Source organism: Parasteatoda tepidariorum, chromosome 1 (assembly GCF_982258835.1).
Source record: "Parasteatoda tepidariorum strain Cologne lab strain chromosome 1, Ptep-v5.0, whole genome shotgun sequence".
In the NCBI taxonomy this organism is placed as follows: Eukaryota; Metazoa; Arthropoda; class Arachnida; order Araneae; family Theridiidae; genus Parasteatoda; species Parasteatoda tepidariorum.
In genome coordinates, this window is record NC_141755.1 from 71,991,644 (window position 1) to 72,135,822 (window position 144,179).

Consider the following 144,179-nt stretch of genomic DNA (forward strand, 5'->3'; position numbering starts at 1 on the left):
ATATATATATATATATATATATATATATATATATATATATATATATATATATATATATATATATATATATATATATATATATATATATATATATATATATATATATATATATATATATATATATATATATATATATATATATATATATATATATATATATATATATATATATATATATATATATATATATATATATATATATATATATCATAATGGTTCTATATATTTATATCAAAAGTAAAGGTGGTGATTACGGAACATTCAGTGAAAGTATACGTTTAAAATATTTCTAAGAAAAAAAAACATGCAAAAAGCAGTTGATAAAAGTTTATAATTATTTTAACCAAGAATGACCAGTCCATCCAAATTATCTTGGTCGAATTTTTATTCGTATGTCCTTAGTGGATCGTAATATGATTTCAACTGAGATTATCATTTTGTCCCTAGGATCCAGTGACTCCAACTTGTAATTTCTTAATAAATTTGCTAAAATTACTTTTTCTTCCATTATTGCAAATCGTTGACCTAAAACAAAAAATTAAAAGCTTTAATGCAGCGTACTAAACATAGATCATAAAAATTACCAATTTTGTTAAGTGGAAGAATTGTATACATATGTGGTTGGCACAGCTCGCTCACTAATCAGAGCACCCTTTTTTTAAAATGCATGTCCAGTCAAACGAATTTAATACTTTTTTAAAAAAAAGTATGTATGAATGGTAGTCAAAATTTATTAGCCATAAGTAATTAAATGCATGCAATTGTCTGGCGTAACACTGAAACAAGAGTATTTCTCTATCTCAATTAAAAACACTTAAACCATACGTAAAACACAAGCTTCAAAAAGATATACTGTCGTATTGGAATAATATTTCAACTTCCTTATACATTAAATTTCATCTCTAATTTACGATTCTTTAATTCACTATTTTTGGAAGGGACTGCATACGTCAAAGTGGATAGGATTTCAATTCGTTAAGATTTCAAACTTATAATTAATAATATTAATATTATTAATAATAATTATTGAAATGTCGTCGTACATCACTGTTTAATTTCTGTCTATTTTTTAGAGCTGGTAAAAGGTGACATGGAAGCATTATTGATTATTTCTGAATTTTTTTTAGGAAAATTTTAATACTATACAAAAATACTGCACTTCGAAAATAAAAATGCAATGATATTTATCACAAACATCAATGTTTTTTATAACAATGATTGCCCCGATGAAATATTTTAATACACGTAAAACGTCTACCATATATATACTAAATTCCTCATTTTCTAATCCTTTTTGACTTACTGGTAATAAAAGTGTCACCCGAAAGTTCAGTTGGATGATTTTACACTCCAGTAGACTTTATAATTGTATTTGATTGATGAAATTCATGAATCTAGTTTGGAGATTCTTTTGCCTACTTCCCTTTTTTTTAAGAAAATACCTTATATATACCTGAAAACAATTCCTAACTGCATGAAACGTTACCTGTCGTCAACTTTAAAACCGAACACAACTTTGTATTAATAAAGCTTTATAATTCCTCAGCATCACGAATATTTCAGATTATTTAATGGTCAAAACCTTTGCTATTATTTATTGTAGCGTATCTACCACTACAAAATTACAACTACAATTCACTAGTATATAAGACATGTTATCTCGACTCCATGTAGGGATACCTCTACATAGATGAACGCTGACATGGTCGATATCTACTCTCCCCACATTGGTGACCCGGACGTGATATGAACAAGCCTACCTTCGCAGCAACGCCCACTACGATTTGAACACGCCTACTTCGATGGATGGTCCACATTAAACAGTTGACTTGCTACTTGTGACTGCAACATCCTCATGCAGTTAGTACTCAGTTTCGATCACACATAACGTACAACGCATTCACTCGACTGTTTATGGCAGCACAGGAGCGACCACGACCGTGAACTTAATACAGCTCTCACGATTAGCATTCAAAAAGTACGGTGATCTTAATAGAGCTCTCCCGGCTTCTCACAAAACAGCAATGAATCAACTAGTGGTACCCGTTCATCTAATTTTATCACAGTTAAAATTCTAGTGGGGGTACCTTTTCATAGAAGAAGGTTGATACTGTCGATAACTCCACCCCCACATGGATTGTTTCTATTAAAGAAGGATGTTTCATTGCAATATTGTTTTATTTGACATCTTCCAGTTCATCACGAAACAACACTTATTAAATTAGTTTTTTTTTAATTTTCCGGTAAACAACAAAATACTCCTTGGCTGGCAAAGAATATTCTTTAGTAGAAAACAAGCTATTCTCTAGTTGACAAAAGTATGGAATTCGATGTTAAGTCGAGAAATCTCTTATTGGAAAATGATTCGCTACATTTTATGTTTCAATTGGGTGCTTGCAACTCGAGAAGAAGAGGATCACTGATACACAGACACGTCACCAATGACCTCAGCACCAGCTGATTATTTATAAACAAAATGACGTGTTAAAGTCTAGCTAGTTTTCCACATAAGTTAGAATGTTAATTAACGAGAAGTTAATTAAATACGATGCCGTATCACACATCGAATTTGTTAAGTTATAAATATTTCTTGTCTACGTCTTTTACTAAACTTAGATTTATTATTTGTGTATGCATTTCAGTGCAACCGTGTTTATTTCTGTTTTGTGTATCTGTCAACTTCGATGCACAATTAGTTTGTTTGTGTCCTACGTGGCTTCGTACCTATCTCTGTGTTAAGTAAAAATTAAATAGGGGAACAATTCAAATCTTTGTGAAAGGTTCTTTCTGAAAGAATATAGAATGAGTCACTTAAGACAATTGATACTTGACGAACTTACTTACTCGTTATAAAACGAAGAGAAAAGTTGCTAGCATAAACAAATGCCATATTTCAACAACCAATCAGGACCGAGATACCCACACTACATCACTGGCAGGTACCCCATTGTGCCAAGTAAACACTTCAATATTTTACCCAGCTGAACCTCAAAATAAATCAATCCCAAAATTATGAACTATAAAACATTTTTCCATTAAAGGGGTGTTTTTCCGAAATTTTCAGCTTTTATCTAAAAGTCAAATTCCTAAAAAAATAACTCTAGAAATATAAATGTTTTCAAATGTTATATTCACCATTCACCAAAAGAAGAAAAAAAACTCTCACTCAATTATAAGAAAGAAATGATATTGCTGACTGAGAATTCAATAAAACTTTTTCAGTTTAATATTTTGCATATTTTGGTGTCAGTTAATTTGTGAACTTCAATCTTTTTTTTTTATTTATTAATGTAGCTTGGTTTAGCTATTAAGGCATTCCCTTTAATGAAAAAAAGGGGGGAAGCGTTAACCTGCATGTAATTATCTCGATTTTCAGAATTTAGCATAGAAAATTAAGAGTTAGAATCTTATAATCCGAAGCTGGTTAATAGTGTAAGCAATTCGGATGATCAAAATTTTGCTGTATTTAATTCTCTATCGTTTTATGTTTCTGCTTTGAGAAGAAAATTTTTGCTTTAAGATAATTCTATACTGATATTTTGATATCATTTGTATTGAGAAAGACTTACCAATGCAATTCCTTGATCCGGCAGAAAAGGGAATGTACGCGTAGGGGTGACGATTTGCTGAGTTTTCTGGAGTGAAACGGTTGGGATCAAACACTTCCGGATTCGGATATATTTCATCATTCCGGTGCAAGTTGTAAGGCATCATGACAAGTGAAGCACCTTTTGGAATCTGATAACCACCTGTTAAATAAAAACTTTCCTTAACTAAAGAGATCAGACATAAAAGGTTTTAAAGGATATTTTTGAAGAAAAAAAAACAATTGAGATTTCCCTATTGAAAATCTTATTTTTATCTCATGTAACTAGGCAAAATTCATTCATTTTGCTAAGTCAATAAAGTTTAAAGATCTTACAGGAAATATCTATAAATGATAGTACTTCATTGTTTGTTATTACTTCATAGTGCTTCATTGACAGTACTTCATAGGTGAAGGTTCTATGTGCTGCTGAAAAGAAACAGCAGATGACAATCTTAGAGAGCATTGATTCTGCCTGCTTATTAATACGTAAAGAGTATAAACGTAGGTAGAGCATTGGTTACAGAATCGGACTAAGGTCCGGTCAGGGTTCAATCCTCGACTCTACTACGATCCACCGAGTGCTTACGATAACGTGCTCGTAAAATCTGTGTAATCGAAAGCCATGTGGTTGGTCGTTAAGAAGTATCAGAGGAGGACAGATCTGGAGAAAATTTTCTTCCCCTTCATTCCTAAATTGAAGAAAGAAGTGGCTCCATGATTGTATTGGGCTGCCATCTATCCATGAGATTCTAAGACAAGATGTACTTTCATCCTTGCAGTGCTCTCTTGTCAAATGAAAGGCGCGCCTTCCTGACTTATTTTGCAAAAGGCCAATAGCTGGCGAGCTTAGCTTGTCTCAGTGTCATTGGAAACAACACACATAGATATTCATTGAATCTTTTCAATACTTCGGGCTAAAAATAAAATTAGGGATTCAAATACAAGTAAGAATAACGCGCACTTTTAAAGATAATTAACTAAAATTATAAAATAGAACCTTCTTATATTCAGCTTTTAGGATATGAACTTTAAATGATTGTTCGCTACGTTACTAAATTGTTAAATAATTTTAGATTCATTAGTTACTTAAATCAGTTTTATTAGTTATCATTTGATTTCCAGTTAGTTTTATTAGGTGTTGGTACCTTTATTAGTTGTCATAGCTTTGCTAATTGTTGTTAATTGTTGTTGGGTCTTAAAATGGTAGTTAGTTGCACGTCGTGGTTTATTTTATTGTGTTTCTTATAATTGTAAACTCTTATATCATGCTTGACATTATTTGCTCTTCTCTTTTTCAGTCTCTTTTATAAGATGTTTCGTGGTCCATCATAAACTGTTTGAGTGCAATGATGTGCTATCGCACTTCTCTTGCGTTATGCTAAACTTGCATAAAATGAGATCACATTGCTGTTTACATTTATATTACTTTACTTTTAGTTCTAAATAAAAAGTACTTTATATGATTACTTTTGTAATTACATTATAAAGTACTTTATATAATTACTTTTTTGATTATTACTTTTTTATTGTATAATTATTTATGACAGTTTATATTATTTTCCAAAATTTGCTTAGTTAACTGAGAAAATAATATCTGATTGAATTCCGTCACAAAAAATTGAATTCTCTTAATGAAAAATAAAAGCCCAGATGGTGTTAAAAGGGTTTTTAGAAATGATCACCAACTTTCTAAATTGTGCACGAATCACTAAATATTGATTTAAGCCAGCAAATTTCATCTTTTTAATATTTTATTACGGAAAAAGCAATTTATATCTTAAACTTAAGTATTTTATATAAGATTAAATTTACATCTCTGCGTTATTTTTAACACATTTTCAGAAATACATAAATACAATGACATGTTCGTTAAAAAGTGTAAGACACATAATTACATATGTTCGTTTCTGTATTTGCTTTTCTCGCAATCACAGGAACTGATGGACAGAGTCTCAGAGATTCCTAAAAATATATACTAAAATTTATAATGACCATTTAATTACAGTCAAGAATCAACAGTATTCCAATATAATACATACAGTGGGGAACAATACTCTAACAAAAAAATATCGAACAATCATAACATTACTACTCATTTTAAACTTTGTCTCACAAAATTTAATTCTAGTTTTCGTATTCAAATTTAAGTATCAGGGAAAGAGATGCACCCAAAGTACCTTGTGCCGTAAAAAAAAAAATTCCGAATCAATTTACGGTAATCCATTTTTACCGGAAAATGATACAGAACAAAAAGTCTGCTATTCCATATGTTTTACAGTTATAGTTAATGTAAAATCACTGAAACACTTGTATTAAATATATATTACTGTAAAAATTACGATGTAATATTTTACGGTAAAAAAGATTTTACGGATGATGCACCCAAAATGCTTTGTTCCGTAATTTGATACAGAAATTTTTACAGTGTATTGATAATTTTAAAGTGCTTAAGGTAACTTAAAGGAGATAATTTTGTGTACACGAAAGTAAAAATAATGTACTATAGATACACAAGTGGGCGACTTTGTGCTAAAATACAAATTAAGGTAAACAACGTTTAAGAGCACAAAAAATATTTACAAATGCAGACAGCTGTTTCGGATGCTCAAAGGGCAACCTTCATCAGTGCAACAGTACTATAGGTTAATTTCATATTAATAACGCTCTTTTGCATTCAAAAAGGCATTTTATTATCTCTTACAAAGCTTAAGTGATACGTTCTTTGTGAATATCTTAAAAAATTTGAAATTACTACAACACAATTAATTTTTATCCAATCTCTTTGTATTCAATGAAAGCACTCAGAAAATCTTAAAACTATTCTTGGGGAGAACACTGTAAAAGTTCTGGATCAAATTACGGCAAAAAGTATCTGCACACAGGTTGTCGGTACTTTTTTTCATAAAATCCTTTTTTGTAATGGTATATGATAGGAAACAAAAATGCTGATTTGCTGTAATTGTTACTGTAATAATTCCTATAATAGTAGGCTGCTCCCCCTGCTCGCTAACGCTCGCCAACCCCCGAAAATTGCTACGCAATCTTATATGGTTTGCTCCGTAAACTAAGCTCGCTTCGCTCGCTACTAACTTAGGTACATTGCAAATGCACAAAATTCTAAGAATTCAAAACAATCATTCAAATCCATATAACAACTTTTTTTTTTAAAAAAATTACATCTTTTTAGTAAATACTAAGTCATTAAAATAAATGACATGTAATTCGTTAAACCTATTAGAAATGTGCTATAGTATAAAATCTTAAGATAAAATTTCTAAAACTGATATCTCTTTAAAAAGGTTAAAATTTTGGGTATAATTAAGTCTATTAAAAATTTAAATAAGTGAATTGCAATGGAAAAACCTGCATAAACAAATAAATTCTAGTAAAACAAATAAATTCGTGATATAAATCAAAAATCGTCAAATAAATTCGTAATATATAAATTCGTGAAAAAAGCGCTTCCGACAAAATACTAAAATAGAGATCTATCGACAAAGACTACTCACTTCTACCCAGCTTATGCTCTCTCTGGTTATTTCAGTTTCTGTTTTTAAAAGCGCTATATGTTGAGCCATTTCAGCTAGATTTGGCAGTTGACATTTTTTGCGGCAATCATTGGTCGATTTTCTAGCGTTGCCATTCAGGGAATTGTAATGAGGCTTTTTTTTGTCGCCGTGTAAAAGAAATATATATATAGATATTACTCAATCGCTCTCCTTAAATAAATGTTAATGTAAAAATTACGTTGCAATATTTTACGATAAAAATGGATTTTACGGATGATGCACCTAAAGAGCTTTGTGCCGTAGTTTGATCCGGAAATTTTGCAGTGAGGAGGTAATTTTCAATTGTTTAAGTGGTAACTTAAGCGGGATAATTTTACGAACATACACGTACAAACAATGTCCTATAAGTTCAAATCAAAATTCATACTATTAACGTCCTTTTCTCTATTTTATTTTTTTATAAACCTCAATTGATTCGCTCATTGAGAATATATTAAAACGTTTGAAATTAATGCCTCTTAAGCAACTTTTATCGTATGTCTGTGTATTCAATAAAAACAGTCAGAAAATTATAAAACCATTCACTGTAAAAATATTGGATCAAATTATGGTGAAAAGTACCGACTTTCAGGTAGCCGGTTCTTTTTACCATAAAATCCATTTTTACAGAAACATGTAAATGAACAAATAAATCTGCTATGCTGTAATGTTTACAATAGTAATTACCGTAAAATTTCTCAATTATTTTGATCAAATAAGCGCTATCGTAAAAATTACGGCATAATATTTTAATGTAAAAATTGATTTTATGGATGATGCACCGAAAGTGCTGGTACTTTATAACGGAATTTGATCCGGAATTTTCAACTGTGGAGACAATCAAAAGCTGTTTCCTTGAACCTAAAAAATATTTTACCCGTTACTCGGTTAGAAATTATGAAACTTGAACTATAAATATGGTTCAAATTTGCACCAGACTTTAATATGGACTAATTTGAATTCTACAATACTTCTGAAACACGTTATACTGTTGATGTAGCTTCATATGGAGAATGTTAAATCTGAAACAATCTACTTTATCTACAATTTTATAATAGTTATAAAATCAAAATTATTAACTATACCTTCAAGACGCAATCTAAATAATTCATGTCTCTCAAATCGTCTGTGGTTATTTCCCTGTCTCTGTCTTCACCAAATATTTCGTTAAGTTCCTCGTGAATTTTCTCTTGAACATCTTTATAGAGGCCAATGAAATATAGAGTCCAACTCATCGCCATGGAAGTAGTATCATGACCCTATATTTTCATGAAAAACATAGCTGTTGCTTTTAACTTTATCAGCAAATCAATAATTATAATAAAAAAACATGAATCAACAATATTTATTTTAGCACATTAGAGTTCAGTAAAATGAAAATTAAGAAAAACTAATAAATTACTTTCATACAATCTCATCTAAGCATGTGCACCGAAGAGCCATTACATTATGACCACCCTCCATCTATAACAATGGGCTGGCCTAGGTTTTTCGTGGTTTCTCGCCCAGGAACAATGTTTTCATGGGGCACATTAGGACCCATAATCCTCATAGAACAATCCCTGACATCTGTAAGCTACTTGAACATAGTTGCAGACCAGGTTCACCTATTCATGGCAACAGTTTTTCCTGCGGGGGATGGTGTTTACCAACAGGATAATACACCGTGTCATAAGGGTCGAATCGTCGAAGAACATTCCAGTAACTTTGAAGTCATGTCTTGGCCCCCAAATTCATCTGACCTTAATCCAATGGAGCATTTGTGGGCCTACTTGGAAATCCAAATTCGTGCTGCCGTGCTACCCCCTAGCAATGTGAGGGAATTGCAGGACCAGTTGGTGAGCGCTTGGTACCAGATACCTCAGACTACCTTGTGGAATCAATGCCACGGCAGGTACTAGCAGTTTTGAGGGCTAAAGGTGGTCTTACATGTTATTAGCAGGGTGGTCATAATGTAATGGCTCTTCAGTGTATATACTAACTGTAAATAGGTTTAATCATTACAATTTGTAATTTTCAACAAAGGATAGGGTATACTTTGTGCTATGTAGACTAAAGCAAAAGACAGTCTGAATAAAGCACTAATGAAAGTACATAAACGGACATACTATAGTTTCAGTTCTATAAACAAGAACCTTCCTCAGTGTTTAAACACCAGATGATGGTAGAGAAAGTAAAGAGACAAATACATGCAAAATATTTAGACCAATAGAGACAGAGCAACAAGTTTGAACAAAGAAATAAAGGGAGAGATAAGTTTGGTCAATGTAATCCGTTTATGTGATATGTTTTATTGCTCTGCAGAGTGAATATAATCTGACTTAATCGATAAAAACAAGTTAGAGTGAATATAAAGCTTACTAATAATGAAACATTCCACACTGTTAAAAATTTCGTATCAAATTACGGGAAAAATTACTGGCACTCCTGATGTTAATTCTTTTTACTGTGAAATTAATTTTTACTGGAACATATTACGGAACAAAAAATCTGATCAACTGTAATTTTTATAGTCATATTTATTTAATTAGAGTGTTTCGGTGATTTTACGGTAAATATTACTGTAAAAAGAACGGCATAATATTTTAAGGTAAAAATGAATTTTAAGGCAAAAGGAATTTTTACGGATGATGCAACCAAACTGCCGGTACTTTATATCGCAATTTGATCCAGAGTTTTTTTACAATATAGTATTTAATTTCAATTATTATTTAATCACTTCTTTGTTCTCTTTTGCTTTACTTCAATCTTAAGCCTTCATGAAATTTTTCAATAATGGTTTACCAGATTTGGGTAAATATTTTTGTTCGAACTTAAATATTATTGAGAGGCATACTTAGATTTTTTTTAAAGAATTCTAAAAAGATGCATTAAAAGTGGGAAAATACACATTGCACAGTTCATTTACAGAGTAAAAACAGCGTCGAATTCTTAGCCATAGATGGCGCCACTGGAAAACAAGAACAATCGCACCCCCTCTGCCTAAACATGCATACGTCAACAACAACAACAAACCCACCTCAAAAGTGAATGTGTCCACTTCCTCCCTGATGTCTTCCTCCGAAAGTTCTTTGGTCTCGATATGGTGCTGCAACAACAAGTCCATCAGAGCTTTTCTCTTCTTTGTAGAATCATTATTACTGCTACTCAGCATCTGCCTTTTCTTTTCTCTGATCACCTGACATTTGCAAAGAAGAAAAAAATTTGCTATTTTATACAATAACGATATTTGAATGCAAGAATGACATCAATAATTAGCGTTTAATTTTTAATTGCTTAATTATAACACAAACAAAATAACTTGACATTTACATGGTACGTAATGTGTAATTACAAAAAGAATTATGAACGATGAACTATATAACAGAAATTTAAAAAAAGTAAAAATAGAATAATAAGTAATTAATAAGAAGAAAATAAATAAGTATATAAAAAAATTAGTAATGTAAAATGCCTGTCATATCGCAGTTACAGTACTAAAACTTGATAACTCAATATATTTAGTTTTCGAGATACAAATACATTTTCTTAAAGCTAGGTTATCTAGTTATAACTTCAGCTTCCTATGCAAATATTAGTTTGAAATTATCCATGAACTAGTGGTAGGTCTTAAAACTAGTTAGGGGTCTAGTTAAATTCAGAAATGAGATAAAAAAATAAATGAAAATTATTTGTTATCCATAATAGATAGACTATTGATGTCCTAGTTTTAGTACATCAGCTGGAATATGAGAATTTAAGTAATGAGGTTGATGTGCAAATAGTTATACGAGAGAAATGGGAAAAAAATTACACGAGAAATGATTCAGCTTAAGAGGACGTCATACCGCAGAAGAAACCTTCCATAGAAAATTCCCTTTCTCCTTCATTCTAAATTTAAAAGAAAGAAAAAGTAAGTTCAGGCAAACCTTGAGTAAGTTATGAAGTTTCAATTGATGAAAAATAAATTTCAAAATATTAAAATGCGAACAAATTATTAGAGGAGAACTTCTCTGTTACGCAATCCTAAGTTATCGTCTCATAATTTATTTTCATTTGTACATTTTGAAAATTTCTTTCCAATATTTGAAACTTCATGGCTTACTTTAAGTTTGCCTGAACTCACTTTTTCCATGCTACAAATTTTAAATAAGTAGCGAAGGAGGAAGAGAATTTGCAAGGAAAATTTTCTTCCGCAGTATGGCTTCCTCTTAAGGCATGAATGAGCCACCATTGTTTTGTGGGTAAGGCAATGAACTGTTATTGTGAATTATAGGGGTTTGATCCCCTGCACCTTCTTGAAGCCCACCCAGCTTCAGATCGATGTGTGCCTGCTTGGCTGGAAATTAAAGACAGCCAATCAGCAATGCTAATCATATTGCCACTAGCATGACGTTGAACATGAAATTTCAGGGTCTTGACCTCTTTGACCCCCTTTGCTTTCAATAGATGCAATAAATAATTTTATGAAATTTTAAAGACCTATGAAGAATTGAAATACTATATTCAAAACAAAGACAATGAGTAAAAAAAATTTTTTAACAATTTCGAGAAAGTTAGATATTTTTTCATTAACCTAAAAAAGGATCACAATGTGAAATATTGAATTTTTTTTTAATTTCATATACTGGGTAATTGAGAGTAGCGGTAACAAACATAGAGGCGCCCTATGTGTCGTATGATGACGTTTTCGAACATAGACCCGTTATTATGCAACTCTGACTATTTACAAAGTGACCTACCTGAGCCGCGATCGCTCAGGGGATAGAGCGTTTGCTTTCCAATGAGGCGAACCGGGTTCGAATCCCAGCCGATACGAATTCCGCATCCGACTTGCACCGACAACAGTGCTGACGTGAAATATCCTCAGTGGTAGACGAATCAGGGGCTAGAGTCCCCTTGCCGTCAGGATAACCGTGGAAGGTTCTCGTGGCCTTCCTCTCCATGTAACGCAAATGCGGGTTAGCTCCATCAAAAAAAGTCTTCCACGAAGGTAAATTTCTCTCAATATTCGATCCAGGAGTTCTTTTGGATCGGGTTCAAAATTACAAGGCTACGGAGTTGAACATTCGCAGTCGTAAACTCAAAAAATTGGGTCGGCTGTTCAACGACGGTTATAAAATATAAAATGTGACCTACCTTGGCCGGGATATCCTGGTTGGTAGGGCCCCTGGGCCCATGTCCAAGAGGTCATGGGTTCGACCCTTGCCGACCAAAGACTCCCGTGCAGTAAAGGGTGGCTGATGCACATTAAATCCGCCGAGTCTCAAAGTCCTCCACCTTCCCAAAACTCTGGAGGTACTGATCCAGCCAATACCTGCCCTTGTCTTCTGGATTTGTTCAAAAATTACAAGGCTACGGAGTTGAACATTTGTGGTAGCCAACCCAAAATTGGGTTGGCTGTTCAACGACAGTTATTAAATTAAAATAAAAAATGTAACCTACCTTCTCTCCAAGTTCATAACTACTGTACTGAATCACTCTGTATATGTCTGTATCGTTAGTAAGCAGAGTTGAGAACAATATCATTATTAAGCATCAATATTAAAATTTCGAATGATGACTTGTTTTAAAATTTTTGTTGCATATCTTGGTTCGTTGTCCGATTTTATAAATCTCCTTTTGTTTAATTAATGCACGGATAGTGCCTAGATATATCAGCTATGCATGTGCCTAATAGATCATCTAGGAACGTCGATTTGTTTTACCCGAATGCCTAGAAATCAGTAGAGTGGAATAATAAAGTTCCTTAAATAAATGAGAAATATATAGCATATTTTAACCTAATGCATTAACTTAATACACAAGAAAATTGGCAAAATGTTATTTTCTCCACCATAAATTTTCATTGAATTCTCCTTAAAATTTATAAATTTATTACTTAAACTTTATACATATTTATAAAAGTAATGTTATTTTCCTTTGACAATTTGTCATTTATGCTATCTCTTTTGAGCAAAATGTTTAGCATCAATAGGGCTGAGGATGGAGAAACGTGTGAGAGAGATGGCGCTTATCTAGCGGCAGGATACGAACCAAGGACCTCCAGCATCATAGCAGGATGCTCCAACCACCATAGTCATACATTCCAGTACACCAAGAGTTAGAAAGCTTTGTATAGCTGTCCGCAATAGCACGTCACATTCCATTATCTTAAAAGCTTTTGAAATATAAGCTAAATATGCAAAAAGATGAATTAAAACTATCCATCTCCTGACTGGCTATTGGGACCAAATTGCAATCCTTTGTACCATTGAAATTAACCATTGAAATCATTACCATTGAAATTAATTGCGAGTAAAAACTGGGTATTATGTACAGGCTCGTAAGAAGTTAATACAAGAGGAAAAATCGAAAAAAAATTTTGGCTTTTAAGCGGAATGGAAATTATTATAGTTTGCTATAATCTCACAACCCGTTTGTGAGTATATTGATAATTAGATAAATCTAAAAAGAAAAATCGAAGTATAATGTTTTTACAATTGAAAATTAATGTAACGATTAAGGACTTATATTTAATATTTTATTTCGAACAACCGACCCAATTTGGGGTCTACGACTGCAATGTTCAACTCTGTAGCCTTGTACTTTTGAACCCAATCCAGAAGACAAAGGAACCTCTGGATCAAATAGTGGGAGAAATTTAATTTCATGGAGGTCTTTTTGAAGAAACTATGGGGGCAAAAACCACGTAAACCTCCCATGGTTAGCCTGACAGCAAGGGGACTCTAAGCCGTGATTCGCCTACCACTGAGGATGTCTTGCGTCAGTGCTGTGGTCGGTGCAAGGCTGGTGTGGAATTCGAATCGTCCAGCTATTTTCGGTTCATCTTCTGTGAAGGAGAGAGCTCTATCGCCTAAGCCACCACTGCTCTATATTTAACATTTGACAATTCTTTGTGAAAGTGGAAAGTTGAAAAGGTGGAAATTTGAATAATTCACTCTGTTTTGTCAGCCAAAAAAGAAGGAAAATATGCAGCGCAAAAAATGCGCTGTATATTTTCCGTAGTTCTGAATTCAAAGCTATACATTTAAGCCAGTGATAACAGATGTGTACGAAATCGAAATCAGCAAAAATAATTATCTTAACTCATCTTTATCGGATAAAGAAAAGGAAAATGTAATGTTTCTTACAGACATAGTAAAATCATGAAGCAGTTTCAAATCTTTTTTAATTCCTCTTCCTTCAATTAAGAAGAAAGTAAAATCAAACCAACTGAACATATTCGTAATTCTTTTTGTCACAACATCGGAAACTCTGAAAGAAGTATAACTTTTTAAATATTATAACAAAAACAAATATTACAACAACAACTTTTTGATTTTCAAAAGAAACTTTGGCACAAAATCTGCGAAATTAGGATACTACAATCGCATGGATGTTTCTTCATTTGTATTACTAGCTAATTACTCCTTCTTCGTAGAGGGTAAAACAAAAAGTTAACTAAATTAGCAATATAAATCTATGCTACACAATGCTCAAAATTGATGTCATACGCAAATACAATCGAAAAAGCTAAAATATTTCCTATATATATTCTTTTTTTCAATTTATTATTTTTTCTTATGTCTTTGATAATTGCATTAAGAAAAAGTTCATCAAAATGATTATCAATTAATCTTAGTATTTATCAGAAAACTGAAAAGGATGTTATTGATTACACAGGGGAGCAAGTTTTTTGTTGCATTCATACAAATACTTGATCTTGCATAATTCGGGTGTGGAGGTTTCAAATCTGAAATTAATTTTGCTCCTAAAGCTATAGATTATTTTATACTGACATATTTAGTCTATTTTTTGTCGAAATGCACACATTTAAAAATATTATATATAACAGGAGGTCGCGTAAATGTTACAACAACTTCTTATGGGTTGGGGCACATCATCAGGATTAAAATTGCATAGGAAACCATACTCAAAAATGCAATCGTACGTCGTTAGGAGCTGCTCACTGTTTGAAATTTCTCAGACAAAAATGGTTAATTAACAATTTATTTTACTGTAATTTTACCATATTCAAACTTAACAGTCAAATAACCATTAATAAGATGATATTCAAACTGTTAATTTTGAGAAAAATCGTTTATTAACTACTCTTTACGGTTAAACAACCAGAATTTTATTGCATCAATTAGGCCCACCTTATGAAGGTACTTAGTACTCTGCAGCTGCTGCACATTATAATTGAAAAGAGGCTAATTTGGCAATCTCATGTCTGACAGAACGGGGGTTCGAGTACCAGAGTTAACACCACAATATTTCCACTATTCCCTTCAACACATGAATAGTTTCCAGCGTCCTGTTTTCTTCAATTTGTGACCCTGGACTAAAAGCGGTACTCTGAAGTACATGTTTATTTTGTTTATAATTGTGTTTTCCCAACTTATTTTCATAAACTTAAATGATTTTAAGCGTAATAAGTTATGCACTAAAATTCAAAGTTAACGAAGAAGAGGTACTTATTGGATTTGGGGAATAGTTAAAAATCTATTATTAACACCAATGATTCCTAATTATAGTAATTCCACTGGTATTATTCTAGTAAATACTGTTTTTAAAAGGTACCAAATATTAAGATATTTATGTACTATTGCAGGTACTGTGATAATATGTTTTTATAGTCTAATGAAAGGAATAAGTACCGCAGAAAATTGTTTAATAGTAGTAAGCTTTGACTACGAATTAAAATTTCCACTGAATTTTAACAAAGTATTTTTTGTTTTGAAATCCCCTTTTATCATATTTTTTGTATTGTAACTTAATTATTATTTTAATTTATTTCATAATTTAATTTCCATTCTAATTAACCTCATGGCAAGGAGACTCTAACACATGATCCGTCAGCCACTGAGGATATTTTACGTCAGCACGGTGGTCAGTGTCTCATAAACGTTTAAAAAAATCAAAAGCGGATTGAATGTTTGCAATTTTCGAATAACAATAATACATTTAAATAAAGAAGGCTTTGTGAATGGACGCCTAGTTTCAAGCACTCAAACCTATCTCCTGTTATATATAACTTCCATATTTCGACAAAAAAATGCCGATTTACATTAGATTACCGGTAGCAGATTTGAAATCAGCGACCTCAAAATATCTAAAGTCAGATTTAAAAAAATCCTATGCAACAGAAAATAAAAAAAAAAGTCTCCAGTGTTATCATTCATTTGCACGTGTGTAAGCATATCAGATACACGCGTGTAAATATATCAGACACACACAATTTTCAGGTGATAAAAATATAAATAAATAAATAAAAAAATCTGCTTTATTTCGAAAGATGAGACATAGTAGGTTACTTAAATTATTTACGGCTTTTCATTTTTTTTCCATAAAGTAAATAAATAAAAATTGTCACAAAGTCGAGATACATGTTGCAGTAACATACATGAAATGCGAAGATGCTATCTCGATAAATTATTTGAGCAAATGATAACTCTTATGTTTACTCACTTCACAACAGCCTTGACATACTCAGACTCCTTGTTTTCTTGGCAATTTATGTCAACGCCTAAAGTTGTTTCTGAAAAAAAACTTACTTCATTTGAATAAAATTCGTCGCATTAGAAATAATTTGCATTTATTATAATTAGCAAAAGAGAATAATAATTAATAATGTACAAATTATTAAGTCCAATTTTGTGAATTGTTCGCATTAGATTTTTCATTTGATCATTTTTCTTTTTTTTATTACAAAATAGCAACATATTTATATCTGTCTGGAGAAATTATAAGTGCTTACCTCCATTAAAGTTTACTATCTAAATACACTCTAAACAAACAAAAATCGACGCACCAAGAAGTAGTAGTCCGATTAAAATGAAAATTGGTGGATAGGAAGACAATGTACAGAATAGTAAATGATTAAAATTTCAGAACAATTGAATAATTTATTGCAGAGTTACAGTAACAAGTTCAATAGGGCGTTGACCCGCCTCTAGCCTGGATACAAGCTGACACACAGCGTGGCATAGACCGATAAAGCTCCCGGATGGTCTCTTGCGGTATTTCCTGCCAAATTCGATCCAATTGTCGAACAAGGTCATCAACATTCCATGCCAGATGCAATCGCCTTCCAAACATATACCAGACATGCTCGATGGGAGAGAGATCTGGTGATCTGGCAGGCCAAGGAAGAGTTTGACAAGCTTGCAGACTGTTCATAGCAACACGTGCAGTATGTGGTCTGGCACTGTCCTGCTGAAAAACCAGCCCAGGGCGCTGCAAAATAAACGGTAGCAAAACAGGTCACAGGTCTTAGGATGTCGTCGACGTACCGCTGTGCAGTAAGTGTACCTCTAATGACGACCAAAGGGGTCCGGCTGTCAAAGGAAATGGCACCCCAGACCATAATGCCTTGTTGAGGGCCGGTGTGGCGTGCAATAGTGAAGGCAGGATCTCCCCTCTGCCCTGTGCGTCTCCAAACACGTCTTCGATGATCGTCAGGACGCAGTTGGAAGCGGGATTTGTCGCTAAAGACTATACGTCCCCAGTCGGCATCATTCCAGCCATATCTGTTCAAAACATTCATGCATACGAAATTTCAAAGCAATCGGATGATTGCTTCTTGGTGAGTCGATTTGTTTGTTATAGAGTGTATAAATAGTAGAATATGAAACAGCAATTAACCGTCCTTTGGAAACTAGTGTAATATTATTGTTGGTTGGTTATACATTGTTGGTAAGACCAAAAGCAATACAAAACGATTTTTTTTCATTAACTATAATTTAGAAACAATGGTTATTGAAAAGAAAAAATTTCCCAATAAAAGAATGCTCTTCGATTTTATACAATATAAATAATCATGATCTCCGACATTAAATAAAGATGGCATTTTTGGGAAAAACGATTTAAGGTTTTACAGGGCAATGTTATAGCCATGTACAAGATGTACTTGTTCACACAAATTTCTTTAAAGAATTTATTTAAAGAAGGCTTTTTAGGGAACGCAAATTAATGCCAATGTGAACAAAAAAATAAACTACTGTGGAATCACTGAAGAGGTAGGGAGATTAAAAATTTCCCAAACTTGTTTGATTGCGGTATGAAACAAAGAAATTTCTTGAAACATCACCCAGGTTTATGAGGTCAACATTGGTTTTGATGCTTTTCACCCCAAATTCTTAAGTATAGTTTGTCTACGGTAAGAACTCCCCCAGCCATAAAGTCTGAGGCCACCTGCTGCTATGGAAACAAGAATAGCGCATTTCAGGGAGGGTAGCTTCGCTTCACTTTAGGGCTAACACAGTAGATCGAAGAAAAAGATTCCCTTTCTTTCGTCGACCCGAGCCGAAACTTTTCAAAACAGTGACCCCACACCCCTACTTAAAATAATTATACACTTCGTTACCACAGTAACTGCCACTGGTCCGGACGAATGTCTAGGGGAGTTCTTACTCTAGACAAGCTATAGTGGCTCGACTGTTTTTAATTGCGTTTTTGCTTTCCCACCTTATGACCTCTAATGTGTATACCCTTCTTATTTCAGTTTTGGCGAGAATTTTAAAATATATATAATAAAGCAGTTATTACTCGGAACATAAGCTCAGATTAGGTGTATTATACAGATTATGATACAGATTTTCTTAAAAAGGAGAATGAAAAATCTTTCAAATTTCATAAAATAAAATATTTAATTGTAAGACGACTACTCTTAAAATCAAGACGACCGAGCTGTGTAGTGGTCAGAGAGCTGACCTCACATGAGAAAGGTCCCGGATTCGAGTCCCGGAAAAGGAATGGTTCTTTCATTTTCTGTAATACATGTTCTAAATGTGGGAGCAACGTTGGCCCACCTAATTACCGATACCTGAATGACGATTGTCAATCGAGTGGGCATTGAAAAAAAAATCTTAAAAGCAAAAGAAAACGAAACTCTTAAATCTTTCTTAAATAAAATTTTTTACAATATTTGGAGAGTAAATGTTACAATAATACAAGAGCAGACCTGTTAAATAATATTTACTTGATTATGAAAAAAAAAAAATTCGGATTGAATTATTTTGAAAAACGTCAGGAAGTCACACACTGGATACCTATTCAGGTCATGATGGGATTTAACCGATACTTGCGTACCAGTTCTTAAAATTTCTAAAGTACCACGTACCGATTCACAAAATTTCCCGGCACTATTGATTTGAGTAGGTTGCAGGAATCGAAAATATTCAAAATATCACAAATTTGTTCGAAAAACTTAAAATGGATTTAAACCGTTATGCAAAGTTTCTTACAAAACTAATGATAAATAAAATGCATGTAAAATATTTAATACTGTGTACGATTTGACGAAACGAACCGCTAAGAAAACCAACTCTTTTGATAAAATTTTCTTATTTTACCAAACATACTACCAAAGAGGTAGATACGAAACCATATTTTATTAATAATTTTAAAAAAAAGTCACCAACAAGTACTAAGGTGAAAATTAGCGTATTATTAGGTGCTCCTGTAATGCCAGAAAGTACGGTGAACTTTATAATACTATAGTAGTACTGATTTTACTATTTTCTTAGGGCAAAATGTCATTTAACAAGATTTTTCTGCCTGTTTCTCAATTATTTTCAACAGCAAAAAAATTATAAATACAAAAGAGAAGAAAAAATTGTCACTCATGACATATGATATCTAGGCTACAAAGTGTTATTGGAGAAACAATGCTGGTATAGTCTTTAGTGGTTTCTTCCTCCAATATTTTTACCAATAGTCTCGATCTTTCGTTTATAACTGGCAGGAAATCTTTCAGTATGTCAAAATGAAAAGCTGGTGTCAACAATCGTCTTCTAGATTTCCATTTCTGACCATGACTGTAATTGAAACATTAAAAAATACGTAAGTGCGAAAGTCTATAGTCTGTAGGAAGTCTATAGAAAGATTTTTTTTAAAAAAAAATTTTAATTTAGAAGGCATAGCAAATATTTTTCTTTCAGAAAAGTAAAACGGTGGGACCACAATTGGTTAAATTAAAACAATATTGAAAAGTTACTAAATTACTGTTTTTCCCCCTTGACATCATACGGATTGCGAATCGGTGGCATCATGGCACATAAACCAAACTGACATTTATAACATTGGCACATAAATCATTATAAAGAAGAATACAAGAATTGGATTGAAAACGGTTACTAGGTTTGTTGTTGCTGTCGTATGCCATTAAGGTAAAGGGGGTGCGCTTCTTCTTGTTTCCAAGTGGTGCAATCTAAGGTAAAGAATTCCACTTCTGGAACACACATACATCATAACCAGTTTATAGGGTGAACTCATTCATGCATCCATTCCTTTACCCATTGATCGTATTTTTGACCTGAACCAGAGAATAAACAATGTCCCATTTAGTATCCCCATAGGTATGATTTGCTTTGGAAACACAGAGAACTTTATAACCGGAAAGATTTAAAGTGTACCAGTAACCATTTACTACACGGAGAGTCTTCGGCCGTCGGGGATCGAACTCATCACCTCTTGGACATGGGCCCAACACCCTAGCTATCTTGACCTGTTACTGAATTGAAAGTGATTAGTCCCGGTTACTACACATGCGCAAGACTTCCAATCTTTCAAATGGTAACATCTAGACCCGCGATGCCTCAGGGGATAGAGTGTTCGCCTTCCAATGAGGTAAACCGGGTTCGAACCCCAGTCGATACGAATTCCGCTTCCGGCTTGCACCGACCACAGTGCTGACGTGAAATATCCTCAGTGGTACACGGATCATGAGTTAGAGTCCCCTTGCCGTCAGGCTAACCATGTGAGGCTCTCGTGGTCTTCCTCTCCATGTAATGCAAATGCGGGTTAGCTCCATCAAAAAGTCCTCCACGAAGGCAAAATTTCTCCCAATACTCGATCCAGGAGTTCCCTTGTCTTCTGGAGTGGGTTCAAAATTACAAGGCTACCGAGTTGAACAGAGTTGGTAGCAGTAAACCCATAAAGTTAGGTCGGCTGCTCAACGACGGTTATAAAATAAAAAATAAAATGGAGACATCTGCATTTCTCAACAAAGCATGATCACAACCGGATATTTTAAAATCTTTTTGAACCAAACTGGCAAAAAGTTGATTTCTTTTAGATTAGTTTAAAAGTTGATTGATTTTAGTTGATTTCTCTTTCTTTTCTAAGTTTATGTTATTTAAGTTGTTGTTTTTTTTTTCAAATTCAAACGTTATTCCGGGTGACAAAAAAAATAATGATTCTTTGCTGGGTCAAAATTTTCGTCAGTGGGAATTTCAGCCATGCTTTGATTTCGGTGGAGTCGAGATTTGAGCCAATCGCATTGGGTTTTTTGGAATTTCAGGATTTTCTACTCGATACTTTAATAACAACATGCATGATTTTAATTTACCTTTTAACAAAAAAGACTTTCTAATATTTAACTAGTATTTTAAAGCAAATTAGTACTTTATAGCAGTGTTCCTCAAACCCCGGTCCGCGGACCATAATCAGTCCGTGAATCAAATGCTACCGGGCCGCCCATTTCATTGAAATTGAATTTAAATTCCTTGGTTTATACCCCAAATTAAAAATATTTGTGTTCCAGTAAAATTTTATTTATTTAGAAAAAAGGGGCCCTGAAGGTAGTGACATTAATTTTTTAATGTTTCAAAAAGTAAAAAAAAAAAGAGAAAACCACCAGAACTGTTTTCTCTTTCAATTAGTTTTAATAGAAAAATCAATTATCATAATTGTAAATATCATAAATAAAACACGAAAGCGGGGTGAGAAATTTACTTTGGAACTAATGAAGAACTTCGTCTTCTCTCTCGATCGCGACTGATTGATTTAACGTTCTAGTAAGTTAAAATGAGATGTTAAATCACTTTATATTTATTTTTTGTTGTAATTGTATTTTATTTTGAAGACATGTTTAAATACAAATAAATTAAAATTAATAAATCAAAATAACCTAAAATATAAACAACCAACGTCCCCCCAGCGGGCCACGGTAAAATCATCAAGCGTTGACAGGTCCGCGGTGATAAAAAGGTTGAGGAACACTGCTTTATAGTATTTAAGCCAGGAAAATCACCTTGTTAAGAGTCCAGTTCCTAGCCAACAATGAAGCCAGTCGTAGAACCATGCCTTTTCGTTAATCTTTCTTCCTCCCAAAACCTCCTAAAGGATTAAATTAAAGTTTATATAAAATATTATAAAACATAAGTGCACTTACATTTCCTAAAATTAAATTCATAATTTTTTTTTCTTAAATTATAGAGAAATCTGATTTTGAAATTATTTTAAAAGAAAAGCATTATATTTTCAAACATTATAAAAAACATCGAAATCAACAGTATAGTCTAAGTTAAGCATCTGCCATATTCATATTTATAAAGACTTGAAACAGTGAACTGATCATACTAGATTCCAGTGAATCACCGAAGTCAAATAGATTGCCAAAGTCAAGTAGACCAACAAAGGCATCACTAAGCGGATGGGTGATTACTTCGATCAGCTTACAAAGGTGCCGAGGCTGAATGGTGTCAGCCCTCATTTAACTGTCTGACCGTAAAGCATTCGTTCTACAGTCAAGTAATCGAGCTACCAAAGCAGGGGAGTCATCCCCTATGCAAAAAATTAAAATTTTAATGGCATGGCTCATCCTGAAGGATATTCCCCTGACTTTTAACAACACCTCCTAGAAGAGAGAGAGAACTCCTCTCAGGTTACCATAAACGAGAAACTCGACTGATCTTTCATCATTGCGATCGTAGTATCTTTCGTAATTTCCCCACTGCGCCGTTTACTAACCCGAATGTAGTGGCATCTTTCATATCTCCCCCACTAAGCAAGTTTAGTAACCTGAATGTAGTGACATCTTTCATATCTCCCCCACTAAGCAAGTTTAGTAACCAGAATGTAGTGACATCTTTCATATCTCCCCCACTAAGCAAGTTTAGTAACCTGAAAGTAGTGACATCTTTCATATCTCCCCCACTAAGCAAGTTTAGTAACCAGAACGTAGTGACATCTTTCATATCTCCCCCACTAAGCAAGTTTAGTAACCTGAATGTAGTGACATCTTTCATATCTCCCCCACTAAGCAAGTTTAGTAACCAGAACGTAGTGACATCTTTCATATCTCTTCCACTACGCAAGTTTAGTAACCTGAATGTAGTGACATCTTTCATATCTCCCCCACTAAGGAAGTTTAGTAACCTGAATGTAGTGACATCTTTCATATCTCCCCCACTAAGGAAGTTTAGTAACCTGAATGTAGTGACATCTTTCATATCTCCCCCACTAAGCAAGTTTAGTAACCAGAATGTAGTGACATCTTTCATATCTCCCCCACTAAGCAAGTTTAGTAACCTGAAAGTAGTGACATCTTTCATATAACCCCCACTAAGCAAGTTTAGTAACCAGAACGTAGTGACATCTTTCATATCTCCCCCACTAAGCAAGTTTAGTAACCTGAATGTAGTGACATCTTTCATATCTCCTCCACTAAGCAAGTTTAGTAACCAGAACGTAGTGACATCTTTCATATCTCTTCCACTACGCAAGTTTAGTAACCTGAATGTAGTGACATCTTTCATATCTCCCCCACTAAGGAAGTTTAGTAACCTGAATGTAGTGACATCTTTCATATCTCCCCCACTAAGCAAGTTTCATATCTCCCCCACTAAGCAAGTTTAGTAACCAGAATGTAGTGACATCTTTCATATCTCCCCCACTAAGCAAGTTTAGTAACCTGAAAGTAGTGACATCTTTCATATCTCCCCCACTAAGCAAGTTTAGTAACCAGAACGTAGTGACATCTTTCATATCTCCCCCACTAAGCAAGTTTAGTAACCTGAATGTAGTGACATCTTTCATATCTCCCCCACTAAGCAAGTTTAGTAACCAGAACGTAGTGACATCTTTCATATCTCCTCCACTACGCAAGTTTAGTAACCTGAATGTAGTGACATCTTTCATATCTCCCCCACTAAGGAAGTTTAGTAACCTGAATGTAGTGACATCTTTCATATCTCCCCCACTAAGCAAGTTTAGTAGCCAGAATGTAGTGACATCTTTCATATCTCCCCCACTAAGCAAGTTCAGTAACCTGAATGTAGTGACATCTTTCATATCTCCCCCACTAAGCAAGTTTGGTAACCAGAATGTAGTAACATCTTTCATATCTCCCCCACTAAGCAAGTTCAGTAACCTGAATGTAGTGACATCTTTCATATCTTCCCCATTAAGCAAGTTTAGTATCCTGAATGTAGTGACATCTTTCATATCTCCCCCACTAAGCAACTTTAGTAACCTGAATGTAGTGACATTTTTAATATCTCCCTCACTAAGCAAGTTTAGTGACATCTTTCATATCTCCCCCACTAAGCAAGTTCAGTAACCCGAAAGCTGTTACATCTTTCTTAATTCCGCCCCGCTGCGCAGTTTATGTCTGTTACGTCTGACTACTGAATTGATCCATGCGGAAGCCTTCTCTCTTCTAAGAAATGATGCAATAGCCTGTTGAGCAGCTTTAGTCCACCGAAATAAAGTATTACCATAGGCGTAGCGTGAGGGTGGGGCACACTTTTTGTTTTCAAAAACAGTTCGACAGTTTTAAGTTTTATACATACATTTATGTATAAATATGCATTTATCTTAAAAAGTAAATATGCATCTATATGCATGTGCACTTAAAATAAACGAACAGTTTTCTAAAAATGAAAAGGGCCCCTTCCCCTCACTCTATGTCTACGAGTATTACTATTAGCAAACGTCTTTCTTCCACTCGACATTGCGCAGGAGTGAAGTAATTACTGGTCGGTTGGAGATTGCGCAGTGACTATCTATTTATCAGAACGAAAAGGTTTACTAGTAGAAAAGGCTGTGCAAAATCACATCTATGAATCTTGTGATCATAATAAAGAGAGTTAAGAATAAAAAATATTGATTTATTGACAGTAAAACTAGCTTCTATTAAAAAAGAAATTCACTTTAATTTCAATCTTCATATATCAGCAATTCTACAAAATATCATAAATTTAATAAATTATTACCTCAACAGCTTCAGGTTTATTCAGACATATGAAAGGAGTGTAACCAATCCAGATAGAAAACAAAACTTCATTTTTGTACAAATGAAACAATCCATTTAAATACTGTAATATAACTAAAAGAAAAAGATGCATAAATATTTAACATATAGAAGAAATCTTTAACAACAGAAAAGAATCAAAAAAAGCAACACTGTTATTTGATTAAAAAAGTGCCGCTTATCCAAGTCAATTTATCAATTTCATAAACAGAATAAAGTGCATTTTTAGTACAATATTTTACACGCATTTTTAGTTGCAATAAATTCAGAATAGCTAAGAAATATATATAATTTTTTCAAATGCTGATCAATAATGCGTAATTGTTCTTAGGAAACAACTTTTAGCGTCATACGCGATAATTACTTCAGTTTTAATCCGCCTAATCCAAAAATTTAGTAAACATTAACTAAGCTATGTCACCATTCCAACTGATTTTTCCTTAAAATGACTCCTAAGCGAATTAGTACCATTTCACCATTAATTTTGCTCTTTAGAGCATAGCTTATTATTTTACTTCAATTAGTAACTATTACCGAAAAAATAGAGAATTATTGGCCTTAATAATAGTAATGCGATTTTTGTCCTTTTTTGATTAAGGGAAGCTCCATGCTTGCAAACAGGATTGATGTAATCTTCAACATATTAGAAAAATAGAATCGCCATCATTTTTATGAAATGCTAGTTTTAAACTGTAGTGTGTGTACCACTGCAAAAATATAATTCCAATTCACTAGTTTATAAGACATGTTAACTCGTTTCTATGTTGGGGTACCTTAACATAGATGAAAGTTGATATGGTCGATGTGACTCTCCCCACATTGGTGACCCGGACGGGGTGTGAACATGCTTACCTTGACAGACTTTCTCACTTCGATATGGACACGCCTATCTTGACTGAAGCTCCCACTTCGATCTGTGCACGCCTACTTCGATGGACGATCCACATTGAACAGTTCACTTGCTATATGTGAGTGCGACATTATCCACCTCCTCGCGCTGTTGCTACTCACACTCGACCACACACAACGTCGGTCTGTATACACTCGACTGCTAATGGCAACACAGGAGCTACCACGACTGTGAACTTAATACAGCTCTCAAAATCAGCACTTAAAATTATGGTGATCTTAATACAGCTCTCCCGGCTTCTCACAAGACAGCAATAAATCAACTAGTGGTATCCATTCATCGAATTCTATCACAGATAAAATTCTGGTGGGGGAGTACTGTAGTGTGTCCATCACTCCAAAATTATAATTCTAATTCACTAGTATATAGGACATGTTAACTCGATTCTATGTTGGGGTACCTTAACATAGATGAAAGTTGACATGGTCGATGTGACTCTCCCCACATAAGCCAATGAAAAAGTTAAATTTTTCTCTTTGGAACGCAATAATTGAAATTTTTTTAATATTTTTAAACGGGGGCTAAAATTATTCCTTTCACCTTCTGTTCGATTTCAGGACGGTGGCATAAATGGTTCTAGACTTATAAGAGACTCATACAGACACACAGACAAACTCTTCACTTTATTATTATACAAGGGGTGATCAAATGAAAAGATACGAAACGACGTAAAAACGTAACAGTTAAATATTTGCATATTCCGCTATGGGAGAAAGTAGCGAGACAGCTCGGGATGCGATTGGAGTCTCTGACTGGGATCGGAGCATGCGCTGGTGCCCGCATGAGCAGGAGAGAGCAGAGGGTCTTATCAAAAGCGGCGTCCAAATGATGCGGCAGTCCGTATGAGGACTGGATGGCGTTCGCGTTGCAAAATTCGACGATTGAGGAGCAGCGAGGTGTTATCCGATTTCCTCGAGCACAGGATAACCATTAACTCCGATGTGTACTGTGAGACACTCTGACGCCTACGCAGGTCCATCAAGAACAAAAGACAGGGGCTGCTCACGGAGGGTGTGGTTCTGCTCCATGATAATGCGCGCCCTCACGTCTCCAGACTCACACACATGGAACTGGCCAAGTTCAAGTGGGAGACGTTGGACCAGTTGGACTAGTCGTTGGACTAACGTTGGACTAGTCGCCCTGCGATTTCCATGTGTTTGGCTCACCTGAAAGGGAAGCTCTTCAACTCGGACGACATACTCAAGGACGCAGTGAAGGCTTGTTCATCAGTGGGATCGCTGTGCACTGGCCTATGGTGTATATTTGGAATAAAGTCTACATTTGTACCCACCGTGTCGTTTCATACCTTTCCATTTGATCACCCCTTGTAGATTATAATCTAAATAATGTTTCTAATTATTAGTACATAGAAGATTTTAACCTGTACTACTTAGTCTGGATAAGATTTCGTCCCACGACTTTTAGATTTTGCCCCGCGTAATTTTCATCAATAATACGCACTTGGTGCATCGTTTTTCGTTTATATTTTTTAATGATGATATATAAGCTTTGCTACAAAGAGAAATGTCAAATAGCATATTAAAAATATACATTGATCCTGTTGTCACATTAAAAATTTCAAAATTGGTATTCTAGCATCAACATATCGCTTCCAATTATTCACGAGAGTACTTTATATTCAAACTGCATGTCTCTTTAACTTCGACACTCATTAAATAAAATAAAATAAATATTTTTTAAGCAATACTGCTCGTATAGCATTGTATTCGGATAAACAAAATTTATAATTATTTGCCAAAAAATTGTTGATTTGCTTAAGAACTTTTTGAGATAAATTTTATTTTCTAACCGTCGTTGAACAGCCTATCCAATTTTTGGGGTTTTATGACTACTAATGTTCAACTCCGTAGCCTTGTAATTTTGAACCCAATCCAGAAGACGAGGGAACTCCTGGATCAAGTATTGGGAGAAATTTGAAGATTACACCTCATTAGAAGTCGAACGCTCTATCGACCTGATCCCTCAAGGCTATCTTTGATCTACAGTAATGGAATACGCGAAAAAGAGAAATAAAGAGGATAACATTAAGTGTCTTAAATTTTTGTGACTAAACTATTGAGACGATATTTTTAAGAGTGCTCCCAATACTTCTATAGTCAGAAATCTAACTGAGAAAAGAACTTTTTCTTTCAGATTCAGTATATTTTTGTAGAATTTATTAATTTGCTTGTTTGAAATAACCTTTTTGTATCATTAAAGTAGGCGCTTTTTTCGTCAACATTTTATTATAGAATAAATACTATTCAGGGTGAAATCTTGTTTTTCGGAGTCTACACTTTAAACATAATTTTTACGCATTTAAAAAATATTTGTTCTGACGAAAATTTATCTTTAAGAGTTTTATTGAAAAAAATAAAAAAACAATGGGTGAAATTGATTAATCTGACGAACTTCAATGTTTATACAATGAAAGCAATATGTTCGTGAGAAACAGATTGTCATTAGATATCTGTTAACGTTTATTAAAAAACAAAGTTTGTCTTTTTTATTAATAGATAAAAAAGTATGCCCTCAACAAATATTTTCAGTGAATGTATAATTACGAATTTTTTCAGATATGTTTTATTGAAAAAAATAAAAAAACAATGGGTGAAATTGATTAATCTGACGAACTTCAATGTTTATACAATGAAAGCAATATGTTTGTGAGAAACAGATTGTCATTAGATATCTGTTAACGTTTATTAAAAAACAAAGTTTCTCTTTTTTATTAAGCGATAAAAATGTATGCCCTCAACAAATATTTTCAGTGAATGTATAATTACGAATTTTTTCAGATATGTTTTATTGAAAAAAATAAAAAACAATGGGTGAAATTGATTAATCTGACGAACTTCAATGCTAATACAATGAAAGCAATATGTTTGTGAGAAACAGATTGTCATTAGATATCTGTTAACGTTTATTAAAAAACAAAGTTTCTCTTTTTTATTAAGCGATAAAAATGTATGCCCTCAACAAATATTTTCAGTGAATGTATAATTACGAATTTTTTCAGATATGTTTTATTGAAAAAAATAAAAAACAATGGGTGAAATTGATAATCTGACGAACTTCAATGCTAATAGAATGAAAGCAATATGTTTGTGAGAGACAGATTGTCATTAGATATCTGTTAACGTTTATTAAAAAACAAAGTTTCTCTTTTTTATTAAGCGATAAAAATGTATGCCCTCAACAAATATTTTCAGTGAATGTATAATTACGAATTTTTTAAGATAACCTACAAAATGTTTTCACTTAGAATTTCCATTATAGGACTTTAATAATCGTAGGACCTACATCATTTAAGTCTGAAAGAAATCGGGGACAGTGTACTCAATAAACATTGGGAAGAAGGCGTTTTTTAAATGACATTTAAATGAAATATTTTAGCCTAAACTGACTAAAAAGTGACAATATAATGTTACTGTGTAGACAATTCCTCTTAAAGTCATGAGATTACGGTACAAAATATTCAGTTATGTTGATTTATTGTTTAGTACTTCACTGTTCAGACTCAGTTATGTTGATTTATTGTTCAGACTCAGTTATGTTGATTTATTGTTCAGACTCAGTTATGTTGATTTATTGTTTAGTATCAAACTGTTTGCTTCACAACATGAAAAACATGTAAACTGAATACTCCTGATAATTTAAATTATTATTCAGCGCAAGTGATACTTTAAGTACTAAGTTACTCACGAATCTTGATCTTTTTCTGAATAAATATACGTTTTAATTTTCGATGGATTATTATTACTGGCCTTTCAATTATATGGAGGACACAAGTCAGAACTTGGAAAATATTGAAGCTTTGTTACGTTATACTTGACGTAATAGCAGCAGCATAGCTCTGACGTGATATCAGAGCATGGTTATCTCTTTTTTTTCCCCAGTATTTCTTCCTTAATGCATTCCCTGGGATGGATTTTTAGGGAATTTAAGCATCTTAATTTCAGATAACAAATTAGTATTTTGATACATTGTGCCCCCCCCCCAAGAGTAGAATAACTAACGCCATTTGCAAACGAATTTTTTGCCATCAGACGCAAATAACTATATTAAAAATTAAGTTGAAAGATGATTTAAACAAAATAAATAAATAATATTTAAAAAAAAGCAAATAGAAATCAATGCAAGCGAATCTTTTACCGGAAGTTGAAAAAACTTCTGTAGATACTGCCCCCTATCATGAAACACAGTCGAAAATAAAGTCAATAGATCCGTTTTCCACAATATAAACATATAGAGAATATTATGAACGCTACATCTGTATTTGTTCTGTAAGTAACTAATGAATTTGAGCAGCTTAATCTATTCATTGAATTGTGTTCGATAAAATCTTGATACCAAGTTTTCAACTTGCATATATTTTTAAATACTTTTAAAATACTTTAAATACTTTTAAAAAATACTTTTAAAAATACGTCGAATACTTTTAAAGTTTTATTATTTGAAAATTTTTACAATCTAGAAATATGAAACGTTTCAACTAGATTGAATATGACACTTATCAATTATTGAAATGAGACAAAAATTATTCGAAAATATAATTCAATAACTAAATTAATTTGAAAATTGCGTTCATATTACCTCAGTAGTTTAACAAGAAGCAAATAGAATCGTTTTTTTTTCCTTTTGTAGAGGACTCTTAATGCTATTTTCATACATTACTTTTTAGCTATCTCTAAATGCTTGATTGAAAGAAATTTCGCAGAATCATAATTTTTTTTTCTCATTCTTCTTCATTCACAGCCCCGAAACGACAATCTGTTTTATCTAATTATTACACGTGTGCTTGTACACATTGTGTTCTGCTTTATTGCCAGAACTAAAAGATTAAGTTTCTTTAAAAATTACTTTTGATGTTATTTTTTACAGAGAATTAAATAAGTAATAACTAAATAAATAATAATTTAATTTAATAATAATAAGTTAATAAAATTTATTACATTAAAGTTCTGCTTAAGCAAACATTTGAGTAATTTGAAATTTATTTTTATCTTAATAAATTAATGTATTAATTACTTTATCAAATAATTTTTAACTCTAATTAATCAATGTATTATTTGTTTTCTTTTCTTCGTTTATTAATTAATTTATTTTTTAATAAAAAATGGAATAGATAAGACAGCAAAGGTGAATAGAATATATAAAACAGCAAGGTATATTTCAGTAAGCTCGAAAATTGTTTTAAATTTTTTTTATTACTTAAAATAATAATTCTCACCTGCTGTCAAAGACAAACCTGCAGCCTCGTAAGACGCTGTCCCAGGAAAAATACTAAAATCACCCCAAACATCAATAAACCGTTTATTTCTGGATGGTATAAGATGCGAATATCTCCTTCTTTTAATAGCATATTTCAACAATAAAAAGATACCGGAAATTAAAAATAAAACTGTAAGTCCCTGAAAGGATGATACGAATTTTGCCAGTTGAGATATTTTAGACATTTTAATTTTTTCGTCGCATTTGTCTAACAATTTCGGGGTTTTGTCATTATATATTTGGTGAAAGAGTTCGTTATCTGAAATTTTATATAGCGTTATCTGTAGTTAGATAAGGTATAATTTTTTTAGGTTTCATTTTTTTAGTGAAAATATCTATTGATGATATGATTATCTCAACTATATCAGCGTTTTTCACTTGAAACATTGAAATACTTAAATGTGAAAGAGATACTATTGTTGCTTATCCTAACTAGTAAAACTATAGTTCCTGATATCAAACTTTAGTTAGCTACCACAATAGCTTCAAAATTATCTTAAGCATAAGGGTCGCGAAAGAGAAAGATATTGGAATGCTTACCACATTTGGCGACGCTTTTTTCCCAATCTCATTTTCTTCTTCTGTTTAGAGATATTTTAGCTTTTAAATTTTTTTTGAAGTTATACTTCTTATGCGACTTCCAACAAGGTTGCGCTAAACGTCTAACGCTAAATTTTTATTGGCCGGGAAATCACGTGGTAGGATCCAGTTTTCCGATGGATTTAAGGTTATGTCAAGGTACGTCTCTTGTGAATATCAATTGATTGTTAGGTTTTCTCTTCTGAACTTACATTATGACGCATTCACATACATTATTAATACAAATACATTTTCCAGGGCGAGACGATGAGGCAACCACAAGCACTTCCACTGGTTCAAGAGGTCCACGTGGGAAAAATGCACAATATTACCGTGATTTCAGAGCACGGAAGCGAGCGGAGCAAGAAAAAGAGTCGTTGAATAGAACTAGTGATCCTTCTACGACTGCTGATTCTTCTACAATTAACGTCACAGGTTGCGAAGTTTAACTTCTTCCGCACGGAGGGACTCCACGCACTATTTTTTATTATATTGTGATTTTAATTTCTTTTTTTTAGTATTACGCGATGTTTGATCTAAAGATACATTAATAATGAAACCTTAAATGAGTAGCATAATTAAAAGACTAAATAACTAAAATCATTACAAAAAATTGGGTTGGTTGCAATTTTCCATTGTTATTTTTATTACCTTATTTTTTATTACTTAACTAAATATTTTTAATATCTTTTTTTTTCACCCAGTTATTTCAAACTATCTTTTTAAAAACAAATTATCGGAAATTTATTAATAGAAATCCGCAGAGCTATCAATCTAGATGAAAGGTACTAAACCGTCATTCAAAATCAATCTGATGAAAAGTCATAGATACCCAACTAATGCAATTAAATTCTATATAAAGTCATTTAGTTAATTGTATGCTATTATTAATAAGAAATTTACTTAAAACAGAGAGAAAGTGTCTAGACTAAAACATCGGTGACTTTTTTTAAACTTATATATAAAGTAGTAATTTTTTTTTTTATCTTCGAGAATTGATAAAGAAAAATCAACTTTAACTCACATATATGATAGCTTGGTTCCGATCATTTTTATTGTAGCCCTTCTTTCTAATTTAACTTCTTTTATTTACTTAATCCACATTTCTTATTTTTTTATCCATTAAAAATACAGTGAATTACTTATGTATTTTAAAATTGCAGAAATCTTCTTTACAGTTAGACATCTCTATTTTTGCGTGATATTTGATTTTTGCATAAAATCCGTCTCTTTTGATTGACATCCTAAGCTTTTTTTTGGTATTTTCACAAATCATCGGAAAATGTATTCATCTAATTTTAATTTTCTAATATCATAATATTTATGAAAAAAGTTTTGAAAATCTCATTTTCGCTATTTGCTTTCATAAAAGGCTCCCTACCTAACTCCTGACTGTCTTACAAAGATTGACGATTATTTTTCGTGACTCTTAAGATATAATATCAATATACATAAAGGCTATTGTTTAACATTATATACTATTGTAGGGATTTATTTTTGTGTTATTTTGAACAAATAAACAACAATTGGGTTTTCTTGTAAGTTGTTACTAAGTATGAAAACACAAAAGGCGTGCTTACACAATGGAAAATAGATTTATTTATATAATTATAAAAATTCAGATCCAATTACGTTGCTATGACATTGACAGTTAATTTTGTATAAATAATTTTTTACATTTTTTTAGTGTCTTTACTTCTAATTGAAAAAAAATCCGAAACGTTTTAAATTGAATATTTATAAAATAGAATGAGACTAGCTAAAAGTTACATGCTGGAAATTAGGATTAAATGTAAGTATATTTTATAAGTTTATAAATTTGCGTATGTTTTATGCATGAATAAAAGTTAAAAAAAATATTTTATTGAATAGAAGTAATTATGGTTATAGACATGGCGAAATGTGAAAGCACATACGGTTTAAAAATTTCCGCAAGCGATATATATCGGTTTTACATACACACATATATATACACCGAAGAGCCATTACATTATGGTCACCCTGCTAATAACATGCAGGACCACCTTTAGCCCTCAAAACTGCTAGCACCTCAGTGGCATTGATTCCACGAGGTGCTGATAGGTAGTCTGAAGTATCTGGTATCAGGCGCTCACCAACTGGTCCTGCAATTCCCTCACATTGCGAGGGGCAGCACGAATTTAGTTTTTCAAATAGGACCACAAATGCTCTATTGGATTAAGAACAGGTGAACTTGGGGGCCAAGACATGACTTGAAAGTCACTGGAATGTTCCTCGACGATTTGACCCTTATGACATGGTGCATTATCCTGTTGGTAAACACCATCCCCCATAGGAAAAACTGTTGCCATGAATGGGTGAACCTGGTCTGCAACTATGTTCATGTAGCTTACAGACGTCAGGGATTGTTCTATAAGGATTATGGGCCCTAATGTGCCCCATGAAAACATTGTTCCTGGGCGAGAAACCATGAAAACTTGGGCAAGGCCATTGTTATAGATGGAGGGGGGTCATAATGTAATGGCTCTTTGGTATATATATATATATATATATATATATATATATATGTAATAACAGGGCTCCAACCCTGTTATTAGTGTTGTATTTAGCTTGAAATAATTGCAGTCATAAGCCATCATACGTTCTAAACAGGTTTATTTAAAGGTAGACTGGTATTGATGACAGTTCTCGTCCCCACTCCTGCAAAGCAGGGGGAGTGGACAAGACTCCGGACAATCCCGGAACAGCTTATCAGGATCACATCATTATGAAAAGGACACGCAAAACTATGCGCTCTTACGTTTTATACCAACATAGATTTGAAGTAAAAAGGCACATTCGTACATTCCTTGTATCCTTACGCATTAAGGAAAATCATTTCTGCTTCCTTATATGGAATTGAAAAAGGGAACGATTCTAAAAATAACTCTTCCCTTGAAATATAAATCTATTTATATTTCAATGGTATGTTTTCAGCCTTGAATTCCCAAAATAGAATCTCTCTACGCTTATTCTTTAACAAAGACATTTTATGAAAACGAAAGAGATTTTAATTCTTTTATTAATACAAAAGTATTTACTTATTGTATTACATCCCTGTAATACAAGAAGTAAATACTTTTGTATTAATAAAAGAATTAAAACTCTTTCGGGCAGTGACCCGCGAGAAACTAAAAAAAAAGCATTACGGAATGGAACCAACTAGAAATGTATAACTCGTAGCCACTCCCGCAAAAATATCTACTTGTTTTTTTTTGTTTTTTCTTAATTAAGTTTAAAATCTGGCACTTTGACGGTTGTAGATGGCGCAACAGATCACGATGCGGAAATATCCCCTTTATTTTAATGATGGAACCCCTCGAGTTTGCTTTTGATGCCAATCTGTACTGTCACAGAACAGCTAAAAGACCTGATTTACAAAACCAAGACAATGGCTTGAAAAAGAACTCGCTTTGAACTTCAGAACACACTTTAAGTTCGACGAACCATATGAAACAGTACACTTTTAATTCGATGATCGCTTTAAACAAGGAAAGAACATCAAGGAGAAAAATTTATCTTTAAGACTTTAAACACATTTTTCAGATCTCTTTGGATCTATATCATGATTTTGGCAATCGAGTCTTTTAGCTGCTCCGTAAAGAGATACCTCAACTAAACTTAGAGGCTAAAGCAAAACAACAACGTGAATGAAGCTCAAATGAAAGTACAAGAATGGATAACTCAAGTCTGTAAGCAAGAACCTTCCTCAGGGTCTGAACTCTAAATAGTGTTAGAAAAGTAAAGATACGATCACATGCAAAGAGGTTTAACCAATGGGGACAAAAGAAAAAGATTGAATAAGATAATTTTAAAAAAACGTGTGAGTAGGAATTTGGCATGAACATCAGGATGCAACAGATTAAATTAGAACAGAATTTCATTTTTGAGGAAATGTTACGAGAAAGATAACTGACTAAATTACTAACATTTTTTAAAATAGGGAATTCCTCCCAAAAATTAAGTTCCGCAGATGAAAAGCAGTATTGAATAATTTTAGGAGAAGAAAACCCAAACTCTTGCGATTAGAATTCCAACTATGTGTTAAGTGATGGAAAATCAATTAATGTCCCTCGTCTACCGAATTTATTCATCTACCGTTAGTGATATTTCTAGTATCCTACCGTTTCTGAATATTTAGAATTCTGTTCTAATTTAATCAGTTGCACCCTGGAGTTCCCGCCAAATCCCACACATCTGGTAAGAAGCTTACACCTGTTAATTTTCCCTCTCACCCACTTTAATCTGTTGCATTTATGGTATATTGTTAATCTTTTGCAGCCCTAATTTAATATTGCCAAATTCTCGCACACCCGTTTCTTATCTCCCCTTTTTAATTATTTCAAACTTGTTTCTGGATCTCTATTGGTTAAACTTCTTTGCATTTGTTTATCTTTATTACTTCTCTACCATGATATAGTGTTTAGCCATTGAAGAAGGTTCTTGCTTATAGAAATGAAACTATAATAGGCCCATTTCTGTACTTTCATCTTTCCTTTGTGCTTTATTAAATTTGGTTTTGCATTAGTCTACATAGCACAGAGTATACCCTATCCATTTTGGATTAACTCTCAGGCTCTGTGTCCCAGAATGAGCAATTAAGGATTGGCTAACTATTCAAATGAGGTCCTTATATGTTTTATTAAAATATATTTTATGCTTTTCACTTATCTTTTTAAGGCAGAACAAGCATATTGAAATCAAATTGCAAGGGAAAATCCAACTTCGCAGATTTTACAAGATTTGTTGTATTAACATCAGGCAAGCGAGCAAATAATTGCGATTTAGCAGTAGTCTCTGATACAAGAACTGACATATTCTTCTGGAAAACGTCTCAACAATGGCAGAGATTAAGAAAACAATGGGAAGAATCAAGTAAATAACCTAAACTGTCTATAGGCTAATAGGTATTTTTCTTTTGTTGCAGTGATAACTTTTACAACCAGTACTTGCTTGTCACGGGTGCCCTTTAACGGTTCAGCATTGCTAATTTAGAAGAAAAATAGAAAAAAATATATCATTTGGAATCTTATATGGAAACGTCTGCCTATTTCGTCTTTATAGACACCTAAAACATCCGTCCGAGCTTGATGAAATTTGGCATACTGATAGTTCGAAGCAAGGTATGTTACAATCTTCGCTGAACAGCAGACCCAATTTTGAGTTTATTTCTACCAATGTTCAACAACCGATCCAGAAGACAAGAGAACTTCAGAATCAAGTATTGGGAGAAATTTTGCCTTCATGGAGGACTTTTTGATGCAACTAACACGCATTTGCGTTACGCGGAGAGCAAAACCTCGAAACCCTCCCACGATTAATCGGATGGCAAGGGGATTCTAACCCATCATTCGTCTGTTACTGAGGATGTTTTACGTCAGTACTATGGTCGTTGATAGCAGAGTGCGGAATGCGTATCGATCAACTATCGCTGAGATGCAAGCCCCTCATGAGTTCGATTTGGTTGCTCTCATTGGGAGGCGAACGCTCTATCCCTTAAGACACCACATCTTCCAGAAATGTAGTTTCATTTAATTTTTAACCGTCGTTGAAGAGCCAACTGAATTTTGTGGGTTTACAACTGCTAATGTTCAACTTCATAGCTTGGTCATTTTGAACCCAATCTAGAAGACAAGAGAACTCCTGGCTCAAGCATTGGGAAAAATCATTTCCGAATAATTATTATTTCCGAAAATGATTAATATTAAAAAAAACTGAACAATACTTTTTAAAATATAAAAATAAAACACAGCATTTAGGCGCAATATTACAAACTCTAGCTCTTAACAAGATGGTTACAATAGCTACTAAACGCGAATGTATTGAATCAACACCTCTTAAAAGAGAGAAGACCTCCACACGAGGACCTTTATTGTTCCGTACGTAGTGACATCCTTTATAATAACCGCCACAGCGCAGTTCAATAACCCTACCATTTTGACATATTTCTTTATTATTTCCTCCATTGCGTGGTTTATATTTGTTACGTCGGATAACTAAACTGATTATTGATAAGGACTTCTCTTCCAGGAAGTGTTGATATAATAAGGGCATTGATTAAGCATTAATTACAGGTCTTCATAAAAAAATAAATTAAGATTATAGAAAGTAATACAAATAAAATAAATATACACCTTAATAATTAATTTCGTTTTAGTTATTAAATCATCTAAAAGTAATCAGTGACTCAGAGACATTAATCTGATAGCCATTTTAAATTGTGCAAAGATGTTTTATTCCTTACTAAACTTTTTTCAGGATTTTGGTTGTCCTCGCTTGTATGGGAGGTTTTACTTATCAATGTATGGACTTTCTCCAACTCTACAGGACTTACCCGACATTTGTGGACATACAAGATACATCTCCGACATACTTTGATATGCCAGCTATATCATTTTGCAATTCTGTCGGGTATGATTGTATTTAACCAGCACCTCTTACAAGAGAAAAGGCCTACGCAAGGTAGTAGCTACCTATCTAGTAGTCCGATGTAACAAGCATAAAATGTGCAGCGGAGGGTAATTAATATGACACTACTACTAATTCCGACTGCTGAATTGCGTAGTGTGAGAAAAATACGAAAGATATCTCTACAATCAGACTACTAAAGGATCTAATTTATTGTTTATTGGAACCCACACTGTGGTCTTTTCTCTTCTAGGATGTGTTAATTTAATTTGTCTAAAAATAAGAACAGTAAAGTTAACATTCTTACACTGTGAATCCCTGCATACGTGAATATTTTGAACGTTTTTTTGTGGTTTTATTCTTAAGGAATTGTTGTACAGCTATTATTGAATACTTATTTTATTAGTGGATTTTAGTTGAATAATGAATACCCAAGTTGGGATCAACCGGTGAATCGCAAAAAAGGAATTAGTAAACAATGAACAATGAGGAATTAGTAAACTATGATAATATGCAGAGATTTTTTTCTTTGAATTAAATTTTTATAATGATTCCAAACATGTATATTAGGGGTGAGATTACGAAACAATCAGTATTTTCTAACATGTGTATGGCTTTTTCTTTGCTATAACAAACTGAAGGTTACTGCAACTATTTTGTTTTATATACGTCGTTGAGCAGCCGACCCAATTTTGGGTGTACGACTACTAATGTTCAACTCAGTAGCTGGTAATTTTGAACCAATCCAGAGGGCAAGGATACTCCTGGATAAGTACCCCCAGAGGTATTAATTTTTTATGGAAACATGGAGGATTTTACGACTCGACAGATTTAACGCGCATCAGTCATCATTTACTAGACGGGGAGACTTCCGCTGGCCTGGGATCGAACGTATGAACACTTGGACGTGGGCTCAGCACCCTACCAACCAGGCCATCCCGGCCTTTTACTGCAACTATTGTCAGCGAGAGCGTAGGAAAATGTTTAATTTCTTCACCATAATGTATCTTTTAAATTAATAAGAGAAAGATTCACCTCATTGTTCGTCTAAAACCTTTACTTACGCCCTCTAACTTCGATATTGAAAAAGTTGTTGCTGTTAATATTTTTTTCGCACAACGTATTCATTTAAAATTGAAGCACATTTTAATTTCAATATTACTTAACTGTAAATTGGACTCAGTTTATTCAATTTGATAGGTACAACTTCAAAGCCACGTGTGACTGGATGGAAAAGAGAACTTCTTGTGAAATAAATGAATACGTTTTTGCTTTTTTAAGTGATATATTGTGTCTGACCGGTAACTCTGTATGTTTGAACGGATCTATACCAGCTGATTTGAAGGTAAAATTAACATCACCTGCTATTAAAATAAAGCGCCGTACAATGCATAATGATATTAGCATAAATCTTCATTAAAAATTATACATTAAATTTATATAAGTTAAAATATTTTGTGTTTAACCACTATGCATTGTGTAAGACATTAAACTACATGGTTTTATGGAGTAACAACAATATTTATTACCAATGCTACAAAATTCCGCAACACTTTGAAAGATCTCAAAAATATGCTACATTTTTCATCTTTTTCACTACAATGGAGATACGCTAAGCTCTACTGCACTTACAGCTTTAAGATTTGTTGCTCATAAAAAGAATATATTTTTTTAATTTATAAAGGCGTAATGAAGATGAGCAAATTAAATAATTAAAAGGATTAAATGAAAGATGCAAGCAAATAAAATCATTAAGTATAATGGAAATTATAACAGGAGAGAGAATTTGAACTGAAGGAAATCTTGAGTTAAATATAAACATTTAACAAACGAACATCTTTATTCTAGAACAAACCTATTTTCACAGAATCCAGAACAAGCCTTTTTTTTCTAGAACAAACCTTCTTTCAAAGCACCTTTTTTCTTAGCGAATTAATTGATTTATTACAACAGGGTTCACACGCAGCTGGAAAAAATTAAAAAGTGGAACCATTAATGTTATTATTAAAAAAATTGCATTTTGTTTCACATTCGTCATTACCGGAATGGGCACTACTTATATCACCGATACACCATATCACCGAGAATCATTTAGCTGACAGATTGTTTCGTTACACAGCTCACACGCTTTGCTCACACGTCAAACAGCTTTTCGCTGACACGCTTTGCTGTTAATAGTTGATTCAATTTGAACATTTTTTATTAATATTACTCCAAAACACGTGCTGAAACCATTTATTATTTAATGTACATTAATTAGCAATAATCATAAATTAGTTATTAATAAGCTTCGCACTCAGAAGTTAGGTTATTGCTGAGATCCACTGTTCCGTGTCCTGCAAGGTTTCTTGCTTAACCCATTTCTTTTCTTATGTTTCATTTCCTGCATAAATAATAAATAAATTTTTATTATATTTATATATATATATATATATATATATATATATATATATATATATATATATATTATAGAAAAGAATTGTTCAGAAAAATAATTCAGTTTAGGGGGGAACGTGTAAAACACCTCTATGACTTCGGTTTACTTAAATTCAATTCTAGATGTAATTCAAAAATTTAAACGAAATTAGGCACATTATTGACAGAAGTTTAATAACTAATTTTGAAGATCACCGAAGGATTGAACATGGTGGACCAGTTTCCTGGCCACCCTTCTCTCCCGATTTAATCGACATGCGGCAAATGTTATGTTCCTGAGCAGTGGTAGCTCAGGGGGTATAGCGTTCGCCTCCCAATGAGGTAACTCAGGTACGAATCCCAGTGGTGGCTGGTTGATACGATTTCTTCCCCAGCTCGAACCAACCACAATGCTGGCTTAAAATATCCTCAGTAGTAAACAGATCATGAATTAGAATCTCTTTGCCGTCGGACTTACCATGAGAGGCTTTTGTGGGGTTTTTTTCGTGTATCTCAAATGCAGGTAATTCCATCAAAAAAAGTCTTCCACGAACGCTAATCTGTTCTAATGCTTCATCCAAGAGGTCTCTTGTCTTTTAGGTTAAGATCAAAATTACAATCCTATGGAATTGAACTTCAGTCGTAAACTCAGAATTGGGTCGACCGTTTAAATCCTGATTACAAAGTAAAATATTATAAAATAAAATGTTATGTCCCATTAACAAACCTACCACATTTTTTACTGTAAGCTATATTCACTACTACCAACAGTCTTAGCCGCCGTCTCCATTCTATAGTTGAATTTAGATAACCAGAAGCAGGCGTTGTACTTTCTAAGTTGCTTCACATTTCGAGAGTTGTCTCCTACCATTCAACTGTGGCCAATATATTCCGCATAGCTCGTTGGCATTCCCTGTGGCTGAATGTATATAATGTTTGAGAGAGCCACTACAATACAGCACTAAGAAATTATTCTAAAAATGAATATTTATTAAACAAATCGATACATTTTAAAGTTTTACATTTTGATTAAAATTTCTTCATATCGGTTTTTGAAACATAGCTCAGTATATAGACATTATTTTTTTCATGTTGTTAAGTTTTTATTGTTTCTAATAACAACCAAACCAATCTCTCTAGCCATTGGCCTTGCGAATTATGTCAGGAATATAAGCGTTTCCTTTGACTAGAGAACACCGCAAAGGGTGAAAGTATGTATAGGCCTAGAACTCCACAGATAGATAGCAGCACCACTCATTCGTGAGGCTACTTCCCCAGTTTCAACATAGATCTGAAGAGGAAGAAATATTTCTCCAGATCCTTGTATCCATAGTATTACTCAGCGACCGACCTCAGGACCTGAGCTTGTATATCTTACGAACTAGTATGTACTCGATTAGTTCCAGCTGAGTCAAAGATCAAACCCAGGGTCCTCCGGACAGGAGTCCGAATCTCTAACAGCTGGACTAGCACTATCCTTTTTTTTTCCTTTTCTCTACTTGCTTTCTATTATTATTATTTTTTACAAACATTTATAGAATTTTTTTATTTTGCAGTACATTCACTATAAAGATTTCTTGAACTATACTTTAACTCCCAAAGAATTAGACGATTTTCGTATGCCAGTTGACGATTATTTTCAATGCACAATAGAGTATGATGGAATTGAAAAGGATTGCAAGTGAGTTGACAATGAAAAAATAATAACAATAAGATAACTATGCTTAATAAATACATCCTTAGTAAATTCTGATGCCTTTCAAACGCAGTTTTGAAACAAGTTCCTTAGATAAATATTACAGTCATTTGTTACTAAACGCAGATATACTTCCACTTTGTATGGGTTCAAACGGAAGAAGGTTTCAATCATGTAATATATTTTATTGATTGCCAAATATTCTTTTGGATAAGTCAGAATAAAAGAAACGATTGAGGAAGACGTTTGAGATTCGATGGCAAACTCTTAATTTGAGCAATGATGATGAAGCTTGTGAAACAAAATTCTTAGAAGAAAAATAAGTTTTCTGACTTCTCTAGCAACAAAAGAAAAACGTGTAACGCAAAAATTGGGGAATCGACAAATAAATCTATTTATGAAAAGTGTAATAATTAAAACTTTCACCGTTTAAAAAAATTGGGTTATTGAAAATAAAGCTTCAGTGTCAGATTCCTCAACGAAAACTTCCTTTTCAGAACGCTAAATTTTCAATTCTGTATAGATAATTTATCTAGATAGAAGCATGCATGACGAGCGTGGTAGTCTTTTATTATAAGATTAACAGTTCAAATTTTCTAAAGAGCTTAAAATCAAGCAAAAAAAGTTTCGACTGTTATATGTTTATTACATCTATGCATTTCTCAACAAACTTTCAAAATTTCACTCTTGTGAGTGATATATATATATATATATATATATATATATATATATATATATATATATATATATATATATATATATATATATATATATATATATATTGCAATAAAACTAAATGCAACTTTAAGTTGAACACATAAAATGTACATTAATAATGAATCTTTTACGAATTTCTTATTGACTGCAGCGAAAGAAAGTTTTGTTATAAAAAAATGCAAGTGCATACTAATTTTTGAAAATCTCAAAAATTTACTTGTAAGTAAACCCCTCACTTTTTTTCAGCGCTTGTAAAAAATTATCATTAATCTGTTAATTATTTGTCATTAATTATTCGTTTGCTTCCACAGCATATCTTATGTGTTGGGTTCGTATTATTCAAGAAAAACCATGCCACAGTTTTGTTACAGTATTTATTCATTATGGGGTAAGCCTGATACAGAAAGTGTGCGAGTAAAAAAAGGATCAGGTATTTATTTATAACTTCATAAGCTGTAGTAGATTTTAAAAAAATGTTAGTTTTAGTATATTTACAATAATCGTAATCAATGATTTGATTTTAATTGTAGTTGTAGTTACAATTCACATTAAATTACGATTATAAGTAATAATAATACTGGGGGGAAAATTTTGTTTTCTTATGCATATAATTTTTAACAGCTCTTGGATACCTTCATATCACTGGTTAGCAAATCTGAAGCTAGTTGTGCTCCTAAAGCTATAGTTTTCTTTTTAAATGACATTTTAATTTGATTCTTTTTCACATTGCACACTTTTAAAAACATTATATATTGCAGGGAGTTGCATACATGCTGAGACAGACTTCAAGGGATGCTGGGACACACCATCAGAATTAAAATCGCATAGAAATTCATGCTTGGAAATATCCTCATACGCTTCTAGGGTCCCTTTCTTATGATGAACTGTTTCGTGTGTCTCTAAACAGGCCCTAATAGCAAACCGCCCTAACCAGCGGATGCCTACATTTATTTTCTGCCATGGGTTTCCAGGCAATTTTAATCCTGATGCTGCATCCCAACTACTCTAGAAAATTGTCCATTTACGCGACCTTTCGTTATGTATAACTTTAAACGTATGCATTGCAACAAAAATCGACACAAAATGTCGTTTAAAATATATATATATAGCTTTTAGAGCAAAACTAATTTCAAATTTTGAATCACCACCGAATTGAACAAGATCAAATATTAGGACAAATGTAGCAAAAAAATGTGGAAAAAACTTTTTTTCTAGTGTAATCTACATTTGCAAGTAATTAAGATCACATCTAATCCTGAATACACGTGGGATTTTGATTTCATATTACTTTATGAAAACTATTCTTTTTTTAATTTTCCTTTAAATCAAATAATTTTCTTTAATACCAAATAATTTTCTTTGATATCAAATCTTTCAGATCTGCAAATTTACCTACATTAAAGATGAATTTTAACTGTTCTAAATATCCGTGCTCCTTATATATGAAAAAGAACTACTACTGTGTTTACATTTTGTATATTAACCCTTCATTGCAAGTGAGGTACGCAAAAATATGTTTACATGCCAGGGAGGGGGATGCATGAACAATCCAGTTGCAAAACCTCTAAAGAACCATCCAAATTTTTACTTTTACTATAAGTTAAAATGCTTTGGTGGAAGAAACCAACAACTATTGGAACTGCGTACTGAAGAGTGATGTGTAATAAACCAACGAACTCAGAACCAAAGTAATTGATCTTCGATTAGTTTTCCATGAATTAACAGACTCAGTTCCTTTAAACTGACACGAAGTAAGCCGAACATATAATTCTCTAAACAAAATTCGACTTAAAAAATGAATTAGACTGAATTCAGAACCTTAAAAATTACAGAGAAGAGAGGGCATATTTTAAAAACTTTTCATTTCAAATTTTCATTTTTAAAATTTATATAAAGTAAATTAAACAGTACAGGGAAAATGCCTTTACAGTTCTAGAACCCCCAAAAAACTTTCTGTAGAATTAAAAGAAAAAGTATAATATTTTTAAGAAAGTTTTCGATCAAAGGTGTTATACGGTTTGAACGAGGCAGGGATTTCTTTGGGCAAATTTTCTGAAAAAATTTGCATTGAAAATTAAATAGTAGGAAGTGCTTATGCTTATTTATAATTTATTTGCTTAAAAATTGAAATATCTTTCTTAACTTTGTAAAAATTACTTACTGTTCACAAAATTTTTATAAATTTACTTACTTTTGACAAAAACTAAATACTTTATGCAATATACTAGCAAAATAACTCATTGTATTTTATAAAAGGCGTTGAACAGCTCAACCAATTCTGAGTTTATGACTATCAGTGTTCATCCCTGTAACCTTGTAATTTTGAATCCAATGAAGAAGACAAGGGAATTTCTTCATCAACTAGCATTGGGACAAACTAGTCGAGGAGGACCTTTTGACCAAACTAAGAAGCATTTGCTTTGCGATGTAAACCTCTCAAGGTTAGCCCAAAGCCAAGGTGGCTCTAAGGCATGATTTGTCTATCACTGAGGATAATTTACGTCAGTACTGTGGTCAGTGAGATTCGGGAGTGGAATTCGTATCTACCAGCCAACTCTGGGATTTGAACCGTTGTTACCTCATTTTGACACCAGTGCTCTAGCCACCACGGCTCTTAATAACTCATTGTCACTAACATAGGGAAACTCAATTATAAGCATTTATAATAACCTATTGCCATTTCTGATAATTTAGCTTTATCAATAAGCCTCCAGTTTGAGCTTTTTTATTGGGCGGCACAGAGTTCCAAGACACGCTGTGTATTCAATGACTGATTTTCATTCATAACTGTTAAAATGACTTCTTAATATGTGGGGTCTAATCATTCAATCAAAAGTCATTAGGGGTTTTTCCAACTAGTATTGAAGATTTAATCATTAACTCTTAATCACCAAGATAAAGACCATGGATATAATGCTTGCATAAGCTACACTTTTAGAAATTATACACCACATTAAATAACACTATTGAACAAGCTTTCGGAACGATTCCAGTAGAACCATATAATTGTCCAATCAAACCAAACTTAATTACTCGATACTGTCAGCCATTTTAAAAGGAAATATAATTCAATTTTACTGCGTATAATTTTTTTCAGAAAAATTGAATGGTACTGTGGTGCACTATTCTGATATTATGATAAAACATGGAGCTGATTTATGTGTTAAAATAGTTTGTTCATTCATTATTTGTTTTTCATTCACAACGAAACTGCATGACAATAGAAATAGTAAAATAAATAAATATGTTTAATTTTCAGTGATGCATCTTCATTTCAAAACCAATACTACTCAACGTCCAAATCCAATCGAAAAAATAAACCAATCATATATACCGACCTACAACTTGCCTGATACGCCATCCATTCAGTTGTCTGTGCATTCTCCATTCTTTCTACCCAGTCCCCACAATGGTGGATATAACTATCTTGGAGGAAGATCTTACGATCTAAGCGTATCAATGGTGGGTTTGTATCACATTTTTTAATCATATGTAAACTATAATTTCGTTATACTTACTCTTTACAATGGCGGATATAACTACAGTGTTGGAAGATCTTATAATCTAAGCGTAGCGTTGAGAGTTTGTATCACATTTCTTTATAATATGTAAACTGCAATTTCTTTATACTTGCTCTTTACAATGGAGGATACAACTACATTGGAGGAAGATCTTACGATCTAAGCGTATCGATGGTGGGTTTGTATAATTTTTAATTTAAATATACAGAATTAAATAGAAGATAAGAATTTTTAATTTAAATATACAAACTTTTAATTAAATATTTAAATCTTTTGAATAGTTCCAAGTCTACAATACGATTTTAAAAAAAAGTTTTATAATCCTAAAAAGAAGAAAAATTCGAAACGAAACTAAAATGTCTATACTTTAATTGCCTTTATTTTCTTTTTAAAAATTTCAACCACGATGCCGCAAAAATATGTTCATAATAGTTTCCATTTTCTCAAAATACTTTAACATTAATTATTAACAATATCATTAACAGTATCATTATTAACAATAACATTAATTATTAACAATATTTCTTAATCGCATGTAAACTATAATTTCTTTATACTTGCTCTTTACAATGGCGGATATAACTACATTGGAGGAAGATCTTATGATCTAAGTGCATCAATGGTGAGTTTGTATCACATTTCTTTATAATATGTGAACTGAAATTTCTTTATATTTGCTCTTTATAATGAAGGATACAACTACATTGGAGGAAGATCTTATGATCTAAGTGTATCAATGGCGGGTTTGTATACCATTTCTTAATCACATGTAAACTATAATTTCTTTATACTTGCTCTTTACAATGGCGGATACAACTACATTGAAAGAAGATCTTACGATATAAGCGTATGAATGATGATGAGGTTGTGAATGAAAATGCTAATTTCTGTATAAGTGTTTTTTACAATGGCGGGTATAAAGGCTACATTGGAGGAAAATCTTACAATTTAAGAGTATCGATAGTGAGCTTGTACGATGAATATGTTAATTTCCTTATAAATGCTCTTTGCAATGGCAGGTACGAGTACATAGGAGGAAATCTTACGATTTAAACGAATTAATAGTGTGTTTGTATCACATTTTTTATCGTATGTATAAATTGTAATTTCTTTATACCTGCTCTTTACAATGGCGAAAACAACTACATTGGAGGAAGATTTTATAATCAAAGCGTATCGATAGTGAGTTTGTATGGTAAGAGCGGTAATTCCTTTATGCCTGCTCTTTATAATGACGAAAATAACTACGTTGGAGGAAGATCCAACAATATAGGTGTATCAATGGTGAATTATTATCACTTTTGTAATCCTATGTAAATTGTAATTTATTTGTAACTGCTCTTTACAGTGGCAGATGCAACTACAATACGAGGAAATATTGCAATATCAAAAGATGACATCGGCTTCTCTTTCACTTTTCGCTCTCGTTTTAATTTCTTATTGTTTCATTTTGTAGAAGCAACTTTTTCTAATTCGAAATTTATTTCTTGAGTTCTTTTTCTTCCTTCAGTTTCTTTTATTTTATTTTCTTCTTGTAAAATATTCCGTATGAATGCGACGGAGTAATGACCATCGTTGAAAAATTCTACGGATTTATCAAAAAATCACTAAAACTAAACTATACTATCCAAAAAAATAACATGAATCATATATCTTAGGCCAGACAAACTCACTCATTGCTGTCAGAATTATACTGACTCCTTTAAGGAAAGAGGTTTATACCTAAACGAAGGCACGATTCTAGTGCCACCTTTAAATTTAAACAATTAATAAATACAATAATATTTTTTTTTATTACAGTTATACAAACTTGACAAATAACTATTCGAAATATGCAAAAAGTGAAATAAACATTATTGAACATTAAACTATTGAGTCCACATTTTTCATATTGTACCTACCACCCTCCCACTCCCTAGATTTTGATTGTTAAAATTCTCTCATTACCACTTTTATCTTCCACAGTCACACATGATACATGCTTGTTGTTACCTAATTGTCAGTTTTCTGGAATCAAACTGTGATATCATTTCAATTGAAAAAGCTTTTCAGTGAGCAAACATTTAAAAAGTTGGGAGATTTTAGAGTTTTTTGCAGTGTTCTAAGTTATAATTAAAAAGTTTCTGCTATATTTAATTTTTTTTATCTTGACGTGGACAATTTGACACTTTGAAAATCACCTGGGAAGTTACAGTTCGTTTATAGAAGGACGATAAGGACGTCCAGTGCTATGGAAACAGGAAACAGCGTATTTCAAAGAGGGGAGCTTTTCTCTCCTCTGATTCCCTTTCTCTCACTACCTTGCAAAAAGAGCCTTTAGAAGTAAATCTTTTATGACACTTAATGAATAGAAACTATTCGATCATTTTGTCCAGATTTTGTATTTTGTCATTTAAAATTACACAGTTTTGGTCTACCTTTATGAAAATACTTTTACACAACTTCATCTTGTTATTTCTGGCTTCAGTGTTATTGCTTTGAATAATTTTTCTCTCCTTCAAGGATTAACCAACCTTGAATGAACGATTCTACAAAAAATTAAAAATATTTGATACTCCTTCAAGGATTCGGCAGTGTAGCTCCTTCCCTCAATAATAACAAACCTTAAATGGACGATACTACAAAAAATTAATTAAAAAATATTTGATTGCTACAAACGTACTGGACGAATCTGAAGAAACGTCCATAAGTATTTTTCGGAATGCAAAATCTCAAGCCTTCGCTGTTTAACTATTTTTTTAATAAATTTTAATTCAATAAAGAATAAGCGTTTGCGTCCAGAACAGCTTGTTGTCGTAAATACACGGTAACTAATTAGAACTTTTCATCTTGTAGAAAGTGAAGCATCTTCTTCCCTCACCGTACCAAACAAATTGCACAGATTACATGAAAATATGGAGGGAGCGAGGTGGAAAGGCGCCAATTGAACAACTGGTACGTAAATACCCGCAAAGATTTATAAGTTCAACAAATAAAAAATGCCAAAAACAGGGAACAGAAAGCATAGTTCTATTTCTTTATTTTTTAAAAATACAAGCAACAAAGCGTATAGTCCACAGAGACACTTCCAGAAAAGGATCTAAAAATGCATTTTAAGATCACAGGAATTATTTTAGGGCATTTAATATTCATCCAAAGTGATGTTTTCATCGATGAGCTTTCTACACTAAATTCTTCCATAAGTAGCCCACTAGTGGAGAGATGAAACCTGTGAGTGCCTGAAGTACAAAAGCTCTCCGTATAATCCATCTCCAAGAATCACTTCCAGAGAAGGATCTTTATAAGATCACAGGAAATATTTTAGGGCATTTAATATTCATCCAAAGTGATGTTTTCATGGATGAGCTTTCTACACTAAATTCTTCCATAAGTAGCCCACTAGTGGAGACCTGTGAGTGCCTGAAGTACTCTACGTATAATCTATCTCCAAGAATCACTTCCAGAGAAGGATCTAAAAATGCATTTTAAGATCACAGGAATTATTTCAGGGCATTTAATATTAATTCAAAGAGGTGTTTCCTTTGATGAGATTTCTAATTTCTTCCTTAAGTAGCCTACTAGTGGAGAGATGAAACCTGTACACGCCTGAATTGCAAAAGATCTCCGTATAATCCATCTCAAAGAATCACTTCCAGAGAAGGTTCTAAAAATGCATTTTAAGATCACTGGAATTATTTTAGGGCATTTAATATTTATCCAAAAAGATGTTTCCAATGATGAGATCTATAGACTAAATTCTTCCAAAAGAAGCCCGCTAGCGGTGAGATGAACATCAGTGCAGGTCTGAAATAAATGCTACAGTGCTCGATTATGTTTAATTATTTCATGAAGATTGCTTTTTCTCCTTATTTGAAAAAAAAATTAAATCTTTTATTTAAGTGATGGCAAGTGCATTTATTTATTAACAGCATTTCTATTACATACTCTTTACTTTCTATTTCATTAAATAAATTAAGTTTTAACATCACATTCTTTTTTTTTAATTAGGCTGTGATTCAAGAATGTATGATGAATATAAGTCTCATTTCTCAAGGATGCGTCCCTAAACATATTAAATATCCTCACAATTTCAAAATATGCAAGGAACAACAAAAAGACACCTCTAGTAAGATATTTCTAAGTTTTAAACACACATTTAAATGCTGATCTTACATTTTTGTGAGCAAAATAATAAGCAATTTTTAAAGCAATCTGTCACACTTTAATCTACCATAAAAATAAAACACATAAAGACTCGATTGAAATAATTTAAATTTTGGATTTTCCTTAAAACTTCAATGTTCTAACGTTTAAATGAGTATATTGTTTTGAAAAATATATCTAAATTAAGAAATATATTTTTCTATGCAATAGTCATATATACTCACAATCATTTTCAGTGTTTTAAAAAAATTTTTTTATCACTATATGATTTATTTTATTTCATTTAATTGCATAAAAAGCAATAATAATGCCGTATAAGCTTTGTTAATACTAATCTTTTGTCTTAGTAACTTGAGGTGATCTTTGCTACTTCGGCCATTATTTTGTTTGAATTTTGAAACCTAATATGGTCTGCTGCTTATTGCTTGAAAGGTTTTCCAGCGAAGATGCATGTCTTAAGACATTTTAATTAAAATTATTTTTAAATTAAAACCCTTCTCTAAAATTAAGAACACATAAGGAAGCAGTTAAAAAACATATATATGATTTTGAAGTATTTTTTTCCTAAAAAAAATAAATATCACTTAAAGAAATTTATATATATATATTATATATATATATATATACACCGAAAGAGCCATTACATTACATCATGACTACCCTCCATCTATAACAATGGGCTCGCCCAGGTTTTCATGGTTTCTCGCCCGGGAACAATGTTTTGACACATTAGGACCCATAATCCTCATAGAACAATCCCCGGCGTCTGTAAGCTACTTGAGCATAGTTGCAGACCAGGTTCACTCATTCATGGCAACAGTTTTTCCTGCGGGGGATGGTGTTTACCAACAGGATAATGCACCATGTCATAAGGGTCGAATTGTCGAGGAACATTCTAGTGACTTTCAAGTCATGTCTTGGCCTCCAAATTTACCTGACCTTAATTCAATAGAGCATTTGTGGTCCTACTTTGAAAACCAAATTCGTGCTGCCACGCTACCCCCTCGCAATGTGAGGGAATTGCAGGACCAGTTGGTGAGCGCTTGGTACCAGATACCTCAGACTACCTATCAGCACCTTGTGGAATCAATGCCGCGGCGAGTGCTAGCAGTTTTGAGGGCGAAAGGTGGTCCTACGTGTTATTAGCAGGACATGGTATTAGCTTTGTGTATGTATATATATATATATATATATATATATATATATATATATATACACACAAAGAGAGAGCTAATATAAATCCTATTATAACGTATTACTATTATAAATATATAGTATAATGACACTAGTACTGTTACCATTATTATTATTATACATCGTCGATAAGCCAAGCATACATCGTCTTGTACTGACAGGACACGGACACGAAGTGAGGGCAGGACTTAGTTAAGGGCCACGCTTATGATACTATATACCAGGGGTGGCCAACCTGCGGCTCGCGAGCCACATGAGGCTCTTTGAAGGATTATTTGTGGCTCTCGATAAATGTACCCGAGTTCCCTTTTCATTTTTGTGCTACTATATTTCAAAAAAATTATTATCGTTCCGTATGTGTTTCAAAATGTCTTTTAAGTTACTGAAAACAAATATGAAAGACTAATGCAACGTTTTCAATGCAAGGTGAGTTTTCCATTTCTAATATAATTATGACACAAAAGGCATCTGGAGAGTTAGAATTAATACAGATACAACAAGATCAAGCCTTACAATTAAAATGTAAGTCGACGTCAAGTACTGAATTTTGGAAATTTGTACCAGAATCGAAGTATCCTGAATTAAAAAAGGCTGCTTGTCGTATTATTTCAACCATCGGAACAACGTACTTACGTGAATAATTTTATTCCACTTTAAAATTTGTGAAATTCAAACACCGATCAGTATTAACTAACCACCATCTCAGAGAATTACTGAGAAGTGTTGTTATCCATTATTCACTAAATTTTAAGGAATTATCAAAAGAAGTAAAATAAATGTGTTTAATATTTTTATTCAATACACATATTTTGTACTTTTACTTAAATGTTTTCAATAATAGAATTTATGTATAAAAAAAATTTATTCCTTTTTTGCATACCTTTTAAATACGTATTTAATTGCGGCTCGAGTAAAATTTCACATTTTTAAAAATGGCTCGACTATCAAGGAGCTTGGCCACCCCTGCTATATACTGTGATACTATATACTATGATACTATATACTATCATGCTATTATACTATATACTATTATACTATATACTATTATACTATATACTATTATACTATATACTATTATACTATATACTATTATACTATATACTATTATACTATATACTATTATACTATATACTATTATACTATATACTATTATACTATATACTATTATACTATTATAAGTAAATTTTAGTAACATTTTTTTTTCTAAACAGACAATACTTTGATACACCAGTGTTCACTATCAGCAGTAAACTACAATCAACCTTGCGAGTAAGTGCCTGGCATTAAATACTCTATTCTGCATTTTATTTAGGTCCATTTCTGAAATAAATAAGATACGTATCAATTTTTGCTTATAATTTTCTTTTATATTTTATAAGGAAAGTGTACTTATTCCAAGCATGGGGCTTAAGGCTCTCACTTCTTACATGGCACAACTAAACATATTTTGCGCATTTTAAATAAAACAGCTCCCATTGACCATAAGTACAGTTAACTTACTGCCTACGACATCAAGAACATTATGCAATTATAGAACATGAGTGAAGGGCAGATCGCATTCTTCTTTCTTGGCTATTATTTTAAAGATGCCTCAAAGAAAGACAGATCACATGATTCTCCGATTGAAGATCAAGCACACAGAGCAATGCTTCGAAGAAGGATGGATAAGTGAGAGTGTTCATTTAGGCCATGCTTAGTGCGATTTTGAAATTGCCCTGTTTTCTTTTTTTTTTGGGGGGGGGAGGCTCATTTTCTCGTCATTTATACCGTTATTTTACATTTTTTTAAATGGTTTGAATGGTGTAATAAATAGTGTATTAAAAAATAATTAATAGTGCAATGGTGCAGTGAATAGTGTACTAAAAAAATGGTTTGAATGGTGTATTAAATATGGTAAAGAGAGCCGCAATTTGATGAGTTCACGAGATAGGTACTGAACATTGATAGCTGAACTTTCTTTCAATTGGATATCTACAAATAACGTCATCGTAGGTAAATCGTGGCATTTGTCAACTCAGCCAATCAGGTTCGACATACATGGATGACGTCGCTTACAGGTATCCAATTAAATGTTATTTAAATAACAAGGTTAGGCATACTCACTTCACTTCTTCTAGCATTGCAAGTACCCAATTATTAAGAGGTCACAGTCGAAGTACGTAACGATGCTTCCTAGTTTTTCTTTCTTTTTTTTTTTTTTTTTTTGAGTGTTTAATATGTAGCAAAGGGCATGTAAAGCGACAAAAACGTGCTTAGCTCAAAAAGTTATCTTGTGTGTGGCTAGTCTTCGAAATCTGGCGTAGTCAGGTAGACTCCGTAAGGTCATTTAAATATCGAAAGTCCACTACGGTCAGGGGATCAGATGACAGATCGCCTGGTGTTAGTCCAAAGCAGTTCAATATGTGCTCGGGTTAATCAGAATGGTTAATACATTTCTTAAAAATTGGAAAACTCTTTTCACTGTTCCTCAAAGAGAGGCACTGAAGATGCCCACTTACAAGCCTAGCCAGAGTGATCAGAGTTCCTCTATGGTATTTGGTGTTTAATAGTACGAGGGCGTGCCCCACTGTACCAAGATGTGCCCCACTGTACCAGGGCATGTCCCACTGTACCAGTCATGCACAGGTAGTATGTGCCACAATGCATTACTCCTTAAATTTACATTGGTATACATTTCTTGAAAAGTGAAGTGATCAGGACACTCTCGCTGCCGTCTTTAACCAATTTCTTCGCAATTTTATTAAAAAGAGTTACCTTAATTGCTTTAAGTGTTACCTAAAAAGAAAAGTTGTGGATTTACCACAAAATTGCTTTAATACTACACAAATTAATTTCGGATTCCTTTTATATTATTTAATTTTATTATTAGTTGTGCGCTTAATACTCACCGAAAATAAAGTGGTGTCATCTCTCTCTCTCTCTTTCTCCCTCTCTCTCTGTATATATATATATATATATATATATATATATATATATATATATATATATATATATATATATATATATATATATATATATATATATATATATATATATATATATATATATATATCGTAGATCGTGCCTGAGCATATATACCCCATATTGGAATACATAGTTTAAGGAGACACTGGACGTTCAGAATGAGAGAAGTCTTTAAGAAATCTATTATTTAATTTTTTAGAATATTAAAAAATTTCACAATTTCACATTTTAATAAGCAATGTGCTGCAAACCGTGGTGAAATCGGAGTTTTCCTTAGGGAGTTATAAGATTATTAATTTATAAAGGTCCAGACATCAATATGTAGTTCTTGTTGACAAAGCACTTTTTTTTACTTCAACGACCAGTGCCCCATTAAGGATTCAAAATAACTTCAATTACTATTTATTTCTTTAATTTCAGTTCAATCTCTTATTCTGTAACAAAAATGGATGAGAAAGATATTAAGAGTCCTATAATGCAGCTTAATGTAAGTATGAATTAACTAACATCATGAAATGGTTATTTTTTTTAAAAGCATCTGAAAAATAATAGCATTTATCTTTAAAACATTTAGCACTATACAAATTCAGAAACACATATCATATTGATTTTGTGCTGTCATTTTGTACCGTTATCACTACGCTTAATATGCAATTTTTTATCATTTGGCAATAATAAATTACGTAAAAAAAATTTTTTTTCAGAAAATAAAAAAACAAAATTTTTTCAAGATAATTATAGTGAAGAATAGACAAATAATGAAGATATTCTAATCACACCATTAGACTTTACAAACTATAAGCGCCACCTATGGTCGAGCACACGCTTTACATAAATCAGATGTATCATTTGAAAAACTTAGCTGATTCTAGCTGCAAATCAGATCTGGTCCATTTTACACAATGAAACTTTTTGATGGATTCCTAATTATACTTCACAAATAGAGATTCTATTTATTGATAGAGAATTTTTATTTTCTAGTTTATGCAACAAGATTGTTCAGGCAACAAAGTATGGCAACCAGAGTAAGTACTTATTATAATAAATAAATGCATATATATATATATATATATATATATATATATATATATATATATATATATATATATATATATATATATATATATATATATATATATATATATATATATATATATATATATACAAGGTCTGGCTATTAATTTCCAGGACTCATGGAATAACTCAGAAGAAAAAAAAGTTAAACACATAGCCATTTAATATTATTCGAAGTAATCCCCATCAGCCGTAATACACGTCTGTGCTCGGCTGTACAAATTTCGGAAAGAAGTTTTAGAGTCCACTTTTGGAATGCTCTTTATTAGTGACGTTACAGTTTTCGTGAAGGCTTCGACATCCTGAAATCTTGTTCCCTTCAGTGAATTTTTCTGCTTAAGAAACAGGAAAAAGTGTGTGCTAGGTCTGGCGGGTATGGTGGATGCTGCGACTCAACGACACCATGCTGAGCACACAGCAAACGCAATGTGTGGACGCGAACTTTTTCAATTGTTTCCGGCTTGCGTGCGAACTGCGGCCGAACTGTGTGCGGATCATCCTCCACGCTTTCGCGTTCGAAAGCGTTTAAACCATTCAAAAGTTCTTGAGCGAGATAATGCTTCCTTGCCGTAAACTTGTTTTAACAATTCGTAGGTTTCTGCAGCTGTCTTGCACAATTTGAAGCAAAATTTAATGTTAATTCTTTGCTCCATTTCACTTCGACAACAGGAATTTAAGAGCTCCGTTTTAATGCGCTGTTCCACGAGAACCACTCACTTCAGAATGGCGCCGATTGCACTGAACATGCGCTAGAAAACACTCTTCAATATGCAATCATTAGCGCCATCTTCCGGCTTTTCTTTCTTCTACAGTTACGTCAGTCCTGGAAATTAATAGCCGGACCTTGTATATATATATATATATATATATATATATATATATATATATATATATATATATATATATATATATATATATATATATATATATATATAAGAGCCGATTCAAGAGCCGTTACATTATGACCACCCTCCATCTACAACAATGGGCTCGCCCAGGTTTTCATGGTTTTTCGCACAGGAACAATGTTTTCATGGGGCACATTAGGACCCATAATCCTCATAGAACAATCCCTGACGTCTGTAAGCTACTTAAACATAGTTGCAGACCAGGTTCACCCATTCATGGCAACTGTTTTTCCTGCGGGGGATGGTGTTTACCAACAGGATAATGCACCATGTCATAAGGGTCGAATCGTCATGGATTGGTTCGAGGAACATTCCAGTGACTTTCAAGTCATGTCTTGGCCCCCAAACTCACCTGACCTTAATCCAATAGAGCATTTGTGGTCCTACTTGGAAAACCAAATACGTGCTGCCACACTACCCCCTCGCAATGTGAGGGAATTACGGGACCAGTTGGTGAGCGCTTGGTACCAGATACCTCAGACTACCTATCAGCACCTTGTGAAATCAATGCCATGGCGGGTGCTAGCAGTTTTGAGGGCTAAAGGTGGTCCTACATGTTATTAGGAGGGTGGTCATAATGTAATGGCTCTTCGGTATATATATATATATATATATATATATATATATATATATATATATATATATATATATATATATATATATATATATATATATATATATATATATAGAAGCTCAAGTTTCTTTGTTAATCGCGTAATTAATATCTATGGCAATCTATAATTGAAATGCAGATTGTTTATGAGGTAAAAGTTCAAACAGAAAATATTTCTATTTGCTTTAACTGAAGTTAACCACACTAATAAAAATACACTCTACAGTGTTCAGTTTCTCCTATAAATCAAAATTGTTACACAGTTATTATATGAGGAAATTTTTTATCAACTGCTTAAATTTTTAAAATTACTTTTCGTTTAGAGGAGAGACTTAGACACATAAATTGAAAACGGAGTTGTTTCTTCTTTTTTATTATTCAATAATTTACATTTATTGAACATTCAATATTCCATGAATTAGTTTATTCCATAGTTTAAATTAATATTGTTCCCTTGCTTTGAAAAATAAACTGCTTACATCATAACAAATTCATTAATTTAATATTTAAATCCACACAAAAGAGAATAATGTCATTATCATTAGAATACGTGATCGAAAAAATCTCTGAAAACGTTTTTTTTTAAAAAAAAGCGTACTAAAATTCTAAAATCTACATATTTAGAAAGAAAAATATCTAAGAATAATAACTGTTTTATTCTATTTTACGTTTTTCAGGTGCGGGATGGTTAAAATACACATATTTTTCGACAGTTTCGAAATCACCAATCTGACGTACTATCCACGATATGAGGTAAAATAATGTTGTTTTTGAATTGCGTGAATAATCTGTCTTTGTGTTACAAAAACTCTCTGACACTATTTAAATTCACTTGATTATCATTGTGACGTAGATTGAGGAGTGACGTAGATTAAAGTTTTTGAGAATAAAATACAGTGAAAAAAGCTCTACTCCGATGTAAAATCTAATTAAATAATAATTGGTTAAGATAAGCTTAACTAGCAATTATAGTTAAGCAGTATTATTTTTAATATATCTTGTTTTAAAATAAAAATGTTTATTAGCAATTAATTATTACTTTTTCCTCAAAGCCTTTCTTCAAGAATTCTAGAACAATACTACGAAACTTCGCTGTAAAAAATTACGGTATACTATACCGGCACCTTGGGTACATCGCCCGTGAAATCCAGTTCATTAAATTATATTTTTTAAACTAGAGTTTCAGTGATTTTGCGGTAATTATTACTGTATATCAGATTTTTTTTTTATTTATTTTTTTTTTTTTTGCTCTTTTACATGTTCCGTTAAAAACGGAGGAAAATCTTTTAACATACGAAACAAGTGGGCTGTTATGAAAATTTATTTTTAAAAAAATCACTATGAACACAATTTTAAATATGGGAATTCGAAACAGAAAAGGCGGAAAAAAAGAATTTCATCCTAAACAGTATATAAGTTTTATGAGTATAAAGAGTAACTTAAAGAGTATAAAGTGTATATTCTATATGAATTCTCATCCATATGAATATTTATCTACATGTATTTTTTTTCACGTCTGTTCTGCAGTTTCATTGTAACAACTGTTTTTCTTACGTTAATTATCAAAAGCATCATTAAAAATAGAACAAGCTCTAAATTATTATAGTTATCTGTCTAAACTAATAAGCATATTTAAAACAAAAATATTACTCTGTTTTTTTATGAATAGTAAACTTTTATTTCATCACTTCAGACTAGCTTATATCTCACCTCCGATTAGTTCTTAGTTGCCAACGCGAAATAAGAAATTTCATCGGGCTTGTGACAAAACCGACATACAAAACCAATGTAGCACGTAATAAGTGTTCTATGTAACACAAGCTGAATATCCGTTCTTCATAAGGGATAAAAAAGATATTTATAATAAATTAATTAACACGCTTAACTCTTCGCAATCACGCAAAACCACTAGGCAGAATAAATCAAACTAACTAAAACAATCTTGTTTATTGCTTGACAGAAAACTTTATTCTCTTCAAAAATATAAGAATCTAAAATAACAGTTGGCATACTTCAAGCGCTCAGAAACAGGCTCCCATTTTCAAGCTTTGCTAGACGTAAATGAGAAGAAGCATAAGTGATTTGAAATATAAAACGTAAACGTGTGGTTTTTCTAGTTTTGCTTATGGCCTTATTTTTTCATTTTTTGTTACCAACTTTATGTTTTATATTGTAAATCACTTTTGCTTCTTCTCATTCATATCTGACAATTCTTAAGAATTGGCGCCTGTGTTTCAGCGCTTGAAACATATCGACTGTTATTTATAATTTCTTTATTTTTAAAACGAATGTAGTTTCTAACCCATTCAGTTTCTTGGAATTATTTTATTTCATCACGTTTATTATTTTTTATCATTTTCGTTTGTTCCTTTTAATGTGGTTTTACGCTATAAAATCAAGACATATCAAAAGAAAGGTTAACTAAAATCAGGATAATTAGCCATCAAAAATAAAGATCTTAATCGTGTCACGATTTACCGCAAACAAGCAATTTTCTCTATAAACTTGTACTTTAGTACATAAGTTACTGTTTTATTTCAAATACTATTTATTACCTTTACATTATTTGAATTTATAAAGAAAAGATTTTAAAGTGTAATTATAAACGAAATAAAAATGGGATTTGAGATAATTTTCTAACTATTAATTTACTGACTTCACCTGTTATTGATTTTGAAGTTGCTTGCCTGACAGCATAACATTTAAAGAAAAATATCTGTTAAGGAACGAGCAAAAAATTTATCGTGAAACCCGTTTATGATTAAACAGAGCTGTACGTTACCTAACATCACTGATTTCACCTTTTAAATAATTATAAAACAGAATCATCTGCAGTTCAATTTAAAGCAATGCTTAATAAAGAAAGAAAAGCTATGAGAAAATTAAATTTCCGAAATTTAAGGATCCTTGCACAAGCAATTCTAAAGTAGTAAGACAGAGGCGAAACACAGAGATCTAAAGATACACATACAAACTAATTCTTTTATTTTCATAGATACATATAATTGGATTTCTTTTACAAGTTATTTACACTTTCAAATTTTAGAAACATATTGTTGCTTTTTTTTAAATAATAAGGTTTAAATTTCAGATTGTTCAGTCATTTAGCTCAGATTACTAACATTAGTTCTTTAAACATTCAAATTTATCAAAATTTTGCCATGATTTTTTTTAAGCATAAATATTCCTATACAAAAAATTTAAGAAATTCTCAGTGTCCATTTTAATGTTACTTCGATAAACTCACTAGAAACTGCGTGTTTCGGACTAAATAAAACTACTTTAAAAATATATTTTAACTATTTTTATATATAAATGAAAATTTTCGGAGAATATAACGCCCATATGTTGATATGAAAACAGATTTAAAAGAATCCTTCTATTAAAAAATATTTAAAAAATTCACAAAATGTCCATTTAAATGTTACTTCTATATATAAACTGGAAATTGTGAAATTCGGACTAAATCAAACTATTTTAAAAATATTTTTCAAGTATTTTTAAATTCATAGGGGTATTTTCAGATAATATGGGCCCATATTTTAATATGAAACCAGTTTTAAGAAGATCCTCTATTCAAAAATTTTTTTTAAAAAAATCACAAATTGTCCATTTTAAGATGAAAGCCGATTAAACTTTTCAGTTCTTTTTTTCGAACGGCATCGTCAGAACAGTTTGGTGGGGAAACGCAATGACGTGGAGAAAAGGGAGATTAGTGGATACCATGGCAAAAAGTGGCGAAATCTTAGAACTTTTAAAAGCCTATTCTATTAACGAATGCTATAAATAGTTATTATAATTGCTGCAGACAGTCATTTATATTTTTAAAAATAGTAGTAGACTACTTTTTTTGACACCAAATCTCAGCAATTTTAAAAGTTCTTACGCTAATAAAACAAGAAAAAATAATTCCAAAAAAACTCTTTTCAGTCTCTGGAATTGGTCAGTGTAATTGGAGGATACTTGGGAGTGTGGCTTGGAGCCTCATTGGTAGCCGTTTATGATTTGATTGGTGAGTCACTTGTAAGGATCATCAACCGTAAAAAGCCTGGAAAGCATATTCCATCGAAAATCGTGAAGAAGTTTTCATCAAAGAAGGAAATAGCATTTTTGTCTAAAATACCGAAAGTCTTATAAACTTCGAAGACGTATTCAAGTTTACTTACCAAAAGGTTTCATTATACCAGTGATTTTATTAATATGAAAGATCTGATGAAGAAGACAGCAAAATGATGATTTCTTTTTACATATTTCAATCCTTTTTTCATTAATAAAATTATACTACCAATGTTATTTTTCTATTATTATTATTATTATATTTTATAAAAGAAATGTATTTGTTTTTGTATGTATTGCAACAAAAAAAGACACATTACGATATATTGGTGCTGCTAGAAGACCATCTACTCTTTGAACTCCTGTACCATATTATCCAAACATACATGATAGTATCCAAAAACAATTCAAGAGAAGATTTTGCAATATGAATGGCGGTGTTCTCCTACAGAAAAATATTTAGGGTCTCTTTGCAAATGGCAGTAAGGGAGATTTTTTATTTAGTGGGCTATAGGTAGTCTTTATATGGCTGATTGTAAGGAATGAATTGAGTGAGAGCTGTAAGGCAAATATTCACTGTATAGATGAAAAGGTAACGATATACGTACAACACAAAGCACTTATTGACATTTGATAGCAAGAAGTGCAATTTATTTTCTTTTGGACCTCCTTGTTGAAAAGGATTGCACACCGGTAAGACACATTTTCTTAGAAAAATCGTAGGCGTTACATTTTGTTTTGCTGCGTAAAAATTATAAGACTCAGAATTTTAAAATTATTGAGGTGCGTAGAAAAATTTACATGAATTACGATGAAATGAAAATTTCAACGTTCGAGAATTATTAAATACTTAACTTGTATGAGAAATGGCATACGTACCGCTCTATAGGCCGTAGAATTGCAGCAACAGAGTTGTACATTGCCCACTTTTGTTCATGAACTTAACACTAGATTTTTTTTAAGAAACTGTAATTTGTTTGAAAGTTATTGCAATATAAATAGCTTTTTATTCGAATTTTTTCCCCATTTCATTTGTTTTACATTACATTTTAATGTGCCGTGTTGTTGTTATTATATAATGCCACTATCCAATTAACCAACAAGCCTGCTTGGTGAAACCAAGCGAATTTAAGGCAGAGGGTGTTTTTCTTGTTTTCAGTGATGCCAATAATGGCCCGGAATACGTCTTCAACCACGCACATCACAGCCCGTTTTAAAGCGAGAACCTATTCATTCATCCCCAGATCGTAATTTTGACCTGAACCAGAGAGCGATAAATTTCCAATTCATTACCCCCAGAATTATTTATTTGTTATGGGAAATTGGACTTAGTGACCCGACAGAGTTAACGTACAATAGTCACCATTTAGTACACGGGGAGTCTTCGGCCGGCGGGGACGACTTCACGACCTTACCAACCAGGATATCCCGGCCTTTATTGCGCCTCGTAAAAGCAGTAAGACTGAAAAACTTGAAATTCCTAACGTGTGCAGAAAAATATACAATAAAATTAAAAATTTAACTTTTGATGATTAGTTCGAGAATTACTAAATATTTAACTTGTATGAGAAATGGCATACGTACCGCTCTACAGGCCGCAGAATTGCAATAACATAGTTGTACTACATTGGCCACTTTTGTTCACAAACTTAATATTAGAATTTTAACTTGTTTGAAAGTTATTACAATATAAATAGATTTTTACACGACTTTTTTCCCCATTTCGTTTGTTTTACAAGACATTTTAATGTGCCGTGTTGTTGTTTATCTAACGGCACTTACCAATAAATCAAAGAGCCTGCTCGATGAAACTAAGTGAATTTAAGGCAGAGGGTGCATTTCTTATTTTCAGTAGCACCATCCATGGCCCAGAATACGTCTTCAACCATTTAGCCCATTTAGCCCATTTAGCTTCAGCCCATTTTAGAGGGTGAACCCATTCATTCATGCACGGATCGTAATTTTGGCCTGAATCAGAGAGCTATAAATTTCCAATTCATTAGCCCAAGAAGTATTTTTTTGTTTTCCGAACTTGAACTTTGTGACCTGACAGAGTTAGCGTGCACCAGTCACCATCTAGTACAAGGGGAGTCGTCGGCTGGCGGAACGACTTTACCACCCTACCAGCCAGACTATCCCGGCCTTTATTGCGCCTCGTAAAAGCAGTAAGACTTAAAAACTTGAAATTTCTAACGTGTGCAGAAAAATATACAGGAAATACACATTGATTCTTATTTTGAGAATCATCAAATGCTAATTTGTAGTTTAAAAAACAACATGTTGGCTGGTTTGCTGTCACATCCACCGAGAGTCAATGCCTCTCAGTAAGTTTTTGACGCCTTCCTCTGAAATGCTAGGGTGCGCGATAATCAGGTTTGTATTAGGAGAAAACAATAAGATTTTTTTTCAGTGAAATAAAATATTTTTGCTTTAGCTAACTCACTAGGACTTTAATATTTTCAAGTAGTCAATTTTTAGTCTCTTATCAGGTATCAATGACATTTATCACGTTTTAACTCAAATGAATTTGTCGGACTGTTTGGTGTTTTTATGTAGCAATATTATTTGCATTCCACAACAGAAGAGGATTTAATAAGAAAAGTTTTTATTTCAATTACATGTCACGATTCATCATAACTATTTTTAATATCAAATGAATGAAACTTATCCAAATGCGTCATGCATAAGTTTCTAATGAAATGTCTAATGAAAAATTGGATAAATAAATAATTGGATAATAAAATCTAATGAAATATTGGATTTATTCATAAATCAGAAAATAGGAAATGATCGACTTGAATAAGGAAACGATTACGAGACTAAACAAATTATGCCACATAATGTAAAAAAATAGAATTTTTTTTTCATTGGCCTATTCATGAAATTGTTATTTTAAAATAGGTTTCAAAATATCGAAACGGAGTGTGTAGAGGCCACCAAACAAGATTCTTGGAAAAACAAGTATATGCAAATATTGCGGTAAAACACAAACCATTACACCCCTAATCATTGAGCATCGTATGTTTTCAACACTTCGTGGAACTGCTTTTAACATATAGGGGACCATGGAGTCTTTGATCAGAACTAACAAACAACGGCAAATTAATATATCTGCTTATCAAGCACACATTGGAGGATCAAATGAAGCCTGATGACTTCATGGATCCTCTGTATTATGTTCCATAATTTTAATTTGCTTTCCCTGACTAGTTAGAAATTTTATTTATTACTTTAACTGTCCAATTATTTCAACATTTTAACCTTTTTAAATTAAGATTTTCCCCCAAATTTTTTACATAGTTACTTTTGTTTTGAGACACTTTTGTGTTCTTACTCTGACAGTTTTATTACTTTTCTCAGTGCTGTAATGTGTAACAGCTTACTTATGGTGGATTTTAGCATTAATTTATATTTTCATTGATCTTGTACCTTTTATGCATTAAGTGATTTTCTTTTTTACTTGTTACCCACTATAAAGCACTGTCCCATCGGCTCACGCACTATAAGGTGGGTAGTGCTAGGGTATTGAATTTTAGAATTGATTTGTTCATTTTAATTTTATGTTCAAATTCATGCTGTTGCCACCACTGCTTTGATAATATCTGTCTTTTTAAATAAATGCCACTGGTGCGGCCTAGCTGATCTGCTCAGGCGGCTGGGAGCGTGTACCTGGTGTTCGGTTTGTGGTCCTCAATGGAGGGCTATCGCGGTGGCGAGATGTCTACCCCATGTGCTCAAACAGAGGGTTTCAATAGGTCCAGTTCTTGAAATGGGTTCTAAAGAGTTCTTTTCTACCATCCAAGAACCTTTCATTTTCGTCGGCGACTTCAATGTGCAACACCTTGCTTTTGGATTATCCTCGTTTTCCCCGATAGCGAACATTTTTGTTTCCTGGATTCTGTCAAATAACATTACCATCCAGAACACAAATACTCCTACCCATTTTGGCCAGCATCATCTACCATCTTTAGTCGATCTTACTCCTGTATCCCCTGATCTCTTCCATAAATCGTCCTTCTCAGTCTTCTCGGACTCTTTCGAAATCGAGCATCTTCCAATACTTACCAAAGTAAACTTTCATTAAGTGACTCTGGCTCCCACCATTCTACCAACATATGAAAAATGCCGTAAACTTCATTGTTCAGGTGGTTTCTGATAAAGCCTTTAAATCAATAGATATAGAAATTATATGCTATCCCGCCGCAGTGAAATCTAATCACAGTAGCAAAAAAAAGGAAGAAAAAAATTAACACCTGTCCTATTCCATGACTCCATGTCGGGACCAAAAATGTACGTATTTGTTAGGTTAATAAGGTATATCTTTGAGGGAAAGCGATAAACGAGTCTCAACCACCCTTTGGCTCAAAAAGAAACAACTCTCAGTTCAACTTTGCCAATACATTAACAGTAGAAAAATATCTCAGTGAGACAATATTCATTTCAATTTAGGAATCTCAAAGAACATTCAACTTTGCCCCATTTATTATTTCATAATCAGTAAATACAAAGACAGGCCGCTTAATTATAGACGAAGCAGTTTGGGGTCCAGAAGGGCCTAACTGCTACGCCAAAATTCTTTTAAAAATTATGGAAGATTATAGATCATGTACTAAATTGACACCAAAGCTTATATCTTCTCTTAATATTAATCAATAAATTTGAAACTTGATCACGTATTTCTTATATATCGTATTTAACCTCCACACCGAATTCCAAATCCAAAGACGAATAAGGGGCGGAGCCAGGAGGCCCAATATGGCTACAGACAACTCCTTTTGCAAAGGTGAGAAAATAAGAAATGATGGTTCCATGTTTATTAAAGAAGTGTCAAACAGCTAATCTCAAGAGCACGACTTAGAATCTCATTGGTGGGCTGTTGTATGGTATAAAAAGATGCTAATTATTACCTGTTATATTTTTCTTTCATTACAGAATTAAAATCATTTTTTTCTACTTTTTTTAACAGTATGGAAATTTTCATAATATCTATATATATATTTCTCTTACACGGCACCAAAAAAAAGCCTCATTACAACTCCCGAATGGCAACGTCAGAAAATCGACCAATAATTGCGGCTAAAAATGTCACATGGCAAATCTAGGTGAGGTGGCTCAACATATAGCGCTTTTAAAAACGGAAACAATAACCAGAGTGAGCATTATCAGGTTGATCAATTCAGCTGCGGCAATCTCATACTATTAAGCTAGGAAGAAGTGAGTAGTAGATCTCTATTTTAGTATTTTGTCGAAAGTGCTTTTCTGAAGTACTTTGTACAACTAAATAAGATTCTTTTCACAACACTTAAATATTTACTTTATTTTCTTCATTTATTGAGAAAACAGTTGGCAAAGAATTGTGTTAGGTTAAAAAACATTTCGCTAAAAAAAGAAAGAATTCTAAAATGAAAAAAAATAAACAACTTAAAAAATAAAAATGCTGTTGCCAGCCGTAGAATTTTTTGAAAGTTAACTTAGCAACATAAATCAAAATAACATAGAAGCGCAACTAGATCAAAATTTTGATACCTGAGCGCTAGACGTAACAAATCCTTCAATTCTATAAGTGTTGTATCGCCAAATGCCCAAATTAACAATTGCAATTTCAAATTAATATTGAAATGTACAGGTTTAGAATTTTCTACAGTGAAAAGTTTTCGGAACTTCAGTATTCAAAAAAGTAAGCTAGACGTTAAGAACGTATCTAATGAGCGAGCATAGCGAGCATTGGATTTCGAAGCAATCCGAAATGAACTGCGAAAGCAGTTCCGGGGGTTGGCGAGCGCCAGCGAGTAGGGGGCGAAGCTTCCTAGTATTTTATATTATCGTACTAAATATTTTTCGCTATAAAGAAAGCATCGCCACATTAAAAATTTCTGAAGATTTCCTGCGTTCTCGGCCTACGCGTAACGTTTATAATTTTACTTATAGCTTTTAGCTTCGCCCCATTTATTATTCCTGCATAAGTAAACACGAGGTCAAGCTACAAGAGTACAGACGAATTATTTCGAGAATTGAAATTCCAATAATCCCTATTATTATTTGTTCTATCCGCTTCGGTCTATGCCTCAGGCCCACAATAAACCTTTATCTCACTCCTCACATACAAGTACACTCACCCTTTAGATGAAAGAGCTCCCTTTCACCCCTACAGGGTGTCCCTAAAGGTTGTTTACAAACTTAACATGCTGGTCTTTCATATCATGATGAACAAGATTTCATATGAACTTATGTCCGAAAATTAAAACTGAGACAGCTAGAGGGCGATAAGTGCAGGTTTGGATGAGGAGAAAAAAAATGATATCGTTAGCGGTGTTAATATGATTTTTATTATAAAACATCATTACATCACAGCAAATGCTCAAAATTCCTTCTATTCGCCACAAAGCACGTTTCGCAGCGTCGGCGCATGGATTCACGAACCCGTTCAAATTGACCAGGAGTGTCACGGACACGTGCTGCCGCTTCCGCGATCCTGGCGATAAGATCCATGTCCGATGTTACAGGTGTCTCGTACACTATGGACTTCATGTGTACCCACAGGTAGAAATCCAGGGGAGTCAGGTCGGGGGATCGCGGTGGCCATGGGACTGGTCCGCCTCTACCGATCCAGCGATTAGGATAAATCCTATAGAGGTATTCTCGAACAGCGTAGCTAAAGTGGGCAGGCGCTCCATCATGCTGAAACCAGATGTTTCGGCGTGTAGCGGCTGGAACGTCACCCATCAGATCCGTCAAAACTCTTTCTAAAAAAATGCGATAGGTATTTCCGTCGAGGCGTTCAGGTCGAAGGTAAGGGCCAATCAACATGTCACCGATAATACCCAGCCCAAACGTTTACGCTGAAACGTTGTTGATGTACATGTGCACGTGTACATCTTGGGATTTCATGCGCCCATACGTGCATGTAGTGCAGGTTCACGACACCATCCCGTGTAAAGCAGGATTCATCAGAAAACAAAATCCATGATGGAAAATCTGGCTGTGCGACCCGCTGTTGCAAATACCAGCGTGAGAATGCAATGCGTTTGGGATAATCGTCAGCGCACAATGCCTGTACTTTTTGGAAGTGGTAAGGGTGTTGCATGTCATCGTGCAGTATGCGCATTATGGTGGAACGAGCTACACCCAAGACACGTTCGCCTTCTCAGAGACTTCTTTGCGGGTTGATGGCATACTCCTGTAGCACGGTTTCCTCTACGACAGGTGTGCGTGCAGCACGTTCTCGACCGATGTGGCTACGTGCTACGAAAGCACCTGATTCACATAATCTGCGGTGCAATCGTCCAAACAAAACATGACTTGGTTGACGTCTGTTTGGGAAGCGCTCAAGGTACGTCCGTGCCGCGGCTTGTCCATTTCCATCAGCGGCGCCGTATACGTAATGCATGTCGGCCATTTCTGCGTTACTAAGCTCATTCATCCTTCAACGTCCACGCCTGAAAGGATTGTTTTTCCCACTCACGTTTTGGTGCAATTATCGCCCTCTAGCGATCGCAGTTTTAATTTTCGGACACAAGTTCCTATGTAAATCTTGTTCATCATGATATTACAGACCTGCATGTTAAGTTTGTAAACGACCTTTTGGGACACCCTGTATACAACATTACCGATATCAGCCCTTTTTTGCAACCCATGTGTATTTTGTGTTAGTCACTTAGTCAAATAAACAAAAAGCAACTGAGTAATCAAAAGTTGAAGCGTTTTAACAAAATGAATTAAGCATTCCTAATTTATTTCTACATATCAATTGAAAATTAAAAAGAAATCAAAATGTACAGTTATCTGTTAACGCCTTCATTTTTGAAGCAGCTGCAGCCTTAACTTGAATACGTCTGTGTAGAAGTGGTGTGGGATATCTTCGTCCTTTTGTAGAAAAAATCCTCTCTTTTTGATGTTTTAGTTTTATTATGCTCTTTTCCTTTTATGCGATCGATTATCAGTTTAAGAGCTTTTCCGATCAAATCATAAATGGCTACCAAAGATGCACCCAGCCACAATCCCATGTTTCCTCCAATCACACTGAATATTTCCAGTGACTGAAAAAGAATGAATTGTATATACAAGATGTCTAAGAAAGTATGGAATTAGTCAAATATATCGAGAGATACAAATCAGATCAAAAATAATTATATGTGTGTGTGAAATAGTTTCAAAAAAATGGACTCAATGCATTAAATTCGCATTAAACTATGCCCTACTTTCGAGTTTGGTGTTATTAGATAGGGTTTTCGTATTATCAAACAACCATTTTAATATTTTTTTCTCATCTGACATATATTTCCCAAGTTATTTCAATTTAAAACAACATGCACGTCATATTCAGTTCGCAATTACAGCGTCATGTAAAAAATGCAAAAACCTGTAGATCAAATTAGAATACTTTTTACTGAAAAATCTAAATCTGAAATAAATAAAAAAGCATGCGGGTTCCTCATTCTTATTTAAGATACTGAAGTTGCCTTACTCACTTTATTAATATATAATAATAATAATAACGATATTATTGAATGCATCTTCGGAAAAAATTCCCTATTCATATTTTTCAAATATTGCTGCGTTTGCAATTTTATAAACCTTCATTATGACGCATTTGTCTGTTGACTCTCGGTAACAGACGTGATGTTGCAATACGTTCTTTTTTTCTAATATTTCATTTTAAGTTATAGTTTCAATAATAATTTCATTTGATTCTTTAAGAACCCCCAGAAAAGAACTTGACCCAGAAAAGAACTTGAATTCCGACATCCCAGAAGAAATGCGTCAGAACAAAGAAGAGAAAATGTTCGTTTTGCTTAATGAAACAGAGAAAGAGAAACAAAATACGGCAGGGAGGAGGAGAGGGAGAAGACAGTCGTTGCCCCTGGAAACCTATCAAGCTCTTGGGAGTGGCGAGAGGATAATGCAACAGTCCATCCCATCGAGTCTACAGCGTCGTGCGCCGAACAGCTGAAAATAGAACAACAAACATGTCCGACTCTACGCGAGCCTTGGAAGTTCTCGAAAGAACTCTTGCATCACGAAGAAAAGTTATTTGGAGAAAAAATATGCCAATTAGTTCTCCCATTAGGTAAAACGGAAGATACTCGATCTATCTCACAATTCTGTATTTGGATGCTATATGGGCATGCGGAAGACCAAAGAAAGAATAAGATATTACTTCTACTGGCCAGAAGTTTCTCAGGATGTGGAACACTTTTATGAGACATGCAGCGAATGTCAATTAAGAAGCCCTGAGAAAAGTCGGATAAAATTCTGATAACCCCAGTACCAAGACCTGGACTGCCGTTCGAAATCGTAAACATCGATAATTATTGGTCCCATTGATCCACCCTCTGCTAGGAAACACAAATATATTTTATGTCTTATAGATCAACACTCACGATGGCCGGAGGCCATTACTCTGAGAAGCTAAGTGCAAAAGCTGCGTATGATGCACTCCTCGAAATATTCATGCGAACAGGAATCCCGCATACCATTGCAAGTGATAATGGTTCAAATTTTGTGTCAAGACTGACTCAAGAATTTCAAGAAAAATTGGATGCCCATCCAAGATTTTCAACCCCTGGATACAGTGCTTCCAATGGACTGGTTGAGCGATGGAATAGGAGTTTACAACAGATGCTTCATCACGTGATAAGGAGCGATCTTTCTAACTGGGATAAGCATATCCCATATCTTTTATTTGCATATCGTGAAATCCCCAACTGCTTCACTGGAATCTCACCTTTTCAATTACTGTATGGAAGACAGCCAAGAGGACCTTTGGCAGTGTTAAAATCATCATGGTCTGGTGAAATACCCATTCCTCCAAATTTGAGTGAATCAGCTGTCGAATACTTACAACAGTTGAAAATAAGAATGGAGCAAGCTGCAGAACAAGCTGAATTGATCGCAAGTGGAAAACAAAAAAAATACACTGAATATGTCAATAGAAGATCTGTGCCGACCTAGTGGCGACATAGTTTATTTACTTATCCCTGACTCTAACAACAAGCTGTATCCAGATGGAGTGGCCCTGGAGAAATCGTGAGTCTTATTCCTTCCCACTCGTATAAGGTGAGACTGCCAGATGGAAAAATGAAACATGTTCATTCCAACAAAATAAGAAAATTTCAAGCCCGTGTCAATGCAGTAGGAGTAATATTCGAAAATTAAGAAGATTTTGGCGAAGTTATAACTCTACCATGAAAAGACTTATCAACTCCTTTGGAATATTTAAAAATTGAAGGAAATTTAGATCTGAAAAATTGGGATGAAACTCAGAAGAATAGTTTAGTTACTCTCATTAACAGACATCAAGCATTATTTACTGGAAAAATAAAAAATTTAAAGTGGAATCCCACAAGATCAGATTGGTTTCAAATGTTGAAAGAAAGAAACCTCACGTATATAGAATTCCAGAAGCGTTTAAAACAAGAGTTGATGCCGAAATAAAAGATTTTTTAAGTTCAGGACTAATAGAAGTGAGCGAAGCTGAGATAGCTCACCAGTAGTTTGTGTAAAGAAGAAAGATGGAAACATCAGACTCTGTGTCGATCACAGAGCTCTAAATGCGGTTACCAAAGCTGATGACTTTCCGATGGAAGATGCAGTGGACCTAATGTACAATATAGGAAGAGCCAATGTAATAAGCAAGCTAGATCTCCTCAAATATTTCAAAACTCACCGTGGGCAGTATTAATTTAAAGTTCTTCCATTTGGATTAAAAAATGCTGCTGCCACTTTTCAGCGAGTTATGAGCAAGTCACTGAAAGAGTTCAAGGAGCTTTCAAGATCAAATATTGACGATATTGCTATTTTCTCAAAAGACTTCGAAACCCATCTTCAAGATTTGGAAAAAGTCTTTGCAAAATTAGAATCATTAGGATTTACTATCAATGTTCTTTTGCGAAACCTCAAATAAAATATTTAGGACACGTGATTGGATCAGGGAAACATCAATCTGACCCGGAGAAAATAATGGCTTATCAAAAATTGGAATCATCTAAAACGGAGACTAACTTAAAAAGTCTTCTAGGACTCACGAATTGCTACAGAGAATACTTCCCAAACTATGCAGAAGTCGCATACCCCCTCACCTAACTCACGAGAAAAAACAACCGGAGATGCTTGAATGGAAAGAAATGCACGAGTCTGCTTTCCTACGTCTCAAGGAGAAATTGGCGAAGACAACGGAGTTGATTACACCAACACCCAACGAGCATCTCATCATCCACTCCGACGCGTCCCAGGTGGGAGTGGGTGCCTGCTTGTCTCAACAGAAAGGTGACTCGCAAATACCAGTGTGTTATGCCAATCAGAAACTTTCAAAATCCCAACAGAATTAGCCCACAATTGAGCGAGAGGTCTATGGAATAGTATGGGCATTAAGGAAGTTCGAGCTCTGGATATTTGGGTCCCCAGTCAAAATTGCGACCGATCACAATCCATTAGCATTCTTAGTTAAAAATGCTCCTCAATCGTCCAAGCTCCAAAGGTGGGCGCTTGCTATCCAAAAATATGATTTACGCATCCATCACTGTCCTGGCAGAAACCTTAAAATCGCTGATGCTCTTTCAAGACTCCCTACTTCAGGTGAGTAACGAGAAAATAACTATGGACTGCCAAGGTTAATGTAGACTTAATTAGGCAGTTAGTGTTAAAATTTATTTTATGACTTTTAATTTTTTGATTAGAGACTCTAAGTGTTTATATGCTTATATTGAGATTTACTTGTGAATGAGTAGATAAATTTTAAAATAACAGATATTTAAGGTAAGTGCTACACTACATCCATTATATTTCAATAATGGATGTAGTGTTTCAGAAATAATAAATTTCATTGTTTATATGCCTCATTTTAAGATATGATTAAAACCCATGGAAATATAATTATTAAATTATAATGTTTTATACATGATCTTTAAGATGTCATGGTTAAAAAGTATTCTTTATATTTTTGTTCGTAGTAATAATTGTTTAAATAATATGAGTATTAATTATTACTAATATTACCGTGTCAGCAGGTTATAGTTAAAGTGAATAATGGTTCTTGCATTGCTATTAAATTAGAATTGAATTATTGAAACTAACGTTACAGTGATTACATTAATGATAACTGAACTTATATATGAGTAGTTTGAATATCTCAATTGTTTAATGTTGCTATTTATTGTCACTGAAATGATTGTGCATTATCATATTTATCGTATGTATCATTGTGTATTTTTAGTATTTTTATTGTTGAACGCAAACAGTTGTTTCTTTTTTGTTTTTTTTTTGTTTTTTTTTTTCAGATTAACGATTAATTATTGTCTAATATAATCATTATCTTAGGGAGAAAGGTGTAATGTTTGGCGATCGTTGAGGCGCACTTGGCTCTTTTTTTGTCACCTCTTCGGAGGTATGTTAGAAATCAAGGTAGATGCACGTTTGTCTTGGTCGGGGGATGGTTTGGTAAGAGCTGGAGGCTTTGAGTCGAAATAATGCCTAATTTCTTTTGGTATTGAATAAAGTTAAGTTTATTGTTTGAAAATCTGGTGTGGTTATTTGTATAGAAGTAAGGCATTACAAACTTCTTGATTCTCTGTTGGAAAATATTTTAAAAATAGTTTATAAAAAGTCTCAAAGATGCAATTAAAATAAGCTCAACTAACAAAAAATTTATCAGACCTACAGAAATCAGGAAAAGCACAGCAGCAAAAGGCATAATTAAATACTGAGTGTAATTTCGACACTGGACTTGTTGCCCTATTACCAACTCACCAAACTTTATTCCACTCTAAAACGATTCCGCTCGGAAACTAGCATCGGATTGCCAATCCTTCATCGGATTGCCAATTTCGTAAAATCCACTTTTCTGTATGATGAGCATACCGGAATCCGCAATCGAAATCGCCATTCCGATTGCGATCCGGTGAAATTGAAGTTTGTAGGCAGGACTAACTTTGACCAATTAGAAAATTACTATAATTCTAAATTATTAATCTGGCAACGATATGTTTGTTTTCTCTTCTTCTGTGCGAGCTAAAATCGCATTAACTTAGAACTGAAAGCTTAAAAATTCATACATTTTCAAAAACTTTATATGTTCTAGGCCAAGCGTGTGTCTATTTGAAGTTTAGAGAGTAGTATAGAGTAAAATTACAACTTAATATTTTCAAATGGCTTCACGTGTAAAAATTAATGTTCACCAGCAAAAAATGATTGTGGAATATCTAGAAAACAATCCAGATTTCAATAAAGAAACGTGGGTCTAAGTTTTCCTATGAGATCAACACAGTTGTTTTTAGTCAATCTAAATTGACTTCTAATTTCATTGTCGGGATACTGGAAGACCTTAAATTTTTTTGGGCTGATAGATCTTTCTCTTAATGGTGTTTCGATCACTCTCTTCAGCAATAGCTAGCTCTATGACGGAAAACAGCGTCAGGAACCAAAATAAACAAACTCTTATCGGAATATAGATTTCGCTAACTCTTAAACCTGCCGGAATGGGATTCGTAGTTATTTCGCACCGGAATTTAGTTCCGAGCGAATCAAGAGTTCGTAATACGGCCTGACTGACAATCACGGGTTTATGACGTCACGAGAGCTTCATTTCGATCGGAATTAGATTCAGTGAAACTGGTACTAGGGCCCTTGGCCTTCTTTGGAAAGAATCAATATCATTATTTTAACGAAGAAGCTCAGTTGTTGCGTTTCAGTTAGCATAGTTACGATAAGCATGCTATTGATGTAAAATTTTTTCGTGATGGCAACAGGGGAGGAAAAATAGTAACTAGACCAATGAAACTCACAAACTCTATGTAGCAGAATGGTTCAGTGTAGAGGGCATCGAATTAAAGCCCATATTCAATAACAATCAAATTTAATAACATAAAAAGTAAAAACAAGCAAACATAAGATACTTGTTAGGCTTCTCAATAAGCCTCCCATGCCAATCCTTTGTCCGCAACACAAGTGAAACATAATCAGAATTATTGTGAATGATTACAGTGCCCTCTGTTGGCTAGGCAGAAATTCTTAACCTCCAAATCCATTTCCACTGGCTTGAAAATTCCCCTTGCATGATGGAACAGCGAGTAAAACTTCTATAAAAGTATTCTCGCAAAACAAAATAACTAAATTCAAGTACAGTCACAAGTCCAAAATCAGAGCGGTATTAGAAGATGCTTTTCGTGATTTTTTTAGGAGCGGAATTTTTCTTCTTTTCGATTAGTTTCGTTTGCAGTTAAAATTTAATATAGTTGTGCCTGATTGCTACAATAGTGAATTGATGACACGGGGGAGCAAATTTTTTGCTGCATTTTTGCAAATACTTGATCTTGCCATAGTTGGGGAAGGGGATTTAAAATATAAAATTAGTTTTGCTCCTCTAACTACGGATTTATTTAAATGACGTTTTTAATCTATTTTTTGTCAAAATGTACACGTTTTAAAACGCTATGTATAACATAGGGTTGGATAAATGTTGCAAAAAACTTCTGGAACAGTTACGGAGCATAATCATGATTAAAATTGCTTTGGAACCCATGCCCGAAAATTGTCATCGTGCATGGGTAAGGTACTTTCATATTATAACCCGTTCAGAAACACGCGAAGAAAAAGTTTAAAACAGAGAAACACCCCTTGTGGCGTATGACGACACTTCCAGCAAAGGCTCCCATGCAATTTTAATCCTCATTTTCCTAGAAGTTTGTAGGAACATTTACGCAGTCTCTGTTATATATAGCGTTTATAAACTTCGCTAAAAATACATAACGTAAACAAAAAATAGACCAAAAATATCAGTTCAAAAACTGTAGGTTGAAGAAAGGAACGAATTGCAGATTTTAAGTCAGCTATACGAAAGTGTTAATAATCTGCTAAAAAATATGCAATAGAAAACAAACAAAAAATTGTTCCAAAATGTAATTTTAAACCAGTTATTTAATATGCAAAGAGTCATAATTTTACCTCGAATTTCGGCTTGTGCGTGACATTGGAAATTTCAAAATCGTCAAACTGTATATTTATGCCAAAACTTCCACACCTACAAAAATAAAAAGTCGAATTATTTAATGCTATTCCATACTTAACTTTTGGATTGAATCAAGGATTCGAATCAAGGTTAAGTGACTTATAAAGAAAAAAAAAGTTTATATAAATTTTCGCTTTGAATATACCGGAATCTTTGTTTTCCTAAAGAGGATCAGATGATGCTTTTTAGCTAAGATGTTACGACACGTGTCACATTTACATTTAATGAAAAGTAACAATTAATTCTTAATTATATGTAATGCTTTAATTTTTATAAAACTTTATTCCTTTTTTTAATATAGCAATTATATTTATTTTAACTTTCTGGTTGACCTTATTCATGGTCAACGCGGTCATCGCCCTTCCAGTGGGAAGAGTCAACCCCTCGTGTATTGACAAAACATACCGTAGATTGTAAACGTGGCGATTGCAGGTGGAGTTGGCGATGGATTACGCGTAAATGTGGTGGGAGAACGAAATTACATTAACCTAAGCAGTGTAATTCGATATTTTCTTCTTCTCCTCGACTAGCCATTATGAATAAAAATAACTCATTAATTCCTTTTAGCAGAGAAAATAAAAAAGAAAATAACACCTTTTTATTGTCAGGATCACTTTACAAATACACTGTATTCATATTTTATTAAGCGCTATAATTTATATTTTATAAAACGATCTAGTTTTTTGATAAAACAGATTCAATTTTTTAATTTTTTTTACAAGAATTGTGTTTGCGAAGAAATAAAAATAATTTATTAATGAACCAATCACAAAAAATAACGTAACATTTTAATACTATGTTTTATTGAAACGCTATTTTGAAGAATTAATTCTATTTAACTTTTATTGTAAGAAAACATAACCTGTTTTATTTTAGTGATATTTTCTATGAAATCAATATTCTCTATAAAAGAATAATGTAAGCTTTTTTATAAAGATTATTTTTTTAGAAATTAACAAAGACATATTATTTACTAGAAAAAAAATAGAGTATTCAAAAATGTTATCACGCTTTAAAGTAATAGTTTCTTGTAAACGAAATAATCAATATTTTTAAAATAAAGTTTGAAAGCGTTTGTTTCATTACTAGAAGCATTCATTATAAAAAAATATATATTAAATTACTTTTTTGCACAATTTTATGAAATAACTTTTTTTTGGAATGAGATGAGATTTTAAACTTTGTGAAAAATTGATTCAATTCCTTAATATATATAAAAGTCGGTAAATTCTTCATTCATTATGGAGGTCATAGATAACTTGATACCTTTTCAATATAAGAATAATAAATGCAATTAATAGAAAATGCACAATTTTAAAAATATATTTTATTTACACGCATTGCGTACAAGTTATAATGCAACTATCATACGTAACATAAATTTATAGATTCCTAAATACTGTTATATGAGTTTGGTAATTAAAAATATAATTAAAAAATAACATAATTAAAAAAAATTTCAACCTTCAATTAAAAACTTCCTGTTGTCATATATTAATAATAATTATAATTTTTAGCAACTTTTTTGGGCACAAATTTTTAATTCTCGAACTTAATACTATCCTTTATATGAAAATATCAGAAAATTTATAAAAGAAAATTTATATTTGAAAATTGAGACATTGGCGACAACAGAGGTTAGATGTATGTGCTGAGTTTAAATAAATTACATGTTATAAAACTCATATTTAAGATTTAGATCAATTTATTATCAGGTCATAAGAGTGTTTTTTAATAAATAAATGTAGTGATTGTTTGATTTACAATTGTAAGGTCCTGGGTGTTTAATGTTAAGTTATACATTTCTTTAGAAATAATATTTGAAATATGCAAAGCAGGGCGGCATTCATTTCAACTTAAAAATCATCAACTTAACTTTCAATAACTTTAAAAACTTTATATAACTTTAAAAACTTATTTAAAACTTCAAAAACTTTTAAAACTTTATACTTGTTATGATAAAAACTTTAAAAGAAATACTTTTAGAAAAATTCTTTCTAAATAATACTTAAAAAAAACACAATCACTTCGTCTAATGCCCTTACTTCAACCTCCTTCGAGTTATGCTTACTTTATAAATTTAATCTCAACTTTATTTTTCTTTTCACTTTTAAACTGTAAAAGACTTTTTCTCCATTTGTAAATTATGAAAAAAGTTATTAATCTGATTGCGTAAACAGTTAATTTATTAAAATTGAACATTCTCAATTAATTCCTTTTAATAGTCATTTATATTATTAATAATAATTATTTGCACAAAATTATAATAGAGGAAAGTTTGATTAGAAATTTAAAAGTTCTTGCTACAATAATTAGGGAATTTCTATTGACAAATTCAAGTAATTTTTTTTCCGGAACAAAATGCATTTTTATTTAAAATGGAACAGTACTGACTTAACATTTATACGATAAAACACTCTCTAATCGCTAACACCGATGACAGGAAAAAAATTTCGTTTTTTTTTTTCTTTTCCACAAAAAGTTTAGAACTTAAAATGTTGTTCTTTCATTATAAAGCAATAGCATATATAATATTCTCGTATCATGTAAAACTTGATAACGAAGTTACTTATCTACCGTTTTACAGTTATGAAATGAAATGATTATTGAATTCTACTTGCATTTTAAAATGTCAATGTGTCCATCGCTCAATGAATTTTACGATTATTTTTATAAAACTGTGTATAATGAGCATTTCAACTAAAAAAATTAGTACAAAATAGCTGCTAATAATTCTTTTAAACATTTATAAATATTATACATTTATAAATTTCAGCTTTTCGCATTATTGCTAAATAACCTCTACGTCGAAAAATATTTAAGGAATTCCATAATAACTGAAAATTAAATAAAATTTAAAAAAAATTGTAAATGGTTATCGAGCAGAACCATTAAGTTTAATTAATGAATATAGAATTAGTAACAAAGTCACTGCTGAACAATAATTTTTTTTTAAAACAAACTTTATTGTAATAATCATTTCATTATTAAGGATTAGAGGTTATTGTGAAATTATTAATTTTAATAAGTGGATGAGTAGGTAAAGAAGTTCACTACTCGAAATACGCGTATACATTTAATGAAAGTTATGAAAATACAGAAGGGGGCTATGGAGGTAATAATATATAATTTTTTTTATCTTAGTTTTATTACGATCTTCTAAAAAACGCTAATAAACACAATTATGTTAACAATTACAAACGATTATGTCGGAGCTATAACAAAAAAATACGCTTTATATTTCATTTAATGTAGAAGAATCTAATGAAGATCAGCTTATTTGAAACTCTGAAATGTGACACCCATATATAACTTGGTGAATGATAGATACGTGATACCGAAAACAAAACAAAAACATAAGCACACAGCTGTTTGGAGATTTGCGAGACGCTCCTTCAACGCCGATAGATATTTTCGCCAACCCCTTTACAATCTACGGTATGTTTTATCAATACGCCAACCCCTCTATACCCGCCTTTCTTTTTCTTCTTTTACTTTTTTACAGTGGCTAACTTAACCAATCTCTTTCTTTCAATTTTGAAAACTCTCCTCCTCTTTAAATTCACTTTTTAGGCAGGGATGGCCGGCATGGTCCGCCTTATAAACAGGTGTGACGTATGATGTGGCGGAAGTCGAATTCTTGGCCATAGATGGTGCCACGGAAAAACAAGAATCGCTCACTCTGCCTTAAATCTGCTCGGTTTCACCAAGCAGGCTTGCCTGTGTGGCAAGTGGCATTAGAACCAACCACTTCAGGTCCTACACCAGCTAACAATTTTTTTAAGATACTTTGTACAGATTCTCTTTTTCGTGTTTCCTCGCTGGTTACTCTTTTTTTTTTTCTCCGAGATGCGGACTTCGGTCAATATCGAGGGAATTCATGTTTTAAATTCTATCCTTAGCCTATAATTTTAATTAGATCTATGATATTAATTTCTGAAAATTAAATATCTTCATCGTATCCTTTAATTTTTTTTTCAACGCTAAAAAGACTCTCTCAAATTTAAGCTTTCATTCTCTATTTTTTTTAACGGTCAAATCACTCGTTCTTTTACATTTTACTTTCATGCATGACGTCGAATTCTCCCGTCACCCATTTCAAATAATGGCCTTTCTTGTGTAGTAAATACAAGGAAAGATATGTGTCACTGAATGAAATGATTTGTTAATAATTAAGTATCATGCTGAAGAATTTATTTGCCTGTCTTCTATTGATGGTTTTCTTTTCAAATGTCCTCCTGTGATTGTGTGGGGTGAGGACCGTTTTTATTGTTAAGAGAATGTATTAGTTTTTCTTTTTTGGAAACATCATCTTTCAATTAAAGGTTAAATTTGTATCTGGATATAGCATGCCATTACCTTATTTATCTTCTAATTTTTGATTTTGATTAATTTTCACCCTTATTCAAAATTTGGTGATTCCAATTTACCCAATTTGTTCAAACCCCACATTTTGTGACACTTTGAACCTATTGGGTTATTGCTATACCACGACAGCCTTGTACTACCACTTTCCTTAACAATTACATTCCCCTTTATTTAATTACCTTTTATACTATTTTCGGCCTTAATTTGTTCATTATGATATTCAATCATTAACTATTTTTAATAATGACTATATCCAAATATAATACGAATATAAGTACTTATTCAAATGATTTCAACCCATCTAACCATCTTAATACATAAATAATTTTATTTTATTCGCACCAAAATGTATTTTAAATTACCTGTGACAACATGCTAATACCGATAAGTAACCTTTCTTTTAAACTCTTTAAATATAGTTCTCATGAGATAGATTTGATATATGAAATGATATGGCTTTTGATTAAAAGTGAAAGTAAACCTGTTTTTCTTGTGAATCTATTTTTGAAGTAAAACTTCTAATGCGACTTCTAACAAGGTTGCGTTTAACGCTATCATGGAGGGGGTATGAATGCACTGTTGCGTTAAACGTTCAACGCTCCTGGGGAGGGGGAATCGAAAGAGACAGGGCGAGAGTGAATGCGTGGCACTCGAACGCCTGCGCGCAGTATACCTGTTACAGGCCAGCGCGAGCGTTAGCAACGAGTAGCGTCCAATATTCCAACGCAAGAGAGAGAGAGAGAAAGAAAGATACACAAAGGTAGAAAGTAGGAGAGAGAAAGAGAGTGAGTCGGTAGATCTCAAGCACATGCGCGTGGTATTCTTGCTATGCAGCGAAGTAAACAGTGTGAGGGTAGTGAAATTAGCTGAAATACGTACTTGTTGTTCTATTTTATTGCTCTATTTCAATTTATAATATTCAGTACTTCATTTACTTGTTTTTTTAGTTTGATTTGATACACATATAATTTAATAGGGTAGTATTTTTTATTTTCAAATTTAGTGGATAACAATTGTAAGAAATGAGTGAGAACAATCCCACGGACAATGCGACGGACTTAAGGTTATGTCAAGGTACGTCTCTTGTGAATATCAATTGATTGTTAGATTTTCTCTTTTGAAATTACATTATGACGCATTCACATACATTATTAATAGAAATACATTTTCCAGGGCGAGACGATGAGGCAACCACAAGCACTTCCACTGGTTCAAGAGGTCCACGAGGGAAAAATTCACAATATCACAGTGATTAAAGAGCACGTAAGCGAGCGGAGCAGGAAAAAGAGTCGTTGAATGGAACTAGTGATCCTTCTACGACTGCTGATTCTTCTACAATTAACGTCGCAGGATCAGTAACATCGAAGAAAAGGAAATCAGCCGCGGAATATCAGAGAGAGTACCGAGCATGTAGAAATGCCAAACGTGACAATATACTCATTGATTCCCTAGCTGTAATTCCATCAATTTCGACAGGGGGAATTACTACCATTCATCAATCAACTATAGTAGACCAACTAACAACTACTGGGCCTTCTATTAATCCACAAACGACTGCTGGGCCTTCTATTAATCCTCAAACGAGCCTTCTATTAATCCACCAACGACTGCTGGGCCTTCGAGTAGTGATATTGGTTTTGCAAAGCCAAAAAAGAAGAAAACACCCGCACAATATCAGCGAGAATATAGAGTAAAGAAAAAACCTCAACGGGAATCAACGAGGGCTGCGAAAACCTACGACGGTTCAATGGAAATTGCTGATGAAAATACCAGCAATATTGGTAACGAAAATACAAGGATAAATCCACAAGTCCCATATACTGAATTCCATCAGCATAAGAAAGCTCACAACTACATTAGAACAAAATTCACCAAGAACAATTTTGGTTTTGCATGCTCGATATGTGATCGATAATGGTTTAAACAAGATTTGAGAGGACTCTCTTCAGATATTGGTCATGAAGTTCTAGACAGAATCTTACCAAATGTTCCGAGAGAAAGTATCGAATTGTGTGCAACGTGTTTTCAGTCAGCGCAACATAACAAAATACCAACTTATGCAATTTATAATGATTTCAAATATCCTCTAAAGCCAAGAATTTTGCCACCACTGGATATATTAACGGAACGATTTATATTTCACCAAATACAGCCATGAGGGATATTAAATTATTTATTGCAAAATATTTATTGCCACTATCCACTGTAGGTTCATAAGCTCTGTGGTGAAGAAATTGATTATTGTGAGCGGCCTGTGATCCTTGCAGGAGATTTTAATGTGAATTTCTCGTTACCTGTAGCTATAACATTATTAACCTTCACTAAAGACAAATTTGGATTGGAAATGATAAATGGTAGGAAGAATCCAACAACCAAAGGGGGAACTACCATTGATGCAGTTTTTGCAAGAAACATTGAAAAAATAGAACTCAAACATTCCGTATCTTACTTTAGTTATCATAATCCCATTGTAAATGTTATAGATTTGGATATTTCTCCACTCGAAAATGATAATTAAGAGATGCGATCAATTGTGAATTGTAAGAAATGTTAATAAAGTTTGTCTTAAAGAAACAATATGATTTCACTAAAAATCAATTTCTACCCCTTCCTATTTACATTTCCGCGTTGCAAAGTTTCACTTCTTCCGAGCGGAGAGACTCCACTCACTATTTTTTTTTAATTAGCTCTTCCATCTTCTTCTGAGGAAGAGATAAAACCTTCTTAAACGAAAAATCAATTAAAATTTCCCTTAATGTCTTCAAGAAAAAAATAACAGTTTGAAATCCGATGTAATGGTTCATTTTTACCACGTTTATATCAACTTGCCTTCGTGTATGTCTGCTCGGGTGGAATTTTGTAATCGATTTTAAGCTGATTTCCCGACTAGCTACAGACTTCAAATTTGGCACATGCTTCAGAATTGGATGACAATGCATGAAAATGAAGAGAAAAAAGACATACAAAATAAAATCAAATTAAAAATAAAGAAAAATTACTATTTTCGCGATTGTCATCGATTCGTTGTCGATTCGATTATTTCAATCGGTTGTCGATTCGATTATTTCAAATTAGTGTCACATGTCAGTTAAAAAGTTTTAGATACAGTGAATGAAAGAATTGAGATTTTGGAAGTGAGTACAAAAAAAAAAATAAAATTAATATTTTCAAAAATCACGTTTTTGTAGTAGAGAATAATAATTAAGAAGCAAAAATTTGAAAAATGAAAAACGTGGGGTGCATGAAATACATAAAAGTACATATACACATTTTCTTACTCACACACATGCACAACCACATCCACATATACATCCACATACACATGCATATACACAAACATATTCCACATACACATCCACATTCAGATACAATTACGGATATACATACACATATTCTCATAAGCACACATACTGTTATTGTTATGCATTTCATGTGCCCCACGCTTTTCCTTTTTCAAATTTTTGTTTTTTAATTATTATTCTCCACTACAAAAACGCGGTTTTTAAAAATATTATTATTATTATTATTTTTTTAGAAATACTAATAGATTAAAAAATTAAAAGCAGCGAGTTATAGAACTTGCAAGTGATACTTCTTTCAACACATATTTATTATTAAAACTGTCTGATTTTGAGATGTTTAAAAGAAATACTTACTCTGGTTTCCACATTTTTTCATCAATACAGTCTTGCTACAGGACGGAATGGAAAGAAAAAAATTAAACATTGAAAACACACACAAACTTTATTTAACAGATAATGCTTTTAAATGAGGAAAGGATATGTAAGGAAGAAAAAGAAGCTAACATCTCACCAAATGAAGAAATTTTTTTTATAACATTTACTTTTTTTCTTAGCATTCAACTTCATTTGACAGATAATATTTTTAAACAAGTAAGGATATGTAATGCAAAAAAATCAATACATAAATAAATAAAATTTAAAAATATAACTGATAACTTTCCGTATTATGAAATATTTTTGTAAGATTTTGAAAAACATTTTTTTAACAAAAAAAAATTCTTAGCCATACTTTGACTAAATGTCGTTTCTTTTTTTTTATAAAAGTGATTTTTAATCCAATTTAAACTTTTGGATAGTATCATTGGGTTTTACAATTGCCCCAAAAATAGACCTTTTTATTTAAGGTACCGAATTTCGCGGCAATAGCATTTTTGATAAAATGCATACTTTTCACTAAAATAAAAAAAGATTTTTATTAAAGGTATACTATTATTGCATTTAAATGGAATTTTTTATTCCCGGAAATTATTTTTATCGTTGCTAAATATGTTAAAATAGCTTTATAAGTATGATTCGGAAATCTTTTTTGTTATAACATTTAAGTCCTTTAGATAGCTAAGCACATAGTTAATAAATTTCTAAATTTTCGAATGCTGTTATTGTTTTTGATGTTTGGATGTTATAGTAAAATAAGAGTCTTCATAAGAGTCTAAAAAGCAAAACTAAGTTAGAAAAAAAACCTTCCAAAAATATCCATTTTCAAACTACTTCTGCCGGATAAATAGCAAAATGATTCTTCCAAATATACACTTGACGACACTGATGTGGTACAGCATTTCTACGCAATGCTTAAGCAATGTTATGTAATTCACTTAATGTTACATTCGTCTCATGATAAAAAATGATTATTGCCAACATTAAATCGTTGGTTTATTTAATTTTCCATCAGTTTTCCAGCTTATAAATAATTATGGTGCCAAAATATCTGACATCAGTATATTTTACAGTAAGTTCTGCAAGAGCTGACTATTAAGACAGAAAAAAAGTGAAGTAAAAGAGTCTTTGTGCAAATTTAAGAAATGCGTACTTACTTCATTAATATTTACTGGAAATTTCACGCCCTGGAAAAATCACAAATATGTTGTACATAAATATTTATTGCAAGCAATTTAAGTAAACCACAAATAAATACCTTTAAGATGCTGACGGAATATACTATTTATCATTATACAGTAAAATAACAGAAAAGTGGATTGAACGAATTGAGTAAGCATAAAGTAAACTCACCAGAAAAAAAATGGAAAAAAGCAATTAGAAATTATAATTATTTTATACATAAAAAATATGGTGCGCTCACTTATATTGACGCGTCTGATGCTGAAATTTTTTATGTTAAATTAAATGAAAATGCATCAAGAGTTAATGCGAGTCATAATTCAGTAGTTATGAGAGTTTTTATTCGTAAAAAGTACTATTTTTACCGTTCATCTCATTATTTAGTACCAGCTTTAAAACTGTTACGCTTTAAATTAAAAATGTTGTTATATTTGAAGGAAAGCAGAAAGTTTTATAATTCATCAGTATATAAAACACATAGAAAACAATTCCAAACATAGTAACTAGACAGTACTACAACATATTAGTAACATATTATTTGCTCTATGGTAACATCAGATCGGTAAATATGAAAAAACAAAATGTCATAATAATTTTTGATCTAATGATCGATCGTGTGCCAACGTGAAATCTTACTGGTTCGAAAAGATAAAATTAAACAATTTGCAGACGATATTTTAGGTTAAGAAATCATTCAAATACATGTTTTTTTTTCTGAAATTGTATGCTATACGACGGATTTGAATTCTTGATCATCAAAATATAGGGGTAGGCTGTTTCAAAAATGAAAATATGGTCCCAATTTCTGAAGCTACTTAAGTAAATCAAGAAAATGTGGCACACGCTTATAATACAATATAATATAACACGCTTATAATATAATATATAGCACCATTTTAAAAATATTACTAAATAACGAAAAATAAACTAATTATTTTTCAATAAATTCAGTGAAAATGGTTGAAATAATATGGTTAAAATACATTTTCAATTATAAAGAAATTTAGATTTTTAAATCCTTTCCCGCTATGTAATTGTTTTTATACAATTAAATCAAACAAGGAAATAACACAGTGGTCGAGTGGCAGGAAACTTGGCTAGCAAACGAGACGCTTGAGTTCGAATCGTTGCCAGTTGAATTCTTTTAATCTTACTTTTCCTTAACTAATTAGAAAGCTCAGCCCACCAACCCCCGTGGTTTCTTCTATGCATCATTCTTTTTTTCCTTTAAAGTCGACAGAAAACAATAATTTTGTTTTTAAAATATATTATCATTATAATTTTATGAAAGCACATTTTATTAATATGTTGAAAGTGACGAAATGAAAAGATTCCTGAATTTGAAAAATAATCAAGTGTACCTGAAAAAATTTAATAATAAATGGGAAGTAATTTTTGTTGCTTAGAATATATAACGATTACCTTATATCATATAACAGATCGCATTTAAAATCGTTTTTATCTCCCACTAATCTTTGTATTTTTAAAAACTATAATGTTGGCATGCCAAAATTAATTCAGTCACATCTTGATGCCCAGGAATCGCTTTTCTTTCATATGAATGCTGATTTCCTTGTTTGCAACAGTAGTTCCTCTCTATCTCTCTGAAGAGTCTGGAAATGCATTTTATCCTGATTTGCCCCTCTCGGCCACTGTGGGTTTTTTTTTTTTTTTTTTTTTTGTTCTGTTATTCACCTTTTCTCTCTCTCTCTCGACTCTTGTGATTAATTTTGTTTGCACTTTTATTTTTCTATTTTTCATTGGCAAATTTAAGTTTTATATTTCGAATATTTTTTGTTTCTTCTCATTCACGTTTGACAAGTCCTGAAAATGGGTGCCTATTTTTGAACGCTTGAAACATGTCGATTGTTATTTCCAATTTGTATATTTCGGAAGCGAATAAAAATTTTAATCACGAATGTATATTTTGTTGAAGCGAAAAAATTTTTTAATTAAGAATGTATATTTTTTAAGTGAATAAAATTTTTAATGAATCTTCACAATTATTAGTTTTTACTACCAATTAGTTAATGAAACAATAAGAATTTATATATAATTATAAAAAAAAAATTTTACGCGAGATTATATTTGAAAAAACAAATTTTATAATTATAAGCAAAAAAAATTCTCTACATTAGTCACGGAGATGTAACATTAAACACAAAAAGGAAATTAACATAATGTGGCCCAAATTTTCAACCACTCTGCGACCGTGTTTTCCAGATTTCGGCTACATTTTGATTGCCAAAAAAAAATTATAATCAGTCAAAAAAATGTATGTGGTCATTCAGGGAAAGGGAGTTTTTGCATTTTATTTTTTTAACTTAAAATATCGCCTGTACATATGAATAAGTCCTGGAACCCTTAAAACTAAGTCCTAATGCGCAATATCTGTTCTTTATAAAAAAATGTGTACTGGTGTACCTTAAATCTGCCGGGGTCAAAAAGTTCTCAAAGTTCCCTTAACAAGTCAATTTCTCTGGGTACACTCAATTGGAGAATGAAAGTCCTCTGGTTCAGGTCAAAAATACGAACTGTGGATGAATAAATGGAGTATGATTGGGTACTCTTTGTGAAACGGGCAATGACGTATGTGTGACTCAAGTCATATTCTTGGCTATAGAGGGCACCTTTGACGAAAACAGGAAACGTGGCCCTATGCCTTAAAAATTCGCTTAATTTCCAGCAGGCATTCTGATTGGCATATGTCAGAATGGCACTTAAAGCAAACGATATTCTATATTATGCAGTCAGACTCAAAAATGTACCGTTTGTCCACAAAGCTACTTGCTTTTCCAAGGTATTTAGATTATTGACCTTCGAAATATGGATTGGACTATAGCCAAAATCTGGAAGATATGGTTCCAAACAGTTTGAAAAGTTAGGACCCCTTAAATTAAATTGTTCATTGCTGTGCGTATTTTACCATATCTCGTGAATCCTTTAAACGAATCGGTAGTTTTTTCAGACAATCATAAGATTTGTTTACGCAAACGTAACTTCATGCAAAAAAAACATTTAATATTTTTTATTAATTTTTATTTAAAAATAATCCAAAAAATTTAAATTGTAAAGTACACGAGATCTGACATCAATTTATAGAAAGTAATTTAACCCTTTGCTAACGGTTTACTATGTTGTACCATTATACATGGTCCACATGTTGTACCAGCCGCAAATATAAGATTAAACAGCAAAATACGAAATTTAAAAAAAAATCGGTCTAAAGGTTTCGGAGTAATTAATTTTTGAAGAAGTATATTTAAAATTTGTTTTCATTACTTTTATGAAATCTATGCAAAACTGTGTTAATATTTTTGTGCGTTTTTTATATTTTGAGTCATTTTTCCAATTGATTTAAACTTACCAATGATGTAAAGGTAGTCTTCTTGGTATATCTTTCATTAAGCTTCATTACTGAGTAATAAATAGAACTGTAAGAAGAAAAATATTTTCCATACAACTAGCATAAAATGCATCTATATAGATTGTCCAAAATTGCATGTTGTATAATTATGTAATCAGTGTGAGAAAAAATAACCGGACTACCCTGAATAACTACCCTAATCGGATCTCTACATTCAGGAACTTAATCTTAATGGTTAAAGTGAGTGAGCTCAAATATGCTAATTGATTAGTTCAGACGCTATTTTAAGTTACAAAATCAGATTTGAAAAAGCGCTTTGTCAGAATAAACATGCTTTTTTTCCCCAAAGGATTCGGATTTCTGACCCCCAAAACATAATAACCTCTATATGAGAATTATGGTCCTTGTTTGTTGGTTAGTTGAGTCAAAAGAGCTGTCCAAAGTTCAGATCCTTAAATATAAATGCAAACTTTTTGCGTATTTCGCAATATCTCGAGAATGTTTTAAATGAATGTGAAAAGTTTTTGCAAAAAATTATAAAATACAATTTTATACAAAAATATTACTTTTAGTAAATATTTATTATTTTTATTATTTATTTCAATAAAACTCTAACGCATTTTGAATAGTAAGGCATATAATTTTTTTTAAAATCTTTTTAAAGAATGTAATTTTTTATTACCGAATATAAAATCTGAGGGAAATCGGTTGAATAGTTCCTGAGAAATCGATTTTTTAAAAATCTAAATTGATTCAGATTATTAAATAAAATAATAAATACTTTACTATATGGAGCACTTGTATATACATGCAACGAAAAATAAAATCTACCGGGGATTTCTAGACCAAATGAAAAAGGTATTTCAGCTTGTAAAATTCGGTTATTAGCTCTCATTTTCCTGTGAATAAACAGTTTCAATGTCAAAAGGATTGCGTCGTCTTTAGATTTTTCATTTAATCTACAAACATTTTGTTCTTCAAGTAACTTAAATATTGATAGTGAAAATAATAAATTCAACTGTATTTTTTTGTGGGAATAATTTTGCGAAGCCTAACATTCAGAATCAAGTATTTTAAGCACATACTTACTCACAAGGTTGCGTGTAACTTTCCGCTATTTTTAAACAAAAGTCTGTGAAGTTAGAGAAGGTCCGTGAAGTTTTTTCACCTTAGAGAAAAAAATAATAAAAAAAAAACTTTTTATTTGTAAATAATGTTTTTTTGCTTACATTTTTAGAAATTGGTAGGTTTAATTTGAATGTAGTGTGTAATCATAGATATACATAGTAATATTTGGAAAAACGCAAAAGACACATTTTTAGTTCGAAAGAATTCATTTCATAGAAGTTTTGATATGAAATTTTAGAACTTTATATTAAGATGTTGTAACACTGCATATTTAGAACGAAAAGGAAAGTTTTTTTGACAGGTCATTGCGTTCGCAAGTATTTTTACTATTCAAGGATGTAGAAAATTTTTCTGACATCTGGCTTTATTTGAACGATTATCCACATAACCAAAAGCGTTGGAAATGAAGCTTTAGCTATTGCCCCTTAGCATTAGCTGATCGTTTCACTGCTGCCAAAAATGTTAATTTTTTAAAAATTTCACTAAAAAAATATTTTTGTTTTATTAAGGAGACAAAAAATTAAACAGCTCAATATAAATTCCATACAAATATATGTATATATATTATTTTGGTAAACTTGTGCGTGTGTGTAAAATTTTATCCGGCGAGTAAGCATTTTTTCCCTCTCCTAAAATATAATGTTGACATGTGCGTAAGAGCTGCGTAAAAAGTATTTCATTAAATATAGTTATATCTATGCAATAGCAGTTCTCTGTGTGTGGGGGGGGAAGAAGCATATAGACAACAATAATCCTAAAATTGTTACCGTCTTTGAGTTTTGTTGGGTGAAATTAGAACATTGATTTTAAAAATTCTGTTCTGAGTTTTGTTTAATTATTATCATTATTAATTTGCATACTATAGGTTCCTTATTGTTTCAGTGAAGTCTTAGTTTTCATCCTTTAATGTTGTGCACGTGTTTTAACTTATCGTTACGTAACTTTAACCACCAAATTCTACTACTTATAAACATTTTTGAAAAAAATTTCTAATGATCCATGATTATATTTTCAGTTCGATTTTTTATATACAGTAGAACCTTTTTTTGTGCGGTGGATAGGGACCTCATAAAATAAATCGCACAAAAAAATATTCGAAAATTTTATATATTCTGACATTTAATAAACAAGTTTGTACCATATACCACCAGAAACTTTTTTTATGTGGTTGATAGGGACCGCATAAAAAAAGTCGGACTCAGAAAATACATCAATGATTTATGAAATAGATAAGAGAATGCTTTCAATAAAATTAAATAATTAAATTAGACCTAAAGAAATTTTAAAAATATTTAATTCTTCATTGTACATATACATGTAGAAGTATTCAAATTATACATTAAATAGTTTGCTGCTACTCGTCGTAATCCAAAAGGCGCATCTTCTTGGAATGAATTGGTTGAAAATTGCTTGAAGATAAGATTTCAATTGATTTGTTTTTTGGTACCATAAAGTCAGTGATCAGATAAAATAAAATAAAAATCATAAAAACTACATATAAATAGAAACAAAAGTAATTAACTTCTTTACCTTTAATCTCACTATAAAATGAATCCTTAATCTAATGAATCGTGTATAAAACTCTGAATACGAAGCGTATAGTATTTGAGATACACGCAGACGAGAATTTACAAAATAAAAATAACGGTTTAATTTTAAAATACTAAGTATTTTAACACATCAAATGATTTTTTATTGATTTACTTCAACTTGTTTAGCGCAGAATAAATTTTAAAGAGAAGAGAAAATGGAGTTGACGATAATACGAGTAAATGAACTAATGAAAGTAAATAAACAGAGCATCGCGAAGTTCAGATACATCGTTGTCAAGGAGACCACGTAATCAGAGTTCGTCCACAACATGCATATGCACATTGATAGGAAACATTAAACTGGTGCTAACGCCGTTAAGATTCATATACCGCATAAAAATAATTCGCACAAAAAAATCGCACAAAAAAAATCGCACAAAAATAAAATCGCATAAAACCAATCACACAAAAACAGAATCGCATAAAAAAGGACCGCACAAAAGCAGGTCTCACTGTATTTATAAATTTATTGCTGTTTGCTGTGCAGAAGGATATTTTGGCAGCCAAACTTTTTTAACAAAACGGACTGTTGTTTTCCCGGGAACAAGTCAAAAATGCTGGGAATCCAAAACGGCATTTTAGCAAAGGACGTTTCAAAGAATGATAAACGTTAAAGACATTAAAAAGAAACTATTGTTGATTTTGTTATTCTGTAATTTGCTTCACATAATTTATGAAAAAAGATTAAGTTTTTTTCTAGACTACAGATACTAGATTTAATTTCGAAAACTTTCTCTTTCAATTAGTCAACTAAATGACTTATTCTGCATTCACCTAATTTATTTTAAGATTTAATAATATTCAAATGAAAAGATTACTTTTATTTGCCCATATAAAGTGACTTAAAAAATGCATAAAAGGAAACAAGTATATTATTTTTTTGATAAACATATTTCATTTTTTTATAACTTTTAATGGTTGATTCAGCGTTAGTCCCTTTTTAACTTAAAAGTATAGGTTAAAAAGTTAAGTAATCAGGTAGTTTGGTGGTTTTCGCATTGACTTATTAGTATGCGCAGGACAGTAAGGCTTGAATTCTTACACACCAACTAATAATACCTAAAATAATTATATTTAAAATAATTAAAATGTTTTTTGAAACAACATAATTGAAATAATAGATCATTTTAATTTTATTTTCTGCACTGTAATAATTTCAGGATCAAATTACCGTATTACCAAAAAAACATTTTTACAGTAATATTCATTTAATTAAATTAATTCAGTGATTTAAGAGTAATTACCTATTGCAAAAATTATGGTATATCTGATTTTTTTTTTGTTCCGTAACACGTTCTGGTAAAAAAATGTATTTTACGATAGAAAGTAAAGACACCTAGAGTGTGCTTTTAACTGTAATTTGATCCGGAATTTTATAGAATTACGGTATGGTTCAAATTAATGCGCTTTTTCATTTTGTATAGCAGAACATTATATTGTGTTAATTTTAATAAAATTGACTTAATTAAAAAATCAGTTTGTAGCCTACCAAATGTCTCAGAATAAATCTGTCAGAGATATAAACTTACAATACAAGAAATAAAGAGCTAAGCCCTCCCATTTGCTTTTTATCTCGGCTAAAATCAGCGCTTCCATATTCCACAGCTACATTTACAACAACAGTCCTGGAGCGGACAATCAAATAAATATCCCACTACAAGTGGGCTGCGCCCCCTGCTCGCTAGCGCTCGCCAAACCCCGAAAATTGCTACGCAATCTTATATGGTTTGCTTCGCTCGCTACAAACTTAGGTACATTGCAAATGCACAAAATTTTAAGACTTCAAAACAATCATTCAAATCCACCTAACAACTTTTTTTTAAAAAAAAATTACATCTTTTTAGTAAATACTAAGTCATTAAAATAAATTTGTATTCAAATAAATGACATGTAATACGTTAAACCTATTAGAAATGTGCTATAGTATAAAATCTTAAGATAAAATTTCTAAAACTGATATCTCTTTAAAAAGGTTAAAATTTTGGCTATAATTAATCGTCAAATAAATTCGTAATATATAAATTCGTAAAAAAAAGCGCTTTCGACAAAATAATAAAATTGAGATCTATCAAAAAAGATTACTCACTTTTGCCTAGCTTAATGGGAAGAGATCACATTTGGTGAGAATGCTCTTTCTGGCTATTTCAGTTTCCGTTTTTAAAAGCGCTATATGTTCAGCCACCTAAGCTAGATTTGGCATGCGACATTTTTAGCGGTAATTATTGGTCGATTTTCTAGCGTTGCCATTCGAGGAGTTGTAATGAGGCTTTTTTTTGTCGCCATGTAAGAGAAATATATATATATAGATGTTTGTAAAAGATACGCAAGCACATCTTACCCCTATACTTTTCTTCGCTAGTTTCACATACGTTGAAGTTGTGTGGGTAGATAACATCTAATGGAATGCATCCATGTGAAGTGAGAGACATGTTCATCAAGCATTCTTGATATACTCCCTTAAACAGGAAAAAAAATATTTAACATTTTCATTTGCTACCAATGATCCAACAACAAAAAATTGATAAAGCTCGAGCCTAGTTACCTCACAACGACTCACTTACTATTACCAACCAATAGAGAGATTTACTCGCAGCAAACATCATAACAAATGAATTCAACGAAATCTATTTCATAACAATATTTAGAGGAAATTGCACTTTATTATTAATGGATAAGATAATCATTGATGGTACAATGTTGTACCATTGAAAGAATTTATTTAAAAAAATCAATGCTTCAATTTTAACGTCAATTGGTCACTTTGAAGCTTTAAAATTTTATAGATTATTCAAGCTCCAGGATGTTTCGCGTCGCTTTATTTTCTTTGCTCAAATTGGTCTCGACCAATACATAGAGTATATTTAATAGGCCTATATCTATGTATCTGATACTTTGTACTTAGTTCAAATAAATTACTAATTAATTAACTAATTAAAAATTAATTAATACGTTTCATATCAATTTATTTTCAACGAGTAAAAAACTAAATAACGAGTAAAAAAATTCTCTAGATGTCAGCGCCATCTGGAAGATTTGTTTTTGATTTGTTTTGACAACATATAAAGATTTGAATTTTATTTGTTTTGTCAAGATGGCAGCGCTATCAAGATAAACTTAGAATACTCGCATTCATTTAATAAACAAAAACAGTTGACCGGGATAGCTAGTAGGTAAGGCGTTGGACACATGTCTAAGAGGTCGTGAGTTTGATCCTCGAAAGTTAGAAAACTCCCCGTGTATAAATTGGTGATCGGTGCACTCTAAATCTGTCGGGATCACAAAGTTTTCCAAGTTCCCATAACAAATCAATAGCTCTGGAGCTAGGTGCTCCCTGCATAACGGGCTGAGACGTATGTGTGTTTCAGTAGTATAATTATTGACTATAGATGGAGCCACGGGAAAACAAGAAGAATTCGACTCTCTGTTTTAAATTAGGCTTGTCAGTACTGACAAGTGTCAGAAGAGAACAACAACAACGAAAACGGTTATTAGCTTCACTTCCATTCCACTTAGAAAGTACTAACTCACAGAAGAATCGATTACTTCTCTGACATGTATTCATCTTTGATTTTGGATCAATATGTGGGCTCATATCAATTTTAGGATTAGTCTCGAACTAGTAATTACTATTTTGAGCTGATGCAAGAAGAGAGATATTTGAAGAAAAATACAGATTCGACTTTGTTTCTTCACTGACTCATAATTAATGATAATGAGTTTTTACGTGATTACATTTTCATTTGCTTAAGTCACATGGCATCTCGCTTTTATTTTCAACTTGCATTATCATAAATTCATTTCTATAAATACTTATAGCAAAACTGAATATATTTATTTTTAAAATACTTCCCACACTCTAGTTTTCGCAATTTCTATCTAAATGAGAAAAACATCTATTAGCAAGAGGTACTACTTTTTGAGAAATGAGTAAAGAAAGTCACTGCCAGTTATTTTCAGTTCTACTACTTCAGCATTAACTAATACGACATACAGACTTTTGAATTGAAGGTCATTTATGTAGACATATCTGTAGACTTTTGCATTGAAGGTCAAACGCATTCAAATATCTTCGTAATAAGGCTATTTTCTTAGATATTGACCGTGAAAACCCATTTGTGCCAACAATGGACCCCAGAAGTATAAGTTTCTTTTAATGAGTAGGACCTGAAAAAACCAACACATCAGTGGTGTGCATTTGGCGTGACATTAAACCCTCGAAGCAGCAAGAAACTGAAATTTTCTAATCTTTCACAATCATTAACTGCTTTTACCAAAACTATGCAAGTATGGAATTTGTAGAAAAAGAAGCCTTATGTACAGCTGAACTTACGTAGAGCTGAATCAATTCACAGATCTATATTTACTGATTCAACTTTCATATAATTTGACACTAAACTTTAAAGTCTGTACCTAAGCAATTAGTACAGAAATAATTATGGTAAAAAAATATGTGGTTTATGCCCAATAGGAATATCTGAGGTGAACACCCTACCACCCCCCCTCCCCCACTTGCCCTCATCAAGGATTTACTGAAGGGGAGAGCGAACAAGACATTTGTTGTAATGCAGGAGAGTGATATAATGTTTCCGATTTAATTTTTTACGCTAAATTGAATGAAGTCACACCCAAGTCTATGTCCAAAAGCTAAGAAGTTATTAAAGTTTTTTTTATTGAAACAGTGCAAATTCTTTTGCATACGAATTTACGCGTCTGGCATTTCTATCCAAACAAGTGAAGTATTTATTACAATGTATTTTTTAAGCAATCGATAGAAACACTTCAATTCTCCAACAGTTAACTAATTCTTGAATTAGTATCATAGAGATTAAGTAAAAATTAAAATAAAGTATCAGAGAGTAAGTATTATAGACATATTCGACATATATTTTAATGTAGTGTCAATTAGCCACAACGATATGCTTATTTTCTACCCGTTATCGACACTGGGATTCATAGGGAAATTTTTACGCATGCTCTATGAAACTCAAATAGAATGTTAGAGTTGGGGGGAGGGGAGGAGCAAAACGTTCTGCAAAATCTCTCTATTAGTAAAAGTGTTGACTTATACTTTTAACAAACAAACTCTTTAGCAGTGCCGTAAATGTTCGCTTTTTCGTGAATATCAAAGTGTGTTCTTTGATTTCGGAATTCTCTATGGTGAATGGTAATATTCATATTAGAAATAGCTATTGTGATTCAGCTCAACGGTTTTTCTTTCTTCTTTTTTTGTCGGCGAATGCAGTAACTTCGTTTAAACTTCTTTCAGTACTTTATCGTGTAAAAATGAGAGGCCTACACAATGCAGGAACTTCGATTAAACTTCTTTCAGTACTTTATCGTGTAAAAATGAGAGGCCTACACATTGCAGTAACTTCGTTTAAACTTCTTTCAGTACTTTATCGTGTAAAAATGAGAGACCTACACAATGCAGTAACTTCGTTTAAACTTCTTTCAGTACTTTATCGTGTAAAAATGAGAGGCCTACACGATGCAGTAACTTCGATTAAACTTCTTTCAGTACTTTATCGTGTAAAAATGAGAGGCCTACACAATGCAGTAACTTCTTTTAAACTTCTTTCAGTACTTTAACGTGTAAAAATGAGAGGCCTACACAATGCAGTAACTTCGTTTAAACTTCTTTCAGTACTTTATCGTGTAAAAATGAGAGGCCTGCACAATGCAGTAACTTCGCTAAAACTTCTTTCAGTACTTTATCGTGTAAAAATGAGAGGCCTACACAATGCAGTAACTTCGTTTAAACTTCTTTCAGTTCTTTATCGTGTAAAAATGAGAGGCCTGCACAATGCAGTAACTTCGTTTAAACTTCTTTCAGTACTTTATCGAGTAAAAATGAGAGGCCTACTTTCAATTTTCTTGCTAGCTATTTATAAATTCGTCCTCTCAATAGGTCTTTTTTTAGTTATAGACTACTACTGGATCAGAATATTTCTTTCAAAACTCTTCAATGCTCTATAATTATGAATCTAAACTAAAATAACCCTCCAAAATGAATGATCGGTCTTTCTGATTAATGAAAGTATTTCCATTTAATGAATAAATAATAATATTTTAAGGGCATTTGTGTTATTATGTTAAGCTTCTGTTCGAATTATACTCAATATATGCAAAAATGAATTATAATATTAATAATTTTTTAAGGATATTTTCGTTATTATGCAATGTGTTTGTATGCAATATATGTTAAAATTTCTAGTGCCTGTTTGATATACTCTACATACTAAAGAATCAACAGGGGCTTTTCCACCTCGCTCTCTCCAGATTTTCATATAGTCTGTGCAGTTTGTTTGGTATGGTGCAGAAAGAAGATGCTTTTCTTTCTAGAATAATAAAATATCAAAAACATAAGAATTGAAATTTTTTTTAAATCTGATTACCTAATAACATTATATAATTTATACAACTTTTAAAATGAAATACTTCTTTCACTACACATCACAAACAAAATTATTTGGATGTATTTATGCTTCTTTGATTATAAAAGCTCTTTGAAAACCAAAAGTGGACATTACAACAAGATTTGTGCTCCAAAATACTGAGACAGATGCTCTTAAGAAAGGTACAAGGAGACACATTTCCCTGGCTCCACCAAAATAAACAACCTTATTCACCAGGCTTGTTTATTTCCGTTTGATCCATCTTGGAGACAAAAACTTGTGCTAATTTTCAAAACTCATTGGCTTACCTATAAAAATTCTTAGTTCAAGAAATGGTAATAAATAAATCCGCATGATACTTTCGCGTGAATAGTTGTATTTGAAACAGTGGGATACCTGCAAGTGACGTAGTGTAGGTATCTCGATCCTGAGTGGTAGTTGAAAAGTGGCATTTGTTTACGTTAGCAACTGTTATTTACATTCAATTTCGAGTAAAACAAACCCATAGAGAATCAATTCTCTTAAGTGACACATTCTATATTCTTTCGCAAAGATTCCTTCACAAATATTTTAATTCTTTCACTATACATTTTTTATTTAATACTAAGACAGGAACGAAGCCAAGTAGAACATAAAAAAACTAATTATGCATCGATGTTGCCAGGAGCACACAAAATATATCACGGTTACAATAAAATACATGAGCAAATGATAAATTTAAGTTAAGTAAAAGACATAGACGATAACCATTAACAAATTCGATGTGCGATACGGCATTTTATTTCATTAATTTCACCTAAATTAACATTCTAACTTTAGTGGAAAAATTTAGTTCGTCTTTAACATCCCATCTTGTTCATAAACGAGCAGCTAGCACTGAGGTCATGGATTACGTGTTTGTGTATCAGTGATCGTCTTCTTCTCGAGTTGCAAATACCCTATTGAAACAGAAGCGTTATTCCTCGATTAAATGACAACTTCGTATGAAACTGTATTTGAAACAGTTGAAAGAGAAGTGTTTTTCCATGAATTAATATAACACGTATGCAGACCCTACTTCAGTCACATATAACTTCCTTATATACGTGAGACTACCAGACGCTCTCAAATCTTGAAAAAAGACCTTCAATTTCAATGGCTGCCTTCAAGAATTTTTAAATTCATTTAGAAAGGTTGAGTATACCTTACCTTGCCTTTTACTGTGTTTCCTTAAACAAACAGAATATAAGGGAACCAAAAAAAAATTTTTCGCTCATCATAATGTATATGAGTTTTTTTACTTACAATGTTATGTTTTAACAATTTTATTTTAAATACTGTTTGTATGCATACTTAGCAATCTATTGATGATTAGTTTGTGTCTCTATAAGCAGACATTACTCGCTCATTAAATATATTTTCATTGTTAATGGCGAAGATTTGTGTTTATATTTTTTTTTAATTATGTATGTGGCTTGATTTCGGTGACCTCTTTTTTAATTCGTATACTCACTCACTCACCGCTTAGTTTTTGACAACAGCACTTTTATTTGTCTTTACCATTATTATGGACAAAATACTGTCTTCTCCACTTATCTCTTTCCATCACCGTACCTGCAACTCATCATGTACAGTCACACTGCACCACAACAACATAACAACTACTACATGCTTCTAAACCAACTCTGTACCTATTGTTTATTCACGGGTGACTAGAGAATTCTACTACTAGACGTGTACTAAAAAGAAGTAACCTTTTTTTTAATAAAAAATATGTTATCAAAAAATTAGCAACTCAAGAAAGCAATGATTTTGTTCCAAAGCAAATTTTTCATTTCACCATGGATATGATGCACTGTTCACCATGGATATGATGCAAAGTGTCCTTTTTATTTACCCGAAAAACACCTGTTTCACTGTTCCAGAGGACATGGAAATAAAATAAGAGGGTTGTAACATAAATAGTGATGCAGTATCCTCACTACTGAGTCAAACTCCCAAACAACAACTGCCCCCTGACGCAGTTGTGAAATGAGACTATGATACTTCAACTTCTACTAACCGAACTTTGAACTGAAGTGAACTGTAGTTTTGTTAAGATATAAACATTCACGCACAAGTTTGTTCATGCGATGTTGTCCATCTGTTAAACACATTTTTCTCACTCGCAATCGTCGGCGAGATATGCTTTTTTATTTTATGTAACTTTTAATTATTTAATTTTAATTACATTAAAATTACATTAATTTGGATTAATTATTATTTCATGTCTGCTGCATAAAAGGCAGGATTGGACTTCGTGATCGGGTCTGAACCTGTAGTGACAACTTAACCTTGAAACTCACAGAAGGGTGGGCATGCGCAAATAGGAAATGGGAGCGGTGAGGTGGCGCTGTTGTCGATGTGTAGAGTGCAAAATACAGGCGATCAGCTTAGAAAGGTAGTTGTTGCGTGGCGTTAAAGTGAGGAGTTTCGTTTCCATCGCTCTAAAGCATGTTTGTTTTCAAAAGGTGATCAGCGGTCGTGGCTTAAAATCGAGGTTGCCCGTGGCAAAAAATGCAACAGAATGCTATCGAGGATTAATGGAAGCCTGTGGCGCAAATGCTTTGCCGTATAGGACAGTAGCACGATGGGTTCAAGCATCTCGTCTTTTTTCGTCATTAAACCTTTTGAAAACATGCTTTAGAGTGATGGAAACGAAACTCCTCACTTTAACTCCACTCCACACAGCGACAACTCACCGCTCCCATATCCTATTTGCGCATGCCCGCCCTCCAGTGAATTTCAAGGTTAGGTTGTCACTATTTAATTTACAACCCTCGTATAAGAATAAAGGTCAGATTCTACCGACAAACTTGTATTCCTTTCATCGCCTACAAAGTATCCTCTCAGATTTCTACCACAACGAAACACCATGTTTTCACCCCTCTCCTTTAACGGCTTAAACAAGTTAGTACATTCTGGCGGCTTAACTCAAAAACAAACTGTATTTCTTGCGTCCCCAATCTAATATAAAGTTTTAACAGAAGAATGGGCTCTTTATTATCTCGGAAAAAGGGAACATAATGCTGCCATATTCTTTTTTTCATTTGTCGTCGTAACTATCTTGTTACTATCGGCCGGCTTCAAAAGATTTTTTTTAAATTTTATATTTTACTTAATTTTTTTTCGTTTCCAGTAATTTTTGAGGGTCTTGTGTGAGGCCTTCACACCTTTTTACTATTGGTTTTTGTATCAGTGACATAACAATGAGTTGTTTTCTATTGATTGAAAGTTGAGAGCTAATGGTGGATTTTTTTTTAATGGTGGACCTGCATGCCACAAGGATTCCTTATTGACGAATTTTTTAGAAGTGTATGTAAGTGCTTCTGAAAAGTATTAGTGTCGTGAAGTGGTATATTAGTGATTAATCCAAATGGATTTGACTCGTATTCCTTTTATAGAAAGATTGTTAGTTTTGTTTTTAAAATCCATGAATAATAAAGTGGACAAAGTTTAAGTAATTTAATGCATCAGACATTTATTATTGATGTGATTCCTGTTATAACTTATAGTATTTGATATTTCGTGTCACAGTGTTTTGCCATGGGTGAGAAGTGCGAAAATTTCTTGGGGTAGAGGGCGCAGCTTAATTCCAATTTAGAATAATAGACATTCATGTCTTTGTAAAATTTATATAAGTAACTTTATTTTCTAAATTTTACTCGATCTCTTGTTTTCTTTTCTTTTGACCTAATGAACCGATTGGGTTATTGGGTCTACCTATTTCGTATTCCTCCTCCTTTGTCCAATATTAAATCTTTTTCCTGCCTATATATATAACTCCTTCTTTGAGAAGTATTATTAAAAACGTAGTTTTAAAACATATCTCTAAAATGTAAGATATTAAAGATGTAAGGTATTAAATACATATAAAGATATGAGCTATGAAAAACATATAAAGATATAAGACATTAAAGATCATCTCGTGTACAGTCCGCAAAAGAAAAACGAATCACTTTGAATAACTTTCGTTCTAATGATCGGATTTTCACGAACTAAGTGTCAATCTTAATGGTTCTTGGGGGTGACCTCAAATATGTTAATTAATTAGAGCTAACTATTAATTAAGTTATGAAATCAGACACAAAAACGTACTTTCTCTGAATAAACATGCATTTTTTTTCACATATTTGGATTTCTTATCTTCAAAATATCTCTGCAATCTGGGCCGCAATCTGGGAAATGTGGTCCCCATAGTTTGATCAGGAGAGCGATTCAAAGTTCGTACCCCTTAATGTTAATTTCGCTTTTTGCGTTTTCAGTCATATTTTCAAAACTAATGAAGCAATTCAAAAAAAATTGCACCCACTCATAAAACTCAATTACCCAAAGATAATTTCATGCAAAAAATAATTTTTAATAATTATTTATTATTTTTTATTATTAAATTAAAGTGAGGATGAAAAAATATTGAATTATAAGGTATGAATTTTTTTATACCATATTAATCTACATATTTTTCAATTGAAAAATCTAAAGTTTCAACTGTTTTTATTTATTAGAAGCTGGGAAAAATTAAAATTAATTATTTTTAAAAAAATAATTTGGCGACAATAAAGAAATAACTAATTGGGGCGATTAATATTAAAATGTGATAAACTTGACTTTGCGCGCGTAGCGTAAAATTTCATTCATATTTTTTTCGCTAATAATCGTTTGCTAATCTTTTTAAATTTATTTCTTTCACACTATAAAATACGATGCTTCTTTTTTAGTCATTTAATAATTTATTTGCAATTTAGTAAAGAATTTTGAATAAAAAATACTTTATTCAACAAATGTCTAGTTTTAAAAAAGCGTGCTTCTGATAGAATACACCAGATTGTGCTTATTTAATGTGATTATTTTTTATTTTTTTTTATTTTGTTTTTCAATAACTGATACAATTTCAATAATATACATACGAATGCAAAGATTTGGAATAATATATTTATCAATTTCTTGAATACATATTTTATAAATATTAATAAAAATACGTAGTCAACATTTTTAAACATCTCTCACAACATCGCAAATTTCTCAACATCTTATAGGGTAAACTAAACAATGAAGAAACACCTAAGCTTAGCTTGCCTTTAAAAAAAATTCATAAAAATTTCAAAATTTGTAATTTTAGCTAAATGATGGTGTCGACATATTTGTTATTAAATTCAAATTATGTAAAAAAAAAGTTAGATAACTTACATAATATTATTTTAAGCTTTTGGTGGTTTAAATAATAAGTAGTAAGATGATCAAGTGAAGGAACAGTTCTTACCAGTGAATAAACACTACATTTTCCAGTGAATGAACACTTAATTTTGAGAATGTTTGATGCTCGTTAGGAATCCCTACGCCACACAAATGTCTAAAAACAATATTTTTCTTGGAATTACGACATATAACCATAGTTAATGCGGAAAATATTACCTTTTTTTCCAGTCATGGAATGGAAAGTAAAATATGTTTGAATACATAATTTAAAGAAAAATGTTTTTCATTTTTTTCTCACAGTTTAATAGTCCGTTATAAATTATGAATGTTTATCATTGTGTAATCCGATGATGTTTTTATTATTATTATTATAATTCGATCATTTTTTGTTTACTCTTTTCCCCATATTTTTTAAACTTTTTTTTTTAATCTTTTTAAGCATTTTTTTTCTCTTCGTCATGAGTAATTTATTTCTTTTTCTTTTGATTTAACCTTCCTCTTTTTTCCAAATTTTTAGCCAATGTAATTGCATCTTCGAAATTTCTTTTGATTTTCCAGTTCCATTTCCAGAATTCCTCACTGGATAATAAATGAGAAAAAGGAGTTTCGAAGTTTGAGTGAAACCCATCTCTCATTGACTTATATCTAGTAGTTACTTATGAAACCAATTGTTTTTGCAACTAACAATGCCTCAAGAGGACTTATCTCAAAATCAGTTTTCAAGATACTTTCATTATTAATGTTACTTGTCTCAGCTTCAGAGCCAAAATTTGATTATACAATTGTTCTTTTTGAAATAAATTCTTCAATATTGAGAAAAGCACAGGCTAATGGATATTTGGGAGATTAAACTTTTCAGTCAATGTTCCTTTAAAAATTTGCAACATAACTTGTGAGATTTCCTTCTCAAGCTTCTGAAGAAATAGCGCATCGTTACTCTCAAAGCATGTGCTTTGTTGATAAGTTGTCTTGCTCATTAACTCTTGGTGTCTGTTTTGCATGCATATGTTACCGTCAACGTTTTCTACATCAAATGGAAAAATATCGCATTTCATAAAAGCATTTTAACTTCATCATTTGATGCCTCAAATATTATTTAAAAATTGATGCAAAATTTTCTAGACATATTGTTTTACAATTCTTCTGTTTTCAAGATCTAACGAGAGATTTCCATGAATTAGATATAAAACTAAACCAGAAAATTTGTTTTGAGGAACAAAACTTGCTCAGTTTCAAATTGATATGAGATTTATACCTATCCAGAAGAAGCAAAATATGGAATTTGATTGCATTTTTAATTAGCCATGGGTAGAAACATCTGCAATATATTTGTAAAATGTTGCTGCGGTCATCGTTTCATTTCATATACAGCTTTTTCCAATGAAATATGTAGCAGGGATTGATTCTGTAATATCTCAACGAATTCTTCTGTAAGGAAAAACTACCAATGGAGGTACTTTTTCTTTCCTATGTACTTTAGAATATAAATCCTTATAATTTTTAAGTCCGAAGATTTTTCCCGTTTAAGGGCATTATTCAACTCTTGTTTCATTCGCATTGTAAATGCAATCACTTTATAAAAGGATGCCAGGGCTACTTCCCTCCTAAAGATTCTTCAGAAGTTCTTAAAACCAGTATTTCGAATATTATTCTCTAAGGGAAGTTTTGCCTTTTGAAATTATCTTCGCATTGCATTGAGTTATCGGTGGATGTCGCCTTAAAAAAACTTCACCCATTTTTCACCTAGATAAATGACTTTAAATGGATTTTTCCTACCAGTTCCCGTTAGGACATTAAAGACGGCAATAAGATAATAATTTATCTAATTATTGGCACAAAATCCTGCAAAGAAATTTTCCATTCAAGCTTTTATTATTATATTTAGTTGTTATATTTAGTTAATAAACATAGTTTATTAAGGTGTCTAAGGTATGATGTAATAACTAATCACTACGTTTATAAAGATAAATAATAAATTAATTATTATTATAATTCTTTAAACAAATTTAGCAATTAAAGTTGCATATTTAAATGAAATTGTTATAGGAACTATTCATACAACATTTAACTGAATTTTAGGAGTCCTCTATGTCACTGAACTACTAATTATCCATGTAAAATCATATTTCACACATACTATTCATTCACTGGGAAATCTATTCTCAGTGAAGGAACATGCCTGCTCCTTCACTGGTTAGAAGCTTTTTTTTTTATTTTTAACATAATTTTGATTTATAATATGACAAAAGGTACAAGAAAATTAAAATTTTTCTTTTATTTTCATTAACTTGAAAAAATCCCAGTAAAAGAACACTTGTTTATTCATTGGTTTTTCATCGTTCGGTAATCCAGTTAATAAACACCCCCTAATCTCAGTACTTGCTTATGTTATGATGCTTAAAATAAATAAAACGTAACTTCAATGACCATATTTTGAATTCTTTTTTTCACAATGAGAAAAAAAAAGCATTATTATATGCAATTAATTGTAGTTTAAACGGCTAACAACAAACACTGGACTTATAATTTTGTCAACGAAACAAGGCGTTGAACAGATACTAACAAATTCAAAACTTTTTCCAGAGAAGACTCAAAGATCAGGTAACTACATGCATTGTTAGATGACTTCCTATTGTTAGGTAGTAAGCTACTGTTACCAATCAATCTAAATTAAAACGTTTAAAATCTTATTTCTAAGAAATATCTATGAAATGCTCCTTCATTTGTTGGTTTACCCTATATCATCCTAATCTTAAAAGAAATTTCCGGAAGTGTATCGCAGAACTATTTTACCAACTATTTAATTAAATTTTAACATTTAAAAAATTTTATTCCTTACCATTTTACGTTTATTATTTCTTCATTAATATACTAAAAAATTTTTTTAGAACTTTAATTTAGATTTTCTTTAATTTACGTTTCCTTTTTAAATTATGGTCAAGTTTTTTTCTAAAGAATTATTGTCTGCTAGCTACGAATAAGACCTTGTTAAGAAATTAAAAACATTCAGCTGTTAAAAATTATTTAATGCAAAACAGCTGATTATTTACTTAGCATACTATTTTTTTTTGAAAAAAGAATATAAATTATTGATTGTCTTTTTTTTGTTTCTTGTGACTTCAACTTAGATTATCTAAAATAGTGTTGATGCTTTATAAGTCACTACAAAGATGATAAAGATACCGAACATAAAAAGCTGTGGAATACGTAGCCAATTTTTTTAGTGTCTTAAAATATCTCAGTATCATAAATGTCGTCCTACTATCTTAGTTGTGAAATTAAATGTTTAATTATCTGACCACGTGTGATTCACTAATTATTTCATTATATCTTTTACTCTTTATGATACCAAGAAGATTTTTTTTCTGATAATATACTAAACTATTTGTTTAATTTTTCACTTGAGCATAATTTCCAAGATATTATTGTAGTATAATTTGTTATCAGGAAAATGCCTTATTTTGTTAAGCAGGAAATACTAAAAATTGAAATTTGTAAGGATTCCGAAGCTGTGCCAATTTTAGAGTCATCTGATTTTTTTAAAAAATGCTATAAGAAAAACACAATTTCCGAACTTATTTTAATAAAAAAAAAATTTAAAAAAAGCGTGGCAAGTAGGCTAACATACTTTTTACAGAAACTGTGAAAACTAATTTTTCCTATATTTCATCAAAAGAGGATAAGAATGATATTGCTCCAAGGGCCACTCAATAATTTCGCTATTTCCAGAATGAAATCTGTTTGATTGAAGCATATTATTCCTTAAAATTAAAACGAGGGAAAAATTAACTTTTATCATTTATCTAAGCTTATTCCATTTGTTCAATGATAGCGGTATTAAGGTTAAGGATATGCGTTGGAAGCTCCGTTTACTATTATCATGTAGCTTGAATAATTTATTTTAAGTAAATTATATAATAATTTTAAGCATATAAGGGTGTAAAAATAAACTCGATCGGAATACTCCGGAAGTATACCCTGAAATATATGTAGAATAAACTTTGGAATCGACATATAAAAAATACATTTTCAAACAACTTCGAGTAGGACGGAAACGCTAACTTGTTTAAAAAAGTTTTTCTTGTAACTATTTAATTTCGATTCCTGGTACTAGGGGACATTCCATTTTCACATTCGACTTTTGAAATATCAATTGTAAACGGAATTTTTTTATGACCTTAAATTAAAATGTTAAGGCTTGCAGCAAAAAAAAAATTTTTTTTTACTGCATTAATTTTTTTACAAAGTTGTGAATTATTATTTTTTCAATCTAAGAACCTGTGCCTATAACATATGTAAAACTTTTTTTAATATCGAGTAAAATAATTTAATTTTTTTTTTTCCAATGGCAGGCACTGAATTTTGAATTCTTGCCTATACTATGCCGGAATTGTTGCTCATTTCGCGTTACCCAGTGGGCACCTGTGAACCAAAGTCACGGAGGCGAGCAACATTGCCCACGCCACGCTGCCACAACCCGTTTATAGGGTGAGGCAGTGTGGCGTGGGCACATTCACACATCATACACACACAACAGAGGACACCACAAAGAGAGAGAGAAACATCCATGCCCAGAGCGGGATTCGAACCCGCAGCCTATGGCTTCGCAGTCAGGCAGGCTAACCGCTCGGCCACCAGGCTGGCATAATTTACTTTGTTGTGTAACTAAATGGATAATCCCAAGCAACTGAATCGAAAATATAAAAACTTCATTGATTTAAAAAAATAATAGATGATAATAAAAATAGACATGTTTTGAGCGTCGAATAATAAAAGTCACAAGTTATCCAAGCCTGACAAGTCTTGAGAATGGGCGATTATATTTAAAATCTCGAAACATGTCGACTTTTGCTTCCCTCTTCATATGTTTTGAAGCCAATTGAGTTTTTATCGACAATTATACTGTTTTACATTTGGGTCTTGATCATTATTTTGATAAGGATTTTACACTCGTTAAAGTAAACATATGCATTTTAATATCTCATCAGGATTCATGTGGTCTTCAAAAACGTAAGAACATCAACATTGTAAAAGTTATATTTAACTTAAAAATTAGCATTTTGACATCAGATATTTTGAGTTAATGAAATTAAATATTTTATCTTTCAAGTTTTTGTGCCCCCATTTCAGTATCTTACGGATCTTACGAGCTCTGTTTTAAAAGAGAGCATCAGATATATATAAGAAAACAAAAATAACCATAGTAGCAGTATTTGGTGGTAAATGTAGCTTATCGTAATTGAAGAATATGCTCTGCGACATTTTATGGTGAATTTGCGAACGTTTAAGTTTCAGAATGTATCGAAACATGAGGATGCTATTTGCTAATCATCTTTATCCAACGAAAACGATGTAACCTAAATATCTAGAAGAATGAAGCGATTTTTTAAGCAATGAATCCTACAATATGCAACATATTATTTCAATATCTTATTCTTAAACATAACATATTTCAATCTTTTTTAAATGCTACTAAACATTCGGCAATTCCTTGAGTTATAGAAAAAAGAAATATCGTAAATTATAGAAAACCTTGTGAATGTGCATTAGAATTATTATACAATCTACATTTTATTTTTCAAGCACTTTCTTTTTCTTTAAACTTTCTTGCCTAGAAGACTCGATTAAAGCTGTAAAAATGATTATCCCTAAAATTTTGTATATAGCTATAATAAGTTATGTTCACTTGATTTTAGTATAAAATCCTCGAATAAATATAGTAAAAACAGTGTAATCTAAATAATATCAGATAAAAAGTTCATGTATTTAAATTCTAAAAACTATCATAAATAATTTATAAATCGATTCAAATTTACTTTTCAAAGCAGATTAAAATATTTTTTTTTTTTTTTTTTTTTTTGCTTTTTGGACAGAAATCCCCTAAAAAAATTGTTTATTGCCTAGAAACTTCGAGATATTTTCTATTAACAATAAATTGAACCTCTCCAAGCAATCACTGTACATTATTTCATTTTTTTTACTATCAGAGCATGGTTGCGTAGCAACCTAGTAAAATTAAGCACTCCTCTTTTGAATTAGTCAATGGGTTATCTTAAAATATTTATTTGCGCAGGCGACTTTTTTTGGCGGTTTTCTGGACTATCGCCAAACATATAAATCTGTATTGCTACCCAATTTTTTTAAAATTTTGTCTACCCCTCCCCCCTAATTCAAGTGTCTAGATTCCAAATATGTAAAAAAAATTATATGTTTATTCAGAGAAAGTGCGTTTTTGTGTCTGATTTCGTAACTTAATTAATAGTTAGCACTAATTAATTAACATATTTGAGGTCACCCCCAGGAACCATTAAGATTGACACTTAGTTCGTGAAAATCCGATCATTAGAACGAAAGTTCTTCAGGGTGATTCGTTTTTTTTGCGGACTGTACATTCTTGTAGATTTGTTATGTCACATACAAATTATCTTAATCATTAGTGTATTGTTTTTTCCCTCTTTTTTATGGTATATTTCTATGCACTATGATACATATTTTCAAAAATACCCAATCATACAAATCATTACACTATCTATCTATCCGTTATTATAAACATCTATCTATTTGTTATTAAGACTATTTATCTTTAAATATAGCTACCCGTCTATCTATATGTTTCGGTCAGAAAAAATTAAGTTGATACATCTCATCTTTTCTTCCTTGACAATAATTTTTGAAGTGTATTTAAAACCATTTTTTTGCTCTCATTTATATTTGACATTTTTTTATTACATATTATTATTACATTTTATTATTACGTATTACACTCTATAACAAAAAAAATCGACGCACCAAGAAGGAGTTGTCCGATTGAAACGAAAATTGGTGGATAGGAAGGAAGTGCACAGAATAGTAAATGATTAAAATTTCAGAACAATTGAATAATTTATTGCAGAGTTACAGTAACAAGTTCAATATGGTGTTGACCCGCCTCTAGCCTGGATACAAGCTGCCACACGGCGTGGCATAGACCGATAAAGCTCCCGGATGGTTTCTTGCGGCATTTCCTGCCAAATTCGATCCAATTGTCGAACGAGGTCATCAACATTCCTTGCCAGATGCAATCGCCTTCCCATCATATCCCAGACATGCTCGATGGGAGAGAGATCTGGTGATCTGGCAGGCCAAGGAACAATTTGACAAGCTTGCGGAAAGTTCATAGCAACACGTGCCGTATGTTGTCTGGCATTGCCTGCTGAAAAACCAGCCCAGGGTGCTGCAAAAGGAACGGTAGTTAAACAGGTCTTAGGATGTCGTCGACGTACCGCTGTGCAGTAAATGTACCTCTAATGACGACCAAAGGGGTCCGGCTATCAAAGGAAATGGCACCCCAGACCATAATGCCTTGTTGAGGGCCGGTGTGACGTGCAATAGTGAAGGCAGGATCCCCCCTCTGCCCTATGCGTCTCCCAACACGTCTTCGATGATCGCCAGGACACAGTTGGAAGCGGGATTCGTCGCTAAAGACTATACGTCCCCAGTCAGGATCATTCCAGCCTGATCGAGCTTCGATTTTGAGCGTCTCAGTGCATTCTTGGTGAGTCGATTTTTTTGTTATAGAGTGTATGTTACATATTATTTATTTTAAAAAGAATTCTTATATCCTTAACATTTCAATAAATTGCACTTAGCAAATACCAAAAACAAATTCAATTTAGTTTGCATTACAAATACAACCATAAGAAATATTAAGAATTGTTATGTTCAAGAGTGTCACGACTTACCATCGTTACTTTTAAATCATAAGTTTTTCCACCAACGAAGTTGAATCCGCCTTTATATGGACTTGGTATAAAGTAAGGCGAATGTACAGATAATTGAATAGAAGGTGTGGTGGGCAATTTGTACTTAGGTTCGTATGGCTCATTCCTATTTAATGGTGCTGAGCGCTGGGTTGTATTGATTTGAAAATGCAAGTGCATCGCTAAAAGAAGGGAAGAAATCTTAATTAGCATCTCTCCTTAAACACATAAACTATCTTTATTAAAACACGTAATAATAGTCTACAACAATAAAATAATAAGCTTTTGTATCCCTCTTATCACTCCAAAGTCATGTTGTGCTAGCGTCCTGAAATTTAGACGCTAAGTGAAAAAAAAAATTTTAGCCTTCAATTCTAAAAATCGTTAAAAATTTAAATTAGATAATTCAAAAGATACGTTTAAAAAAGGAAATTTTCTCATTGGTTTTAGAGCTAGTTTCATTAATATAAATTTAAATGAAGACGAATCTGTTTTCCTTTTAATATCTTAAATATTACATGAGTTATTTTCGCTTGTTTATAGCTCTCATCAATTAAATACGGAATTCCTCGTTCTTTAATATTTGAGTATTTTTTTTTCCTTGGGACAGATCGACACAGTAACCAACGTGATCGAGGTGACATGGCTGGACGACGTCACCTAATTTATTTTTCATACGTAATCTTAAAACAAGTGTTTACTTCCCTTATAATTATGTTTTTAAACGTAATTATGTGAAACTAAACAATTTAAAGTCAATGATAATTGAAATAAAAATAAGTTATGCACTGAAAAATAAATTTAATGGTAAAATTATACTAATATGGTGAGAAGATAGGTAAAATATCACCATACTGTTATTAACGCCATTGTTGCTTGATTAGTTTTGCTAAAGTGTAGTGTAACCGCTGCACGTCAAAACTATTATGATAGTCTTTTGATAAATGTGATTTTTTTACTCTCAGATGCCCAAGACAGGTTGCTAAGGTGTTTTAAAAGTAAGTTCGGAAAATCATATTCCAAAGTATTTTTTACCTAACTTTAATGATTATTTTAATCAGATATTTATGTTAAACACCTAAAACAATTCAGTTAATAAATATATTGTCTCAGTTTCTTTTTTTAAGAAAAAACTTGATGCATTCCAGGGAAAACAGGAGATCAGTGGACGAGACATTGTTTATTTCACCACCAATAGGTCAAGCAATCTGCCTACTGACAAAAATATTTTGCATATTTGAATTTAGGATAGAACATCTATTAGTATTCAGCAATGAAAAAATGCTTTTTCGGGGTTGAACATTCGAAAGAAAATTCGACAGATAAGGGATTAACTTAATTGTGTCACTCTATTAAAAAAATGCTGCTGTGATACCCCTAATTTAAAACATTTCTCCCTTGCGCCTCATTCTTGTCCAGAAAAACTTATGCACCACATTTTTTAGAATGCTTAGGTATTCAGATATAAAATGGTTTTCATTCGAACTTTAGTTTTTCAGCTGTTTTGAGACAGGTAATTTGGCTTATATTGGCGTGAACTATTAAAAGTAGAATGGATTTTTTCAGTCACAAACCAATACCAAAAATGACAGAGAACACTTTGTGCGATGTGGAAGAAAGTAAATAAAGTGCTTAAAGCACAAATAAAAATAGAGAGATCGATATGCTAAAGTTTCGGCAATATAGTAAAATAACTTTGATTCATGAATTATCTCAGCTTAAAATAATTTTTTTCAAAATTTGGCGCATTTTTAGAGAAACTGGCTTTCTAACTTCACATTAAGTGAAATACCAAGGTCTTAAACACAGATATTGCTGCACTACAAAACTAATTTCCAATCTATCTATATATATAAAAGTGAATGTGTGTCTGTTTGTCTTCTATAGACTCCGAAACCATCCGAGAGAAAGCTATGAAACTTGGCGTACAGATAGTTCAAAGCACGAGGAAGGTTTCTGTCGACATTAGAACATTCCGCGACAAGCCGTTTCATCGATATCAGCGAAAATCGAAATGGAATTTTCTGATTGGTTAAAAGTTAGCCATTGTTTTAAATTTCGCTATAAACGATACAGTTTTCAAATATCTTGAAGATAACAAGAGTGATATTTTCTACCTTATAGCTCTATTCTTTTTGAAAAGTAAATGGCATATACTGTAATATTTAATTATAATTCGACAAGTTTCTTTATATCAGGTGAGCACAAGCAAGTAAGATTTCTTAATTATTTTGATTTAGTATTGTGAAAACTGTTTAATAAATATCAAGGCAAAAGCAAATTTTATTCAAAAAATATCAAAATAACATTTAATTGGTAATGTAATATGACGTAATGTAATATTGGCTAGATTGTTTGTATTATTGTTATAATTTTTTAGGCTCCTATACTATCAGAGCTGACCTATCAAGCAATTCGCGATCGCAACGCTCGAGTACGCCGTCTAGCGGGAGCCTGTAAATATCAGACATTAATTTATCACGTTTTCATTTAGTTCCATCAAAGTCATTAACAGAATCAGACGCCATTTTTTAACAACAAATAAGAAACAAAATTTCCCTAAGGAAAAGGCCGAAGAACTTGTAAAAAATCTCCAGAATATTAGTAAATCTTTCAGGAACAGAACACGCCAAACATTTGAAGAAAAATTCCTTAATAATTTTTAATTTCTATTATCAACAAACTTGCAACTGATGACAACCGATTTCGGATACTGTTACAGATGTGTGTATTAAGGTAAAATTCATTTCTTCTGTCTTTAATTCATTACGAATTAAAGTGAATTGCTTTCGTCATTCCAGTGAATAAATATGAATTCAGAACATACAGAATTGTAATAGTTATAGCATATTCTTCTTCGTTATAGAATAGTATATATTTCTGTATCCATATAATTCGGAAAACAACAATAAAAATTATCCAAGTTACTTAAAATAGTGCCATTTGTGTTGATTCTTAATTAATTTTAATCGTTTTCTTGGTAAGTTTTTTTTAGTTTTGAAAGAATAAGTTCAACAAGAATTCAGTTATTCTGTTTTTAGCTACATATTCAAATTCATATCAATTATAAAATTTTGCTGTGTAGTATGTTATCTAAAAGTAATGAAGGGATAAACTATGTATCTATTATTTGAGAATAAAGTTTTCAAACAAGGAACTTATCATTTTGGAATTCTCCGGGAATTACAAATCAGGTAAGTGCAATGATTTTTACAATAAAAAATTTGCTTGTAAATATTTTTTTTTTCATTTGATGATGGTTCTCTACAGAATGGTGTTTTACGTTTGATTAAGAACTATAAGAATAATAAAAAAGAAACAATATGAAAGTTTTTATTTCAATGTAAAGAATTCTTAAAATCGTTTTTTTTTATCCTAAGACTTCTTTATTTTCCGTTTTTTAGTTTATAATTTTTTGATAAAAAATTGTTCTCAAAATACTTTTTTTGAAAAATTAAATGGTATAACATTATGTGTTTATGTATACTTCTTGTATATTCCAATGTTTGAAGTAATATGATTCAGAAAAGTATGGAATAAAAATTCGGTACTTACGTATTAACACCACCGCCGCTACAGGTTTGGCGGTTTTTAAGTGCCGCCAATCTACACTTAAAATTTTTGCGACAATTCATAAAATAAAACATTTTATTTAAAATCAAAATAGTCAATCGGATTTCGATGGAAAATGAGCCGATATAGAGTTTAGCATAGATTCAAAACAATCATATCGCCATTTGAGCTCTGATAAATAAGATTCCAAATGAAATAACATTTCCAAAACGCACGTTTACCAAGATAAAATTTCATGTTGCGGGAATTGGTACATTTTCGTTTTTTCGGTAAAATATTTCCCTCCTGAAAAACTAAAATTGCATCTTGTTTTGTTTTTGGCAAATCCCAAAGACGAATTTTCGTAGCACTAAAAATGGCGACAAAAAAGAATTGTTTTTTTGTTTTTGTTTCGTCAGCATTCTTTATTTTACGTTTCTTAGTTTCTAAATAATGATTTTTATTGAAACTTGAAATTTTTTGATAAAAATTGTTTTTTTAAGATATCAAAAAACTTTTGCAGTTATTAATACGAGAATAAACTATTAATACGTGAAAATTATTAATATTTTCTGGAAATACGTTTTATTTAACCCCTCAATTATGCCACCAAAGCGAAGTGCTATTGGTCGATCTACAAATCAAGCAAAAAGGAAAAGAGAAGAACGAGCTTCAGAAACAAGTGAGCAGAGACAAGCTAGGCAAAAAAGAGAGCGAGATCACACTGCTCTTGCTCGATCATTAGAAACAAGTGAGCAGAGACAAGCTAGGCAAGAAAGAGATCGAGTTCACACTGCTCTAGGTCGATCATTAGAAACGAGTGAACAGAGGCAAGCAAGGCAGCAAAGGAATCGAATTCGCGGGACACAGACAAGACGAACGATACATACTGATTTGAATTTGTGTGGTTTCAATTACAATCCCCTTTACAATTACAGTCTTCATCCAACTGTAATTATTGGAAAAATGGATAAAAAGTGTACGTATTGTGGTGCTCTAAAATTTAAAAATGAAACACCAGGTATGTGCTGTGCAGGTGGAAAAGTAGAGTTACCAAACTTGCGTTCACCACCTGAACCATTACTAACTTTAGTATCAGGTGAAACAAGTCAATCAAAAAAATTTTTGAAAAATATACGCAAGTACAATTCATGCTTCCAAATGACATCGTTCGGAGCAACGAATATCGTTAGCGCAAATTTTATGCCAACATTTAAAGTGCAAGGGCAAATTAATCACCATGCTGGATCACTACTACCCTTGCCAAATGCTGATCACAAATATCTTCAGATATATTTTATGGGAAATACTGACGAACAAATCAACAGACGGTGTCAACTGAATATGAGTACTAAACGAGAGATTGTCGCTGAATTACAAAATTTGTTTGAACAACATAATGAATTAATTAAATTATTTAAAACCGCCATTGAACAAATGCCATCTGACGATTACAAAGTAATAATAAAGGCAGATAAAACACCTGTTGGTCAACATCAAAGAAAATTCACCGCACCAACGATTGATGAAGTGGCAATTGTCATAGTTGGTGAAGAATTTACTTTTCGCGACATAATTCTTCATCGTAGAAATGGTGAAGTCCAGAAAGTATCAGAAACGCATCGTTCATATGATGCATTACAATATCCCATTCTATTTTGGCAAGGAGAGGATGGATATCATTTTAATATTAATATGAGAAATCCTACAACTAATGTGGACATTAACAAAAAGGTCAGTGCTATGCATTATTATGCACATTGAATGATGATTCGTGAGAATGCTGATAATCATGTATTGAAATGCAGACAATTATTTCATCAATACATTGTTGACATGTATGCAAAAATAGAAAGTGAAAGACTCCTCTACATACGACTAAATCAAGTCAAATTTCGTTCTGAAGAGTACATCCATTTACGTGATGCAGTTGTAAATGATGGCAATCTCAGTGAAATTGGAAAAATAGTCATTTTACCATCCACACATACAGGCAGCCCAAGACACATGCATGAATATGCACAAGATGCAATGACGTATGTTCGTGCATATGGTCGTCCAGATTTTTTCATCACATTTACATGCAACCCAGCATGGGATGAAATAAAGGTGCTTCTATTAACTGGACAATCGCCATCAGATCGTCATGATATTTCTGCACGTGTATTTAAACAAAAGTTAAAATCCTTAATGGATTTTATTGTCAAACACCATGTATTTGGAGAGACGCGCTGTTGGATGTATTCCATTGAATGGCAAAAAAGAGGTTTACCACATGCGCATATTTTAATATGGATGATGGAAAAGATAACACCTAACAGAATTGATGAAATCATCTCTGCAGAAATACCAGACATTGAAATTGATAAAGATTTGCACGAAATTGTCTCAAAAAATATGATTCACGGTCCATGTGGCTCACTAAATAATAATTCACCATGCACGTCAGATGGAAAGTGCACAAAGCGGTATCCTAGAGACTTACTTGCTGAAACTATTACAGGCAATGATGGATATCCACTCTATCGACGACGATCTACCGAAGATGGTGGAAAATCCATTAAACTAAAAGTACTCAACAATACTATTGATGTTGATAATCGTTGGGTAGTACCATATTCTCCATTACTACTGAAAACGTATAACGCGCACATAAATGTTGAGTACTGCAATTCAGTGAAAGCTATAAAATATATTTGCAAATATGTGAACAAAGGAAGCGATTAGGCAGTGTATGCACTGGAAAATACAACTGCTTCTAACGATGAAGTCACCCAATATCAACTGGGACGCTACATAAGTAGCAATGAGGCTGTATGGCGTATTTTATCATTTTCCATTCATGAGCGATATCCAACGGTTGTTCATTTAGCAGTACATCTTGAAAATGGACAGCGTGTGTATTTTACATCAGAAAACGTACGTGCAAGAGCAATGTCACCACCGCCAACAACATTAACTGAATTTTTCACATTATGTAGAAATGATACCTTTGCAAAGACACTACTGTACTCTGAAGTACCAACTTATTTTACATGGAATACATCAACAAGAAAATTTCAGCGTCGTAAACAAGGTAGAGCAGTACAAGGACATCTAAATTTATATTCCACAGATGCATTGGGTCGTCTGTACACTGTACATCCAAATAACGCAGAATGCTTTTACCTGAGATTATTATTAATCAATGTTCGTGGACCAACATCTTTCCAAGAATTAAAAACAGTCAATGGCCATGTGTGCGCTACATTTCGTGAGACTTGCCAGAAATTAAGTCTCTTAGAAAACGATGCTCATTGGGATATTTCACTCGCTGATGCTTCTAATACAGCTCAACCACCACAGATACGTACACTATTTTCCATCATACTAACTACATGTTTTCCGGCTAATCCAAAGGATCTTTGGGAAAAATATAAAGACTATATGAGTGAAGACATTTTACATCGCATGCGTAGAATAAATGCTAATCCCAACATTCAATTTACATCAAATATATACAATGAAGCATTGATTTTAATTGAGAATGTATGTTTGACAATAGCCAACAAATCACTGACAGAATTGGGAATGATTGCTCCAAATAGATCTGGTAATGGCATTTTCGATCGTGATATATAACGAGAAACGCACTTCGATGTTCATGAATTAGAAGCATTTGTTCGAATTAATCTGCCGAAACTGGTATTAGAACAACGAACAGCATATGACACAATTTATATGCAATATCTAACAAGAGCTGTGGCTTATATTTCTTAGATGCACCTGGAGGTACTGGCAAAACTTTTCTTATTTCAATTATTCTCAATTATTCTGGCAACTATAAGATCACAAAATAATATTGCACTTGCTATAGCATCATCTGGTATTGCGGCAACTCTTTTGGACGGTGGTCGAACAGCACATTCAGCATTGAAATTGCCATTAAATGTGCAGGTAATCGAAACTCCAACATGTAATATTAGCAAAGATTCTGGGATGGGAAAAGTGCTAAGATTATGTCAGCTTATAATATGGGATGAATGCACCATGGCACACAAGAAATCATTGGAAGCACTCAATCGCACATTAAAAGATTTGAGAGGAAATGGGCAGCTCTTTGGTGGTGCATTCATTTTGCTAGCTGGTGATTTTAGACAAACTCTACCAGTTATACCCCGTTCAACACCAGCAGATGAATTGAATGCAAGTCTCAAATCATCAGTATTATGGCGGTATGTGGAGAAAATATCTTTAAAGACCAATATGCGTACTCAATTACAACAAGATGAATCTTTCGAACGATTTGCAAAACAATTGCTAGACATTGGGAATGGTAAAATGGAAATGGACCAATCCACACACTGTATTACATTACCAGAAAACTTTTGTTACATTGTAAAATCCACTGATGAATTAATTGCAAAAGTTTTTCCAAATTTATCGCAGAATTATAAAAATAATCAATGGGTTAGTAAGCTTGCTATATTGGCAGCCAAAAACATTGATGTGAATTTAATAAACTGCAAAATTCAAAATGAAATACCTGATGAAGAAACAACATATAAATCCATAGATACTGTTGTCAATCAAGATGAATCAGTTAATTATCCATTAGAATTTTTAAATTCATTGGATCTACCAGGAGTGCCACCGCATATTTTGTCTTTGAAAATTGGTTCCCCAATCATCCTTCTACGAAATATAAATCCACCACGACTATGCAATGGGACTAGGCTATCAGTAAAAAAATTGATGAATAACATAATTGAGGCAACCATTTTAAATGGAAAACACCAAGGAGAACATGAACTAATACCACGCATTCCCATGATACCAACGGATACTCCATTTGAATTCAAACGTCTACAGTTTCCTGTACGACTAGCCTTTGCAATGACCATTAACAAAGCACAGGGACGATCATTGCAAGTATGTGGATTGCATTTGATAAATCCATGCTTCACACATGGACAGCTGTACGTTGCGTGTTCACGAGTTGGAAAACCATACAATTTATTTGTTCTTGCACCAGATGGGAAAACAAAAAATATTGTATATTTACAAGTACTACTAAGATAAAGTTCACCATCAATCATCAAATATCCTTCATTTCATGATGTATTGTTTAATACCACAAGTGAAGAAACATGTTTATTCTGCCATCAACTATGCATCTATGTTTTGTTATATTCAAGTGACATATATGAAGGGTTAATTTTATCATTAATTTTCATTTTGATGTATTGTATGAATTTGATCATTAATCACAGCAACGTGTGAGCGGGTACAGCTAGTCTATATATATAAAAACGTATGTGTGTATGTATGTCCTTTATAGACTCATAAACCATCCGACAGAAAGCGATGAAATTTGCCATACAGATAGTTTCAAGCACGAGGAAGGTCGCTGTCAACATTAGAACATTCTGTGAAAAATCGTTCTTACATGATGAGTGAAAAACGAAAAGGGAATTTTCTGATCAGTTAAGCATTAGCCATTGTTTTGATTTTAACGATTCAATTTTCACGTATTTTAAAGATAACGTTAGTGATAATTGCTAGCTTATAGCTTTGTTTGGTCAAAAAATAGTTTATTGCAAGTATTTAAATATTTAATAATTTTATATTCGCTATGTCGGAAGAATTCGATGAACATTACGTGGTAGCAAGCGTGGTTTACGTCATCAAATTTATACTTTGTCTGATGTAGAGCCCCTGAATTAGACAGGCCGACTCATCATCTATTTTTGCTCCAAAGAGCTAACATAAGCACAATACTAACATAACGTTAACTTGTGAACTTTTTTGCACCAATATTGTTTGATAGGTCAGCTCTGATAGTATAGGAGCCTTATGGCTATATCACACGAGAGAAAATATGTTCAACTGCAAGTGTAAGTGCAACTGTAAGTGAAATTTCTCCAAAAATTGCTCGTGTGATATAGAAATCACGGTTGCACGAAATATCTGCAACCGTTCAGGCAATTTCTTTCATGAACCAATCAGATCGTTTGCTTTTATGACGTTTCAATTTTATGTGATGACGTATACAAATGTAAATAAAAATGGCGGCGACGTTGGTGAAGAGTATGATCGGATGAAATTTTTTTTATAGACGAAACGGAACAGTTTTTTAGTTTAATAATAACATTTTCTTTAAAATCAAAGCATTAAAAATACTTTCACACGATGAAATAACCATCTCAATGCAGTTGATGTACTACCATAACAGGAACCTGCACATCATTTTAGTATCGGTGAGTATAGTACACTATTTTCTAGATAAATTTTCTTCTGAAATATTTATTTATTTTAAGCTAATAAAATTAAAACTTATTATAATTTGTTCCGATCAAAGTTTTAATTACTTTAAATGGAAATAATTTCTATTTTTATATATGTAAAGATTTATACTGGCGAAAAGCTTTACTTTGAAATATTCGCCAAGCAACTCGCCAAACTTTGTTACATTATTATAACATAAAATATAATAATGATTATATTTCTTTATTTTCAAATTTTAAACTTTATTACTGTTAATTGTAAAAGCATGTGTCCGATTATTTGAAATTTTTTTATTATTATAATTATTTGTGAATTAATTATTTTATTCTTCCCTAAGAATTCTTTTAATTTTTGAAAATCTAAAATGCAAATTTCCAATCTCCTTGTCTGTTTCTACATTCATCCCCTCAATTCTTCTTTTTTTTGTGTGTGTGATGATTTACTAATGATACTTTACTTTTTATTTATACTTCACATTTATATTTTGATACTTAGCTTTTCTACAATGACAGTAAGTATGTAAGTGTACCTTACTAATTTTTCAATATACATAAATTTTTAATAGTCTTCGATCATAAATACAATCTATTTTTCTTAAAACAAATTTCAATCCAAACATAAGAACTACAAAACCAAATATACCTGCCATATTTCATTAGTGTATAGAATAATCTTAGAACTCTAATCAAAATATCTGTCAAACTTAAAATAAGTTTAAAGGGGATACCTAAGGACTTAAATGATTTCAAATTAATGGTATTTAATCTCTCTTATTCTAATAATGTGTTGGTAAAATTTTATCATGAAAGTGATTTCTTTCTTTTATTTCAGATATTTCGTATAATCCTGTAAGGTTTGTCTGGTGAAGAAGGAAAGAGATGCAATACTGTTTTTATGAAAGAAATTAAAAAATAAGAAATGAAAATGAATAATGTTCTAAATGTTTCACTTGACAATAAATGTTTTGTTTTTTTAATTGATTCTTGTATTATTTAAAATGCAAAACAAAACACGTAAAAGTCTGTAACAAAATAATATGATACATAAAAAGTATGTTCTTAATAAAATATTGTTTTTTCTTTCATAGTTATAAATAAATTTTAATTTATATACTGTATATTACAATAAATTTGTCCTAAAATAAATCCTATAATTTTTTATTAAATTATCTCATATCAATAAAGAATGTTTTAAATTTTACAATAATAAATTGTAAGTATGACATTGAAAATCCTCTTATATTTAAAAAACAATTTTACTAAGAAATTGGAAAAAATAATTTTCATAAAAGTGATATTCCTGATATGCAATGTGTAAATGAATAAAATTGATGATCCCTTAAAAACTAAACTAAACTCAGCGGCGCGACAGTCCACAGAGGGCCAAGGCCTTCTGTGCCCACCTCAGTTTTCTTGTCCTTTGGGCTCTGGGATGCAGGAGCATTTGTTCCGGTTAGGTGTTCAGCCATACGTGAAACCCCCAGTGTTTAGCTCCCAAGTATGCTTGGTACTCATTTATCAACCCACTGAAGGAATGAAAGTCTGAGTCAACCTTGTTCGGCCCGAGGATCGAACCAGGGATCTGTGGCACGACAGCGTGAAGAGCTACCGCTCAGCCACTGGGCGTGATGATTCCTTAATGCAATGTAAATTAATTTGATGACAATAAAATTCTGACGCATTGTAGTATAGACAAGTATAGACATTATTTATTATATATTTTTTAGACTAAATTAAAAAAATAGAATTGATTTGATAGAGCTAATAGTTTTGATGTTATAAATATTTAATGAGCAAAAGGAAAGTCAAAAATTGTATATTTCATACATTAAACCCTTATTTCTTCTAAAGAATTATTTCAAAGGACTATGTTTTTTAATTAAGATTAAAAAATTACATTTGAAGAAATGCCTTACTTGTTTAGATAGCAATGTCAGTTGCATAAAATGGTATAAGTCATAAAATTGTCCTTTCTACACATGAAACTTTTATAAATTTTCGAGTAGCTAAACTATTTAATCAGACAGCTTGTTTTTATTCTCATTCGATTTAGCGTATACATAGATAACGATACCGCACTTGCCTAGCTAGCATGTTAGATAGTAAATATATATAAATAAACTATGCTTTTACAGGATGCGGAGCCAAATTCAACAAAAAATAAGCAACTTTTAAGAGCATTTTAGGCACTCAAAAAATATTTTTAAGCACTATGTAAATTGACAAAATGCAAAATAAATCTCAGACTTCACATGATCATGATAAAATAACTAGAATTTGACAAAGAACTCTTTTCTTGATTATATTAGCCATTAAAAAATGATCAAGAGATTTTTCGGTTCGATTTCAGAGGGTGAAAAATAAAGCCCGAAATTGAGAATATCTTGCAAAATACAGCAGAGTTGCACATGAGAAAGCAAGGATCTCACCGAACCCAGCTCAGTAGACGCACATGCGGACCAGCAAGTATTTCATCAAACATGTAAAATGATTGGCGCTTTCATACGCTACGGACCGACGGTACGCCGAAATGCATTGCCTTTGAAAAAATTGTGAAAACGTTGAATAGAACAATGGGAAAACCAAGCTTTTGCATGATACGGGGCGAAAATCGACATGGTAAAGAAAAAATCTCATTTTGAAAAATTAAGCACTTTTTAAAAACATTCAATAAAAAAAGCACCTTTAAGGGCTTTTAAAGACGAAAATCGAAAATAAGCACCTTGAAGCACTTTTCAAAAACGCTACGCACCATGTTTTATACCTTAGTCACTCAAATCAAGATAAAAAAAAATTTTCAAAATTCTAGATAGTATTTAAGTCCATCCCCCTTTCACCCCCTTATCCTTTTAGAGACGCAGCATGTATTTAAGTCCATCTCCCTTTCACCCCCTTATCCTTTCAGGGACGCAGCATGAAATTCAATGATATCTTAATATCATCTCATATTATGAGGTAGAAATCATAATCCTTTTTATACTATGCTACTTCACTATTGGGGAAATAAAGTTTTTTAGAATTTTAATTTGCTGCTGAAAAAAAGACTTAACACAAATACAAATGTAAAAAATTAAATCAAAATCAATCAATATTCTACAGCGTCTGTGATTTCTTTTTCCTCCCTTTACGAACATCGTTCAGAAACTATGATATAATAAAATATGATAAAATAAAATATGAGCCAAAAGTAAAGATAAATAACAAAATATGGTAACCCAATTACATGCAACCGTTCAGGCAATTAAGCAACCCTTTCGGCAACTCCGAACGGAGGAATTGCGCTTAGAGTTTCACTTACACTTGCAGTTACACTTGCAGTTGCACATATTTTTCTCTCGTGTGATAGAGGCATTAGTCTGATGCTATGCGATTTTATAAACTCTTTTAAACGAGTTTCTTAAAAAATACATCTTTGAAATTAACGGTAAAGAAATAGAAAAAAAATCTATTCAAAAGTTAAAATTAATGGGAAAGTGGTCCTAATTCGTTTAGGGGAAACATAAAAACTCGACGCCAATGAGGCTCAATTTCGCCAATGATGTTTAATTAATTAAAGTAATATATGCATATTGAAATAAAAGAAGTAAGCTATGTACTAGAAAGTAAAAGAAATGGAGTAAATGTATTTATTCTCTATAAGAACCGTACAAAGTCGTCTTACTGTTATTGACGACAATGATGCTTAATTAATGCTGGTAATATGTATTAATTGAAATTTAAAAAAAAGTAACTTTTATTCTGAAAAGCAAAAAAATCAAGAGAAAAGCGCTTTGGGAAACGGTAAAAATTCTGCATATTATTGACACTAATGCTCAATTAATATTTATAATGCGTATTAATTGAAATAATATAAGATAAGCTACGTGCTAAAAAGATTAATGGAAGAAAGATTAATGGGAAATTCGCTTAAGAAAACATTAAAATATCACCATTCACAGATCACGCTTAATTCATATGTATCCCGGACGGTAATATGTACTACTGGTATTATACCAATTGGAGATTCAGTTTTGATAAGAATTCTACTACAAGTTTTCCGTACTTTCAGAATACAGTTTTTTTCCAGTGGTAGCTGAGAAAGTGCATTAATATTTTATTGAATTAGAATTAAAATAACTTTTTTCCATCACTACTTTTAATTATTTTAACAGTAAATTAAGGGTTAGGTACACAAATGGTCATGCTCTAAAATCCTTATAAAGTTCTGTTTTTTCTTCTTTTATTTTTCAATTAATGCGGCTGTAGTTGGGGGCCACTGACCAATACGTATAAACTTAAATGTTGAAGGGTTATGTGCTAAGTACCAAATATACTTATATAGGTATAAAATATATTGATATATTTGGTGATTATTAAAACTGCAACAATCTGTTTTAATACCTATACTTAGGAATTAAGTGTTTTAAGCCCTTCGAAAAGGCCATGAAACAGAACCATTGACCTGAGAAAATCACTTAATAGTGGTAAATTTTAACTATCATGAATCGGTTGCGAGCAATATCATCATGCCAAGTGAAAAGATTTTAATTTAATATTAACACTAGTTGAATAGAAAAAAAAGTATGTATGTATTTAAAGGCAAAATTAATGGAAATGTTGTATTTGTTTGTTTAGGTGAAACGTAAAAAATCGCCACATTATTATTGATTCCAATACTGCTTAATTAATTTAAATAATATACGCATATTGAAATGAAAGAAATAAGCTTTGTACTGGAAAGCAGAAGTAATGGAGTGAGTTTATTAATATTTTAATGAATGAGAACAAAAGAACTTTGTTCTTTCACAAGTAAATATTTTAATAGTAAATTAAAGGTTGGATAGAGAAATGGCCATTCTCCTAATTCCCTATCAAGTTTTCTTATAAGAATTCAGTTTTTTCTTTCTTTTAAATTTCTGCTCTAGTTGGCTGCCACTGACAAATATATTTTTTACAAAATTTAAATGTTGAAGGGTTATATAATAAGTACCAAATATGCTTATATAGATAGAAAATATTATAGTGATATATTTCGTTATGATTAAAACAGAACCAATACAAAGCCCTTTCCCCTTAAAAGGACATGTATCGGAGAAAATTATTTGATAATGGTAAATTTAAATTATTATTGGTTTAGCCGCGAGTAATAGCATCAAGCCAAGTGATGCTAAATACATTTTCTCTTCATTTTAATGGGATGAATTACAAAAAGCAAGTTTTACTTACTTCAATAACGTAAAGCCGTCGAAAATGGTAATAAATAATATTGAATAATAAAAAAAAGTAATTTCAGCTATACTAATTGAAAAACTTAGTAGAAGAAGCAGGTAAGTGACATTTTCATAATGAAAAAAAAAAGTTGTATCCGAACTATTTCATTACCAATTTAATAGAAGACGGGACTAATAATTCTTTGCTTTATTGTTCCTAATTTTAAATAAAACCTAACTACCTAGAAAATAAACCTTATTGCCTAATTTGAAATAAAAAATCATACTAGCATACTAAAAATTTATATGATTAGTTGTGTTAAGATTTAAGGAAAGGCAAAACCAGTGATCTATCAATTCCCCTAAAAATGTCCCTTACCTGGTTCTTCCATTAAGCTCTTTCATAGTGGTGGCTATGTGCTTTTCAGTTATGAGCATGATTTCGTTGTGTTTCTCTACTGTGATTTATTGATATTTCACTTATTTTTTATTCTCCCCGTGCGTAGAACGGGCATTCAGCTAGTAATTCATAAATGATTTAAATTTAATTTTCGGCCTTCAAGCTAGCGCATTCAAAATCAAAATCTCTGTATCAAAGCTCCCAGGAATTTATTCGTTTTGTCCTCATCAATGTATTGAGTTTTGTATTATTGTAAATATCTCCTCCCTTCGAAGGAACTATTCCATAGTTTCCATGAACATATCGATACACTACCTCCCCCCCCCCTATTTTTCAGATCATTACTTAAAATCAAAAGCTAGATTGAAACAAATTTAAACAAGAACAGTGAACACACATATCATAGTGTATAAAATTATTATGTACGTTAAATAACAGTTATACATAAACTCAAATGTAAGGGTTTATATAGGCTTGGTATAGTTGACATAATATTTAAATAAAAATTGTTATCAAAGTAATTTTTGTTTTCATATGAATTGTTTAAGTCCGGATATATAACTTAAAACTATTGTAGAGACTACTTGTTAGACAGTAGAATTTACTTATTTAAATTTTTTTGATTATTAATATTCTTGAGGATTTTTTCAAATTGCACCTTCTTAATACTTTGCCTGTTGTAAGATTTTTTATTACTTAAAACGCTAAAAAGTTACTCGGAAAATGAAGTTCCATCTTTTAGTCCTATTAGTTAATTTCATCTTTAATTCGAAATTTTCAATAATATAAAAATCCTTAATGTTTAAAAAAAATGATGAAAACAAAATAAAAAGCAAATATTGACCATGCATATATAAAAAAAGATGCCAATATATCTCTTAACGATGATTGGGGGGATGAAAGTTGGGGCTTTTAATTTTAGATCGAATATATCATTTGCCCTTACTTTCCTGACTGTTATGTGACAATCAGCTTGTACTCACTACCATGAGTAAAACTATGATTCTTCAAAGCAACAGCTTTGTGCGTTATCCACTGCCTCTTAAAGCTTTTTTTATCAATAAAAAATTAAATAGGATCCAGATTCATATGCATTTACGAAAATTGCATTGCAATAGCTAGAATGGAAAAACTAGCTGGAATAGCTTTTTTTTCCTCATTTTTTTGTTGATCTATACATCTATATCTATATACATAATAATAAACGCAGCTGTGAGTCTGTCTGTAATTACAATATATCCCCCCAGAAGCCTCGCCAAGGCACGAAACTCGGCACATAATTGTGTTTTGACATAATGAAGAAGTATTTTCTTTCTTTTTCAAAAATTTGGATTAGTTTTTTAGTTATCAGTCATTTTGTAAAAAAATCAATGCTTTTTCGTCTTCAAAGAGCCATATTAAAAAAACTATTAAAGGATGCATATACTTTTCTCCACTCTTATAAATGTATGCTAATGTGAACCTTACAATTGAAATATTTCGACAACTTAAACCAATAATATACGAAGGAATTAATAATTAAATTGTAAGGTTCGCATTAATTTACATTTATCAAAGTGGAGAAAAGTTTAACTTTTGTATTAACAATGTGGCAACATATTCGATACGTAAATAGAACGCTTCGCTTTAATATATTTGTCGCTGTTCATAATTGTTATAATAAGTTTTTCTTCTTCTTTCCACGCTATTTTTTTTTTCTTAAGCGAAGACGATAATTTTTGTTGCGATATAGTAATAGAAATTGATACAATAAAAAATTCATTCATTTTCGTGTTCTTTTCATGTATTTAGCATTTTATTTTTTTTTCTTAAGCGTTGTAGCTATATAAAATAGGAATTTAATTGTTTTTGAAGGAACGATCACACGTACCTTGGATTTCTTTGGTTTTTCTATTCTTTATTTTAACAGTTTTTATTAAATATAATTAGTTATTTTCAGAAAGTTTCAGTTTGCAGGTAAGCACTTAGATTTTAATATTGAAGTTTGCTTTCATGGTAATTGCTGTTCTAAAATATTCGTTGACTTCTTAAAAACCCGATTACTGACATGGCAGAACCGCCTTCCAAAAAACTTTGTATTTTGTCAAAGAAAAAGATATTAAGAGATTCTCAAAGAAGAAGAAGGGCCGAAGAAACGTCTGTGGAACGTCAAAGAAGGATGGAACATGACCGAATTTCGACAAGCAGTGCTAGGGCCCAAGAAACATCTGAAGAACGCGGAAGAAGATTAGAAAATGATCGTGTCTCAACCAAAAATGCAAGGACCCGAGAAACATCCCAGGAACGTCGAAGGAGGCTAGAAGAAAATCGTGCTTCAACATCCCAAGCTCGATTGCATTTGTGACAAGACAAGGAAAACGCTGCATTTATGTACAACCCATATTTATGTTATGCATCAGATCCATTGATAAAAATTGGTAGAATGGCAACAGAATGCATTTTTTGCCAGGCATTGAAATGGAAAGGTGAAACACCAAGTATGTGCTGTAGCAATGGAAAAATTAAGCTCTGTGAACCTTAAACACCTCCTGAACCTCTACTGGCATTGTTAACAGATTCTTCAATTGAAACAGTACATTTTCAAAGTAATATCAGAAGATACAATTCATGCTTTCAGATGACATCATTTGGATCTGGGAGTGAAATTCGCGAACAAGGCTTTATGCCTACTTTTAAAGTTCAGGGACAAGTGTACCACAGAATAGGAAGTCTACAACCACAAATAAATGATAAGCAAAAATTTCTTCAATTATACTTTGTAGGTGATCAGGAAAAGCAATCCGAACAACGTTGCAGGAATGTTTTGCAAGTAAAACAAGCATTAGTTTCAAGTTTGCAAAAAATGGTGCATGAACACAATAATTACGTGAGAAGTTTTAAGTTGGCCATGGAGAAAATGACTCCTGAATTAAAAGTTATAATTCAGGCAGATAAAACACCTGTCGGTCAGCATGAAAGACGATTTAATGCTCCAAATACATCGGAGGTGGCAGTTATTCTTGCAGGTGATGTATACACTAGCAAAGATATAGTATTGGAATTAAAAAGTAATGAAATTAAAAAAAATTGCAGAAACACACCGAGCATATGATGCATTGCAGTATCCTTTGATATTCTGGCAAGGTGAAGACGGTTACCATTTTGAACTAAGGCAAGTAAACCCAACTACAGGTTTCCCGACTTCTAAGAAAATTTCAGCCATGGATTTTTATGCCTATCGAATTATGTTTCGAGCAGCAAATTTCAATATTATTTTAAGATGCAAGGGACTTTTTAGTCAATTTATTGTGGACATGTTCGCAAAAATTTAATCTGAACGACTGAGGTTTGTACGCTTGAACCAGAAGAAACTACGTGTTGAAGAGTATGTTCATCTCAAGGATGCCTTAAACAGAGACGGGAGAGTTCATGATGTTGATAAAATGGTAATTTTACCTTCTACATTTACTGGTGGTCCACGCTACATGCATGAACGAACTCAAGATGCGATGACATGTGTTAGAAACTACGGGAAGCCTGATTTGTTTATTACATTCACCTGTAATCCACAGTGGCAGGAGGTTACCAATGAATTAATGCCTAGGCAGAGAATTCACGATCGACATGATTTGCTAGCAAGAGTTTTTCATCTTAAACTAAACGCTCTTATGATTCTCATCAACAAAGGAAAAGTATTGTTCAATGTTTTATGTACACAATAAAGTGGCAAAAACGTGGTCTCCCACATGCTCATATCTTAATTTGGCTGCATGAAAAAATCCATGTTCATAGCATAGATAATGTAATAAGTGCAGAAATACCAGATCCAGAAATTGATCCAGTTTTGCATGATGTTATTAAGACACAAATGATTCATGGCCCTTGTGGGATCCTGAATCAACAGTCTCCTTGCATGAAAGATGGAAAATGTACAAAGAGGTACCCTCGAAATTTTTTGAAAGAAACACAAACAGGAGAAGATGGATATCCCCTGTATCGTCGACAGAGTCCAGAGGATGGTGGCTATACGACAGTTAAAAAAGTACGGAGTTCTGATATTGTTATTGATAATAGATGGGTAGTTCCTTTTTGTCCATTGTAGTCAAAAACTTTTAACTCCCATATTAATGCGGAATTTTGTAATTCGATAAAATCTATAAAATATGTTTGCAAATATGTAAACAAAGGATCTGATATGGCTGTGTTTAACATTGCCAACGACGAAAGCGTGCATGATGAAGTACAGCATTATGAAATAGGACGATACATCAGTAGCAATGAGGCAGTGTGGCGTATTTTGGGTTTCCCTATACATGAAAGGCATCCAACAGTTGTTCATTTAAGTGTACACTTAGAGAATGGCGAGCAAGTTTATTTCACATCAAAAAACGCACGGGAAAAAGCTCAAGCTCCACCAGTCACAACACTTGCTTCTTTTTTTAGCTTATGTCAAAACGATGATTTTGCTCGCACTTTGTTGTATAATCAATTGCCGAAGTACTATACATGGTCTGCAAGCAGCAAAAAGTGGGCTCGGCGGAAATCTGGTCAGATAGTATCTGAAAACAAAGGAATTAAATCAAGTGATGCACTTGGTCGCGTCTACACTATTCATTCTAACAATTCCGAATGTTTTCATCTTCGACTGCTGCTTCATGAGGTGCACGGACCTACATCTTTCAATGACTTAAAGACTTTTGGAGAAATAAAATGCGAAACATTTAAGCAGGCTTGCCTGGTAAGAGGACTTCTTGAAGATGACTCGCACTGGAAAAGCACGTTAAAAGAAGCTGCTGTTGTTCGCTCACCTGAAATGCTGCGTAATTTATTTGCAATTATGTTGCAAACATGTTCTATTGCTAACCCTCTGGAATTGTGGAATTTACAAAGAGAAAATATGGCTGAAGATGTTTTGCACCAGGCCAGGATTAGAAGTACTGACATGAATTTAAATTATGATGATGCCATCTTCAATCAGGCATTAATTCTTCTTGAAAACAAGGTCAAAGAATTGGGTGGTTCTGGTTTAAAAACTTATGGACTTCCTTTGCCACAACAAACAGATACCATTGACTTAAACAGAGAAATTCTGAGGGCAACAAATTACAATACAGATGAAATAACACCATACATTGATTCGAATGAGCCAAATCTGGTTCAAGACCAGAAGGAAGCTTTGGAGAAAATCTTATTTGCTGTGTTTAATGACGTTGGTGGAATATTTTTTGTGGATGCACCTGGTGGAACAGGAAAAACTTATCTCATAAATCTGATTTTAGCAAAAGTGAGACAAAGAAATAAGATTGCACTTGCTGTTGCATCCTCTGGTATTGCTGCAACTCTTTTGTCTGGTGGACGAACAGCTCATTCAGTGTTTAAATTACCTTTAAATTTATCAATAATCGAGCATCCTACCTGCAATATTTCCAGAAGCTCGCACAAAGCTGATGTTCTTAGAAGATGTAAACTAATAGTTTGGGATGAGTGCACTATGTCACATAAAGCTGCTTTAGAAGCCCTGGATATCACTATGCAAGACCTTTTAAAAAACAACAAGTGTATGGGGGGTGTAACTTTAGTTTTATCTGGTGATTTTCGACAAACACTTCCCGTAATACAACGTGGGACAAAGGCAGATGAAATACATGCATGTATAAAGTCATCTTACATTTGGACAAATGTTCAAAGACTGCGGCTGAAAACAAATATGCGAGTTCATTTAACAGGAGAAGTCTTTGCTCAGGAATTTGCCAACAATATTCTGAGACTTGGAAATGGTGATATTAGTGGCGATAAAGAAGGGCTTGCAGATACGAAAAATATTGGAAATCGTGTTGCTACAACCGACGAACTTAAAGAAATGGTTTTTCCTAATATTCATGAAAATTACTGCAACCCTCAATGGCTATGTGAAAGAGTTATCCTTTCTCCAACAAATGATATTGTTAACGTGATAAATAGGAAACTTTTAAAAAAATTACCTGGTGCTCTGGAAATTTACAAGTCGATCGACGCTGTCATGGAAATAGATCAAGTTGTCAACTATCCGACAGAATTTTTGAACTCATTGGAACCACCTGGAGTGCCTGCACATAAATTAGAATTGAAAATTGGAGCACCAATTATGCTTTTAAGAAATTTGGATCCACCTGCATTGTGTAATGGAACAAGATTGATTGTGAAAAAATTGATGCCTAATGTTATTGAAGCTATGATTATAACAGGGCAGTCAACAGGAAATAGTGTGCTTATTCCTCGCATCCCCATCATATCTTCAGACAATCCATTTCAGTTTAAACGACTTCAGTTTCCTGTTCGACTTAGTTTTGCGATGAGTATAAATAAATCTCAGGGACAATCTTTAAAAGTCGTTGGTCTTGACTTGCAGAAGCCTTGCGTTTCACATGGACAGCTTTATGTTGGCTGCTCAAGAGTTGGTGATGGAAAGAACTTATATTTATTGGCACCAAATGGAAAAACTAAAAATATTGTTTACAAAGAAGTTTTACAAGAATAAGAAGAATTATATACTATATGTATGCTGACTGACACAAGTTTTATTTTATTGCCGTTTCTTAAATATGTTATTAACTGCGTTTTAATTTTCAGCTATTGGCCAATGATGATTTCGAAAGCAACTTCTGTATGTTTTTACAATTTCTGAGGCCTTTTTAAAAAAAAAAAACAAGTCTCCACCTGATAGTTATATTATAGGTTAGGTTACCATAGGCCTTAGATTACCATAGCAAAGTTACATCTTCAAACATCCTCAAGAGCTATAACACATCTGCAGCAGAACTGGATATGAAGACAAAATTGCAGGACAGGAACACTAATTTCAGATCCACTAATCTTCAGATTTCTTGCTATGTTTTAAAAAACTTTATTTGTGAAAACCTTTAGCGTGGAGGACAGCTGGCCGCCTTAAGCGGCTAATAAGAAATAAAATATGATTGAAACTTGCTGCAAACTTAACTCACAATCAAACTCACAATTAATGGTTTGCCAAGTGAATGGTTTGAATGCCATGTATTTTGGTTTTAGCAACCATAACGAGTTTTTTCTGCTCATTTTCAAATTGGGTCCTATTTAGGGTTTGATAGCGTGCGCATCTTATTTGGACGTCATCACACTTTTCACCTGTGTTCAAGATTAATAGTAAACAGTGCGCATGCGTCGTCATTCCATGCGTTGCTATGGCGATCGCTGCAGTTTGATATTTTTTGTAGAATTCTTCTTTTCACTTTTAAATTTGTTATGCATTAAGTTGGAGAGTTTTGTTTTCAGATATGGAACCAGAGAGATCCTATAAATACTTCTTGAGTTGTGAATAAAAAAGAATTTCATCATTTGAACGATATTTTTGTTGTTAATGTTTTCATTAAGAATCAGAAATTTTATTCTACAATTCAAACTGGATCGTTTTCAATACTATTTCGGGCGAAATAGTATTGTAAAGAGGGTCTCAAACTAATTGACACGGCCCCAAGGTTAGTGTTGAAGCAAAAAAAAACCAGTGCCAAGGTCTAAGCTTACCGAGGCTGAAAAGCCAAAGTGAAAGAACGTCGACGGGAATACCTTAAGCGTTACACACAAACGGAAAAATGAAAGGATTCCGTTCGCAAACGCAAGCAAAGAAGCCCCTTCCGCACAAAAGTACTAAAGTGGATGACAGAATTGAACCCTACCGATAAGCGATTGATGGCTCTAAAAATCCCTTTCTTGCAAATACGAGAACTGGGTGTTGTTCACCAGTTAGGGATAAAAAAGATCCATTGTCAACTTACCCAATGACTTCCACAAGACCATAGTCTGTCTTCCACGTAATATAAATGATACATTCACAATTCATGTAAAATTGAAAAAAAAAACATAGTTTTGAAATCCCATTTCATGTATAAACTATTGAATCAGAAACAGGCGTATGATGCAGCTTACAATCTCATTCAAACACCATTGTACCAATCCGAAAATGTTAATAATGATCTCGATTGGCAGTTCAATCTCTGTTCAATCATCAAAAGAATTTACACAGAAAGTGTCTGAGCTGCATTAAAATATGTCTGCGAAATTATGTACCGAGCAGCTCAGGATAAACGGTTAAAGATGTCCAAGATGAAAACACAATAAAGCTGATTTTCCAAAAAACAAAATAGACTACAACCATTTTGCTAATGGGTAACCTGTAATCGCCGTGTGGTGATCGCAATTTTTAAAATTTTTAATTTTTTTTTAACCAGAAATACCATTACTTTACATTACAGTAATTTTACCAGAATATTTTTAGTCTTGAACTAAAGCATTTTTTAAAGTGAGAAAGGCAACAAAAAAGATCCAAGAAAAGGCAACGAAGCTCAGATTTTTTCTCCTTTAGTCCTCACAGTTTCCACAAAGTTAAAAGATAAAGTAATTTCTAACAACTATCTCATTCATGGTATAAAAAATTAAGCGTTTGGTTAAGGTATATTTTTTGAATAAAAAACCGAGTAGCAATAATAAGGTAAAACATTTTATAAAGAAATATAAAATGTCTTATAATTACCAGATCCTCTTCTTATATTCTCTTTTTTTCTGTCTGGATTACCCCATAAAGAATAAATGCTGTAGCAGAACTGCGGCATATCTATCATTGAATAGAATGGCCCCATAACGTAACTTAAACTGCAAAATAATAAAAACGTTCAAATACCTGATTATCCTTATATTATTTTTCCATACATTGTTATCCAAAATGATTCCTCCTGTCCTAAAGTTCTCTTAGAGGTAATACAAAGAAAGATACATACAATAACGAAGTTTCTTGTTAATACTACAAATGTTCAATTTGTGCAATCCATCAAAATGTTGAACAAGTTCTATCTACGCTCTCAATAGCATGTATAAATCATTCAATAACCATAATTATGACTCTATAGAGAGCACTGTAGTTTATAAACATTATGCATCTTAAAATTATTTCTTGGCATTCAAGTGCCAGGATAATGCCTAATTTAAGACCTGGCACTTTCATTTTGTATTAGTAACAACACGGCTTTTTAAGAGAGGTCACACCGATAATTTATGTTATGAATAATTTTGAAAAGGCCGAAAAATGACAACATAAAAATAGATTTTTAATTGGATATTTTTTCTGTTCCCACAGGAAAATCAATTTCAACGATATGGCTTTATGTAAGTTATAGAAAAATAACATATTTTCATGTGACGTACAGTCCGCAAAAAAAACGAATCACCCTGAATAACTTTCGTTCTAATGATCGGATTTTCACAAACTAAGTGTCAATCTTAATGGTTCCTGGGGGTGACTTTAAATCTACTAATTAATTAGTGCTAACTATTAATTAAGTTACGAAATCAGACACAAAAGCGTACTTTCTCTGAATAAACATCTAATTTTTTTTACGTATTTGGAATCTAGGCACTTGAATTAGGGGGGGTAGACAAAATTTTAAAAAAATTGGGTGGTAAATTGGGCCGCAATAAAGGTTTATATATTTGGCGATAGTCCAGAAAACCGCCAAAAAAAGTCGCCTCCGCAAATAAATATTTTAAGATAACCCATTGACTAATTCAAAAGAGGAGTGCTTAATTTTACTAGGTTGCTACGCAACCAAGCTCTGATAGTAAAAAAATTGAAATAATGTTCAGTGATTGCTTGGAGAGGTTTAATTTATTGTTAGTAGAAAATATCTCGAAGTTTCTAGACAATAAACAATTTTTTTAGGGGATTTCTGTCCGAAAAGCAAAAAAAAAAATTTTTAATCTCCTTTGAAAAGTAAATTTGAATCGATTTATAAGTTATTTATGATAGTTTTTAGAATTTAAATACATTAACTTTTTTTCTGATATTATTTAAATTACACTGTTTTTACTATATTTATTCGAGGATTTTGTACTAAAATCAAATGAACATAACTTATTATAGCTATATACAAAATTTTAGGGATAATCATTTTTACAGCTTTAATCGAGTCTTCTAGCCAAGAAAGTTTGAAGAAAAAAAAAGTGCTTGAAAAATAAAATGTTGATTGTATAATAATTCTAATGCACATTCTCAAGGTTTTCTATAATTTACGATATTTCTTTTTTCTGTAACTCAAGGAATTGCTGAATTTTAAAAAGATTGAAATATGTTATGTTTAAGAATAAGATATTGAAATAATATGTTGCATATTGTAGGATTCATTGTTTAAAAAATCGCTTCATTCTACTAGATATTTAGATTACATCGTTTTCCTTGGATAAAGATGATTAGCAAATAGCATCCTATGTTTCGATACATTCTGAAACTTATACGTTCGCGAATTTACCATAAAATGTCGCACAGCATATTCTTCAATTACGATAAGCTACATTTACCACCAAATACTGCTACTATGGTTATTTTTGTTTTCTTATATATATCTGATGCTCTTTTTTTTAAACAGAGCTCGTAAGATCCTTAAGATACTGAAATAGGGGCACAAAAACTTAAAAGATAAAATATTTAATTTCATTAACTCAAAATATCTGGTGCCAGAATGTTAATTTTTAAGTTAAATATAACTTTTACAATATTGATGTTCTTACGTTTTTAAAGACCACATGAATCCTGATAAAATATTAAAATGCATATGTTTACTTTAACGAGCGTAAAATCCTTATCAAAATAAGGATCAAGACCCAAATGTAAAACAGTATAATTGACGATAAAAACTCAACTGGCTTCAAAACATATGAAGAGGGAAGTAAAAGTCGACATGTTTCGAGATTTCAAATATAATCGCCCATTTTCAAGACTTGTCAGGCTTGGATAACTTGTGACTTTTATTATTGGACGTTCAAAACATGTCTATTTTTATTATCATCGATTATTTTTTTAAATCAATGAAGTTTTTATATTTTCTATTCAGTTTCTCGGGATTATCCATTTAGTTACACAACATTTTAAATTATTTCACTCGATATTAAAATAAGTTTTACATATGTTATAGGCACAGGTTCTTAGATTGAAAAAATAATAATTCACTACTTTGTAAAAAAATCAATGCAGTAAAAAAAAAAATTTCTTTGCTGCAAGCCTTAACATTTTAATTTAAGGTCATAAAAAAATTCCGTTTACAATTGAAATTTCAAAAGTCGAATGTGAAAATGGAATGTCCCCTAGTACCAGGAATCGAAATTAAATAGTCACAAGGACAACTTTTTTAAAACAAGTTAGCGTTTCCGTCCTACTCGAAGCTGTTTGAAAAGGTATTTCTTATATATCGATTCCAAAGTTCATTCTACATATATTTCAGGGTATACTTTCGGAGTATTTCGATCGAGTTTATTTTTACACCCTTATTTGCTTAAAATTATTAAATAATTTACTTAAAATAAATTATTCAAGCTACATGATTCAATGCATTTATAGTATAATAATAAACGGAGCTTCCAACGCATATCGTTAACCTTAATACCACTATCATTAAATATATGGAATAAGCTTAGATAAATAATAAAAGTTAATTTTTCCCTCGTTTTAATTTTCAAGGAATAATATGTTTCGATCAAACAGATTTCATTCTGGAAATAGCGAAATTATTGAGTAAGTCCCTTGGAGCAATACCATTCTTATCCTCTTTTGACGAAATATAGGAAAGATTAGTTTTCACAGTTTCTGTAAAAAGTATGTTAGCCTACTTGCCACGTTTTTTTAAAAAACAATTTTATTAAAATAAGTTCGGAAATTGTGTATTTTTTATAGCATTTTTTTTTAAAAAATCAGATGACTCTAAAATTGGCACAGCTTTGGAATCCTTACAAATTTCAATTTTTAGTATTTCCTGCTTAACAAAATAAGGCATTTTCCTGATAACAAATTATACTACAATAATATCTTGGAAATCATGCTAAAGTAAAAAATTAAACAAAATAGTTTAGTATATTATCAGAAAAAAAATCTACTTGGTATCATAAAGAGTAAAAGATATAATGAAATAATTAGAGAATCACACGTGGTCAGATAATTAAAAATTTAATTTCACAACTAAGATAGTAGGACGTCATTTAAAATACTGAGATATTTTAAGACACTAAAAAAATTGCCTACGTATTCCACAGCTTTTTATGTTCGGTATCTTTATCCTCTTAGTAGTGACTTATAAAACATCAACACTATTTTAGATAATCTAAGTTGAAGTCACGAGAAACAAAAACAAAAAGACAATCAATAATTTATATTCTTTTTTCAAAAAAAAATAGTATGCTAAGTAAATAATTAGCTATTTTGCATTAAATAATTTTAAACAGCAGAATGTTTTTAATTTCTTAACAAGGTTTTATTCTTAGCTAGCAGACAATAATTCTTTAAAAAAAACTTGATTATAATTTAAAAAGGAAACCTAAATTAAAGAAAATCTAAATTAAAGTTCTAAAAAATTTATTAGTATATTAATGAAGAAATAATAAGCGTAAAATGGTAAAGAATAAGATTTTTAAAATGTTAAAATTTAATTAAATAGTTGGCAAAATAGTTCTGCGATACACTTCCGGAAATTTCTTTTAAGATTAGGATGATGTAGGATAAACCAACAAATGAAGGAGCATTTCATAGATATTTCTTAAAAATAAAATTTTAAACGTTTTAATTTAGATTGATTGGTAACAGTAGCTTACTACCTAACAATAGGAAGTCATCTAGTTACCTGGTCTTTGAGTCTTCTCTGGAAAAAGCTTTGAATTTGTTAGTATCTGTTCAACGCCTTGTTTCTTTGACAAAATTATAAGGTCAGTGTTTGTTGTTATTCGTTTAAACTACAATTAATTGCAGATAATAATGCTTTTTCTTCTCATTGTGAAAAAAAGAATTCAAAATATGGTCATTGAAGTAACGTTTTATTTATTTTAAGCATCATAACATAAGCAAGTACTGAGATTAGGGGGTGTTTATTAACTGGATTACCGAACGATGAAAAACCAATGAATAAACAAGTGTTCCTTTACTGGAATTTTTTCAAGTTAATGAAAATAAAAGAAAAATTTTAATTTTCTTGTACCTTTTGTCATATTATAAATCAAAATTATGTTTAAAAAAAACAACAACTTCTAACCAGTGAATGAACAGGCATGTTCCTTCACTGAGAATAGATTTCCCAATGAATGAATAGTATGTGTGAAATATGATTTTACATGGATAATTAGTAGTTCAGCGACATAGAGGACTCCTAAAATTCAGTTAAATGTTGTATGGATAGTTCCTATAACAATTTCATTTAAGTATGCAAATTTAATTGCTAAATTTACTTAAAGAATTATAATAATAATTAATTTATTATTTATCTTTATAAATGTAGTGATTAGTTATTACATCATACCTTAGACACCTTAATAAACTATGTTTATTAACTAAATATAACAACTAAATATAATAATAAAAACTTGAATGGAAAATTTCTTTGCAAGATTTTGTGCCAATTATTAGATAAATTATTATCTTATTGCCGTCTTTAATGTCCTAACGGGAACTGGCAGGAAAAATCCATTTAAAGACAATTTATCTAGGCGAAAAATTGGTGAAGTTTTTTTAAGGCGACATCCACCGATAACTCAGTGCAACGCGAAGATAATTTCAAAAGGCAAAACTTCCCTTAGAGAATAATATTCGAAATACTGGTTTTAAGAACTTCAGAGGAATCTTTAAGAGGGAAGTAGCCCTGGCATCCTTTTATAAAGTGATTGCATTTACAATGCGAATAAAACAAGAGTTGAATACTGCCCTTTAACGGGAAAAATCTTCGGCCTTAAAAATTATAAGGATTTATATTCTAAAGTACCTAGGAAAGAAAAAGCACCTCCATTGGTAGTTTTTCCATACAGAAGAATTCGTTGAGATATTACAGAATCAGTCCCTGCTACATATTTCATTGGAAAAAGCTATTCATTAAATGAAACGATGACCGCAGCAACATTTTACAAATATATTGCAAATGTTTCTACCCATGGCTAATTAAAAATGCAATCGAATTCCATATTTTGCTTCTTCTGAATAGGTATAAATCTCATATCAATTTGAAACTGATCAAGTTTTGTTCCTCAAAACAAATTTTCTGGCTTAGTTTTCTACCTAATTCAAGGAAATCTCTCGTTAGATCTTGAAAACAAAAGAATTGTAAAACAATATGTCTAGAAAATTTTACATCCATTTTTAAATTAGATTTGAGGCATCAACTGATGAAGTTAAAATGCTTTTATGAAATGCGATATTTTTTCATTCGATGTAGAAAACGTTGACTGTAACAAATACATGCAAAACAGACGCCAAGAGGTAATGAGCAAAAGACAACTTATAAACAAAACACATGCTTCGAGAGTAACAATGAGCTGTTTCTTCAGAAGCTTGAGAAGGAAATCTCACAAGTTATGTTGCAAATTTTTAAAGGAACATTGACAGCAAAGTTTAATCTCCCAAATATCCAATAGCCTGTGCTTTTCTCAATATTTAAGAATTTATTTCAAAATGAACAATTGTATAATCAAATTTTGGCTCTAAAACTGAGACAACTAACATTAATAATGAAAGTATCTTGAAAACTGATTTTGAGATAAGTCCTCTTGAGGCATTGTTAGTTGCAAAAACAATTTGTTTCATAAGTAACTACTAGATATAAGTCAACGAGAGATGGGTTTTACTCAAACTTCGAAACTCCTTTTTCTCATTTATTATCCAGTGAGGAATTCTGGAAATGGAACAAGAAAATCAAAAGAAATTTCGAAGATACATTTACATTGGCCAAAAATTTGGAAAAAAGAGGAAGGTTAAATCAAAAGAAAAATAAATAAATTAATCATGACGAAGAGAAAAAAAATACTTAAAAAGATTTTAAAAAAAAGCTTAAAAAATATGGGGAAAAGAGTAAACAAAAAAAATGATCGAATTATAATAATAATAAAAACATCATCGGATTACTCAATGATAAACATTCATAATTTAAAACGGACTATTAAACTGTGGGAAGAAAATTAAAAACATTTTTTTAAAATTATGTATTCAAACATATTTTACTTTCCATTCCATGACTGAAAAAAAAGTAAGATTTTCCGCATTAACTATGTATGGTTAGATGTCGTAATTCCAAGAAAAATCTTGTTTTCAGACATTTGTGTGGCCTATGGTTTCCTAACGAGCATCAAACATTCTCAAAATTAAGTGTTCATTCACTGGAAAATTTAGTGATTATTCACTAGTAAGAAGTGCTCCTTCCCTTGGTCATCTTACTACTTATTATTTAAACCACCAAAAAGCTTAAAACAATATTATGTAAGTTATCTAACTTTTATTTACATAATTTGCATTTAATAACAAATATGTCGACACCATCATTTAGCTAAAATTACAAATTTTGAAATTTTTATGAATTTTTTTAAAGGCAAGCTAAGCTTAAGTGTTCCTTCATTGTTTAGTTTACCCTATAAGATGTTGAGAAATTTGCGATGTTGTGAGAGATTTTTAAAAATGTTGACTACGTATTTTTAATTATATTTATAAAATATATATTCAATAAATTGAGAAATATATTATTCCAAATCTATGCATACGTATGTATATTATTGAAATTGTATCAGTTATTGAAAATCAAAATAAAAAAAATAAAAAAATAATCACATTAAATAAGCACAATCTGGTGTATTCCATCAGAAGCACGCTTTTTTAAAACTAGACATTTGTTGAATAAAGTGTTTTTTATTCAAAATTCTTTACTAAATTGCAAATAAATTATTAAATGACTAAAAAAGAAACATCGTATTTTATAGTGTGAAAGAAATAAAAATAAAAAGATTTGCAAACGATTATTAGCGAAAAAAATAGGAATGAAATTTTACGCTACGCGCGCGAAGTAAAGTTCCTCGCAAGTTTATCACATTTTAATATTAATCGCCCCAATTAGTTATTTCCTTATTGTCGCCAAATTATTTTTTTTAAAAATAACTAATTTTAATTTTTCTCAGCTTCTAATTAATAAAAACAGTTGAAACTGAAAAATATGTAGATTAATATGGTATAAAAAAATTCATACCTTATAATTCAATATTTTTTCATCCTCACTTTAATTAAATAATAAAAAATAATAAATAATAATTAAAAATTATTTTTTGCATTAAATTATCTTTGGGTAAATGAGTTTTATGAGTGGGTGCAATTTTTTTTTGAATTGCTTCATTAGTTTTGAAAATATGACTGAAAACGCAAAAAGCGAAATTAACATTAAGGGGTAAGAACTTTGAATCGCTCTCCTGACCAAACTATGGGGACCACATTTTCCAGATTGCGGCTACCGCCTATATTTTGAAGATAAGAAATCCAAATATGTAAAAAAAAATGCATGTTTATTCAGAGAAAGTACGTTTTTGTGTCTGATTTCGTAACTTAATTAATAGTTAGCACTAATTAATTAGCATATTTGAGGTCACCCCTAGGAACCATTAAGATTGACACTTAGTTCGTGAAAATCCGATCATTAGAACGAAAGTTATTCAGGGTGATTCGTTTTTTTTTTTGCGGACTGTACAAATTATTGACTGAAAAACTTATTTTTACAAAATATTTTAGAAATCACTTCTTGTGCCCATGTTCCTGAAATGTCTTTAACAGTGTCTTTCATTCAATCATCAATAGATCAACATTCCTGGACGAACCCTTTCTTTCTCAAGAGGACGAGACCAATCCTTCTTCTTCTGCGCGCCACAGCCATTCTGTCTCTGATGTTTAATTGAGACAAAGTCACTTTGCCCACGCCAATCTGGGTCTGCCTCTTTTTCTAACCCTTATTGGCTTCACCAGAAAGGTTTTTTTTCAATGGATCATCATTCATTCTTAAAATGTGTCCGGTTCATTACATTCGTTGGACCTTATGATAGTTCAGATTGTCCGGTTTTCTGAATAATCCGTAAATTTAGTTCTTCTTGTCCAACTTCAACAGTTTAGAGGTAAAAAATTAGAGATAAATGTCCGAAAGGATTGGGCATGTTATGTGCTATGCCGAATAAAGCAGAATAACAACGTAAATGAGATTTATCGAATAATTGATGGCTTATTTATGGGTAATCCTCTCATTCTCTTCTTAAGTCACTACTTTGAAGCGAAACTTTTTTATTAAACCATTTATTAAAGTTCCTTTTTAATAAACGATATGTCGACGACTAGTTCGCATTGATGGCATTGATCATGTACTTAATATTGCAATGTTAGAAATTTCTGAGTAAAATAGTTGAATAACAATTTATTAAATTGTTATTTTATCATATTCTTCCAAAACAGCAAAATAAACGTTAAAAAATATGGCATTCAAACATTGAGAAAAACCGTTGATTGATCGTTTTTACATACTACGTTTAAACAACCATAAATTTATTAGCGAAGCCTAGGTCTTCCGCCAATGAGAATCAAGCGCACGTTCTTCGAAAGCTGAAAGATCATGAGATATGCAATAATATTTATTTTCCCATTATCGGATGGTTCAAATTCTACTGATGAGTAAGGAT

At 32.0% G+C, this 144,179-nt stretch overlaps 4 protein-coding genes across 5 annotated transcripts; 2 read left to right on the forward strand and 2 right to left on the reverse strand.

Annotated features, from left to right (window-relative positions):
* Positions 1–227: 227 nt before the first annotated feature.
* On the reverse strand, positions 228–31,561 carry LOC107443864 (cytochrome P450 4V2). Its single transcript, XM_087166421.1, has 11 exons — positions 31,282–31,561; positions 25,101–25,213; positions 22,136–22,221; positions 19,728–19,919; positions 16,570–16,638; positions 14,250–14,373; positions 10,157–10,315; positions 8,223–8,396; positions 5,485–5,551; positions 3,570–3,749; positions 228–525 (listed from the first exon to the last, which is right to left on the reverse strand). Exons 1-11 carry the CDS (start codon positions 31,505–31,507, stop codon positions 368–370), a joined length of 1,548 nt encoding a protein of 515 aa, XP_087022547.1. The 5' UTR covers positions 31,508–31,561; the 3' UTR covers positions 228–367.
* Positions 31,562–46,376: 14,815 nt separating this feature from the next.
* LOC107447721 (degenerin deg-1) lies at positions 46,377–61,865 on the forward strand. 2 transcript variants are annotated; one of them, XM_087166509.1, is made up of 8 exons: positions 46,380–46,617; positions 49,512–49,610; positions 50,664–50,781; positions 53,225–53,282; positions 55,398–55,464; positions 55,959–56,002; positions 58,250–58,325; positions 61,503–61,865. In XM_087166509.1, exons 1-8 carry the CDS (start codon positions 46,417–46,419, stop codon positions 61,707–61,709), a joined length of 870 nt encoding a protein of 289 aa, XP_087022635.1. In that variant the 5' UTR covers positions 46,380–46,416; the 3' UTR covers positions 61,710–61,865. The 2 variants fall into 2 exon arrangements, with proteins under 2 accessions (XP_087022640.1, XP_087022635.1); XM_087166514.1 differs by lacking the exon at positions 49,512–49,610 and having other exon boundaries at positions 46,377–46,617.
* A 7,552-nt stretch (positions 61,866–69,417) lies between these two features.
* On the reverse strand, positions 69,418–90,386 carry LOC147816511 (acid-sensing ion channel 3-like). The gene is made up of 6 exons (XM_087166521.1): positions 90,313–90,386; positions 89,224–89,290; positions 85,832–85,861; positions 84,654–84,688; positions 76,566–76,641; positions 69,418–69,664 (listed from the first exon to the last, which is right to left on the reverse strand). Exons 2-6 carry the CDS (start codon positions 89,269–89,271, stop codon positions 69,446–69,448), a joined length of 408 nt encoding a protein of 135 aa, XP_087022647.1. The 5' UTR covers positions 89,272–89,290; positions 90,313–90,386; the 3' UTR covers positions 69,418–69,445.
* A 40,486-nt stretch (positions 90,387–130,872) lies between these two features.
* LOC147816512 (ATP-dependent DNA helicase PIF1-like) lies at positions 130,873–133,194 on the forward strand. Its single transcript, XM_087156768.1, has one exon. The coding sequence runs from the start codon at positions 130,873–130,875 to the stop codon at positions 133,192–133,194; it is 2,322 nt and encodes a 773-aa protein (XP_087012894.1).
* Positions 133,195–144,179: the final 10,985 nt, after the last annotated feature.

Coding starts and splice junctions, on each gene's coding strand:
- LOC107443864 (XM_087166421.1), bottom strand. CDS start 31,507: ATGTCTAAAATATCTCAACTGGCAAAATTCGTATCATCCTTTCAGGGA. Junction 22,222..25,100: donor ATAAACCTGAAGCTGTTGAG/GTAATAATTTAT, acceptor TTAATCCTTTAG/GAGGTTTTGGGAGGAAGAAA. Junction 16,639..19,727: donor AGCCTAGATATCATATGTCA/TGAGTGACAATT, acceptor TTTTTTTTCAGA/AACAACTTTAGGCGTTGACA.
- LOC107447721 (XM_087166509.1), top strand. CDS start 46,417: ATGCATCTTCATTTCAAAACCAATACTACTCAACGTCCAAATCCAATC. Junction 46,618..49,511: donor ACGATCTAAGCGTATCAATG/GTGGGTTTGTAT, acceptor TTCATCTTGTAG/AAAGTGAAGCATCTTCTTCC. Junction 58,326..61,502: donor CGTACTATCCACGATATGAG/GTAAAATAATGT, acceptor AACTCTTTTCAG/TCTCTGGAATTGGTCAGTGT.
- LOC147816511 (XM_087166521.1), bottom strand. CDS start 89,271: ATGAAGCTTAATGAAAGATATACCAAGAAGACTACCTTTACATCATTG. Junction 85,862..89,223: donor AGACTACCTTTACATCATTG/GTAAGTTTAAAT, acceptor TGATTTTTCCAG/GGCGTGAAATTTCCAGTAAA. Junction 69,665..76,565: donor CGCACAAGCCGAAATTCGAG/GTAAAATTATGA, acceptor ATTCTTTTTCAG/TCACTGGAAATATTCAGTGT.
- LOC147816512 (XM_087156768.1), top strand. CDS start 130,873: ATGGCTGTGTTTAACATTGCCAACGACGAAAGCGTGCATGATGAAGTA.